This window comes from Genypterus blacodes, unplaced genomic scaffold (assembly GCF_046128005.1).
Source record: "Genypterus blacodes isolate CSIRO-AG114 ecotype Tasmania unplaced genomic scaffold, CSIRO-AGI_Gbla_v1 ptg000291l_1, whole genome shotgun sequence".
NCBI lineage: Eukaryota > Metazoa > Chordata > Actinopteri > Ophidiiformes > Ophidiidae > Genypterus > Genypterus blacodes.
The window spans coordinates 542550-679870 of NW_027467082.1; the positions used below are offsets into that span (position 1 = coordinate 542550).

The 137321-nt window shown below is 39.0% G+C and overlaps 2 protein-coding genes, 1 pseudogene and 2 gene segments (V, D, J or C); all 5 read left to right on the plus strand.

The window, feature by feature from the left end:
• The first annotated feature begins 20833 nt into the window (after positions 1-20833).
• Positions 20834-62681, plus strand: LOC142988007 (uncharacterized). The gene is made up of 16 exons (XM_076137003.1): positions 20834-20921; positions 21003-21293; positions 52816-52884; positions 53245-53559; positions 58196-58513; positions 58598-58891; positions 58976-59287; positions 59399-59683; positions 59884-60183; positions 60268-60579; positions 60691-60975; positions 61158-61484; positions 61581-61895; positions 61970-62257; positions 62376-62530; positions 62606-62681. The coding sequence occupies exons 1-16, from the start codon at positions 20879-20881 to the stop codon at positions 62612-62614; spliced, it is 3918 nt and encodes a 1305-aa protein (XP_075993118.1). The 5' UTR covers positions 20834-20878; the 3' UTR covers positions 62615-62681.
• Positions 32240-33797, plus strand: LOC142987983 (uncharacterized; annotated as a pseudogene).
• Positions 37243-41413, plus strand: LOC142987996 (immunoglobulin heavy constant mu-like). The segment is given in 8 exon segments: positions 37243-37496; positions 37979-38072; positions 38976-39269; positions 39390-39671; positions 39800-40105; positions 40216-40554; positions 41013-41155; positions 41348-41413. Coding segments are annotated over 7 exon segments (1473 nt in total).
• Positions 62682-74653: 11972 nt separating the features above from the next.
• On the plus strand, positions 74654-102659 carry LOC142988006 (uncharacterized). Its single transcript, XM_076137002.1, has 16 exons — positions 74654-74730; positions 74831-75144; positions 90752-90806; positions 91896-92246; positions 96883-97200; positions 97285-97578; positions 97663-97974; positions 98086-98370; positions 98571-98870; positions 100247-100558; positions 100670-100954; positions 101137-101463; positions 101559-101873; positions 101948-102235; positions 102354-102508; positions 102584-102659. Exons 1-16 carry the CDS (start codon positions 74691-74693, stop codon positions 102590-102592), a joined length of 3960 nt encoding a protein of 1319 aa, XP_075993117.1. The 5' UTR covers positions 74654-74690; the 3' UTR covers positions 102593-102659.
• LOC142987991 (immunoglobulin heavy constant mu-like) lies at positions 79117-83284 on the plus strand. The segment is given in 8 exon segments: positions 79117-79359; positions 79839-79932; positions 80837-81133; positions 81254-81538; positions 81671-81976; positions 82087-82425; positions 82884-83026; positions 83219-83284. Coding segments are annotated over 7 exon segments (1479 nt in total).
• Positions 102660-137321: the final 34662 nt, after the last annotated feature.

Here is a 137321-nt window from a genome sequence, read left to right on the forward strand (position 1 = left end):
AAGTTCTAAAATAAATCACAGCACAGCATGACAATGTCGATGAACATTCCCGACACATAAAGAGCAAGTCATCATATTTAATTATAATTTAAAGTGCATCCTAGCAAGTACATCGACTATCCATGCAACTAAATGAAAAACAAAACATCAATACAGTTAGTATGGTTATGCGATTGTGGAAGCCTTATTATGAAAACATGTAGAAAAGACACAAAAAAAACACAACTGGACACATAACACAAATACACAAGCGCACACAAAGTCAAAATGAAAGCACCAGCTGTATTTGCAGTTGGTTTGTTTCCTGTTACGTGGGCTTTCATGATATGTTTCCATAAAACTGCACCTAAACCACCAAAGTGACTTCCGATTGAAGAAAAACAGAAGTCAACTTGCTCCGTCTCTGTCAGCCATTTTTACCTTTGCACCGAAGTGAAATGCAGGAAATCAATACAACCAACATGTCTGGGAGTAGAACCCACCGTGCCCATGATCGTTTTCACCTCTAGGTGGGGATACAGACCAACACGAATCCACACGTTTTGACGAAGAGCTGTACAGTGACTTTTATACAGTTAATTAAGAGCATGAACATTTTCAGAAACCTTTGCTGTGATGTGAACAAACATGAATGTGATAGTTCAAAGGAAAAACGATAATGATCATTAATTGCACATTGACCCTGAATCATAATTTTTCAGTAATTTGAAGTCAAGGTTCCTGAATGCATCGGGGACCAGTAGATAATTGTAGTATAACTGAAGATCTGAGACAAGAATGTGAAACCGTATAAAAAAAATTATTATCAGTTTTAACTTAGAGGAGGACTCTTAAGGGAATTACACCAGTGTTCAAATAGTTTGTTGAAGGCAGGAGTGTTACTGCAATGTTCAGACAAAGAATGATGTCATTTCTGGGCCTGAACCAGTCTGGCACAAAAATAGAGTACAGGATATTATCATCAACCCACATACAGCAGGACTCCAGTGCAGTACTCATACAGAGTGCAATTTTAAGCAAATATTTGAAAAGTAAACAAAATTCCTTCAGGAAATAGGGAAATATTAAATGCTAACTTCTGAAACAAATCCAAGTATTGTCTGCTTGTAATAGGACAGTCTGGCCTGGAGCCTCTTTTATAGCCTGTCAGTGTCCTTTTCTATGCAAAGTGAACTTCCTTCCAGTCTGCTATAAACTCTTCCTATCATGCTGTCAGCTGAGGCAGAAGGAGAGAAGCTCCCAGCAGATCACCTTCAATACCAACCATGTTCTCTGTAGCTCTGCTGCTGCTGCTGCTGTCTGCTGGATCCTGTGAGTTTCACTGAGACTCTTTTATAGGTCTCACTCTGTTCAACAGCGACTGAAGATTGAACATGTTTTTCTTTACAGGTGTGAGGTGTGAACAGCTGACACAGCCAGCCTCTGTGAGTGTGCAGCCAGGTCAACAGCTGACCATCAGATGTCAGGTCACCTATGCTCTTAGCAGCTTTTACACAGCTTGGATCAGACAGCCTGCAGGGAAAGGACTGGAGTGGATTGGATCAAAATATACTGGTGACTCTTACTACAAAGATTCACTGAAAAACAAGTTCAGTATCTCCTTGGAAACGTCCACAAAGACAGTGACTCTGAACGGACAGAATATGCAGCCTGAAGACTCTGCTGTGTATTACTGTGCCAGAGACTCACAATGATACAAACCATCAGTGGACCTGCACAAAAACCCCTCAGTGTCTGCACAGTTCCACAAACCCACCAGAGGAGGCGCTATGAGACCTCACAATCATTCAAGACTGATTCCCTGCTTAACATGTTAGAGGCCACTGAATGTTATTCAATCATGCAGACATTCATATAAAATTATGAAAGTGTGGACATTTTAAAGAAACAATTGAACTGACAGCGTAGTAAAATGAGTAATATTACATGATGATGTCATCCACATCCGAGAAAGTCAAGGCTGGATGTAAACTCTAACATGACCTGCTGTTACATTGTGAGATATGGAGTTTATCCTGCAGATCAACATAATAATATCTACTAATATATATTTACAATTATTACTCTTCATATTTTTGTGCTACTCAGGTTTCAGGAACAACACAGATAAAACATGACTAACACTGAATCCACTCAGATACAGAGAAGCTGTACATGAGTGGCAGTACTGTAGCCACTCCCTCCTCCCTGTTTTTGGTTGCGTGCACTTTGTAAAGATCAGGAGCACCGGCAGTTGTGATGTCATCATTTGTATGTAAAGGTGTATTTGAATAACCTCTGACCTTCTTCACAATGCAAATACAGAGCTGCAGAGTGCTTACATCTGTCCTCACACTGACTGGCTGTCTCACTGTGCTGTGTGGAGCAGCTGACTTCACATCTTCAACTCTAGGATGGCCAACAAACTGTGCCTTCTGCTGACAGCTCTCTTCCTGCCCTGTGAGTGTGTGACGCTTCATGCTGCTTTAAAGAGGAAGAAAGGTTTTTGGTTGTTTTACAGTTCCTCCTTATTCTCCTTTTTCTCACCTTCTGTCTGTTCTCTTGTTGTTTGGCAGCTGTGAATGGCGAAGCTATGGAGTCCATTCCCTCCACTCCAGTGTTGAAACAGCCTCAGGAAACTCTCAGTCTTTCCTGCAGGGGTACTGGCTTTACCTTCAGTAGCCATGGGATGAACTGGATAAGACAAGCTGAAGGAAAAGCTTTGGAATGGTTGGGATATATTTACACCGATGGAAGCGCAACAAATTATGCCAGCAGTGTGAAAGGACGTGCAGAAATCACAAGAGATAATAGCAACAGCATGGTTTATCTGAGACTGCCCAACCTGAAGCCAGAGGACTCTGCAGTCTATTACTGTGCCAGACGCACACAGTGATGAGAACAAGGAGAGAGGCTTTACAAAAACCCAAAGAAGTGTTTTATATATTGACCTCCAGGGGGCAGCAGGAGGTGTAAATGAAGACAATGAGGACTGCTCCTTAGTTGATGTGAAGTCAGTGTGAAAGAAACAGCTGTGCTTATGGTTGAATGACTTTGCATGTACGAAAGTGTAATGATGAATATTATAATCATGAGTTATAATGACAAGCATAGGACAAATAAAAAGCTGGATTTGATAGAAAACTGATGAAAATTGACAAAATCAACAAAAAACAATATGGATAAATGTATAATATTCATAAATAATAAAAACAGGTTCATCTGTGGTGCAATGATGTCACATTGATGATAGACAATGTAAAGAAAAAGTGTAACTGATAGTAAAATATGTGGAGTGTGAAGCTTCTATCAGTGATGGTGACAGCACTTTACTACTCTCAGTCAATCCAGGGCCGCTTGATCATCTCCAGAGACAACAGCAGACAGCAGGTGTATCTCCAGATGAACAGCCTGAAAACAGAAGATTCTGCTGTTTATTATTGTGCTCCACAGCCACAGAGACACAGGAGAGAACAACACAAACACTCAACACACAAAGCCAAGAGAAGAGTTGCTGTTTATACTTCACATTCACAAAACAAATAAAGAATTGAGGACATTAACAGATCAAAATAGATAGATAGATAGATAGATAGATAGATAGATAGATAGATAGATAGATAGATAAAACATACGAATGAAAACATATTAAGCGTCTACAAATCAATAGGTGAAAAGACGGAGATATTAAACAATTACTTCTAAAACAAATCCAAGTATTGTCTGCTTGTAATAGGACAGTCTGACCTGGAGCCTCTTTTATAGCCTGTCAGTGTCCTTTTCTATGCAAAGTGAACTTCCTTCCAGTCTGCTATAAACTCTTCCTATCATGCTGTCAGCTGAGGCAGAAGGAGAGAAGCTCCCAGCAGATCACCTTCAATACCAACCATGTTCTCTGTAGCTCTGCTGCTGCTGCTGCTGTCTGCTGGATCCTGTGAGTAGTGGGAAAGGTTGTTGGTTGTTTTACAGTTGGTCCTTATTCTCCTTTTTCTCACCTTCTGTCTGTTCTCTTGTTGTTTGGCAGCTGTGAATGGCCAGGCTATGGAGTCCATTCCCTCCACTCCAGTGTTGAAACAGCCTCAGGAAACTCTCAGTCTTTCTTGCAGGGGTACTGGCTTTACCTTCAGTAGCTATTATATGGGCTGGATAAGACAAGCTGAAGGAAAAGCTTTGGAATGGTTGGCATATATTGGCACAAGGTCAACCCCAATATATTATGCCAGCAGTGTGAAAGGACGTGCAGAAATCACAAGAGATGATAGCAACAGCATGGTTTATCTGAGACTGCCCAACCTGAAGCCAGAGGACTCTGCAGTCTATTACTGTGCCAGAGACTCACAGTGATGAGAACAAGGAGAGAGGCTTTACAAAAACCCAAAGAAGTGTTTTATATATTGACCTCCAGGGGGCAGCAGGAGGTGTAAATGAAGACAATGAGGACTGCTCCTTGGTTGATGTGAAGTCAGTGTGAAAGAAACAGCTGTGCTTATGGTTGAATGACTTTGCATGTACGAAAGTGTAATGATGAATATTATAACCATGAGTTATAATGACAAGCATAGGCCAAATAAAAAGCTGGATTTGATAGAAAACGCTGAGGAAAATTGCCATAATCAATAGAGACAATATTCATGAATAATAATCAGAGGTTAATCTGTGTCTGCTCTTTATTATTGTGCTGGAGAGCCACAGTGACTAAAGTTAGCTGAGCAACTGGACAAAGTCCTACTGTACTCATCCTTACACTGAGCTGATATACCCATCATACATACCCATATAGTTAATGTCTTTATACTTAGGTATATATACAGGAGCTGCACTGTCAGTTAATCTGAGGTCTGTTTATCATCTCCAGAGACAGCAGCAGACAGCAGCAGGTGTATCTCCACATCAACACCATACTAAACACTACAACAACCTCTAATATTGAAGATTCTGCTGTTTATTATTGTGCTGGAGAGCCACAGTGAGACAGGAGAGAGCAACACTCTGTACAAAAACAATTACAATGCTAAGTCCCAGTAATTTTCCTAAAATCTGAAGTCAAGGACCCTTCAAGTTAAAACTAGTTGAGAACTGAATAATAACTGAAGGTCTGAGACAAGAGCATGATCACATATTAATCATTTATCTTGTTTTTCCTTTCTGTGACATACTTGATACACTTCAAATGTACGTAACAAATAAAGAGTAAGGGACATTATCATCTAAACATATACAGCAGGACCTGCAACACATTCAGTTTGAGTTAATGTATGAAAAATAAACTGATTTTCTATAGGAAGTATTGAAATATTAAAAGATGACTCATACACACAATCCAAGTACTGTCTGCTTGTAATAGGACAGTCTGACCTGGAGCCTCTTTTATAGCCTGTGAGTGTCCTTTTCTATGCAAAGTGAACTTCCTTCCAGTCTGCTATAAACTCTTCCTATCATGCTGTCAGCTGAGGCAGAAGGAGAGAAGCTCCCAGCAGATCACCTTCAATACCAACCATGTTCTCTGTAGCTCTGCTGCTGCTGCTGCTGTCTGCTGGATCCTGTGAGTTTCACTGAGACTCTTTTATAGGTCTCACTCTGTTCAACACCGACTGAAGATTGAACATGTTTTTCTTTACAGGTGTGAGGTGTGAACAGCTGACACAGCCAGCCTCTGTGAGTGTGCAGCCAGGTCAACAGCTGACCATCAGATGTCAGGTCACCTATGCTCTTAGCAGCTATTCGACAGCTTGGATCAGACAGCCTGCAGGGAAAGGACTGGAGTGGATTGGATCAAAATATACTGGTGACTCTTCCTACAAAGATTCACTGAAAAACAAGTTCAGTATCTCCTTGGAAACGTCCACAAAGACAGTGACTCTGAACGGACAGAATATGCAGCCTGAAGACTCTGCTGTGTATTACTGTGCCAGAGACTCACAATGATACAAACCATCAGTGGACCTGCACAAAAACCCCTCAGTGTCTGCACAGTTGTTCATGAAGCCACCAGAGGGGGCGCCACCACACCACTGTATTTCTTGACTTTTCTCTCTCTAACTCATAATGTGAGCAGTTAGAACAGAGAGGAATGAAGCACAATACAGATTCTGCCGAAACATTATTTTGACACTCAGTGAATCTGAAATCTCCAAAAAGTCTTTAGCAACATTTGACTCATCACCGTCAATAATGATGAAGATCATAAACACATGACCTTGATCACTGATTCAGAACTGTTTTATGATCTTTATGTGAAGTGGAAAAATAAATATAACAGAAACAAAGAGGAGGGGCAGGTACCTGGAAGCTGCACTTGTGTAAAAGTATAGAGTCATCATTTATTTATTATTAAAAAATGACTTTGTTACAAGTATAATTCATCAATGAGGTAAAATGCTGTAGTTGTTAATTTTTACTCAGGTACAAGTATTTTTTGGATCCTCAGGTATAGAAAGTAAAATTATCTCTTGCTCCTCAGGTTAGCATTCAGAACTTGTGATACAGACATGAACAAAATCTCTATTTCCATAATATCATATTATCTTAATCACTTTTTGACTTTTTTATTCAAAATATTTCAGAGCTTTGAAAAATAATGGACTACAAATATAAATTTTACTTAGATGTGAAGTCCAGTAAACATAATTATTGATATATACTATATATACTCCACAAAACGACAAATTCATCTATTGATACTGTGATGAAATATTTAAACTTTGTTGCTCTGCACCACAAACAAAATCAAGGAGCCTTCAAGTTAAAACTTGATGAGAACTGAATAATAACTGAAGGTCTGAGACAAGAGCATCAACACATTGTAATCAATTATCTTGTTTTTCATTTCCGTGACATACTTGATACACTTCAAATGAAGATAACAAATAAAGAGTAAGGGACATTATCATCTAAACATATACAGCAGGACCTGCAACACATTCAGTTTGAGTTAATGTATGAAAAATAAACTCATTTTCTAGAGGAAGTATTGAAATATTAAAAGATGACTCATACACACAATCCAAGTATTGTCTGCTTGTAATAGGACAGTCTGACCTGGAGCCTCTTTTATAGCCTGTCAGTGTCCTTTTCTATGCAAAGTGAACTTCCTTCCAGTCTGCTATAAACTCTTCCTATCATGCTGTCAGCTGAGGCAGAAGGAGAGAAGCTCCCAGCAGATCACCTTCAATACCAACCATGTTCTCTGTAGCTCTGCTGCTGCTGCTGCTGTCTGCTGAATCCTGTGAGTAGTGGGAAAGGTTGTTGGTTGTTTAACAGTTGGTCCTTATTCTCCTTTGTCTCACCTTCTGTCTGTTCTCTTGTTGTTTGGCAGCTGTGAATGGCCAGGCTATGGAGTCCATTCCCTCCACTCCAGTGTTGAAACAGCCTCAGGAAACTCTCAGTCTTTCCTGCAGGGGTACTGGCTTTACCTTCAGTAGCTATTATATGCACTGGATAAGACAAGATGAAGGAAAAGCTTTGGAATGGTTGGGGTATATTGAATACGGTGGAAGCACAACATCTTATGCCAGCAGTGTGAAAGGACGTGCAGAAATCACAAGAGATAATAGCAACAGCATGCTTTATCTGAGACTGCCCAACCTGAAGCCAGAGGACTCTGCAGTCTATTACTGTGCCAGAGACTCACAGTGATGAGAACAAGGAGAGAGGCTTTACAAAAACCCAAAGAAGTGTTTTATATATTGACCTCCAGGGGGCAGCAGGAGGTGTAAATGAAGACAATGAGGACTGCTCCTTAGTTGATGTGAAGTCAGTGTGAAAGAAACAGCTGTGCTTATGGCTGAATGACTTTGCATGTATGAAAGTGTAATGATGAATATTATAATCATGAGTTATAATGACAAGCAAGACATTTTCCAAAATCAATAAAGAAATATTTTTCATAAATGCACAATATTCATAAATAATAATCAGAGGTTAATCTGTGTCTGCTCTTTATTATTGTGCTGGAGAGCCACAGGGACTAAAGTTAGCTGAGCAACTGGACAAAGTCCTACTGTACTCATACTTACACTGAGCTGATATACCCATCATACATACCCATATAGTTAATGTCTTTATACTTAGGTATATATACAGGAGCTGCACTGTCAGTTAATCTGAGGTCCGTTTATCATCTCCAGAGACAGCAGCAGACAGCAGCAGGTGTATCTCCACATCAACACCATACTAAACACTACAACAACCTCTAATATTGAAGATTCTGCTCTTTATTATTGTGCTGGAGAGCCACAGTGACACAGGAGAGAGCAACACTCTGTACAAAAACAATTACAATGATGAATCCCAGTAATTTTCATGTAATCTGAAATGAAGGAGCCTTCAAGTTAAAACTAGTTGAGAACTGAATAATAACTGAAGGTCTGAGACAAGAGCATGATCACATATTAATCATTTATCTTGTTTTTCCTTTCTGTGACATACTTGATACACTTCAAATGTAGATAACAAATAAAGAATAAGGGACATTATCATCTAAACATATACAGCAGGACCTGCAACACATTCAGTTTAAGTTAATGTATGAAAAATAAACTCATTTTCTATAGGAAGTATTGAAATATTAAAAGATGACTCATACACACAATCCAAGTATTGTCTGCTTGTAATAGGACAGTCTGACCTGGAGCCTCTTTTATAGCCTGTCAGTGTCCTTTTCTATGCAAAGTGAACTTCCTTCCAGTCTGCTATAAACTCTTCCTATCATGCTGTCAGCTGAGGCAGAAGGAGAGAAGCTCCCAGCAGATCACCTTCAATACCAACCATGTTCTCTGTAGCTCTGCTGCTGCTGCTGCTGTCTGCTGGATCCTGTGAGTTTCACTGAGACTCTTTTATAGGTCTCACTCTGTTCAACAGCGACTGAAGATTGAACATGTTTTTCTTTACAGGTGTGAGGTGTGAACAGCTGACACAGCCAGCCTCTGTGAGTGTGCAGCCAGGTCAACAGCTGACCATCAGATGTCAGGTCACCTATGCTCTTAGCAGCTATTACACAGCTTGGATCAGACAGCCTGCAGGGAAAGGACTGGAGTGGATTGGATCAAAAGATACTGGTGACTCTTACTACAAAGATTCACTGAAAAACAAGTTCAGTATCTCCTTGGAAACGTCCACAAAGACAGTGACTCTGAACGGACAGAATATGCAGTCTGAAGACTCTGCTGTGTATTACTGTGCCAGAGACTCACAATGATACAAACCATCAGTGGACCTGCACAAAAACCCCTCAGTGTCTGCACAGTTCCACAAACCCACCAGAGGAGGCGCTATGAGACCTCACAATCATTCAAGACTGATTCCCTGCTTAACATGTTAGAGGCCACTGAATGTTATTCAATCATGCAGACATTCATATAAAATTATGAAAGTGTGGACATTTTAAAGAAACAATTGAACTGACAGCGTAGTAAAATGAGTAATATTACATGATGATGTCATCCACATCCGAGAAAGTCAAGGCTGGATGTAAACTCTAACATGACCTGCTGTTACATTGTGAGATATGGAGTTTATCCTGCAGATCAACATAATAATATCTACTAATATATATTTACAATTATTACTCTTCATATTTTTGTGCTACTCAGGTTTCAGGAACAACACAGATAAAACATGACTAACACTGAATCCACTCAGATACAGAGAAGCTGTACATGAGTGGCAGTACTGTAGCCACTCCCTCCTCCCTGTTTTTGGTTGCGTGCACTTTGTAAAGATCAGGAGCACCGGCAGTTGTGATGTCATCATTTGTATGTAAAGGTGTATTTGAATAACCTCTGACCTTCTTCACAATGCAAATACAGAGCTGCAGAGTGCTTACATCTGTCCTCACACTGACTGGCTGTCTCACTGTGCTGTGTGGAGCAGCTGACTTCACATCTTCAACTCTAGGATGGCCAACAAACTGTGCCTTCTGCTGACAGCTCTCTTCCTGCCCTGTGAGTGTGTGACGCTTCATGCTGCTTTAAAGAGGAAAAAAGGTTTTTGGTTGTTGTACAGTTCCTCCTTATTCTCCTTTTTCTCACCTTCTGTCTGTTCTATTGTTGTTTGGCAGCTGTGAATGGCCAGGCTATGGAGTCCATTCCCTCCACTCCAGTGTTAATACAGCCTCAGGAAACTCTCAGTCTTTCCTGCAGGGGTACTGGCTTTACCTTCAGTAGCTATCATATGTACTGGATAAGACAAGCTGAAGGAAAAGCTTTGGAATGGTTGGCGTATATTAACTCCGCTGGAAGCACAACATCTTATGCCAGCAGTGTGAAAGGACGTGCAGAAATCACAAGAGATGATAGCAACAGCATGGTTTATCTGAGACTGCCCAACCTGAAGCCAGAGGACTCTGCAGTCTATTACTGTGCCAGAGACTCACAGTGATGAGAACAAGGAGAGAGGCTTTACAAAAACCCAAAGAAGTGTTTTATATATTGACCTCCAGGGGGCAGCAGGAGGTGTAAATTAAGACAATGAGGACTGCTCCTTAGTTGATGTGAAGTCAGTGTGAAAGAAACAGCTGTGCTTATGGTTGAATGACTTTGCATGTACGAAAGTGTAATGATGAATATTATAATCATGAGTTATAATGACAAGCAAAGGACAAATAAAAAGCTGGATTTGATAGAAAACTCTGATGAAAATTGCCATAATCAACAGAAAACAGCTGCACTTGTGTTAAAGTATAGATTCATCATTTATTCCTCATTCCAAAATGACTTTGTTACAAGTGAAATTCTTCACTGAGGAAAAATGTTTGATAAAATGAAGTTAGCTGTGATTTAAATTCTACTCAAGTACCAAAAGTGTTTTTTGGATAATAACAGTACTTAAGTATTGAAAGTAAAATAATCTCTTGCTCCTCACGGTGACATGCAGAACTTCTGATACAGACATGAACTTAATCTGAATTACTATAATATTATGTTGTCTTTGTCACTTTTTTACTTCTATTTACAAAATCTTTCAGGTTTCAATTTTTTTGAATTAATTTTTTTACAAACATTGCAATTAATTCTTTATTTTTGTACCATAGTGGCTCAAATATTCCATCATGAAAGGGTTTGAAAATAAGGGACTACAAATATATATTGTAATTTGGATGTCTAGTGAAGTAAACATAATCATTAGTGTAAATATATTATATCCATAAAAGTAATAATTCTCTGAAAAAATACATTAATACTGTATTCAAATATTTGTACTTTGTTGCTCCACATCACAAACAAGAGCATGAACACATTTAATTATTTATCTTGTTTTTCCTTTCTGTGACATACTTCATACACTTCAAATGCACATAACAAATAAAGAGTTAGGGACATTATCATCAAATCATATACAGCAGGACTACAGTGCAGAAATCATATCCATGAAACGAACAAATGCTCTTTTATAGCCAGTCAGTGTCCTTTTCTATGCAAAGTGAACTTCCTTCCAGTCTGCTATAAACTCTTCCTATCATGCTGTCAGCTGAGGCAGAAGGAGAGAAGCTCCCAGCAGATCACCTTCAATACCAACCATGTTCTCTATAGCTCTGCTGCTGCTGCTGCTGTCTGCTGGATCCTGTGAGTAGCGGGAAAGGTTGTTGGTTGTTTTACAGTTGGTCCTTATTCTCCTTTTTCTCACCTTCTGTCTGTTCTCTTGTTGTTTGGCAGCTGTGAATGGCCAGGCTATGGAGTCCATTCCCTCCACTCCAGTGTTGAAACAGCCTCAGGAAACTCTCAGTCTTTCCTGCAGGGGTACTGGCTTTACCTTCAGTAGCTATTATATGCACTGGATAAGACAAGCTGAAGGAAAAGCTTTGGAATGGTTGGCGTATATTAACACCGGTGGAGGCACAACATCTTATGCCAGCAGTGTGAAAGGACGTGCAGAAATCACAAGAGATAATAGCAACAGCATGCTTTATCTGAGACTGCCCAACCTGAAGCCAGAGGACTCTGCAGTCTATTACTGTGCCAGAGACTCACAGTGATGAGAACCATCAGTGGACCTGCACAAAAACCCCTCAGTGTCTGCACAGTTGTTCATGAAGCCACCAGAGGGGGCGCCATCACACCACTGTTTTTCTTGACTTTTCTCTCTCTAACTCATAATGTGAGCAGTTACAACAGAGAGGAATGAAGCACAATACAGATTCTGCTGAAACATTATTTTAAATGACACTAAGTGAATCTGAAATCTCCAAAAAGTCTCTTTAGCAGCATTTGACTCATCACATTCAATAATGATGAAGAGCATAAACACATGAATTGTTCACTGAATCAGAACTGTTTAGTGAACTTCATGTGATGTGGAAAATATAACTATTACAGATACAACATGGAGGAGCAAGAACCAGGAAGCTGCACTTGTGTAAAAGTATAGATTCATCATTTATTCTTTATTCCAAAATGACTTTGTTACAAGTGAAATACATCAATGAGGAAAAATATTTGAGTAAAATGAACTTAGCTATTTTTAATAATAACTCTGCTCAAGTATTTGAAAGTAAAATAATCTCTTACTCCTCACGGTGACATGCAGAACTTCAGATACAGACATGAACTTAATCTGAATTACCATAATAGTATGTTATATTTGTCACTTTTTGACTTCTAGTTACAAAATCTTTCTGTTTTGAATTTTTTTTTTTTTTTTTTACCTTCATTGCAATAAATTCTTTATTTTTGTACTACTGTGGCTTAAATATTCCATCACCAAAAGGTTTGAAAATAAAGGACTACAAAAATATATTTTAATTTAGATGTGTAGTGAAGTAAACATAATCATTTCTGAAAATATATTATATCCATGAAAGTAATAATTCTCTAAAAAAAATCCATTAATACTGTATTGAAATATTTGTACTTTTTTGCTCCACATCACAAACAAAAACATTAATAATGATGAAGCACACGTCTATCAGAAATGTTCCAGTAAACTGAAATCAAGGACCTTTGGTATAACAACTGAAGGTGTGAGACAAGAGCATGAACACATTTGAATCATTTATCTGGTTTTCCTTTCTGTGACATACTTCAACCACTTCAAATGCACATAACAAATAAAGAGTTAGGGACATTATCATCAAATCATATACAGCAGGACTACAGTGCAGAAATCATATCCATGAAACGAACAAATGCTCTTTTATAGCCTGTCAGTGTCCTTTTCTATGCAAAGTGAACTTCCTTCCAGTCTGCTATAAACTCTTCCTATCATGCTGTCAGCTGAGGCAGAAGGAGAGAAGCTCCCAGCAGATCACCTTCAATACCAACCATGTTCTCTGTAGCTCTGCTGCTGCTGCTGCTGTCTGCTGGATCCTGTGAGTTTCACTGAGACTCTTTTATAGGTCTCACTCTGTTCAACACCGACTGAAGATTGAACATGTTTTTCTTTACAGGTGTGAGGTGTGAACAGCTGACACAGCCAGCCTCTGTGAGTGTGCAGCCAGGTCAACAGCTGACCATCAGATGTCAGGTCACTTATGCTCTTAGCAGCTATTACACAGCTTGGATCAGACAGCCTGCAGGGAAAGGACTGGAGTGGATTGGAATGAAACATACTGGTGCCTCTTACTACAAAGATTCACTGAAAAACAAGTTCAGTATCTCCTTGGAAACGTCCACAAAAACAGTGACTCTGAACGGACAGAATATGCAGCCTGAAGACTCTGCTGTGTATTACTGTGCCAGAGACTCACAATGATACAAACCATCAGTGGACCTGCACAAAAACCCCTCAGTGTCTGCACAGTTGTTCATGAAGCCACCAGAGGGGGCGCCACCACACCACTGTTTTTCTTGACTTTTCTCTCTCTAACTCATAATGTGAGCAGTTACAACAGAGAGGAATGAAGCACAATACAGATTCTGCTGAAACATTATTTTAAATGACAATAAGTGAATCTGAAATCTCCAAAAAGTCTCTTTAGCAACATTTGACTCATCACCGTCAATAATGATGAAGAGCGTACACACCTGAATTTGTTCACTGAATCAGAACTGTGAGGTGAACTTCATGTGATGTGGAAAATATAACTATTACAGATACAACATGGAGGAGCAAGAACCTGGAAGCTGCACTTGTGTTAAAGTATAGATTCATCATTTATTCTTCATTACAAAATGACTTTGTTACAAGTGAAAGACATCAATGAGGAAAAATGTTTGAGTAAAATGAACTTAGCTATTTTTAATAATAACTCTACTCAAGTATTGAAAGTAAAATAATCTCTTGCTCCTCACGGTGACATGCAGAACTTCTGATACAGACATAAACTTAATCTGAATTACCATAATATTATGTTACATTGTCACTTTTTGACTTCTAGTTACAAAATCTTTCAGTTTTGAATTTTTCTTTATATTTTACAAACATTGCAATAAATTCTTTATTTTTGTGCTACTGTGGCTTAAATATTCCATCACCAAAAAGTTTGAAAATAAAGGACTACAAAAATATATTTTAATTTAGATGTGTAGTGAAGTAAACATAATCATTTCTGAAAATATATTATATCCATGAAAGTAATAATTCTCTAAAAAAAAATCCATTAATACTGTATTCAAATATCTGTACTTTTTTGCTCCACATCACAAACAAAAACATTAATAATGATGAAGCACACGTGTATCAGAAATGTTCCAGTAAACTGAAATCAAGGACCTTTGGTATAACAACTGAAGGTGTGAGACAAGAGCATGAACACATTTGAATCATTTATCTGGTTTTCCTTTCTGTGACATACTTCAACCACTTCAAATGCACATAACAAATAAAGAGTTAGGGACATTATCATCAAATCATATACAGCAGGACTACAGCGCAGAAATCATATCCATGAAAGAAACAAATGCTCTTTTATAGCCTGTCAGTGTCCTTTTCTATGCAAAGTTAACTTCCTTCCAGTCTGCTATAAACTCTTCCTATCATGCTGTCAGCTGAGGCAGAAGGAGAGAAGCTCCCAGCAGATCACCTTCAATACCAACCATGTTCTCTGTAGCTCTGCTGCTGCTGCTGCTGTCTGCTGGATCCTGTGAGTTTCACTGAGACTCTTTTATAGGTCTCACTCTGTTCAACACCGACTGAAGATTGAACATGTTTTTCTTTACAGGTGTGAGGTGTGAACAGCTGACACAGCCAGCCTCTGTGAGTGTGCAGCCAGGTCAACAGCTGACCATCAGATGTCAGGTCACTTATGATCTTAGCAGCTATTACACAGCTTGGATCAGACAGCCTGCAGGGAAAGGACTGGAGTGGATTGGAATGAAAGATACTGGTAGCTCCTACTTCAAAGATTCACTGAAAAACAAGTTCAGTATCTCCTTGGAAACGTCCACAAAAACAGTGACTCTGAACGGACAGAATATGCAGCCTGAAGACTCTGCTGTGTATTACTGTGCCAGAGACTCACAATGATACAAACCATCAGTGGACCTGCACAAAAACCCCTCAGTGTCTGCACAGTTGTTCATGAAGCCACCAGAGGGGGCGCCATCACACCACTGTTTTTCTTGACTTTTCTCTCTCTAACTCATAATGTGAGCAGTTACAACAGAGAGGAATGAAGCACAATACAGATTCTGCTGAAACATTATTTTGACACTCAGTGAATCTGAAATCTCCAAAAAGTCTTTAGCAACATTTGACTCATCACCGTCAATAATGATGAAGATCATAAACACATGAATTGTTCACTGAATCAGAACTGTGAGGTGAACTTCATGTGATGTGGAAAATATAACTTTTACAGATACAACATGGAGGAGCAAGAACCAGGAAGCTGCACTTGTGTTAAAGTATAGATTCATCATTTATTCTTCATTACAAAATGACTTTGTTACAAGTGAAATACATCAATGATGAAATATGTTTGAGTCAAATGAACTTAGATGTTGATGTAAGTTCTACTCAAGCTCCAAAAGTATATATTGGCGAATAACTGTACTCCAGTACTGAAAATAAAATAATCTCTTGCTCCTCACGGTGACATGCAGAACTTCTGATACAGACATGAACTTAATCTGTATTACCATAATATTATGTTATCAATATAATAATATCTACAAATATATATTTACAATTATTACTCTTCATATTTTTGTGCTACTCAGGTTTCAGGAACAACACAGATAAAACATGACTAACACTGAATCCACTCAGATACAGAGAAGCTGTACATGAGTGGCAGTACTGTAGCCACTCCCTCCTCCCTGTTTTTGGTTGCGTGCACTTTGTAAAGATCAGGAGCACCGGCAGTTGTGATGTCATCATTTGTATGTAAAGGTGTATTTGAATAACCTCTGACCTTCATCACAATGCAAATACAGAGCTGCAGAGTGCTTACATCTGTCCTCACACTGACTGGCTGTCTCACTGTGCTGTGTGGAGCAGCTGACTTCACATCTTCAACTCTAGGATGGCCAACAAACTGTGCCTTCTTCTGACAGCTCTTTTCCTGCCCTGTGAGTGTGTGACGCTTCATGCTGCGAGAGGAAAAAAGGTTTTTGGTTGTTTTACAGTTCCTCCTTATTCTCCTTTTTCTCACCTTCTGTCTGTTCTCTTGTTGTTTGGCAGCTGTGAATGGCCAGGCTATGGAGTCCATTCCCTCCACTCCAGTGTTGAAACAGCCTCAGGAAACTCTCAGTCTTTCCTGCAGGGGTACTGGCTTTACCTTCAGTAGCCATGGGATGAGCTGGATAAGACAAGCTGAAGGAAAAGGTTTGGAATGGTTGGGATATATTTACACCGATGGAAGCGCAACAAATTATGCCAGCAGTGTGAAAGGACGTGCAGAAATCACAAGAGATAATAGCAACAGCATGGTTTATCTGAGACTGCCCAACCTGAAGCCAGAGGACTCTGCAGTCTATTACTGTGCCAGACACACACAGTGATGAGAACAAGGAGAGAGGCTTTACAAAAACCCAAAGAAGTGTTTTATATATTGACCTCCAGGGGGCAGCAGGAGGTGTAAATGAAGACAATGAGGACTGCTCCTTAGTTGATGTGAAGTCAGTGTGAAAGAAACAGCTGTGCTTATGGTTGAATGACTTTGCATGTATGAAAGTGTAATGATGAATATTATAATCATGAGTTATAATGACAAGCAAGACATTTTCCATAATCAATAAAGAAATAATATTCAAAAATGCACAATATTCATAAATAATAATCAGAGGTTAATCTGTGTCTGCTCTTTATTATTGTGCTGGAGAGCCACAGGGACTAAAGTTAGCTGAGCAACTGGACAAAGTCCTACTGTACTCATCCTTACACTGAGCTGATATACCCATCATACATACCCATATAGTTAATGTCTTTATACTTAGGTATATATACAGGAGCTGCACTGTCAGTTAATCTGAGGTCTGTTTATCATCTCCAGAGACAGCAGCAGACAGCAGCAGGTGTATCTCCACATCAACACCATACTAAACACTACAACAACCTCTAATATTGAAGATTCTGCTGTTTATTATTGTGCTGGAGAGCCACAGTGACACAGGAGAGAGCAACACTCTGTACAAAAACAATTACAATGATGAATCCCAGTAATTTTCATGTAATCTGAAATGAGGGACCCTTCAAGTTAAAACTAGTTGAGAACTGAATAATAACTGAAGGTCTGAGACAAGAACATGATCACATATTAATCAATTATATTGTTTTTCCTTTCTGTGACATACTTGATACACTTCAAATGTAGATAACAAATAAAGAATAAGGGACATTATCATCTAAACATATACAGCAGGACCTGCAACACATTCAGTTTAAGTTAATGTATGAAAACTAAACTCATTTTCTAGAGGAAGTATTGAAATATTAAAAGATGACTTATACACACAATCCAAGTATTGTCTGCTTGTAATAGGACAGTCTGACCTGGAGCCTCTTTTATAGCCTGTCAGTGTCCTTTTCTATGCAAAGTGAACTTCCTTCCAGTCTGCTATAAACTCTTCCTATCATGCTGTCAGCTGAGGCAGAAGGAGAGAAGCTCCCAGCAGATCACCTTCAATACCAACCATGTTCTCTGTAGCTCTGCTGCTGCTGCTGCTGTCTGCTGGATCCTGTGAGTTTCACTGAGACTCTTTTATAGGTCTCACTCTGTTCAACAGCGACTGAAGATTGAACATGTTTTTCTTTACAGGTGTGAGGTGTGAACAGCTGACACAGCCAGCCTCTGTGAGTGTGCAGCCAGGTCAACAGCTGACCATCAGATGTCAGGTCACTTATGCTCTTAGCAGCCATTGGACAGCTTGGATCAGACAGCCTGCAGGGAAAGGACTGGAGTGGATTGGAATGAAATATACTGGTGACTCTTACTACAAAGATTCACTGAAAAACAAGTTCAGTATCTCCTTGGAAACGTCCACAAAAACAGTGACTCTGAACGGACAGAATATGCAGCCTGAAGACTCTGCTGTGTATTACTGTGCCAGAGACTCACAATGATACAAACCATCAGTGGACCTGCACAAAAACCCCTCAGTGTCTGCACAGTTGTTCATGAAGCCACCAGAGGGGGCGCCACCACACCACTGTATTTCTTGACTTTTCTCTCTCTAACTCATAATGTGAGCAGTTACAACAGAGAGGAATGAAGCACAATACAGATTCTGCTGAAACATTATTTTGACACCCAGTGAATCTGAAATCTCTGAAAAGTCTCTTTAGCAACATTTGACTCATCACCGTCAATAATGATGAAGATCATAAACACATGACCTTGATCACTGATTCAGAACTGTTTTATGATCTTTATGTGAAGTGGAAAAATAAATATAACAGAAACAAAGAGGAGGGGCAGGTACCTGGAAGCTGCACTTGTGTAAAAGTATAGAGTCATCATTTATTTATTATTAAAAAATGACTTTGTTACAAGTATAATTCATCAATGAGGTAAAATGCTGTAGTTGTTAATTTTTACTCAGGTACAAGTATTTTTTGGATCCTCAGGTATTGAAAGTAAAATTATCTCTTGCTCCTCAGGTTAGCATTCAGAACTTGTGATACAGACATGAACAAAATCTCTATTTCCATAATATTATATTATCTTAATCACTTTTTGACTTTTTTATTCAAAATATTTCAGAGCTTTGAAAAATAATGGACTACAAATATAAATTTTACTTAGATGTGAAGTCCAGTAAACATAATTATTGATATATACTATATATACTCCACAAAACGACAAATTCATCTATTGATACTGTGATGAAATATTTAAACTTTGTTGCTCTGCAACACAAACAAAATCAAGGAGCCTTCAAGTTAAAACTTGATGAGAACTGAATAATAACTGAAGGTCTGAGACAAGAGCATCAACACATTGTAATCAATTATCTTGTTTTTCATTTCTGTGACATACTTGATACACTTCAAATGTAGATAACAAATAAAGAGTGAGGGACATTATCATCTAAACATATACAGCAGGACCTGCAACACATTCAGTTTGAGTTAATGTATGAAAAATAAACTCATTTTCTGGGGGAAGTATTGAAATATTAAAAGATGACTCATACACACAATCCAAGTACTGTCTGCTTGTAATAGGACAGTCTGACCTGGAGCCTCTTTTATAGCCTGTCAGTGTCCTTTTCTATGCAAAGTGAACTTCCTTCCAGTCTGCTATAAACTCTTCCTATCATGCTGTCAGCTGAGGCAGAAGGAGAGAAGCTCCCAGCAGATCACCTTCAATACCAACCATGTTCTCTGTAGCTCTGCTGCTGCTGCTGCTGTCTGCTGGATCCTGTGAGTTTCACTGAGACTCTTTTATAGGTCTCACTCTGTTCAACAGCGACTGAAGATTGAACATGTTTTTCTTTACAGGTGTGAGGTGTGAACAGCTGACACAGCCAGCCTCTGTGAGTGTGCAGCCAGGTCAACAGCTGACCATCAGATGTCAGGTCACGTATTCTTTTAGCAGCTATTACACAGCTTGGATCAGACAGCCTGCAGGGAAAGGACTGGAGTGGATTGGAATGAAAAGTACTCATTACACTTTCTTCAAAGATTCACTTAAAAACAAGTTCAGTATCTCCTTGGAAACGTCTACAAACACAGCGACTCTGAACGGACAGAATATGCAGCCTGAAGACTCTGCTGTGTATTACTGTGCCAGAGACTCACAATGATACAAACCATCAGTGGACCTGCACAAAAACCCCTCAGTGTCTGCACAGTTGATGCACAACGTGACCAGAGGAGGAGCCCATGTATTTTCACACTTTAAACTGATCAGGAAGAAAGATGCACATGGAGGGCAATGTTTTATTATGGAGGCACAACTTTATTCGTTAAAAATAAAACAAATAAAACAGTTTTGTCTGACCGCTCTTCAGTTTCTTTGACTAATGTTTATATCATTTAAACCAACACACCAAAACAGAAAGACAACTCCAAAGCATCTGACGAATGGAAACATATTTAATCAATGGAGTTTGCTAGATTAAATCACTTTTGACGAGGCTGAGAATACAAATCGCAGTACTTGAATAGCAGTAAATGTCACATTGAATCCCCAAACCACAGAGCCATAGTGTAAAATTGGCATCCAGCTATTATCAGCAAATGCCAAAACGGGGTTAGGGTGACACTGAATGCACCAAAGTTTGTAACATGAACAGAACACATTTTTACATCTGAGCAAATGTGTTTTTAACAATGGAATAATTCAGAAAGAAGAAAACATTCAAGATTGCTTTTCCTCTATTTCCTCTATTTCCACACACGCTCTATTAGCTGTTGCCCATTTGACAAACAGTGCTTGTCTTTGTGATCTTTAAGTACCTCCAGATCAAGACTGGTAACAATGCAAATATGAGGATTGAGCCACAGTCTCCACCCAGTCTGTCCGTATCACATATATCTCTTCATCTCCAGCAGTGGCAGATTCAGTAAGGTTTCCACCATGGCAGCTGTGGAAAGTGTCTTCCTCTTGGCTCTCATTTCAGGTGAGTGAAGTACTTATTCGCTGTTGGAAAATGGATCGCCTGCTGTCTTCCCATCATCTAAACTCTGCGTGTGTCTCTCAGCTGTTGGTGGCCAGTCCCTCACCTCCTCAGAGGCTGTGGTCAGGAGCGCCGCAGAGTCCGTCACACTGTCCTGTAAGGTGGATGGACTTCCTCTTGCATGGCTGCACTGGATTCGTCAGAAACCAGGAAAAGGACTGGAATGGATCGGACGTATTGACAGTGGAACTGGAACAATATTTGCCCAAAGTCTCCAGGGCCAGTTTACCATCACCAAAGACACTTCCCGAAATGTTGTGTACTTAGAGGTGAAGAGTCTGAAAGCTGAAGACTCTGCACTTTATCATTGTGCTCGTGAGGCACAGTGACACAAGAGCAAGCAACGCTGAACAAAATCATCACAGAGCTTTTCAAAGAGCGACCCTCCCTCCCCTCCCTCCACTGTAATGTCTACTTACCACAGTATAAAGTATTACATCACCATGAATACAGACTGAACATCCATATATAATTCAATTTGCTTAATGAATAACCAAGCACAAAAGATCTACTGAGTGAGCAGTTCAACCATTCACAATGATGACACGCTGTATATTTGATACAAACAACACTCGATAACATTTGTAGAAACATTATAAATGTGAATCATTGACCTCTGCAGTACTGTAGGAAATAAACAACAACTAAATGTCACCTAAAGTCATTCAGAATTCACAATAATATACAGTAGTTGTAAAGTCCTTTCCACGTTTATACAGAGATTGTGTCGTCTCTACTTGAACCTGTAGGGGGCGGCCAAACTCCTTAGATGTACAATCAAGCACTACTCACAGTTCACCAAACACGAGTTAGAGTCCAGACCAACTTCACGCCCTGTGAGGAGGAGTCAATGCAAAACTTGGATGTCTTCCTCCTCTACATATGTGACTGCAGAGAGGCTGACAGAGAACAGTGGACACACACTTTAGCATGATGGACTACAGGACAGGACTGCTGCTTTTAGCTGTCTGCTGGGCAGGTGAAGCTCTACACATCTGGATCTGATGTTTCCAATGATGTCAAGAATGCACTTCAATGTATATAATGATCTTTTATTATCTTGACAGGTGTTGCTGCTCAAACTCTGACACAATCTGAAGCAGTGGTTAAAAACCCTGCAGACTCACACAAACTGACCTGTACAGTCTCTGGGTTCTCACTCAGCAGCTACTGGATGGGCTGGATCAGACAGGCTCCTGGAAAAGGACTGGAGTGGGTTGCTGCTCATACTGGTAGCACTGCTTACTACTCTCAGTCAGTCCAGGGCCGGTTTATCATCTCCAGAGACAACAGCAGACAGCAGGTGTATCTCCAGATGAACAATCTGAAGACTGAAGACTCTGCTGTTTATTATTGTGCTGGAGAGCCACAGTGACTGAAGTTGTGAAGCAGCTGTACAAAATCCTACTGAACTCACACTTTGAGAACACTCTCTGTCTCACATCACTGACAGCTCTTTGAATCCTTAAAAACTGTACAAAGTTTGATATTTCTCCCTCTTAAGCCCAAAATACTAACCAGAGCTACAGCTGGAATAAGATATAGAATAAAAAATAAAATGAATATCGCATATTTAGGAAAATATTGATAATGAATTGTCCACATGAACAAATAAACAAAAGATGATAGAGTTAATAAATTAAGAATATCTCTCATATTTAGGCAAAGGAATTAAGTGAAAATCAACCAGAACCTGATATTGAACAATAGAATAACCAACACTAATAACACCACCACTGTAAACACTCACATGTTCTTTTGTTTTGCATGATATTTTGCTCCAGATGCATGGAATCACAGATGCTGGCTGAGATGTGGGAGGAGTTTGCAATAAACAAATTGTGTGAGGGAGACAGCTCCCATCATATTTAAAGGGCTTTCATTGCTTTGAAGCCATACTAAGCACGCTGTAAACATGGCTGACATGAAGCTAACGCTCTTGCTCGCTGCTCTGTTTGTTTGCACGGGTGTTAAAGGTTGGAGCATAACCGAGTCTGGACCGGTGCTGAAAACACCTGGAGAATCCCACAGACTCACCTGCACAACCTCAGGGTTTAGTTTTAGTAGCACAGTGTGGAACTGGATCAGGCAGGCTGCGGGTAAAGGACCAGAGTGGATCGCTTACATAGACACAGCTAGTACTCCCATTTCTTACTCCCAGTCAGTCAAGGGCAGATTCACCATCTCCAGAGACGACTCCAGCCAGAAAGTCTACCTACAGATGAACCATCTGAAGGCCGAGGACACTGCAGTGTATCACTGTGCAGGAGGAACACAGTGGGAAACAGTAACAGAGACAACATACACAAACCACTTCCTCTATTTAGCTGAAGCACTGGAATGTTAGTCAGTTGTTGTCAGTTATTTGACATCAGAGTAGTTTAATCATGACCCACTCTCTTTTTTCTAAAGTATTTATATTGAACTATTGATTTGTTTGTGTAATTAGCATATATAATGTAGAAATGAATACAGTAAATTACACAAAACCAAACACTGCCTCATAAACAAATAAATAGATGAACTGATCCAAAACTTCACCATGAAGCTGAGCTGTACTTATATGTTATGATTATTATTATTATTATTATTATTATTATTATTATTATTATTATTATTATTATTATTATTACCATCATCATCATCATCATCATCATCATCATCATCATCATCATCATCATCTTTATTTTTATTATTATTATTATTATTATTATTATTATTATTATTATTTTATAATGTTTTACTGGCGACAGAAGTTTAGAGAATAGTTTCATTCCTCCAGATACAAATGTAACATATTTTCCTGTTTAAACCTATGAAGGGTAGATTGAGTTTGTTGTACATTGATGGCCATGAAATGACAAAAAAATCAACCAGTGATCTTTGCTGTTGTGCTGTGTGACAAAGGCTTTGTGTAGAAGAAGATCCTGTATGTTTCTTACATGTAAATACATGAACACAAAGTAATTTTGCAGTTCTACATTTTGACTAAACAGCAACTGAGAGTAAAGTCCAGTCCAGTTGTGTCCTTCCTCCCTGTGAGGAGGAGTCAATGCAAAACTTGGATGTCTTCCTCCTCTACATATGTGACTGCAGAGAGGCTGACAGAGAACAGTGGACACACACTTTAGCGTGATGGACTACAGGACAGGACTGCTGCTTTTAGCTGTCTGCTGGGCAGGTGAAGCTCTACACATCTGGATCTGATGTTTCCAATGATGTCAAGAATGCACTTCAATGTAAATAATGATCCTTTATTATCTTGACAGGTGTTGCTGCTCAAACTCTGACACAATCTGAAGCAGTGGTTAAAAACCCTGCAGACTCACACAAACTGACCTGTACAGTCTCTGGGTTCTCACTCAGCAGCTACGGGATGGGCTGGATCAGACAGACTCCTGGAAAAGGCCTGGAGTGGGTTGCTTATCACGATAATGCCAATGGTTACTACTCTCAGTCAGTCAAGGGCCGGTTTATCATCTCCAGAGACAACAGCAGACAGCAGGTGTATCTGCAGATGAACAATCTGAAGACTGAAGACTCTGCTGTTTATTATTGTGCTCGAGAGCCACAGTGACTGAAGTTGTGAAGCAGCTGTACAAAATCCTACTGAACTCACACTTTGAGAACACTCTCTGTCTTCAATCATGAAAAGCTTCAGCTGTATAAAATGACCTCAGAAACAAATGAGCTCATGTTAAAAACACAACAAGTCCATAATGTTCTTCCTTTATAATCCACATACAGTTTCCTGACACTGCACCTCCTAAGGGGGGTTGTTGGTGGAATTGTTGCTCTTATCTAAAAAAGGAAAAAGACACAGTACTTCATTCACAATAACAATTCAAAATACATTAAAAATCTATATTGATACATCATTATTTATTCATTATGTGTACATTACAACGTACCAGCTCATAAATGTCATAATGTATATTGAATCTCATTCACTAGTTTATACTCTATAGATTTATTTACTTCAAGTTTTATACTCAAATGAAATATGGCAAAAAATGTTTCATGTATATCTTTATTTTTTTATTTTTTTATTTTCTTATTTTTTTTTGTGCTATTTTTTTTTTATTGAAGCAAACATTTTACATGACATTGCACATACAATTATAGGATAAGATGTATCATGTTTATCTTTATGAAGGAGCTCAAGTCATCTCTAAGTTCTGATGATCTGATGGTGGTTTGCCTTTTCATCTGCAAGAAGAATCAGTCCAAATCAAAGAAATCCTGCAAGTCATCAATTGACTAATTATCAGATTATGTGTTTGTTTTCCTGCCATGAATGGGTTCTGTTTGCAAGAAAAAAATAATAAAATCCCAAGAAGTAGAAGAAACTGAATCAACTCCTGCACTGTTCTCTTGCACTACATCTCTTGAACAAAGATATTACTCCAGAGAAGCGACCACAAACTCTGATGGCCACACACCATATTTTGACTATTCATCATTGCGAGGAGGAGTCGATGCAAAACCCTGCTGTGTTCCTTTTGTATTTGAAGAAGTGAGATCAGACTCCTGAGCAGATCATCATGGCTTCAGCTACGTGTGTCACATTTCTAATGCTGTCAGCTTTGACTGGTGAAGGACGCAACATATCTTTCATTCATTGTTAAGGTTATTTGGTTTTGTTCTCATCAAGCTGTTTTTCTCTGCAGGTGTTTGGAGTCAGACTCTGACTCAGTCTGAAGCAGTGGTAAAGCAGCATGGAGACTCTCACAAACTGACCTGTACATATGCAGGAATATCAGATGATGACGCTCATATTGGCTGGATCAGACAAGCTGAAGGGAAAGGACTGGAATGGATCGCCTACATTACTGGTAGTGGTAGCACTAAATCGTATTCCCAGTCTGTGAAGAACCGCTTCACCATTTCCAGAGACAACAACATGGACCAGGTGTATCTGCAGATGAACAGCCTGAAGACTGAAGACTCTGCTGTTTATTATTGTGCTCGAAAGCCACAGTGACTGGAGTAGATTGAGCAGCTGTGCAAAATCCTTCATTTCTGACCCTCCTGTACTCTGTCAAGTCACATACATGATAAACTGAGTTTAAATGATAATTAATGTTGATAGACATTCTGGACTTCGTAAATGTCTCACAAAATTCAAATAAAGTCTTTAGAGCGACTCATGTAGAATAAGTGAGGGCCAGCACATCCTCTCCCCCTGAGAGAATTAGCAGCACTGGATTATTAACAGCTATTATAAATATAAATCTCTCTCAATATATTTACCTTCAACAGAATTATTCTTGATTCACAGTAAAAATAAGTATTTTTCTGAACTCCACTCAAACAGAAAGTATTCTGATAAGCAGAAACAATGTTTTTCCTCTTCTTGTCATGTGATATATGAACTAACTAACAAACTCTTGTGCACATTTCATCAACCAGTCGTGACTTTTCGTCTTTGTTCATATGAACAAATATTGATGATGAGGCCCATGGAAGTTTTCATGGAGTTTGAGTGCCAGATTTTTTCCTCCTTTTTTTTTTTTTTTACATGAGTTAATTGAAACAAATCCAAATCCAGTTTAACCTGTTTGAGACTGAGGACTGAGGACTGAATGCAGCTGTGTGTGTTTGTCCCAATGAGACACAGTGGAATAAACAAAGCAAAACTTAGTGTGATTGTGTTTCTTCCTGACAAATAAAGAAGTGAATGATAGGAGACTATTGATGTCTGTCTTCTTGTAGCCCAGATCAATAAAGTGTGAGTGCATTACAGATTCATGTCCCCAATATTAACAGATCTTTGATAACATGCGGTTGATCATAGACTCATCTGAATGAAACTATGATGAAACTGTTAATCTTTGTCCAAAAACTCAAAAACATGTGTGATATCTACAAAAGCTGTGACTCACACATCAACATCTGAGATCTGAACAGTGAAACTTGTTTGTGTAACATGTTCCTCTATTTAAACCTGTAGGGGGCGGTCTATGCAAACTCTTCCTTCTTTATATACCAACAACCAGTGACATTTGTGACAGAACAACTGGAACTTTGAGCAGAAAACTCTTCATCCCACTGTTTATAAGATGATTGTGTGCAGTTTGTTCTTTCTAGTAACTCTTCATGGTAAGTCAGGGATTTGTGTAGTAACACACTTTAAGCTTTCTGTGTCACTGACTCACATGAGAGTTTAACATTTGATGGATGTCCTTTTCTTTGCTTATAGGAGTGTTAGGTGACATCAAACTGGACCAGTCTCCCTCTCAGGTGAAGAGACCTGGAGAGACAGTGAAGATGTCATGTGTCATATCTGGGTATCGCATGACAAGTTACAATATTGGTTGGATACGGCAGAGACCAGGGAAAGCTCTGGAGTGGATGGCATATATGAGCACAGGTTCAAACTCTGCTCTCTATAGCAGCTCCTTTGAAAGCCGTTTGACGCTGACTGAAGATGTGCCCAGCAGCACTCAGTACCTGGAGGCCAGGAGCCTGACAGCAGAGGATTCTGCTGTTTACTTCTGTGCTCGAAGAGCCACAGTGACTGAAGACAGTGGAGCAGCTGTGACCAAACCTCCACAGACAACAAGCAGGGAAATGATCTCACAAAAGTACTTCATGTTGCATCAACATACACTATATACACACATTTAAGGTATAATGTATTCATTTTATACATTTAATTATTAAAGTATAAATATGAATCTATCAATGATTATCTTGAAGAATCAATTTAGTGAACCACAATAAAAACTAGTTAAGTTATTGGAAATAAATAAAGAGACGGAGAGATTGATGATTCAAAACTTCAACATCAATCTGAGCTGTACTGATATTATATCATTATTGTTACTGTTATTTACAACTGGAGACAGAAGTTTAGAGAATAGTTTCATTCCTCCAGATACAAATGTAACATATTTTCCTGTTTAAACCTATGAAGGGTAGATTGAGTTTGTTGTACATTGATGGTCATGAAATGACAAAGAAAAATCAACCATTGATCTTTGCTGTTGTGCTGTGTGACAAAGGCTTTATGTAGAAAAAGATCCTGTATGTTTCTTATATGTAAATACATGAACACAAAGTAATTTTGCTGTTCTACATTTTGACTAAACAGCAACTGAGAGCAAAGTCCAGTCCAGTTGTGTCCTTCCTCCCTGTGAGGAGGAGTCAATGCAAAACTTGGATGTCTTCCTCCTCTACATATGTGACTGCAGAGAGGCTGACAGAGAACAGTGGACACACACTTTAGCATGATGGACTACAGGACAGGACTGCTGCTTTTAGCTGTCTGCTGGGCAGGTGAAGCTCTACACATCTGGATCTGATGTTTCCAATGATGTCAAGAATGCACTTCAATGTATATAATGATCTTTTATTATCTTGACAGGTGTTGCTGCTCAAACTCTGACACAATCTGAAGCAGTGGTTAAAAACCCTGCAGACTCACACAAACTGACCTGTACAGTCTCTGGGTTCACACTCAGCAGCTACGAGATGAGCTGGATCAGACAGGCTCCTGGAAAAGGACTGGAGTGGGTTGCTTATCATTATAGTAGCACTGCTCTCTACTCTCAGTCAGTCAAGGGCCGGTTTATCATCTCCAGAGACAACAGCAGACAGCAGGTGTATCTCCAGATGAACAATCTGAAGACTGAAGATTCTGCTGTTTATTATTGTGCTCGAGAGCCACAGTGACTGAAGTTGTGAAGCAGCTGTACAAAATCCTACTGAACTCACACTTTGAGAACACTCACTGTCTCACATCACTGACAGCTCTTTGAATCCTTAAATACTGTACAACGTTTGATATTTCTCCCTCTTAAGCCCAAAATACTAACCAGAGCTACAGCTGGAATAAGATATAGAATAAAAAATAAAATGAATATCGCATATTTAGGAAAATATTGATAATGAAATGTCCACATGAACAAATAAACAAAAGATGATAGAGTTAATAAATTAAGAATATCTCTCATATTTAGGCAAAGGAATTAAGTGAAAATCAACCAGAACCTGATATTGAACAATATAATAACCAACACTAATAACACCACCACTGTAAACACTCACATGTTCTTTTGTTTTGCATGATATTTTGCTCCAGATGCATGGAATCACAGATGCTGGCTGAGATGTGGGAGGAGTTTGCAATAAACAAATTGTGTGAGGGAGACAGCTCCCATCATATTTAAAGGGCTTTCATTGCTTTGAAGCCATACTAAGCACGCTGTAAACATGGCTGACATGAAGCTAACACTCTTGCTCGCTGCTCTGTTTGTTTGCACGGGTGTTAAAGGTTGGAGCATAACCGAGTCTGGACCGGTGCTGAAAACACCTGGAGAATCCCACAGACTCACCTGCACAACCTCAGGGTTTAGTTTTAGTAGCTCAGGGTGGAACTGGATCAGGCAGGCTGCGGGTAAAGGACCAGAGTGGATCGCTTTCATACACACAGGTAGTTCTCCCATCTATTACTCCCAGTCAGTCAAGGGCAGATTCACCATCTCCAGAGACGACTCCAGCCAGAAAGTCTACCTACAGATGAACCATCTGAAGGCCGAGGACACTGCAGTGTATCACTGTGCAGGAGGAACACAGTGGGAAACAGTAACAGAGACAACATACACAAACCACTTCCTCTATTTAGCTGAAGCACTGGAATGTTAGTCAGTTGTTGTCAGTTATTTGGCATCAGAGTAGTTTAATCATGACCCACTCTCTTTTTTCCAAACTATTTATATTGAACTATTGATTTGTTTGTGTAATTAGCATATATAATGTAGAAATGAATACAGTAAATTACACAAAACCAAACACTGCCTCATAAACAAATAAATAGATGAACTGATCCAAAACTTCACCATGAAGCTGAGCTGTACTTATATTTTATAATAATAATAATAATAATAATAAAAATAATTATTAATATTATTATTATTATTATTATTATTATTATTATTATTATTATAATAATAATTATAATAATGAATCTGTAATGCACTCGAACTTTATTGATCTGGGCTACAAGATGTTTGTTTACTTCTGTGCTCGAGAGCCACAGTGACTGAAGACAGTGGAGCAGCTGTGACCAAACCTCCACAGACAACAAGCAGGGAAATGATCTCACAAAAGTACTTCATGTTGCATCAACATACACTATATACACACATTTAAGGTATAATGTATTCATTTTGTACATTTAATTATTAAAGTATAAATATGAATCTATCAATGATTATCTTGAAGAATCAATTTAGTGAACCACAATAAAAACTAGTTAAGTTATTGGAAGACACAACACCTTCATAAGAAATGAATCTTATTATTATTCAGACACGTAAGACGGTTGGGAAAAAGAACCCAGTTACTTTTGGCTCTAACATCTGAGATGACATCTTCCAGTCTGACCAATGTCTGCAGCCTTCTGTCCAAAATGAGAAAAGAGACAGAGAAGAAAGCAGATGAGCTCCTGAGACAAAGAGACGGAGAGATTGCTCTGTTTTTATGTAGAGGTCATTACTTATAGGTTGGATTTAGATTTATACTTTGAAGAATTGAATGAGTTGAAGATGTCCCACGTTGCCTTTGATAAACACTATGTGTGTGTTACCTGGGACATGATGAACTGTATATTAACTATTCAAGGCCTATAGGCTTAATAATAATAATAATGATAATGATATTAATAATAATAATAATAATAATAATAATAATAATAATAATAATAATAATAATAATAATAATAATAATAATTATTATTATTATTATTATTATTATTATTAGTATTATTATATTATTACTATAACTATTATTATGATTATCATCATAATTATTATTATTATTATTATTATTATTTTTATTATTATTATTATTAGTAGTAGTAGTAGTATTATTATTATTATTTTATAATGTTTTACTGGAGACAGAAGATTAGAGAATAGTTTCATTCCTCCAGATTCAAATGTAACATATTTTCCTGTTTAAACCTATGAAGGGTAGATTGAGTTTGTTGTACATTGATGGCCATGAAATGACAAAAAAAATCAACCAGTGATCTTTGCTGTTGTGCTGTGTGACAAAGGCTTTGTGTAGAAAAAGAGTCTGTATGTTTCTTATATGTAAATACATGAACACAAAGTAATTTTGCTGTTCTACATTTTGACTAAACAGCAACTGAGAGTAAAGTCCAGTCCAGTTGTGTCCTTCCTCCCTGTGAGGAGGAGTCAATGCAAAACTTGAATGTCTTCCTCTTCTACATATGTGACTGCAGAGAGGCTGACAGAGAACAGTGGACACACACTTTAGCATGATGGACTACAGGACAGGACTGCTGCTTTTAGCTGTCTGCTGGGCAGGTGAAGCTCTACACATCTGGATCTGATGTTTCCAATGATGTCATGAATGCACTTCAATGTATATAATGATCTTTTATTATCTTGACAGGTGTTGCTGCTCAAACTCTGACACAATCTGAAGCAGTGGTTAAAAACCCTGCAGACTCACACAAACTGACCTGTACAGTCTCTGGGTACACAGTCAGCAGCTACTGGATGGGCTGGATCAGACAGGCTGCTGGAAAAGGACTGGAGTGGGTTGCTTCTCATAGTGGCAGCACTGCTTACTACTCTCAGTCAGTCAAGGGCCGGTTTATCTCCAGCGACAACAGCAGACAGCAGATGTATCTGCAGATGAACAATCTGAAGACTGAAGACTCTGCTGTGTATTACTGTGCCAGAGACCCACAATGACACAAACCATCAGTGGACCTGCACAAAAACCCCTCAGCTGGAGACACATCCTGTGCAAGCAGCACTTTCAGGGCAGAGACTGAGGACTGAATGCAGCTGTGTGTGTTTGTCCCAATGAGACACAGAGGAATAAACAAAGCAAAACTTAGTGTGATTGTGTTTCTTCCTGACAAATAAAGAAGTGAATGATAGGAGACTATTGATGTCTGTCTTCTTGTAGCCCAGATCAATAAAGTGTGAGTGCATTACAGATTCATGTCCCCAATATTAACAGATCTTTGATAACATGCGGTTGATCATAGACTCATCTGAATGAAACTATGATGAAACTGTTAATCTTTGTCCAAAAACTCAAAAACATGTGTGATATCTACAAAAGCTGTGACTCACACATCAACATCTGAGATCTGAACAGTGAAACTTGTTTGTGTAACATGTTCCTCTATTTAAACCTGTAGGGGGCGGTCTATGCAAACTCTTCCTTCTTTATATACCAACAACCAGTGACATTTGTGACAGAACAACTGGAACTTTGAGCAGAAAACTCTTCATCCCACTGTTTATAAGATGATTTTGTGCAGTTTGTTCTTTCTAGTAACTCTTCATGGTGCGTCAGGGATTTGTGTAGTTACACACTTTAAGCTTTCTGTGTCACTGACTCACATGAGAGTTTAACATTTGATGGATGTCCTTTTCTTTGCTTTTAGGAGTGTTAGGTGACATCAAACTGGACCAGTCTCCCTCTCAGGTGAAGAGACCTGGAGAGACAGTGAAGATGTCATGTGTCATATCTGGGTTTGACATGACAGATTACTATATTCATTGGATACGGCAGAGACCAGGGAAAGCTCTGGAGTGGATGGCAGACATGACCGCAGGTTCAAACTCTGCTGACTATAGCAGCTCCTTTGAAAGCCGTTTGACGCTGACTGAAGATGTGCCCAGCAGCACTCAGTACCTGGAGGCCAGGAGCCTGACAGCAGAGGATTCTGCTGTTTACTTCTGTGCTCGAGAGCCACAGTGACTGAAGACAGTGGAGCAGCTGTGACCAAACCTCCACAGACAACAAGCAGGGAAATGATCTTACAAAAGTACTTCATGTTGCATCAACATACACTATATACACACATTTAAGGTATAATGTATTCATTTTAAACATTTAATTATTAAAGTATAAATATGAATCTATCAATGATTATCTTGAAGAATCAATTTAGTGAACCACAATAAAAACTAGTTAAGTTATTGGAAATAAACAAAGAGACGGAGAGATTGCTCTGTTTTTATGTAGAGGTCATTACTTATAGGTTGGATTTAGATTTATACTTTAAAGAATTGAATGAGTTGAAGATGTCCCACGTTGCCTTTGATAAACACTATGTGTGTGTTACCTGGGACATGATGAACTGTATATTAACTATTCAAGGCCTATAGGCTTGTTGTTATGTTAATGCTGATAGTTATTCTTCTTAAGACATGCAAACATGCAAGAGAATATGAAGATGAGGAGGAAGTCCAGTCCAGTTGTGTCCTTCCTCCCTGTGAGGAGGAGTCAATGCAAAACTTGGATGTCTTCCTCCTCTACATATGTGACTGCAGAGAGGCTGACAGAGAACAGTGGACACACACTTTAGCATGATGGACTACAGGACAGGACTGCTGCTTCTAGCTGTCTGCTGGGCAGGTGAAGCTCTACACATCTGGATCTGATGTTTCCAATGATGTCAAGAATGCACTTCAATGTATATAATGATCTTTTATTATCTTGACAGGTGTTGCTGCTCAAACTCTGACACAATCTGAAGCAGTGGTTAAAAACCCTGCAGACTCACACAAACTGACCTGTACAGGGTCTGGATTCACATTCAGTGACTATGAGATGGCCTGGATCAGATAGGCTGCTGGAAAAGGACTGGAGTGGGTTGCCCATATTACAAATCCAAGTGGTAGCACTCAATATTATTCCGAGTCTGTGAAGAACCGCTTCACTATCTCCAGAGACAACAGCAGACAGCAGGTGTATCTGCAGATGAATAATCTGAAGACTGAAGACTCTGCTGTTTATTATTGTGCTCGAGAGCCACAGTGACTGAAGTTGTGAAGCAGCTGCACAAAATCCTACTGAACTCACACTTTGAGAACACTCACTGTCTCACATCACTGACAGCTCTTTGAATCCTTAAATACTGTACAGTTTGATATTTCTCCCTCTTAAGCCCAAAATACTAACCAGAGCTACAGCTGGAATAAGATATAGAATAAAAAATAAAAGGAATATCGCATATTTAGGAAAATATTGATAATGAAATGTCCACATGAACAAATAAACAAAAGATGATAGAGTTAATAAATTAAGAATATCTCCCATATTTAGGCAAAGGAATTAAGTGAAAATCAACCAGAACCTGATATTGAACAATATCAGTATATAACAGTCAAGGGCAGATTCACCATCTCCAGACACGACTCCAGCCAGAAAGTCTACCTACAGATGAACCATCTGAAGGCCGAGGACACTGCAGTGTATCACTGTGCAAGAGGAACACAGTGGGAAACAGTAACAGAGACAACATACACAAACCACTTCCTCTATTTAGCTGAAGCACTGGAATGTTAGTCAGTTGTTGTCAGTTATTTGGCATCAGAGTAGTTTAATCATGACCCACTCTCTTTTTTCTAAACTATTTATATTGAACTATTGATTTGTTTGTGTAATTAGCATATATAATGTAGAAATGAATACAGTAGATTACACAAAACCAAACACTGCCTCATAAACAAATAAATAGATGAACTGATCCAAAACTTCAACATGAAGCTGAGCTGTACTAATATGTTATGATTATGATTATTATTATCATTATTATTATTATTGTTATTATTATTACCATCATCATCATCATCATCATCATCATCATCATCATCATAATCTTTATTATTATTATTATTTTTATTATTATTATTATTATTATTATTATTATCATTATTATTATTATCTTTATTATTGTTATTATTATTACCATCATCATCATCATCATCATCATCATCATAATCTTTATTATGATTATTATTATTATTATTATTATTATTATTATTATTATTATTATTATTTTATAATGTTTTACGGAGACAGAAGTTTAGAGAATAGTTTCATTCCTCCAGATACAAATGTAACATATTTTCCTGTTTAAACCTATGAAGGGTAGATTGAGTTTGTTGCACATTGATGGCCATGAAATGACAAAAAAATCAACCAGTGATCTTTGCTGTTGTGCTGTGTGACAAAGGCTTTGTGTAGAAAAAGATCCTGTATGTTTCTTATATGTAAATACATGAACACAAAGTAATCTTGCTGTTCTACATTTTGACTAAACAGCAACTGAGAGCAAAGTCCAGTCCAGTTGTGTCCTTCCTCCCTGTGAGGAGGAGTCAATGCAAAACTTGGATGTCTTCCTCCTCTACATATGTGACTGCAGAGAGGCTGACAGAGAACAGTGGACACACACTTTAGCATGATGGACTACAGGACAGGACTGCTGCTTTTAGCTGTCTGCTGGGCAGGTGAAGCTCTACACATATGGATCTGATGTTTCCAATGATGTCAAGAATGCACTTCAATGTATATAATGATCTTTTATTATCTTGACAGGTGTTGCTGCTCAAACTCTGACACAATCTGAAGCAGTGGTTAAAAACCCTGCAGACTCACACAAACTGACCTGTACAGTCTCTGGGTTCTCACTCAGCAGCTACTGGATGCACTGGATCAGACAGGCTCCTGGAAAAGGACTGGAGTGGGTTGCTTATCATGATACTGCCAATGGTTACTACTCTCAGTCAGTCCAGGGCCGGTTTATCATCTCCAGAGACAACAGCAGACAGCAGGTGTATCTGCAGATGAACAATCTGAAGACTGAAGACTCTGCTGTTTATTATTGTGCTCGAGAGCCACAGTGACTGAAGTTGTGAAGCAGCTGTACAAAATCCTACTGAACTCACACTTTGAGAACACTCACTGTCTTCAATCATGAAAAGCTTCAGCTGTATAAAATGTCCTCAGAAACAAATGAGCTCATGTTAAAAACACAACAAGTCCATAATGTTCTTCCTTTATAATCCACATACAGTTTCCTGACACTGCACCTCCTCAGGTGTTGTTGGTGGAATTGTTGCTCTTATCTAAAAAAGGAAAAAGACACAGTACTTCATTCACAATAACAATTCAAAATACATTAACAATCTCTTTTGATACTTTATTATTTATTCATTATGTGTACATTACAACGTACCAGCTCATAAATGTCATAATGTATATTGTATCCCATTCACTAGTTTATACTCAATAGATTTATTTACTTCAAGTTTTATACTCAAACGAAATATGACAAAAAATGTTTCATGTATATCTTTATTTTTTTATTTTTTATTTTTTATTTTTTTTGTGCTATTTTTTTTTTAATTGAAGCAAACATTTAACATGACATTGTGCATACAATTATAGGATAAGATGTATCATGTTTGTCTTTATGAAGGAGCTCAAGTCATCTCTAAGTTCTGATGATCTGATGGTGGTTTGCCTTCTCATCTGCAAGAAGAATCAGTCCAAATCAAAGTAATCCTGCAAGTCATCAATTGACTAATTATCAGATTATGTGTTTGTTTTCCTGCCATGAATGGGTTCTGTTTGCAAGAAAAAAATAATAAAATCCCAAGAAGTAGAAGAAACTGAATCAACTCCTGCACTGTTCTCTTGCACAGCATCTCTTGAACAAAGATATTACTCCAGAGAAGCGGCCACAAACTCTGATGGCCACACACCATATTTTGACTATTCATGATTGCGAGGAGGAGTCGATGCAAAACCCTGCTGTGTTCCTTCTGTATTTGAAGAAGTGAGATCAGACTCCTGAGCAGATCATCATGGCTTCAGCTACGTGTGTCACATTTCTAATGCTGTCAGCTTTGACTGGTGAAGGACGCAACATATCTTTCATTCACTGCTTCAGACTCTGACTCAGTCTGAAGCAGTGGTAAAGCAGCATGGAGACTCTCACAAACTGACCTGTACATATGCAGGAATATCAGATGATGACGCTCATATCAGCTGTATCAGACAAGCTGAAGGGAAAGGACTGGAATGGATCGCCTACATTTCTGCTCCGAGTGGTGGCACTAAATCATATTCCCAGTCTGTGAAGAACCGCTTCACCATTTCCAGAGACAACAACATGGACCAGGTGTATCTGCAGATGAACAGCCTGAAGACTGAAGACTCTGCTGTTTATTATTGTGCTAGAGAGCCACAGTGACTGGAGTAGATTGAGCAGCTGTGCAAAATCCTTCATTTCTCACCCTCCTGTACTCTGTCAGGTCACAAACATGATAAACTGAGTTTAAATGATAATTAATGTTGATAGACATTCTGGACTTAGTAAATGTCTCACAAAATTTCTCACCCTCCTGTACTCTGTCAAGTCAAGCACAGAGCATTCAGCCGCCCACCCACCCATCCACCCACCCATCCACCCATCCACCCACCCATCCATCTGTCTGTCTGCATGTCTAACCGCCCGACCTCCCGCCAGTCTATTCCTACATTTTCTTTCCACTCATCCACCCAAATATCCATCCATTATTTTGTGTTTCTTGTATACAGTATGCTCTTTAGCTACAGTCAGCACCCAGCAGCAGAACTCTGTGAGTGTGTGGAAGCTACACACTTATACAACAGGAAAACAGAGCTCAACTGAAAACTGAAAAATGTTCTATTTATAGCAGAGCCCTCGAGGTAAGAAATATGTCTTTTAATCCTTCTATATACTGTAGTTTGCGTAGTATATCACTATTGTAAACACTGTGCATGAGAGATTTCCAGTGGAGTTTGGTTTTTGTATCAGTGTGTATCATTGTGGCACTATGGGATGGGCCACTAAGAAAGATGCCTATACAAAAACCAAAGTGCAGAAACCTCAAGTTTATGCACATTCGTGATGAGAAAAGGAAAAAGGAAAAAGACATTTGTATATCTTGTCTTTATATCATGACGTAACGCTTATGTCATGATGTTTGTGAGTTATTTAGTAGGCAAAAGTTATAGTTATTACACAGATAAAAGAATACGTCTTCCAGTAAATGTTACTTATAGATCTGCTCATGTATCAATAAAACATTAAAACATTTAGGATGACTGTAATATATTATATTACCCACATGATAAACCATGTTACTGTTTATTTCATGCATTTACTGAAGTTTTAGTGTGGTTTTTAGATGCTCAGGGTTTTTGTTCAAGCACTGAATGGAGATGTATCACTGTGTTACTTTGACCTGTGGGGTCGTGGGACCAAAGTCACCGTTTCTTCAGGTAAGTCACGTTTGATCAGAATATCTACTGTTCACCAGGATATTTTACATTTATACCTTGAAAGTGTCAAGGTCAAGTGTCCTGAGGGTAGAGAGCAGATTTGGTGTCTTTGTGGTTTTCGGTTAAGGTTAGACAGATGAAAGATATTTGATGCAACAGGTTTTTAGAAAGCTGAAAAAAACCCCGTAACTATACAGTTTGATATTAATTTATGAAGGTAAAATGTAACTGCTGGTGATGAATGTCTGCATCTGTGTAGAGCCTTTATTATCCTTTAGTTTGTTTTCTTTAGTATACTGTGTGTAAACAATAGTTGTTAAATATGAAATCTAAAACACGTCCTTCACTTAACAATTGAATAGACACCAGCAAGTAAATATTTTCAAGAAACTTGTTTTAAAACGACAAAGTGCAAATATACTACAGGTCAAACTTGATCATCGGAACGTTTTCAATGAATTATTTCACTGAAAACGTTACATTTTCAAATAATTAATTGTTTGTCCTGTGGACGTCGATCAAACTGTGTCACATTAATGTTTTTCTTGAGTAATCTTCCTTTATTTAAATCAAAAATAACTTTGATTTGATAAGTCTTCTGTTTTTGCAACTTGCCATTAATCCATTTTTTTAATTATTTCAAATGTATATTGTAATTGTAATTTGTGAAATTATTAATTGAAATTTCTAAATTTTTCAAAGATCTCTACAGCAGATGCATGTTGAAACATAGTGATACTAATATTGTTGATATGATTACAGTGACAAAAATGCAGTTTGAGAGATTCGATAAATTGTGTTTGAATGTAAATATCTGTGTGCATTTAGTTTTCTTTTTTTTTTTACAATTTAGATGTCTTTGTATTTACGTGTTATAACACCTTTTACAACTTCTTTACACAGTTCAAACCCCAACACCACCGTCTGTGGTCCCTTTGCATCAATGCAGCACTGGGGCTGGAAATACAATCACACTGGGATGCCTCGCATATGGCTTCTACCCAGAAGCTGTCACTTTTCAGTGGACGAGTAGCAGTGGCAGCGAATTGTCTTCTCTACAATATCCCTCGGTTATGAGGAACAACGCTTATACGGGGGTCAGCCTGGTCCACGTAGCGAGATCTCAATGGGATTCCTGGAGCTCTTTTCGTTGTTCTGTAAATCATGAAGGAACCCCTCAAACAGTGACTGTAGAAAGTATGTGATAGTAAAAATGTTACGTCTTTCTAAGATTTATATACTCATTGAAGACAATCATTTTGATATTTATATCTGACAATGAATGACCTCTATACCTATGTTTCCCCTTGTTCCCAGAATTTGTTCACCCAGAAGTGACTTTACTCTCAGTGCCAAATGGAGATACCCAGTCCCTCATATGCATGATTGAAGACTTTGGCCCTGAGACCTTGTCAGTCAAATGGAAGAAAAATAACCAAGAGCTGAACGGTTTCAACAAGTGGTCCACCCTGAAAACAGGTTCCCTCCATTCTGCTGTCAGTGTCCTGAAGGTCAACAAGACAGAGTGGGACAGTAACGATGTTTATAGCTGTGAGGTCATTCACAGTGGAAAAACCATTACAAAGAAAGCCTCAACAGGTACAGTATGAGCCAGGTTGTCACTATCTGAAAGTAATCTAGCATTGAAAGGATTAGGACAGAATGGTGTCTTTCTCCTGTCATGTGGACATGGGCGTGTGTTCTCTCTCTGTCACTCCCTCCTGTAGCTCCTGTGACAATGACACTGCATCCTCCAAGAGCACACATGATCTTCAAGAACAACCAGGCAGAGTTTGAATGCACCATTACTGGAGTGGACAACGACATTGTATCCAACACTAGAATCAGTTGGCAGGTTGATGGGCAAAATGTCAGCAGTAATACAAATCTACCGCTAAAGAAGGAAGGAAAACTTTACAGCAAAACCAACACGCTGATTCGCAGAGACTGGGCCACTGTTAACAAAGTCCGCTGTTATGCCCTGTGGGAGGACATGACACCAGTTATTCAAGATCTCTCTCTCCACAAAGGAGGTATGTTGCCATCTGATGTTACTATACTCACTAAACTACACACACAGACATATCATATAGGCATAAGGCTCATATATCAGCCTCCATGGTAAACCAAATATCTGTTTCAGATGGAAAGGACCTTAAAGTAACAGTCTATGTGCCTCCAGAGGAGGAAATCAGCCAATCAGGCTCCGTCAGTCTGGTGTGTCTGGTCTCCAGTGCCTCGCAGTGTGATTACTACATCACCTGGTCAGAACAAGTTGGCAATAAGACTGGGAGCTACACTGACGGCATCACCTTCCCACCAAGGGAGACCCAAAATGGCTTCTCGGTTACAAATGTTTACACCACCACCAAGGAGAAGTGGGAAAAGAATGTAGTTTTCTCCTGCAATGTTTGGTATGCTGGCGCCGATTATGCTGTCAAACCAAGAGGAGTGTCTAAGGAGCAGCGTAACACATGTGAAAGTAAATAGGCTTCACCTTTAGACGTGGTCTTTTGTGTATGTTGCCCTTCTGTCTCTCTGTGGAAAACGTTCACTCTGTGATGGCTTTGTACGTGTCACTTTGGTTTTTGTCGTCGTGTTATGTGCTTAATGTTGTACCTGTGCAAGTCACTGCATTGTCAGTGTGATACGTGTTTCAATAAATGTTGCAGCATGGAGACGCTTTTTGTTGAATGTCCTTGATTTGACTTAAATGCAAAGTAAGAGCAAAGAAAGTGAAAGGTTTGTGTCAGCAGAGAGCTCACATACTGTACTCAGTTTCACACATGCTGATCATGCAAGTAGTTTAATTGCTATATTATAGATACTATAATACATATTCCAAGATTAAATTCTGGTATAATTTCACTAATATAAAACACACACACATACACATTTACAGAATACCTCAGCTAATCTCATGTACCTTCTCCTTCGTAGAGCTGCCTACGGATTGTGCTCTAAACTGCACAGACAATGACGTGGACTATGATGAGTTCAGCAGTCTGTGGTCCACAGCCTCGTCCTTCATATTCCTCTTCATATTCTCTCTCTCCTATACCATGATATTCAGCCTGATCAAGGTAAACGAATGACAGGAAGCAGCTTCTAGCACCAATAAGAAGAACAATATGGGACAGACGGGGACAGCCTGTAGATTTGTAGGGGGGCCTGCAGGGGTTAATCACGAGTGCGAGGGTGACTGCTTTTTATTTGTAACTGTTTAGCTGTAGTTTTAAATTGTTTTTTAACTACATTTTCGTTGTTTCTTTCAGATGCAGAGACAGTAAAGGGAGTCGTAGCCGATCGGCATTTTGGATTTTTTGTTTTTACAAATGGAAGTCGTAGAAAAACTAGCAAAACAAAGTTACCTATATTTCCTATATGAAATGATACCCAAACCTAATGTTGCTAAGGAATGATTTAGTTTTTGTAACAACTTTCAACTTGTTAATTAACATTCCATTGATATGTAAATGAGATGTATCTGTGGCAGTTTGTAAAGTAAATATCACCACATTTATTATTGGGCTTTTATGGCCATGTCTGTAAGTGGGCTTTCTTAAACTAAGGGGGAGAGACAACTGAATACAGATGTAACATGTGTTCAAACGTGTAAATGACTCCAACTTGGTATGATACTGTCTTTGTAAATGCTTTTGAGGTCTTTTGTGCTCTCACTTCTGTTATCAGTTAAGTGAAGGAGGTATTTGTGTTTCCTGTGGCTTCTAAAGATATCTTCCCTAGAGAGCTTCCCCTCCCTCCCCCACCCCACACACAAACAGTCAGAGCTACAAATAACCTTCCTCGAAACAAGACAAACATCATTTGGTGTGTGTCCATTGGTATATCAAGTGTTTGTGCTGATTGTCTTACTGCAATTACATATGACAGCCATAGCATAGATAGATCTTCATATACATATGGTATTTTATTCTTTTTATTCTTTTGTACATTGACTACAGCGTATGGTAGTGGATGTGCAATATTTAAGCTTAGATGTATTCGTTGTGTTGAACTGGATGGCATAATAAATGTTTTCAGTGCATATAAGATAAATGTTTGATGTGTTTTCCTTTTTAGTGGTGAGAACAGTTACTAAGGAAATCTACACATTCATTTTAAGATGCTTTGCTGCATGACAACATGGAAGATACCAACAAATGGAGTGGATGAAAATTAAAGTCACATCAGCATCAGGCAGTTACAATAGAACGGTGCTGGCAGTAGACTTTGTAATTGTAATTTCTTTTTTATTGGCTTTCATTGGACTTCTAGACTTTTCATGTTTTGCTAGACTGGACAAAACATTTAGTCTCACAAAAAAAAAGAGCTTTTTTCCACAAACGTCTCTGTTCTATAAATCATCATGATAATAATTTATGTGATCTAAATACATAATAAATACATTTATACAGCTTTTAGAATAATTTTCTAAAATAAATGATTGCTCCTTTAAAATTCTTGTTTTGTTTGTCTCCAAAATAAAACATTTTCAGGGTAAAAAGGTCAAAACATTTGGTTTAAAAGGGACTTAAAATCTATCCTGTTCTTAATGTATTTTTCAGTGCTGAGTCATAACAAATATAGAATGACGGTTATATATTTGTAATGACTGTGTTGACACAAGCCTCACCAGTGACTCACCAGTACAGGGGCCCTGACGTACAGGAGGGGGCAGTATTAGCTAGATTAAAAGTGACAGATAGGTGAAAAATACATCCATGTGCATACTTCATACACATGTTAATCCACAGCAAACGATCATGTCATTAAAATGTATTAATACTACTTATACTAGTACAGGTACTTGTACTGGCCAGAGGCCCAGGACGTCCAAGCTCTGCCAAAACAGTGACCAAACTGACCAAGCCAACCGTTTCATAGTAGTAGTACTCATACTAGGACTGCTACCACTATGAGGAAGTGTTTTTAGTACTACTATTATACAACAATATAACAATAAAACAATACTCATACCAGTTCTACAACTAGTAGTACCTTTAGCAGTACTTTTAGCAAGACTACTACTTTTACTAATACTTCTAATGAGCCAATACTCCCAGTTAGTATAAAAAGGTGTAACTGTAGAGTGTGAGAAATTACAGAATTTGGACATCAAGGACATTTTAGGGTTCTGACCATGTCTATTTCATTTTGTGACCTCCATCATTAAGCTATAATTTTATTTACTTCTAGCTTTTAAAAAGAAAGAAAGAAGCACAGGAAGGTCAGAAAAGCACACGACACTTACGTAATTATGAGTAGTGTTCAAGCTTTTAATTGACACCTAAGATCCTAAAGCATAGCCAGAAGAAATACAACAACACAATACAAACATTATGGGTACATATAACTACTATAAAGTCTCTGGCTCATCACATATTTGTGATTTGGTTTTATCAGTAGAATCGTATAGTGAGAGGAAGACCGTACATATTTTCTGACCTCTTGGCCAGTCTCTGTGTATTTATATATGCATGAGCCTAAAAAAATAGAAGCTGCTGCAATCTGTAGCTGACCGCTGCCCAGGAGGCCCAAGATCAAGGCTCAGACCAGAACACGAAGATGTCGATCATAACGCTGATGTCTCACATTTAAAAATGCTTAACCCTTGTCTGCTCCAAATGAGGATTATAAAAATAATCCAGGTTGGTCCCAAAGCGTACCTCATAACCAGAAGGTCCTGTGGTCAAACCCGGCCCGGTTATCATCTTTTGGGTGGTCTGGTTTCCTATTCCTATTCCAAGTGGGTATAGGTGACCTGGAATCTCTCAATTTGCTGTGATTGCATCGGTTTCCTCGCTCCTTTATCCAAAAATGTGTGCCAAGGTTTTTGCACACCCATATGCCACTGTGGTGGGGTGGGGTGGGGTGGCACAGTGTTACACACCATAACAAAAACCAAGTTACAACAATTGTGTCACGTCTGCTGTTGTTAATCAAGAGTATGTAAAGAATAAAAAGAATAAATGATGAGCATGACTCATTTCAGTTCAATTGAGAATCGCTTTGCCCTGCAGTTATGTGCACAACACAAATCAGACAAGTTAAGTTGCATGTTTTTTGCTCCACATTGCATTCACATTTATATTTCAGTGTAATTCAGTGTAATGTTCGGAGTTATTTCGATTGTACCAGCAGAACAGCACTGCAAGATTTCAATAGCTACGATGTTAAGCAATGAACAAACTCTAAATGTTGCCTCATGTGATTTCCTTTTTGGGGCAAAGGTATTTGTAAAACAAAAATGTATTTGTGTAATTGAAAAACAATAAAATGTTCCTTCAAACAAACAAAACTACAAATAAAACAAAAGATGCTGCCTTTGATGATAATATTCAGTTTTACAGTAACTACATGTAAATGCATGTGAATGAAAGGATGAATGATGGTGGCACTGTTGTGAGTGTGCAGCAGGTTTTGGCAGTGCTTTGTTTCACTGTGTACACGGGGACCCACAGTGCTTCACACAGTGATCAAAACCTCTCTGAAGTGTTTTAGTGCAAATCAACACTAGGTCTAATTCTTGAAAGTTGTTGATGCGCAATATGAGCTTCTTCCAAAGAAGAAATGTTAGTAGATAATAGTTTATTATTACATGACAATAGTTGCTTAGGTTTAATAAAGCAGAATTTAACCTATAGTTATACAGGAAGTGTCAAAAGTTGAAAATTGCATTTTATTTTTAATTTCCTTAACTAGAGTCATATTACATTTAGTATGATGACTTTTATTGTGGAACAAAGGTACTACAAAATAATTTACCCTGCTGAAAAAAGAAAACGTTGCCACACATCAACATTCGAGGATTCAAGAGGAGGTCAAAGGTTTTTGTATGAGGATGTGTCACTGTGTATACAGTGGGAACCACAGTGATACATGGCATGACAAAAACCTGTTGACTTTAATGAGTTTCCTCCTTTGTACTCACAAAGAATCTGGGGGTATTTTTCTTTTATGTTTGTAGAGGTCAGTTGGATGATTAGATTCACTACACTGATGGACTTTTGTCTCTTGTCTAATTAACAGGTAAAATGTAGCAACAGTGAGTCCATGCAGAATTTGTGACACATTTGATACGATTTCACATAGAGTGCATTATCAAGCACATGTATTACATTTAAAAATGAATAAGATAGGAATCAGTTCATCAACTTTACTGTAATTGAGCACAAAGTTAACTCCAGTTGGCAACTACCCGTGAAAAGTAATATCATAACAGTGATTTAATGGGAAAATAATATTACATATATTATATTACAACACTCGTTCCAATCCTTGAAAGTTATGTCTCTATTAATGTGCAGAGTTGGAGATTGATAGAGGATTCTTTTATAATTGATATGGCATTTTTGACACTTATTCTTAAGTATTGTACATATTTGATATTTTATAAAATGTCTTCAATACTAAAGTCCCACTCACATTGAAAATATTCACGTGTATCCCATGATGGTTTATTAACTGGGGTTAAAACAGATCCAGCTTTTGATAGTGAAATATATAAGCTCAAGAGATTTATTTATTTTATGAAATAATAAGATAATGAAATTATAATTACAAGTATATATAGAAAAGTGTCAAAAGTTGAGAGTTGCATTTTTTTTTTGCTTAACTAGAGTAATATTACATTTATTATGATGACTTTTATTGTGGAACAAAGGTACTACAAAATAAATGACCCTGCTGAAGAAAAGAAAACATTGCCACACATCAACATTAAACGAGGAGGCCAAAGGTTTTTGTATGAGGATGTGTCACTGTGTATACTGGGGGATGGGGCACAGTGATACATGGCATGACAAAAACCTGTTGGCTTTAATGAGCTTCCTCCTTTGTACTCACAAAGAATCTGGGGGTATTTTTCTTTTATGTTAGTAGAGATCAGTAGGATGATCAGATTCACTACACTGACGGACTTTTGTCTTTTGTCTATTCAACAGGTAAAATGTGGCGACAGTGAGTCCATGCAGAATTTGTGACACATTTGATACGATTTCACATAGAGTGCATTATCAAGCACTGATACACAGGGCGGGGTTTTTGTAAAGATTTGTATCACTGTGGTTCATATAGCAACCACAGTGATATAACCTATGACAAAAACCACCCTCTACAACCAGAGGGAAAGACTCTGCAATGTGTGAATGACTTTCAGCAGAGTTGGAGGTTGATAGAGGATTCTTTTATAATTGATATGGCATTTTTGACACCAATTCTTTAATATTGTACATATTTGAAATTTTATAAAATGTCTTCAATACTAAAGTCCCACTCACATTGAAAATATTCACGTGTATCCCATGATGGTTTATTAACTGGGGTTAAAACAGATCCAGCTTTTGATAGTGAAATATATGAGCTCAAGAGATTTATTTATCCAGGTGAAATAATATGACCAAAACATACGACTACCATTAAGTGTGTAACTAAGGTGATGTCAGCCAGCCAGTTACATTCAGAAGATGATGATGTTAGAAAAAGCCTGCTACATATTTGCTTAACAAGATCGCATAAGCACAAACCACAACAAATAACAAAAATAGTTGATATTACTCCACAATACTTGCTTAGGTTTGATGAAGCAGAATTCAACCTATAAGTTTATATATAAAAGTGTCAAAAGTTGAAAGTTGCATTTTTATTGTTTTTGCTTAACTAGAGTAATATTATATTTATTATGATGACTTTTATTGTGGAACAAAGGTACTAAGAAAATGAGTGACCCTGCTGAAGAAAAGAAAACATTGCCACACATCAACATTAAAAGAGGAGGTGAAAGGTTTTTGTATAGGGATGTGTCACTGTGACTACTCGGGGGTGGCACAGTGATACATGGCATGACAACAACCTCGGTTGGCTTTAATGAGCTTCCTCCTTTGTACTCAGAAAGAATCTGGGGGTATTTTTCTTTTATGTTAGTAGAGGTCAGTTAGATGATTAAATTTGCAATTGGTACGATTACACATAGAGTGCATTATCAAGCACATGTATTACATTCAAAAATGAATTAGCAGAATTCAACCTATAGTTATACACGAAGTGTCAAAAGTTGAAAATTGCATTTTATTTTTAATTTCCTTAACTAGAGTCATATTACATTTAGTATGATGACTTTTATTGTGGAACAAAGGTACTACAAAATAATTTACCCTGCTGAAAAAAGAAAACGTTGCCACACATCAACATTCGAGGATTCAAGAGGAGGTCAAAGGTTTTTGTATGAGGATGTGTCACTGTGTATACAGTGGGTACCACAGTGATACATGGCATGACAAAAACCTGTTGACTTTAGTGAGTTTCCTCCTTTGTACTCACAAAGAATCCGGGGGTATGTTTTATGTTAGTAGAGGTCAGTTGGATGATTAAATTCACTACACTGACGGACTTTTGTCTTTTGTCAATTCAACAGGTAAAATGTAGCGACAGTGAGTCCATGCAGAATTTGTGACACATTTGATACGATTTCACATAGAGTGCATTATCAAGCACATGCACCAGTTAGCAACTACCCATAAGTGTGAAAAGTAATATCATAACAGTGATTTAATGGGAAAATAATATTACATATATTATATTACAACACTCGTTCCAATCCTTGAAAGTTATGTCTCTATTAATGTGCAATCAATCCACTTGTTGATGCGCAATATGAGCTTTTTCCATAGAAGAAATGATTGTAGATAACAATAACATGTGTAACGGGATCATTTGATTTTTAACAGAGACCACCACTACTTGCACTTCTCTAAATAACTAAAGATGATCACCCTCTTAGGTAAGGTCATCCAAAGGGGCAAAAAATGTGTGAGGAAATTGAATTTTAATGCCTCAGATTCCAGGAGAGTGTAGAGGGTTTGTGTTATGATTATATTATATTATACACATAAAATAGTAATAATAAATAATAATATTATAAAATAATAATTAAAATTATAGATAGAAAAGTGTCAAAAGTTGAAAGTCGCATTTTTATTGTTTTTGCTTAACTAGAGTAATATTACATTTATTATGATGACTTTGATTGTGGAACAAAGGTACTACAAAATAAATGAGCCTGCTGAAGAAAAGAAAATGTTGCCACACATCAACATTAAAAGAGAAGGTCAGAGGTTTTTGTATGAGGATGTGTCACTGTGTATACGGGAACTGGCACAGTGATACATGGCATGACAAAAACCTCTGTTGGCTGTAGTGAGCTTCCTCCTTTGTTCTCAAAAAGTATCTGGGGGTATTTTTCAGAACTGTACACATTTTGAACATTTTGGCAATCAACATCCTATCTGGGTAATATTTCTATAACACACAGGAAACTTCACCACAACAGGTGCTTCCGCATCCAGTTAACAAACTGAAACCACAGACTGGAACCTATTAACTAAATGTGACGGCCAAAGGCTCTCACACCAGTGGCAAATTTCATGCTGCAGAAAAGCTCTGGAATTACTCACTCAAACAATTATATTAGAAAAGATGTTTGTCCGGTACACATAAATGAATTGTTTGCACTGAATCTACTGAGTCTACTGAAAAAACTAGTACCTTTGGGAGATAAAATGTAGTAAGAGTGGTAAGAGTCCTTTGACGCCTAAACATGTAATTAAGATGTCGCACAAAGCTCCTGTTTAGGTCCACTCTCAATTCTCGTTATCTATCAATAAAATTTACTCTACAATTACAAATGCATCACTTTAATGTAAATGATACCATCCTCTACTGTTGTTGGACAAACCTTTGCTCAGCTGTTGAAACGCTTTCAGGCTCTTAAGCTTGCTGAATCCCTAAAACTAATTAAAATGGGTGAGGGTCCCGACCCCCATGTCTCTGCCATTCCAACTGCACCCCCCACCCCCATTTTTGTCTCTTCTGTCTTTCTTTGGCTTTTCGTGCCCAGTTACATTTTTTCATACCATTACATTTTTTATACCGACATTCATTATTTGATGTGGCATTCATCATTCAGTGTGGCATTCTTCAGTCGATGCAGCTTTCTTGACGAATCAACAATGGCGTGATTGCCAATTACGTATAAAGCCTGCAGACTGATATACAGAAGTTGCACCTTCAAATTCAATCACAAAACATTTCACACACTTTGCTTCCCCAAACTAACACATTTCTAGTGTCAGACTCAGCCCCAAGTTTCCGACCTTACCTGTAGGTGAGGCACGGGTGTCGTTGTGGTTGTAACACTTCTGACTGACAGGTGCACACAAAGAATGCCACACTGAAGGAAGAAGGCCACATTGAATATTGAATGTTGGCAGGCATCCAATGATAAATGCCCAAATCAAGTAATAAAATCAGGATATCTAGTATTAAAATTTCCATCTTAAAATTAAACATATTTGGTTTGTTTGTCAAATGTATTATTTGACCTAGACTATATTATTTGATGGTTAGATTATGATACTTGGTGTGAATGTTTTTTTTAGTTGAAGCAAGCATTTTACATGACATTGCAAGGGATAGAGGTCTATAGGAGCCACAGGCGGTGGGGTCTTTGTCTTTTTTGGGGAGGAGAGCTATTGAAGCTTGACCCAGAGTGGGCGGAAGGGTGCCTTTCTCTAGAGATTCATTAAACATTGTAGGGGTGCAGGTTTAGTACTGAATTTCCTGAAAAAATCTATGGGAAATCCATCGGGGCCTGGGGCTTTGTTGGATTGCATGGCTCTGATTGCGGAGTGTAATTCTTCAAGAGAAATTGAAGAATCCAGTGCTATCGCAATGTCGGAAATTGATGTTTGGGAAATTGAGGTTGGCAAAGAACTGATTCATCTCTGTGATGTCTGAAGGAAATTCGGACTTGTAAAGGGAGGAGTAGAATGATTTACATGTGGTGTTTATTTCCACGGGGTCAGTAGTGGGGGTGTTCGTTTCAGTACAGATCCTGGGTGTCAGACGGGAGGTGGATTGTCTTTTTAACTGATGTGCCAATAGACGACTGGGTTTATTGCCATGTTCGTAGTAAGTGGCACGGGTTTGTAGTAGTAGGCGCTCGGTATCCTTGGTGGATATAAGATCAAATTCGGTCTGAAGGTTAAGGCGTTTCTTGAAAGCTTCTGGGGAGGGATCCGATGCGCACTCTTGGTCGAGGGAGGTGATGGTAGCAGAGAGTTTTTTAACCTTGCTGTTGTGTTTTTTACTGGAGTGAGAAGAGTAGGAAATAATTTGACCTCTAAGTCTTTCAGCGACTCCCAGAGCAATGAGTATGAAGTAGAGTCGTTTTCACTAAACAAAAGAAAGTCATCAATGGAATCGGAGAATGTTATCTGCCAGCAGTAATGAGTTAAAACTCCACAGGGGAGGGGAGGATTTGTATGTAGACAGTTGGATATGTAATAATCCAGGGGGCATGGTCAGATATTAGGATGCTTAGGTAATCAAAGGAAGCGACACAGGATTTGAGAGAGTTGTCTTTAAGAAAATAATCTATCCTAGAGTATGAATTGTGCACCTGGGAGAAGAATGAGAACTTTTTGACCGTGAATGAATTTGTTTTTTCATCATCAGTGCTCCCCACATGACTTTGAGGACTTCAATCAGATTGTTCCTGGACAATCATGTTCATGGGTGTCTTCCTTAAGTCTCCCAGAACTTGATTGTCTGATCTGTACTGGATTCAGCTGTTAATGGCACACAGTTCAACAAATCTGAGCATTGTGTCCATTTCCCAGTTCAGGCCTAACATCTGATCGTAGCTAATCATATGCAATCATTTCACTCATATGCAATCATTGCACTCGTCCTATGTTACTGTTGCAAACGTTTTCTGATGACCATTTCTGTAGCTGCCTTCCTTTTTCATAGAGATTACTGTCCCCGTGGCCGCCTTTAGAAACACCATATCTGCCAATTTGAAGAGAGTGAGTTGATTTGGTCACAAATCCCAACAAGTGAGATATTACTGAAATGCCCTGGATGTCCTCTCCACAGGTTTCAATATTGTAGCCAATTTCGGTTTTTGAAATGAAGATGATTGATTCATGTCCCCTACAGAGGACATCCACATGCATTCCTTTAGAAGTCAAACTAGGAGGATTCATTCCACTCCCATGATCCAGCAAATACTCGTACATGTGTACAATTTCAAAATAGTACTATAAAGACTAACACATACTCTGTTATTATTATTATTTTTTTTCCATTGTTGTATTTTCAAACACATTTGCATGTAAAGCTTATAATAGCTTACTACTTGTATGGTAGTTCACCGATGGTCTGGAAGGATTTCCTAAATATACTAAAAGCCATTTTCTGAAAATGCAAGAATTATACATATCTCAACTCCATAGTCATTCACTCCTCTTTCTGTCATTGGTATGTTTGGTGGTATGAACATGCTGCAGGAAATAGAGTTGGCAGGAATGTTTGAAAAAGAGGAAGTTTTCACCAACTGTTAGCAAACACACTTAATTTTATGTAACCCAGACCACAGGAAATGAACATCCCATGGGATATGGTTAATAAAGAGGGGCTTTGTCAGTGAAAAACGTTTGTCTTTATTGATTTAAATTATGTTTTGGTATTTGTATTACACACAGATAACTTGACATCACTGTGACAACTACTTTGACTACTGGGGGAAAGGAACACAAGTCACCGTAACTTCTGGTAAGTAATATTAGAATCAATGTAAAGTCAAGATATATTGTTTTTCAATTTTAATTGTCATTATGTTGATGTATATCGCAGCCTTCCTTTAAATAGGATGAATACAGAAAACTACAAATGTAGATCAGGGAAAGTGTTAGGCGTATAATGTATTGAATCATTTCATTCGGTGATTCAAATTGGACTATGTTTTTGCGCTAAAGCGCTATTAAATCTGTCACTGTGATTACTACTTTGACTACTGGGGAAAAGGGACAACGGTGACTGTTACAACAGGTAAAAGCTTTGTTTTATTTTCATTCTCAAAATGCGCCGTTTAATGTTTAATATTCGAAACAGTGGCTGAATTCAACAGCTTTTAGGAGCATGTTTTTGTACGCTGATTGTGTCAGAATATTATACTGTGACTATGGTTTTGACTACTGGGGAAAAGGCACAATGGTGACTGTCACATCAGGTAAGCCCTTCATTTTAGTGTGTCCAAATGTTTGAATTGAAATGTATTTTTTTTACCAATTGTGATGCTTTGAGTGTCATGATAACCCGGCAAAATAGTTTGTTGGTTGAAATGATTTCATTTCATCCAGATAACCAAACAGGTAAGCCAACGCAAGATAAAAGCAATAAAACGCCCTGTGTGGGTTTGTGGATGCAGGTTTTTTAATGCAGTAATACATAATTTGTGAGACTGTTAATAATGTAATCACATTATTAAAATGTTATTGTGATTTTTAGAAAATGACATTACCTTTAGTGTACAAATGTGCTACATGATGGGAGGATAGTTTTTGTGAACAGTGTAGATTACATTTCACAACTGTGATAACTGGGCTTTTGACTATTGGGGGAAAGGCACGACAGTAACAGTATCATCAGGTAAGAGTTTGATTAATATCTATACATTAGAGTCTACAGCGGCACATGTTTCACACTGGGCATCGCCATGTTTAGAGTTTTATTTCTCAGTATTACTCATTGTGTCGAAAACTGCTGTGTGAAATGTATTTCATGGCTTTTTTTATTCAAGTTGTCTATCTAATGACGAAATACCATGTTAGTGTAAAGACAGAGTTTTTATACTGACTATTCAGCAAAAGTGACCTTACATATTAACTGGTAGTAGTAGATTTGGCACTGTGGTACTACGGTGCTTTTGATTACTGGGGCAAAGGTACAACAGTAACTGTGACATCAGGTAAGAATCGATTTGTCCTTGTAAATAATTGCTGTATTATTGCAAAGTTTCTTATATATACAGTTTATTCGGTAATATTCAGGGGGATAAAATGATATGGGTGACATTAATGCTGCCATGATCATCGACTATCAATGACATTAATATCATTCTCATATTTGAGGGAAATGCTGAATTTGTTTTTTTGTCTAACTTACTCTGAATGAAATATGATTAATTATCAGGAAGGTCATGAAGAATAGGGCAACACAAAGTTTAAACGTGACTGTTGGTTTTCTGCGATCTTTGAATTAAAATTGATGTTGAGGTTAATTTTTGCTTCATTATCTTAATGCCACATGTTTGCTTGTCTTCTCTCAGGCACACCAAGAGCACCGACTGTGTTTCCACTGATATCATGTCGTTCTGGGTCTGAGCCCACGGTCACTCTCGGCTGCTTTGCCACCGGATTCTCACCGTCCGCACTGACCTTCCAATGGACCCAAAATGGAAACAACCTGCCTGACTTTGTTCAATATCCTTCGGTGCAGAAAAACAACTTTTTCACCGGAGTGTCTAAGATCACTGTGAATCGTGCAGAATGGACCGCGACCGCGAACGTTTTTAAATGTTCTGCGACACTGCCAGGAGGAGATACTACTGATGCCCAGATACCACCACCAACACCACCACCCGGTAAGACTCTAAAACTATCAACATAACTACTAGGAATAATAATTTGTCATTTAACTGATATATACTATATCCATTTGCACCTTTATATCTTTACGTAAAGCTAATCTCTATATCTTGGTTTATATTTATTTGTACTAAATTGATTAATCCTAGTTTATTGGGGCGGAATTCAAAAGTGACTGTTTGTTCGTGTGCATTCCAAGTCCTATCAGTCACACTGTACTGTACTGTTCTATTTATTTTTACAATTTTAACCTAACATCGTTTGATTGGTAAAACGGAAATAACTAAATCCATTAGCAATAAGGATCATTTGTCTGGAAAACTTTGATTCCAGATATGTAAGCAAAATTAACTAGTTGTGCTGCTTTTGCTGATCCAACAATAATTCTATTTTGTTTGTAAACTAATGTAAATGGATCCATGGATAGTTGTAATAGTTATAATTGTGTGCCAGACAGGAAGGTGGAAGGAAAAGGCTGAAGTTTGTTCATGCTCATTGACTTTCTCACACTCATATATGTTCTTTTCACCTATTTTAGCGGTTTGTTAATGTTCCGCTTTTTTCCCTCCATCTGCATAATCCCTGTTCTTTCCCCTCGCTGACTGCTTTCACTTGATCTGTCGATGATAATTCACTGTTAAAGCCTGTAAGGTTCAATCTGTTGCCTCTACAATCAATGTATATGCAGAAGCAAGCATGAAGGGCTCAGTCGTTTTAGTTTGTTTTCCCTTTGGACACCTCTGCAGACTTTAGCAAATAGCTTTCATGTTCGCATCAAGTGTGTGCATTTGTACATGCAAGTTCCCTGGAAAATTATAACCTAATAATACAACATTGTAGGGTATAGTTCACGTTGCTTCTTCATATATATTATTCCCTGCTTCTGCATACATATATTTGTGTATATGTTTGTTTTTCAGTGCCGTTTTTTAAGGCGCCAACTCTTGAAGTGTTGGCCTCCTCTGATGAGGAGACTGGAAGGACCTTCTCCTGCTTTGCCAAAGAGTTTTCACCTAAAGATTATGACATCAAATGGCTGAGAGATGGAACGGAAATCCAGAAAGACAATAATGAGATCAAAACACCTGCTGGTGAAACAGAGTATCACAATGGAAACAAAGTGTACAGTGCAGCAAGTTTTCTTCTGACCAATGAGACTGACGGCGTGTTTACATGCGAGTTTAACGGGAAAGATGCAGAAGGTCCTCAAACGTGGAATGCAACTTGGAGCAAGAAGTGTGGAAGTGGTGAGTAGACCTGTTTTTCTTTTTTTTGGTTAATGTAAGTTAATTACAACCCAATGAAACATCACTGATCCTTCACCCGACAGATCCTTCCAGTGAGCCTCCCTCTGATGATTTGGTGAAAGTAGAGATCATCCCCCCTTCACTTGCTACATTGTTTCTAAACAAAACAGCAAACGTGGTGTGCAAAGTCACACTGAAGTCAAATCCAGACGATTTGAACGAGATTATCTGGGAGGATGAGAACGGGAAAAAGCTTAAAACAATGAAAAAAAATGGAAAGAAATCACTCAGCCTCTCTCTTGAAATCCCTTATGAAACTTGGGCCGATGGATTGAAGAGAATCTGTTATGTACACCATTCACAGTTGCTGACACCAATTGAGACAGTTTATCAAAAGCAGAGAGGTAAGAAATTGTCATTATCAATGTAGTTTGAAGCAGAAATGTCTGGGAAGGTTTGCAGCATAAAGGCCTAATTGTTCTTTCCTGATTGCAGGAGGAAAGTTTCAGCGTCCGTCAGTGTTTCTGCTGCCTCCAGTAGAACAACGTAAAAGCAATATGGTGACCCTGACTTGCTATGTGAAAGACTTCTACCCACAGCAGATTGCGGTGTCTTGGCTTATTGATGATAAGCCTGCAGAGGCGGGCACATTCTCCACCACAATCCCTGTAGAAAATAATGACTCCTATTCTGTCTATGGCCAGTTAACCCTCAGCCGTGAGGACTGGGTAGATAATGATGTGGTATATAACTGTGTAGTTTACCACGAATCCATTTTGGACTCAACTGGCGTCATTATGAGGTCCATGGCTGAGAGATCACGTGAGAATGTCAACCTGGTCAACCTCAACATGAACGTCCCTCAAACGTGCTAGGCCCAGTAGATGTTGTGGTGTCTTGCTGTGTCTACTGCTGTTTGTTGTTAAATGTTTGTTGCTTGTGTGATATGATGTGCTGTTTGTGTTTTAAATGCAAATTCAAAATCAAAATAAAAAAAAATCACTTTGTAACTCTGTTGTAACTGTTGATGTACGTCTCGTGCAGTCTATGTGTTTAAGTGCAGCTGTGCTCATCTATATTAGCCTCAAGCCAAGGTATTCCAATCAAACATATGCTTCAGGGTGTAGTGAAAATAGCAGGGCATAAACTTTCTCACATTTAATCCACCCAACTACTTTTAAGATTAACATTCAATCCAACTAAATATAGCCGTGCACCATCAATGTTTGTGCCTCGTCTTTGTCTGCTTGTGTTCCTCTACTGGGTCCAAGTCGTGCATCCCTGTGGGGTCTTTCAGAAACAAATCAGGATGATTGTAACTGCTACGGTGTCCAAAATAGGTCTTGACTATTAGATTTGATACAAAAGTGTCAAGTTACAATAACTTGGCATGAAATTAGGTCTCCAATCTTTTGCAAGCCAGTATTTATCCTAATGATGCGAAACGAGAGCTCAAGGAGATTCGGCAATAAGTCAATTTTACAACAACTGGGTAGAAGTCTTGTATTTAGCAAGTCAGGGTCACCATATCACTCTTACTTTGTTCTGCTGGAGGCAGCAGAAAAAGCTGAACCTAGAATTATGTTTTTTAAGGGGTTGGGATCTCAGTTCGGTTCTCATCCTCCCTCTTGTCCAAAACTCCTTCTATTGACTTAAGTGTGACTTTAATTTCAGAACAAGCATGCAGTACTTTTATATTCATTACTGCCAAGAAGCCATGAACTATGTGGCATAATGCATTCTGACCCCTGTAGAGACAAACGCCACAGCCCAAAAAGCTTTGTGATTATTTTCAAAACACACCCAGAACTTGTTGTGAATGGCCACTTACATAAAAGCAATAACTGAAGCTCTCTGACTTAATACTAAATAGATCCAGATTACCTGATTGTGACTGACAGCCAATTAAGCAAAGACCTGACAGCATATGAAGACAGCATGGAGATCACAGGCCTCATCTTCATCCTCCTCTTCCTCATCACTCTGTTGTACAGCATTGGAACCACTGCTTTCAAGGTATGATTTTATTTTTTAATGACTTAAAATCAAGTTGGCAAAATACATATCGCATAGTGCTGACAATAATGACAAATATGCTGTACACATAGTTGTGCATAGTTGTGAACAGTTATTATATTATCATAATGTAATTTAGTGTTACATTATATTATCAAAAGCATTATTTTTTCTGAAATTTTACTGATCATATGTTTAGCATATATCTATACATTTTTCAGTGTTTTGAGTTGTTCATGCAACAATGTATTGATTTATTTCAACCTTGAGATGTATAATCAGGTCAAACCAGATGGATCCCACATGAGGGTTTCCCTCCATTTCATGATGCAGCTATGATCTGTATACAGTATATGATGTGCATTAAGCTCAAATAGAATTAGAATGTATGTGTTTTTGTTTATATTGTTTGTGCACTCAGACTTTTTTGTTTTGTTTTTCTTTTCAGGTCAAATGAAAAGAAATTAACTTTCTGTTTAAAAACATTTCCACATTGACGTCCTCTTATACTTTGTTATTGTTCTCACTGTCTTGTTCAGGTTTACTTAGATTAGCATTACTACCTAAATAAACATTTAACTAAAGATAGCATTTAAAAATGTGTTTCCATTTCTAAAAATATGATGTCCATTACACTTTTCATGTTCTTGCTTTAGCCATTTTATCTTTGAGTTTGAATGATCAATTATAACATGTTTGTTACTCACTTTCCCCTTTAAAACCTTTAATTATGTATCATATTTTTTTACTTCATAATTATGTTTTATCATACGTCTCTGAGCTGGTCAGCATCTGGAAATCAACAGACCATGTTCAATTCAATATGCAAATACTCTGTTGGTTCTCAACTCTATTATTAATAGCCATGAGAACTGAAACCTGTAGCAAAGTCACGAGTTATCATGTAAAAAGGATTTGAATGATAACATATGTAAACAGTTGTGAGATATTCAAATGTATAGTATATTTCTCTTACTGGCATAACCACACCTCACACCTGCTGTATGTGATGCACCGTTGCTCAGTGTCATGTTTCACTTCTGTTTTTCGGAGACTTTTTGTGTTCTGGGTGTTACCCAATGCTTCTGCTTGCTGCACGCACTGATCACTCTGCTCTGTCATTCTGCAACATCTGTGCAACAGACTTCCAGCTACATTTCCACCTGAAACTGTAAAAGTACAAGTCTGCCATCTAGTCTAAATAAAAGAATAAGGCACCTAGATTTGAGACTGTATAGTTGTTCCTTGATCAATCACTTAAGGTATGTACATCTACATTTCTGATTGAATGATGTACATTTCTAAAATGTCCTGAGAGAGCTTGGACAATAAACTAATTGTTAAAAAATAACCTGTGTTCTTACCTCAGTGCTACGGGTTGTCTCTCCAAACATCACACTCTACCCTGTGTGGGAAGGTGAATTTGGGGCCTCAACAGTCAAACTCATCTGCACGCTAAGTGACTTCTTTCCAGGAGAACTCAGTGTGAAATGGGAAGTGGACAAAAGTACTCTAAACATTGTGCCAATCCAAAGAAGGCTGCAGAGTGTGCAGGAGGTGGGGAAAACCTTCAGTGTAACCAGTCAGATTGAGCCGGACATGAAGAAGTGGACAGAAGGCTCAGCGTATACATGCAAGTCCAACCATGGCAACAGGGAATCCGATGCATCAATGAGCATTTGTACAGGTAAGTGAATGTATCACAGTAAAAGCGTGAAATGCCTCCATCAGAGTGAGTAACGTTTTTGACCAGAACTATTTTATGTGACAGTTCACGGAAACTCCCCTCCAACCATTCATGTGGAGCTCCCCAGCTTCAAGACAGTAATGCTGGCAGGGTCTGAGGTGACAGCAACATGCTTGGTCAACACTGTCTTTGATGCCACAGTGACCTGGAAGATGGATGTAGCGTCTACACCCAGCAACGTGGGCCAGGCCAGAAACACATCTCATATCATCAGCAAACTGACAGTTCCCTTACAAAAGTGGAAAACCCTCAAGCATGTATCTTGCAGAGCTGAACACAGCTGCTTCCAAACCAAAGAGGAGTCTGTGAATATTACAGGTAAGAGGACTGTGCAGCACTCAAATCAGCCGTGGCGTTCCAATGAAATATATGAAAAAACATAATGTTTTGGTTCTCACCCAGGTCCTTCACTTTCAACTCCATCTGTGGCCATCAGGAGATTGTTGCCAGATGTACAGAAGAGAGACAGGTTTGTGCTGGCGTGTGACATCACACAGCTCTCCTCCAGCTACCTTTATGTCACGTTTCAGGCCAACGGGGTTGACATCTCTGAAAAACTGTTTGTTGAACTCCCGGAAGCCCCAGGCCACCATTCAGTCACAAGACACTTCCTTGTCGCTGAGCTTTACTGGAATGATGGGAAAACTTTCACTTGCAAAGTGAATCAAGGCTTCTCCAACAGCTGGAAGTCCAACTCCATTGGGGGTATATTTGGTGAGCACAGCTACTGTTCTTCCATTAAACGGTTGATTTGCAGATGCAAGTTCCCTCTTTATTCCTTATAATTGGACCATTTGATTGATATATGTTTTTCAATATATTTAGAGGACCCATCAATGGAGCTCTCTCTGGTCCCAAGTGAAGAAACACAACCACAGACACTCCTATGCTCTGCATGGGGCTTCAACCCTCAAATTAAATGGAATTCTGTGTCTCCACAAACACCTGCATCAACCAGTGACATCAGCATGGGTGCAAATGGACGTGTGGGAATAAGAAGTCAACTTCCTGTCCCTCAAACAGAGTGGAAAACAGGGAAGGTCTTCACATGTGAGGTTTCTGACCGGTCAGGGATCAAAAAGGAAACAAAGAACATCAGCGTCTGTTCAGGTAAAGTGAAAACATAACACAATAACAGTCTCAACCCACTGCCAAATAGAAGCAATGGCTCTTATCAAAAGCTTGTAATTGAAAAGTCTTAAGTGGGTCATGGTCTTATTCTATGAAAAATATTTTGTTAGTAAAATTGCAATCTACTCAAGATTATGTCTTGCATCCTGCTATAAATAATTCTTCTTCTGTGGTTCCAGTAACAACTCATTCAGAGACTTCTCCCTCCATTCATGTGGAGCTCCCCAGCTTCAAGACAGTAATGCTTGCAGGGTCTGAGGTGAAGGCAACATGCTTGGTCAACACTGTCTTTGATGCCACAGTGACCTGGAAGATGGATGGACGGTCTACACCCAAGAAAGTGAGCCAGGCCAGAAACACATCTCATATCATCAGTAATCTGACAGTTCCCTTAAAAAAGTGGAAAACCCTCAAGCATGTATCTTGCAGCGCTAAACACAGCTGCTTCCAAACCAAAGAGGAGCCTGTGAATATTACAGGTAAGAGGACTGTGCAGCACTCAAATCAGCCGTGGCGTTCCAATGAAATATATGAAAAAACATAATGTTTTGGTTCTCACCCAGGTCCTTCACTTTCAACTCCATCTGTGGCCATCAGAAGATTGTTGCCAGATGTACAGAAGAGAGACAGGTTTGTGCTGGCGTGTGACATCACACAGCTCTCCTCCAGCGACCTTTATGTCACGTTTCAGGCCAACGGGGTTGACATCTCTGAAAAACTGTTTGTTGAACTCCCGGAAGCCCCAGGCCACCATTCAGTCACAAGACACTTCCCTGTCCCTGAGCTTTACTGGAATGATGGGAAAACTTTCACATGCAAAGTGAATCAAGGCTTCTCCAACAGCTGGAAGTCCAACTCCATTGGGGGTATATTTGGTGAGCACAGCTACTGTTCTTCCATTAAACGGTTGATTTGCAGATGCAAGTTCCCTCTTTATTCCTTTTAATTGGACCATTTGATTGATATATGTTTTTCACTATATTTAGAGGACCCATCAATGGAGCTCTCTCTTGTCCCCAGTGAAGAAACACAACCACAGACACTCCTATGCTCTGCATGGGGCTTCAACCCTCAAATTAAATGGATTTCTGGGTCCCCACAAACACCTGCATCAACCAGTGACATCAGCATGGGTGCAAATGGACGTGTGGGCATAAGAAGTCAACTTCCTGTCCCTCAAACAGAGTGGAAAACAGGGAAGGTCTTCACATGTGAGGTTTCTGACCGGTCAGGGATCAAAAAAGAAACAAAGAACATCAGCGTCTGTTCAGGTAAAGTGAAACTTAACACAATAACAGTCTCAACCCACTGCCAAATGGAAGCAGGTAAAATAAAGTAGTACGAAAGAAACATTCAACCGCCATAACAATAAACTTCAGGTGGAGTCAAACATTGGTATTTTATCCACTACAAAAGTGCCATAAAAAGTTTACCATCACATTCTGTTTTTCAGTTACACCACCATCATCCCATATAGTTGGTGTGTATGTTCAGGGACCGACCCTTCAAGAGCTCCAGAACAGTGGACAGATGAATATCTCTTGTCTTTTGGTTGGTCCGAGTCTCTCCGATTTCTTGATCACCTGGAAAATAGGGGGGAAAGAATCTCAACTGAATGTCCTTACAATGTCACCCGTCAGTCACAGCAATGGAACAGAGACTTTGTTGAGCTTCCTCAATGTATCAACAAGGGCCTGGAATTCATACAAAGAAGTGTCTTGTGAAGGAAAGCACAAATGTTCCAATAAGGTCTACGAGGACCGTGTAAGCAGAAGCACAGGTAGGATCCCAAAAACTATGCATAAGAATGTTATTGCTAATTCTGACCCAGCAAAATGTAAACCCTATTAATATTGTGCATTCTTTTTTTCTAAAGCCCTACATCCACCAATGCTGAAGATAATTCAGCCGACAATGTCTGAGTTGACAACATCAAACATGCTCACAGTGGTTTGTATGGTTACGGGATTTTTCCCATCCAATGTCATAGTGTACTGGGAGAGAGAGGGAGACAAGCTACCCTTATCTCACTACACCAACAGCCCTACGTGGAAATACACAGGGAGCAGCACTTATTCACTGAGCAGTCGACTCAACGCATCCAGGACAGAGGAGCAGGAATCGTATTCTTGTGTTGTTGAACATGAATCATCTGAAATTCCTCTCAAAAGAACAATAACAGATATTTTTGGTGAGTAAAGAGTCAATAGCTGTAGTAACGTGAAGCTCCCCAGCATCAATTCATACCAATGTGTGTATTCCCAGCTGCAGTAACCCCGTCGCAACCTTCTGCAACCTTGTTCCATGGCGCTGGTGAGCTGATGTGCCTGGTGTTTGGCTTCAGCCCCGCAAACATCAACATTACCTGGTTTCTGGATGACACCACAGAGCTGTTGGACTATAACACCAGTGAACCCCACCAAGGGCCAAAGGGAAAGTTCAGCATCCAAAGCCGGCTTCGTCTGGACCCAGGCATTTGGGCATCTGGGGTGGTCTACAACTGCATCGTGACACACACTACTGTCACCATAGCCCTGAATATATCTAAACCAGGTGCCAGTTGCTCCATAAATTGAAATGGTTTACTCCCATGCAACTATCTAGCTTGTACTGTAGCAAAGTCAATGTTGATCATACTTAACAGACATCTCTCAACATGATTCTTTTACAGTGATCCCAGAGACAAGTGCTGTCTTTGATTACAACGTGCATGCTGATGTCAACCGGGACTTGGAGGAGGAGAATGTGTACATGTATATGGTTTTCACAGTCCTCTTCCTTTTCCTTGTGTCCATCATCTATAATGTCTTAGTCACGCTCATCAAGGTGAGATTGACAGTTCAATTTGAATATAAAACCGTCCAACAGATCCCGTCTGATTTTCTGATTTTTTCATTTCAGACCAAATGATGAGGAGCACAGAGGGATGATGATCACTATTTCCTGGCCCTGATATGGATTTTTATTTTTTAGGGCACATGGTTTAACAAAAGAATCCTGGCATTTTTGTCACACTTCACATATTGAGTTGTGTTTAGTTTTTTCATGTTATTTTGTGTGTGTTTTTTTTTCATCATAACGGGAGAAAGTTTTGGAGAAAAATAGCACATTTCTGCCTTCTTGAATACAGTGATTAAATGCATTATGACACAAAACTCCATGTCTGTTGTTTTAAAGTTACTTATGCAAATCATTGTGTGCACTGGCACAGTACCAACATTTTCTGTGTTACTCAAACTGTCCAGAAGAGTGAGCTATAGCTCTACATGAAGCAGTAGTGATTTGACATTTCCCAGATGAAATGCTCGTCATGAGCTGCAGCTTGCCAGTGCTGTTAGGTCTTAAGAGGACTTTTACATGTCAAGATTAAGGTACATCCCCATGACATGAGAGATATCTGTGTGCTCCATTTTCAATAGTTTACATATATGCACACTCACTGTGAGTAAGAGCTGTGTAGCTTGCGGCTTTGAAGGAATTCACATCTGGGAGGGATGACACTTAGCTCATCCAGGCTAACCATTGGCTGCCTCTGGAGTCATCTGGCACAGTGCGTGGCCTTTATTGGCAGAGGACCCTGTGGCAGCCGGCCCAAGTCTGTGACGCTGGTGGTGGGATGGAGTCACTGAATGAATGCTGAAATAATGAAATAATGCTCACATGTGGCTACAAGTCCTATTACCAAGAGGGGAAAAGACAGACAAAAACACAAAGTGAACACTATGCTATATTTGGATACATACACACACATGCCCAGTGTATATACATGTACTGTTAGACACATTTGACTGTATATCTACAGTGTATCAAATATTGAATATAGTATTTTTAATGTCTCACATAAAGAAATGAAAGCCTCAACTCTAAATCTGAGCCTTCAAGGGTTATGACTTCTTTGTTCCATATGTGTATGGACAGAATACAGAGTATGCTTCAGACATACAAATCAGAGTCATTTATTCATCAGGTTACATATATAAACAACACTTAAATAGTAAAGAAAAACGAGATTGATGTGACAGGAGTCTTATAGGAGGAGGTTATAGGCTGTGATGCTGTGATAGAGCTGCAGAGCCACCTGTTGGTCATCAGCACAAAACACACCACACACACACATCTATTCATGAATCTATGCATTAGACTGTTTCTATACATATATATCTATATATAGATCTATATATAGATATAGATATATAGATATATAGATCTATATATATATATATCTATCATGGATGTGAAATATGTTGGAGATACTGTGTTTCTATCATAACTTTAAGAAATTGCCCATGCATAGGAAATGGGAGATGGAGTGCTATCCTCCAGTTGTGATTCTTTTCCATCATTTTCCCAAGGAAAGATGACCACCCTGTCCCATCACGTCTGCTTTAGCACATTTCTATTCAACAATTACCTTAAACATAGAATAATGTGCTACGTGGATGGCGGAAATATGGTTGTTGGATTTCACATTGTGAGGCTTTCCTGTGAACCTGATCCCATCCATGAAGTGTGTGATGAGCTGATGTGTTGCTCATTAGGTGGTCAAATAGCACCATCTAGTCGACTTTCAGTAGAAGTGTGGTTTGGTTTTGTCCCACCGGTTTGACTGTTGTGAAATCCTGCCGATGTGTGTTTACACTTGGACTGACAAATACAATGTACAATATGTCTCCCGGTGATGGGTGAATGTAGTTAATGAATAAAAATAAATGAAGGGGGAAAAGAAGGTTTATGTTTAAAATGTATTTGTTAAACTAAAATGTACTTGTGAAATTGAAAATCTATTTCCATCAAAGGGGTGTGACTCAAATGATTTGGGTGAAGTCATCGCTAACTCCTCTATAGGACTCATGCAGCCTTAAAGGCCCAGAGAACCAACGCTTAAAGATCTAGGAGAAGATTACATAACATATCAGTTATTTGGGATTTCAGCCTACATAGAAGAGCAGAAAACTTGCAGAACGGTGTAGTAAAAACCACAGTACTCACCCCAGAATTTAAACCTGGAACTTAATGATAGCATGATAAGTAATGATAGCACAATTTGTCAATGCTAGAGACGAGCCTACTTGCTCTCAAGTTTCCAACTGCTTGGATGAAAATAATGACATTTCAGTACACTACACAAGTGTTGCAATTTCAGTGCTCGTTAAAAGTCAAGTGCAATAGTAAATCTAGTTAATGGTTGTTGGTGTCACCAGAGCACTATTAGCCAATACATTTCCAGGTGAATGAAGACAGACGCTAGCAAACTTGGACTGTTTTTTGGAAGGCATATGTTAGCTGCTCGTGTGGTTTACCGGAAGCGGCAACACATTCAACACTTCGTTAAGGCTTAGGATAATAGCATATCACAAATAGAGTGGTGAACGTCATTTTGAAGTCCCAACATCCTAAACTTTTGATAACAGCGTTCATGAGAAGCAGGATATATGCAATGAAAAAGGTTTGAAGCATGTGCTGTACATTTCCAGCTGTACATGAACATAAAAGGTAAACACACAGCCAAGAAATTAACAACCACAGCTAGTTATATACCACAGCTAGTTATATAGAACAGCAGAGCGTAAGCATCATGTAAGAGCTTCAACATTCAGCAAGAAGCATCACAAGTCCGAAAAACCACCTCTAAATAAGACAATAACACATCAGCAGCTAAGGCAAAGTTTGGTCCTAGCTGTTGCCGCCATCTTGTTATCGAAAGACAGCAACACACATTTCCCAGTAATTTATAAATAATAATAATCTGGTTTAAACCATGACGGATTGAGTCCGGGTGGGACATTTCTGCCAGAAAAACAAGTAAGAACTTCTGAGTCGGAAGTTCTAAAATAAATCACAGCACAGCATGACAATGTCGATGAACATACCCGACACATAAAGAGCAAGTCATCATATTTAATTATAATTTAAAGTGCATCCTAGCAAGTACATCGACTATCCATGCAACTAAATGAAAAACAAAACATCAATACAGTTATTATGGTTATGCGATTGTGGAAGCCTTATTATGAAAACATGTAGAAAAGACATAAAAAACACAACTGGACACATAACACAAATACACAACTGACACAAAGTCAAAATGAAAGCACCAGCTGTATTTGCAGTTAGTTTGTTTCCTGTTACGTGGGCTTTCATGATATGTTTCCATAAAACTGCACCTAAACCACCAAAGTAACTTCCGATTGAAGAAAAACAGAAGTCAACTTGCTCCGTCTCTGTCAGCCATTTTTACCTTTGCACCGAAGTGAAATGCAGGAAATCAATACAACCAACATGTCTGGGAGTAGAACCCACCGTGCCCATGATCGTTTTCACCTCTAGGTGGGGATACAGACCAACACGAATCCACACGTTTTGACGAAGAGCTGTACAGTGACTTTTATACAGTTAATTAAGAGCATGAACATTTTCAGAAACCTTTGCTGTGATGTGAACAAACATGAATGTGATAGTTCAAAGGAAAAACGATAATGATCATTAATTGCACATTGACCCTGAATCATAATTTGTCAGTAATCTGAAGTCAAGGTTCCTGAATGTATCGGGGACCAGTAGATAATTGTAGTATAACTGAAGATCTGAGACAAGAATGTGAAACCGTATAAAAAAAATTATTATCAGTTTTAACTTAGAGGAGGACTCTTAAGGGAATTACACCAGTGTTCAAATAGTTTGTTGAAGGCAGGAGTGTTACTGCAATGTTCAGACAAAGAATGATGTCATTTCTGGGCCTGAACCAGTCTGGCACAAAAATAGAGTATAGGATATTATCATCAACCCACATACAGCAGGACTCCAGTGCAGTACTCATACAGAGTGCAATTTTAAGCAAATATTTGAAAAGTAAACAAAATTCCTTCAGGAAATATGGAAATATTAAATGATAACTTCTGAAACAAATCCAAGTATTGTCTGCTTGTAATAGGACAGTCTGACCTGGAGCCTCTTTTAAAGCCTGTCAGTGTCCTTTTCTATGCAAAGTGAACTTCCTTCCAGTCTGCTATAAACTCTCCCTATCATGCTGTCAGCTGAGGCAGAAGGAGAGAAGCTCCCAGCAGATCACCTTCAATACCAACCATGTTCTCTGTAGCTCTGCTGCTGCTGCTGCTGTCTGCTGGATCCTGTGAGTTTCACTGAGACTCTTTTATAGGTCTCACTCTGTTCAACACCGACTGAAGATTGAACATGTTTTTCTTCACAGGTGTGAGGTGTGAACAGCTGACACAGCCAGCCTCTGTGAGTGTGCAGCCAGGTCAACAGCTGACCATCAGATGTCAGGTCACTTATCATCTTGGCAGCTATTACACAGCTTGGATCAGACAGCCTACAGGGAAAGGACTGGAGTGGATTGGAATGAAACGTAGTGATGGAGATAATACTTCAAAGATTCACTTAAAAACAAGTTCAGTATCTCCTTGGAAACGTCCACAAAGACAGTGACTCTGAACGGACAGAATATGCAGCCTGAAGACTCTGCTGTGTATTACTGTGCCAGACACTCACAATGATAATGATGCACAAAAACCCCTCAGTGTCTGCACAGTTCCACAAACCTACCAGAGGAGGCGCTATGAGACCTCACAATCATTCAAGACTGATTCCCTGCTTAACATGTTAGAGGCCACTGAATGTTATTCAATTATGCAGATATTTTCTTTAATGTTATTTAATTTTAATTGATGATTCATCAAAAATTATGAATGATTTAACTGACAGCGTAGTAAAGTGACTGGACACTCAGTGAATCTGAAATCTCCAAAAAGTCTCTTTAGCAACATTTGACTCATCACCGTTAATAATGATGAAGAGCATAAACACATGAATTGTTCACTGAATCAGAACTGTGAAGTGAACTTCATGTGATGTGGAAAATATAACTATTACAGATACAACATGGAGGAGCAAGAACCTGGAAGCTGCACTTGTGTTAAAGTATAGATTCATCATTTATTCTTCATTCCAAAATGACTTTGTTACAAGTGAAATACATCAATGAGGAAAAATGTTTGAGTAAAATGAACTTAGATGTTGATGTTATTTCTACTCAAGTATCAAAAGTATTTTGTGGATAATAACAGTACTCAAGTATTGAAAGTAAAATAATCTCTTTCTCCTCTTGGTGACATTCAGAACTTTTGATTCCGGCCTGAATTTAATCTGAATTACCATAATATGATGTAATCTCTGTCACTTTCTGACTTTTTATCTAAAATATTTCATTCACATTTTTTTTTTGCCAACATTGCAATTCTTTTTCATTTTTTGTACCACAGTGGCCTTAATATCCATCCATCATCAAAGGTTTGAAAATAATGGACTACAAATATATATTTTAATTTGGATGTGTAGTCAAGTAAACACAAATATTTCTGAATATATATTTACTAAGTTAAGTACTCTGAAAAGAACTGTGTTGGTCTACATCACAAACAAAAACATTAGCAATGATGAATCGCACATCTATGAGTAATTTTCCAATAATCTGAAATCAAGGACGCTTCAAGTTAAATCTAGTTGAGAATTGAATAATAACTGAAGGTCTGAGACAAGAGCATCAACACATTGTAATCATTTATTGTGTTTTACTTTTCCTTCACATACTTCATACACTTCAAGTTCAAATTCATATAACAAATAAAGAGTTAGGGACATTATCATCAACACATATACAGCAGGACTACGGCGCAAAAATCAAATCCATCAGACAGACAAATGCTCTTATATCTTTGGTTGCGTGCACTTTGTAAAGATCAGGAGCACCGGCAGTTGTGATGTCATCATTTGTATGTAAAGGTGTATTTGAATAACCTCTGACCTTCATCACAATGCAAATACAGAGCTGCAGAGTGCTTACATCTGTCCTCACACTGACTGGCTGTCTCACTGTGCTGTGTGGAGCAGCTGACTTCACATCTTCAACTCTAGGATGGCCAACAAACTGTGCCTTCTGCTGACAGCTCTCTTCCTGCCCTGTGAGTGTGTGACGCTTCATGCTGCTTTAAAGAGGAAAAAAGGTTTTTGGTTGTTTTACAGTTCCTCCTTATTCTCCTTTTTCTCACCTTCTGTCTGTTCTCTTGTTGTTTGGCAGCTGTGAATGGCCAGGCTATGGAGTCCATTCCCTCCACTCCAGTGTTGAAACAGCCTCAGGAAACTCTCAGTCTTTCCTGCAGGGGTACTGGCTTTAGCTTCAGTAGCTATGATATGAACTGGATAAGACAAGCTGAAGGAAAAGCTTTGGAATGGTTGGCGTATATTAGCACCGGTGGAAGCTCAACATCTTATGCCAGCAGTGTGAAAGGACGTGCAGAAATCACAAGAGATAATAGCAACAGCATGCTTTATCTGAGACTGCCCAACCTGAAGCCAGAGGACTCTGCAGTCTATTACTGTGCCAGAGACTCACAGTGATGAGAACAAGGAGAGAGGCTTTACAAAAACCCAAAGAAGTGTTTTATATATTGACCTCCAGGGGGCAGCAGGAGGTGTAAATGAAGACGATGAGGACTGCTCCTTAGTTGATGTGAAGTCAGTGTGAAAGAAACAGCTGTGCTTATGGTTGAATGACTTTGCATGTACGAAAGTGTAATGATGAATATTATAACCATGAGTTATAATGACAAGCAAGACATTTTCCATAATCAATAAAGAAATAATTTTCATAATCGCACAATATTCATGAATAATAATCAGAGGTTAATCTGTGTCTGCTCTTTATTATTGTGCTGGAGAGCCACAGGGACTAAAGTTAGCTGAGCAACTGGACAAAGTCCTACTGTACTCATCCTTACACTGAGCTGATATACCCATCATACATACCCATATAGTTAATGTCTTTATACTTAGGTATATATACAGGAGCTGCACTGTCAGTTAATCTGAGGTCTGTTTATCATCTCCAGAGACAGCAGCAGACAGCAGCAGGTGTATCTCCACATCAACACCATACTAAACACTACAACAACCTCTAATATTGAAGATTCTGCTGTTTATTATTGTGCTGGAGAGCCACAGTGACACAGGAGAGAGCAACACTCTGTACAACAACAATCACAATGATGAATCCCAGAAATTTTCCTAAAATCTGAAGTCAAGGACCCTTCAAGTTAAAACTAGTTGAGAACTGAATAATAACTGAAGGTCTGAGACAAGAGCATGATCACATATTAATCATTTATCTTGTTTTTCCTTTCTGTGACATACTTGATACACTTCAGATGTAGATAACAAATAAAGAGTAAGGGACATTATCATCTAAACATATACAGCAGGACCTGCAACACATTCAGTTTCAGTTAATGTATGAAAAATAAATTCATTTTCTGGGGGAAGTATTGAAATATTAAAAGATGACTCATACACACAATCCAAGTACTGTCTGCTTGTAATAGGACAGTCTGACCTGGAGCCTCTTTTATAGCCTGTCAGTGTCCTTTTCTATGCAAAGTGAACTTCCTTCCAGTCTCTGGCTTCTGTGTATCCAGTAGATACAGAGAATCTGTACATGAGTGGCAGTACTGTAGCATTACATTACATTACATTACATTACGAGCATTTGGTAGACGCTTTTATCCAAAGTGACTTACATTACATTACATTACCACCCTTCGTAGAGGGGGGAGCAATTGAGGGTTCGGTGCCTTGCTCAGGGGCACCTCGGCACGGGCTCGAAACCGGCGACCCTCCGGTTCCCAAGCGGAAGCTCTACCCACTGAGCTACTGCCTCCCTGTAGCCACTCCCTCCAAGACATCCTGATTCAAATCTCTGGTGTGTGTTGTATATTTCTGTCCTGCTCACTGGGCTTGTGTTTGTGTGGAGCCTCAGAGGTCAAAAGATGATTTTTCTTCTGTTTCTCGCTCTCTCTCTGTCCCGTGAGTTCTCCTCTTGTTGATTGGACTTTTTAAGAGCCAACATGGATTCATGATCACTCAGTGATAGAAGGACATTTCATTGATCATTGTCTTATGTTCCTTGTCATTCTCTCTGTCTCTCTGTTTCTCTCTCTCTCTTTGTCTCAGCAGGGTGCACAGGTCAGAGTATGGAGTCCATTCCTTCCAGTTCAGTGGTGAAGAATCCCGGGGAGACTCTCAGTCTGTCCTGCAGGGGATCTGGCTTCACGTTTAGCTGCTGTGTTATGACCTGGATAAGACAAACTGCAGGAAAACCGTTGGAATGGATAGGGAGCAGTTACTCTACTGCAAGCAGCAACACGTATGTCAGCAGTTTGAGAGGACGTTTAGAATTAAGTAGAGATGATGCCCAAAGCACAACATATCTGAGACTGCCCAACCTGAAGCCAGAGGACTCTGCAGTCTATAACTGTGCCAGAGACTCACAGTGATGAGAACAAGGAGAGAGGCTTTACAAAAACCCAAAGAAGTGTTTTATATATTGACCTCCAGGGGGCAGCAGGAGGTGTAAATGAAGACAATGAGGACTGCTCCTTAGTTGATGTGAAGTCAGTGTGAAAGAAACAGCTGTGCTTATGGTTGAATGACTTTGCATGTACGAAAGTGTAATGATGAATATTATAATCATGAGTTATCATGACAAGCATAGGCCAAATAAAAAGCTGGATTTGATAGAAAACTCTGATGAAAATTGCCATAATCAGTAGAGACAATATGGATAAATGTATAATATTCATAAATAATAAAAACAGGTTCATCTGTGGTGCATTGATGTCACATTGATGATAGACAATGTGACAACAAAAAGTGTAACTGATAGTAAAATATGTGGAGTGTGAAGCTTCTATCAGTGATGGTGACAGCACTTTACTACTCTCAGTCAATCCAGGGCCGCTTGATCATCTCCAGAGACAACGGCAGACAGCAGGTGTATCTCCAGATGAACAGCCTGAAAACAGAAGATTCTGCTGTTTATTATTGTGCTCCACAGCCACAGAGACACAGGAGAGAACAACACAAACACTCAACACACAAAGCCAAGTGAAGAGTTGCTGTTTATACTTCACATTCACAAAACAAATAAAGAATAAAGGACATTAACATATCAAAATAGATAGATAGATAGATAGATAGATAGATAGATAGATAGATAGATAGATAGATAGATAGATAGATAGATGAAACATATGAATGAAAACATCTTAAGCGTCTACATGCTACGAGATGGGATGGATCAGACAGGCTACTGGAAAAGGACTGGAGTGGGTTGCTTATCATGATACTGGCAGCACTGCTTACTACTCTCAGTCAGTCAAGGGCCGGTTTATCATCTCCAAAGACAACAGCAGACAGCAGGTGTATCTGCAGATGAACAATCTGAAGACTGAAGACTCTGCTGTGTATTACTGTGCCAGAGACTCACAATGATACAAACCATCAGTGGACCTGCACAAAAACCCCTCAGCTGGAGACACATCCAGTGCAAGCAGCACTTTCAGGGCAGAGACTGAGGACTGAATGCAGCTGTGTGTGTTTGTCCCAATGAGACACAGAGGAATAAACAAAGCAAAACTTAGTGTGATTGTGTTTCTTCCTGACAAATAAAGAAGTGAATGATAGGAGACTATTGATGTCTGTCTTCTTGTAGCCCAGATCAATAAAGTGTGAGTGCATTACAGATTCATGTCCCCAATATTCACAGATCTTTGATAACATGTGGTTGATCATAGACTCATCTGAATGAAACTATGATGAAACTGTTAATCTTTGTCCAAAAACTCAAAAACATGTGTGATATCTACAAAAGCTGTGACTCACACATCATCATCTGAGATCTGAACAGTGAAACTTGTTTGTGTAACATGTTCCTCTATTTAAACCTGTAGGGGGCGGTCTATGCAAACTCTTCCTTCTTTATATACCAACAACCAGTGACATTTGTGACAGAACAACTGGAACTTTGAGCAGAAAACTCTTCATCACACTGTTTATAAGATGATTGTGTGCAGTTTGTTCTTTCTAGTAACTCTTCATGGTAAGTCAGGGATTTGTGTAGTTGCACACTTTAAGCTTTCTGTGTCACTGACTCACATGAGAGTTTAACATTTGATAAATGTCCTTTTCTTTGCTTATAGGAGTGTTAGGTGACATCAAACTGGACCAGTCTCCCTCTCAGGTGAAGAGACCTGGAGAGACAGTGAAGATGTCATGTGTCATATCTGGGTTTGACATGACAAGTTACTTTATTCATTGGATACGGCAGAGACCAGGGAAAGCTCTGGAGTGGATGGCAAGAATGAACGCAGGTTCAAACTCTGCTGACTATAGCAGCTCCTTTGAAAGCCGTTTGACGCTGACTGAAGATGTGCCCAGCAGCACTCAGTACCTGGAGGCCAGGAGCCTGACAGCAGAGGATTCTGCTGTTTACTTCTGTGCTCGAGAGCCACAGTGACTGAAGACAGTGGAGCAGCTGTGACCAAACCTCCACAGACAACAAGCAGGGAAATGATCTTACAAAAGTACTTCATGTTGCATCAACATACACTATATACACACATTTAAGGTATAATGTATTCATTTTAAACATTTAATTATTAAAGTATAAATATGAATCTATCAATGATTATCTTGAAGAATCAATTTAGTGAACCACAATAAAAAAATAGTTAAGTTATTGGAAATAAACAAAGAGACGGAGAGATTGCTCTGTTTTTATGTAGAGGTCATTACTTATAGGTTGGATTTAGATTAAAAGAATTGAATGAGTTGAAGATGTCCCACGTTGCCTTTGAGAAACACTATGTGTGTGTTACCTGGGACATGATGAACTGTATATTAACTATTCAAGGCCTATAGGCTTGTTGTTATGTTAATGTTGATAGTTATTCTTCTTAAGACATGCAAACATGCAAGAGAATATGAAGATGAGGAGGAAGTCCAGTCCAGTTGTGTCCTTCCTCCCTGTGAGGAGGAGTCAATGCAAAACTTGGATGTCTTCCTCCTCTACATATGTGACTGCAGAGAGGCTGACAGAGAACAGTGGACACACACTTTAGCATGATGGACTACAGGACAGGACTGCTGCTTTTAGCTGTCTGCTGGGCAGGTGAAGCTCTACACATCTGGATCTGATGTTTCCAATGATGTCAAGAATGCACTTCAATGTATATAATGATCTTTTATTATCTTGACAGGTGTTGCTGCTCAAACTCTGACACAATCTGAAGCAGTGGTTAAAAACCCTGCAGACTCACACAAACTGACCTGTACAGGGTCTGGATTCACATTCAGTGACTATGAGATGGCCTGGATCAGACAGGCTACTGGAAAAGGACTGGAGTGGGTTGCTTATCATGATACTGGCAGCACTGCTTACTACTCTCAGTCAGTCAAGGGCCGGTTTATCATCTCCAGAGACAACAGCAGACAGCAGGTGTATCTGCAGATGAACAATCTGAAGACTGAAGACTCTGCTGTTTATTACTGTGCCAGAGACTCACAATGATACAAACCATCAGTGGACCTGCACAAAAACCCCTCAGCTGGAGACACATCCTGTGCAAGCAGCACTTTCAGGGCAGAGACTGAGGACTGAATGCAGCTGTGTGTGTTTGTCCCAATGAGACACAGAGGAATAAACAAAGCAGAACTTAGTGTGATTGTGTTTCTTCCTGACAAATAAAGAAGTGAATGATAGGAGACTATTGATGTCTGTCTTCTTGTAGCCCAGATCAATAAAGTGCGAGTGCATTACAGATTCATGTCCCCAATATTAACAGATCTTTGATAACATGCGGTTGATCATAGACTCATCTGAATGAAACTATGATGAAACTGTTAATCTTTGTCCAAAAACTCAAAAACATGTGTGATATCTACAAAAGCTGTGACTCACACATCATCATCTGAGATCTGAACAGTGAAACTTGTTTGTGTAACATGTTCCTCTATTTAAACCTGTAGGGGGCGGTCTATGCAAACTCTTCCTTCTTTATATACCGACAACCAGTGACATTTGTGACAGAACAACTGGAACTTTGAGCAGAAAACTCTTCATCCCACTGTTTATAAGATGATTGTGTGCAGTTTGTTCTTTCTAGTAACTCTTCATGGTAAGTCAGGGATTTGTGTAGTTACACACTTTAAGCTTTCTGTGTCACTGACTCACATGAGAGTTTAACATTTGATGGATGTCCTTTTCTTTGCTTATAGGAGTGTTAGGTGACATCAAACTGGACCAGTCTCCCTCTCAGGTGAAGAGACCTGGAGAGACAGTGAAGATGTCATGTGTCATATCTGGGTTTGACATGACAGATTACTATATTGGTTGGATACGGCAGAGACCAGGGAAAGCTCTGGAGTGGATGGCAAGAATGAACACAGGTTCAAACTCTGCTAGCTATAGCAGCTCCTTTGAAAGCCGTTTCACGCTGACTGAAGATGTGCCCAGCAGCACTCAGTACCTGGAGGCCAGGAGCCTGACAGCAGAGGATTCTGCTGTTTACTTCTGTGCTCGAAGAGCCACAGTGACTGAAGACAGTGGAGCAGCTGTGACCAAACCTCCACAGACAACAAGCAGGGAAATGATCTCACAAAAGTACTTCATGTTGCATCAACATACACTATATACACACATTTAAGGTATAATGTATTCATTTTATACATTTAATTATTAAAGTATAAATATGAATCTATCAATGATTATCTTGAAGAATCAATTTAGTGAACCACAATAAAAACTAGTTAAGTTATTGGAAATAAACAAAGAGACGGAGAGATTGATGATTCAAAACTTCAACATCAATCTGAGCTGTACTGATATTATATCATTATTGTTACTGTTATTTACAACTGGAGACAGAAGTTTAGAGAATAGTTTCATTCCTCCAGATACAAATGTAACATATTTTCCTGTTCAAACCTATGAAGGGTAGATTGAGTTTGTTGCACATTGATGGTCATAGAATTACAAAAAAAATCAACCAGTGATCTTTGCTGTTGTGCTGTGTGACAAAGGCTTTGTGTAGAAAAAGATTCTGTATGTTTCTTATATGTAAATACATGAACACAAAGTAATTTTGCTGTTCTACATTTTGACTAAACAGCAACTGAGAGCAAAGTCCAGTCCAGTTGTGTCCTTCCTCCCTGTGAGGAGGAGTCAATGCAAAACTTGGATGTCTTCCTCCTCTACATATGTGACTGCAGAGAGGCTGACAGAGAACAGTGGACACACACTTTAGCATGATGGACTACAGGACAGGACTGCTGCTTTTAGCTGTCTGCTGGGCAGGTGAAGCTCTACACATCTGGATCTGATGTTTCCAATGATGTCAAGAATGCACTTCAATGTATATAATGATCTTTTATTATCTTGACAGGTGTTGCTGCTCAAACTCTGACACAATCTGAAGCAGTGGTTAAAAACCCTGCAGACTCACACAAACTGACCTGTACAGTCTCTGGGTTCTCACTCAGCAGCTACTGGATGGGCTGGATCAGACAGGCTCCTGGAAAAGGACTGGAGTGGGTTGCTGCTCATACTGGTAGCACTGCTTACTACTCTCAGTCAGTCAAGGGCCGGTTTGTCTCCAGCGACAACAGCAGACAGCAGGTGTATCTGCAGATGAACAATCTGAAGACTGAAGATTCTGCTGTTAATTATTGTGCTCGACAGCCACAGTGACTGAAGTTGTGAAGCAGCTGTACAAAATCCTACTGAACTCACACTTTGAGAACACTCACTGTCTCACATCACTGACAGCTCTTTGAATCCTTAAATACTGTACAAAGTTTTATATTTCTTCCTCTTAAGCCCAAAATACCAGCCAGAGCTACAGCTGGAATAAGATATAGAATAAAAAATAAAATGAATATCGCATATTTAGGAAAATATTGATAATGAAATGTCCACATGAACAAATAAACAAAAGATGATAGAGTTAATAAATTAAGAATATCTCTCATATTTAGGCAAAGGAATTAAGTGAAAATCAACCAGAACCTGATATTGAACAATAGAATAACCAACACTAATAACACCACCACTGTAAACACTCACATGTTCTTTTGTTTTGCATGATATTTTGCTCCAGATGCATGGAATCACAGATGCTGGCTGAGATGTGGGAGGAGTTTGCAATAAACAAATTGTGTGAGGGAGACAGCTCCCATCATATTTAAAGGGCTTTCATTGCTTTGAAGCCATACTAAGCACGCTGTAAACATGGCTGACATGAAGCTAACGCTCTTGCTCGCTGCTCTGTTTGTTTGCACGGGTGTTAAAGGTTGGAGCATAACCGAGTCTGGACCGGTGCTCAAAACACCTGGAGAATCCCACAGACTCACCTGCACAACCTCAGGGTTTAGTTTTAGTAGCTCAGTGGGAGCTGGATCAGGCAGGCTGCGGGTAAAGGACCAGAGTGGATCGCTTTCATACACACAGATAGTTCTCCCATCTATTACTCCCAGTCAGTCAAGGGCAGATTCACCATCTCAAGAGACGACTCCAGCCAGAAAGTCTACCTACAGATGAACCATCTGAAGGCCGAGGACACTGCAGTGTATCACTGTGCAAGAGGAACACAGTGGGAAACAGTAACAGAGACAACATACACAAACCACTTCCTCTATTTAGCTGAAGCACTGGAATGTATGTCAGTTGTTGTCAGTTATTTGACATCAGAGTAGTTTAATCATGACCCACTCTCTTTTTTCTAAACTATTTATATTGAACTATTGATTTGTTTGTGTAATTAGCATATATAATGTAGAAATGATACATTATATAATATATATAAATATATATAATTATTATTATTATCATTATTATTATTATTTTATAATGTTTTACTGGAGACAGAAGTTTAGAGAATAGTTTCATTCCTCCAGATACAAATGTAACATATTTTCCTGTTTAAACCTATGAAGGGTAGAATGAGTTTGTTGTACATTGATGGTCATGAAATGACAAAAAAATCAACCAGTGATCTTTGCTGTTGTGCTGTGTGACAAAGGCTTTGTGTATAAAAAGATCCTGTAAGTTTCTTATATGTAAATATATGAACAAAATTAATTTTGCAGTTCTACATTTTGACTAAACAGCAACTGAGAGCAAAGTCCAGTCCAGTTGTGTCCTTCCTCCCTGTGAGGAGGAGTCAATGCAAAACTTGGATGTCTTCCTCCTCTACATATGTGACTGCAGAGAGGCTGACAGAGAACAGTGGACACACACTTTAGCATGATGGACTACAGGACAGGACTGCTGCTTTTAGCTGTCTGCTGGGCAGGTGAAGCTCTACACATCTGGATCTGATGTTTCCAATGATGTCAAGAATGCACTTCAATGTATATAATGATCTTTTATTATCTTGACGTGTTGCTGCTCAAACTCTGACACAATCTGAAGCAGTGGTTAAAAACCCTGCAGACTCACACAAACTGACCTGTACAGTCTCTGGGTTCACACTCAGCAGCTACTGGATGGGCTGGATCAGACAGGCTCCTGGAAAAGGACTGGAGTGGGTTGCTACTCATAGTGGTAGCAATGCTTACTACTCTCAGTCAGTCAAGGGCCGGTTTATCATCTCCAGAGACAACAGCAGACAGCAGCTGAATCTGCAGATGAACAATCTGAAGACTGAAGACTCTGCTGTTTATTATTGTGCTCGAGAGCCACAGTGACTGAAGTTGTGAAGCAGCTGTACAAAATCCTACTGAACTCACACTTTGAGAACACTCACTGTCTTCAATCATGAAAAGCTTCAGCTGTATAAAATGACCTCAGAAACAAATGAGCTCATGGTAAAGACACAACAAGTCCATAATGTTCTTCCTTTATAATCCACATACAGTTTCCTGACACTGCACCTCCTCAGGTGTTGTTGGTGGAATCATTTTTTTATTTATTTTTTGTGCTATTTGTTTTTATTGAAGCAAACATTTTACATGACATTGAAGAAGTGAGATCAGACTCCTGAGCAGATCATCATGGCTTCAGCTACGTGTGTCACATTTCTAATGCTGTCAGCTTTGACTGGTGAAGGACGCAACATATCTTTCATTCACTGCTTCAGACTCTGACTCAGTCTGAAGCAGTGGTAAAGCAGCATGGAGACTCTCACAAACTGACCTGTACATATGCAGGAATATCAGATTCTAGCGCTGATATCGGCTGGATCAGACAAGCTGAAGGGAAAGGACTGGAATGGATCGCCTACATTTCTGCTCCGAGTGGTAGCACTATATCGTATTCCCAGTCTGTGAAGAACCGCTTCACCATTTCCAGAGACAACAACATGGACCAGGTGTATCTGCAGATGAACAGCCTGAAGACTGAAGACTCTGCTGTTTATTATTGTGCTAGAGAGCCACAGTGACTGGAGTAGATTGAGCAGCTGTGCAAAATCCTTCATTTCTCACCCTCCTGTACTCTGTCAAGTCAAGCACAGAGCATTCACCCGCCCACCCACCCATCCACCCACCCATCCACCCACCCATCCATCTGTCTGTCTGCATGTCTAACCGCTCGACCTCCTGCCAGTCTATTCCTACATTTTCTTTCCACTCATCCACCCAAATATCCATCCATTATTTTGTGTTTCTTGTATACAGTATGCTCTTTAGCTACAGTCAGCACCCAGCAGCAGAACTCTGTGAGTGTGTGGAAGCTACACAATTATACAACAGGAAAACAGAGCTCAACTGAAAACTGAAAAATGTTCTATTTATAGCAGAGCCCTCAGGTAAGAAATATGTCTTTTAATCCTTCTTTATACTGTAGTTTGTGTAGTATATCACTATTGTAAACACTGTGCATGAGAGATTTCCAGTGGAGTTTGGTTTTTGTATCAGTGTGTATCATTGTGGCACTATGGGGTCCACTAAGAAAGATGCCTTTACAAAAACCAAAGTGCAAAAACCTCAAGTTTATGCACATTTGTGATGAGAAAATCGGAGAGGAAAAACATATTTGTGTATCTTGTCTTTATATCATGACGTAACGCTTATGTCATGATGTTTGTGAGTTATTTAGTAGGCAAAAGTTTGGGTTATTACACAGATAAAAGAATACGTCTTCCAGTAAATGTTACTTATAGATCTGCTCATGTATCAATAAAACATTAAAACATTTAGGATGACTGTAATATATTATATTACCCACATGATAAACCATGTTACTGTTTATTTCATGCATTTACTGAAGTTTTAGTGTGGTTTTTAGATGCTCAGGGTTTTTGTTCAAGCACTGAATGGAGATGTATCACTGTGTTACTTTGACCTGTGGGGTCGTGGGACCAAAGTCACCGTTTCTTCAGGTAAGTCACGTTTGATCAGAATATCTACTGTTCACCAGGATATTTTACATTTATACCTTGAAAGTGTCAAGGTCAAGTGTCCTGAGGGTAGAGAGCAGATTTGGTGTCTTTGTGGTTTTCGGTTAAGGTTAGACAGATGAAAGATATTTGATGCAACAGGTTTTTAGAAAGCTGAAAAAAACCCGTTACTATACAGTTTGATATTAATTTATGAAGGTAAAATGTAACTGCTGGTGATGAATGTCTGCATCTGTGTAGAGCCTTTATTATCCTTTAGTTTGTTTTCTTTAGTATACTGTGTGTAAACAATAGTTGTTAAATATGAAATCTAAAACACGTCCTTCACTTAACAATTGAATAGACACCAGCAAGTAAATATTTTCAAGAAACTTGTTTTAAAACGACAAAGTGCAAATATACTACAGGTCAAACTTGATCATCGGAACGTTTTCAATGAATTATTTCACTGAAAACGTTACATTTTCAAATAATTAATTGTTTGTCCTGTGGACGTCGATGAAACTGTGTCACGTTAATGTTTTTCTTGAGTAATCTTCCTTTATTTAAATCAAAAATAACTTTGATTTGATAAGTCTTCTGTTTTTGCAACTTGCCATTAATCCATTTTTTTTAATTATTTCAAATGTATATTGTAATTGTAATTTGTGAAATTATTAATTGAAATTTCTAAATTTTTCAAAGATCTCTACAGCAGATGCATGTTGAAACATAGTGATACTAATATTGTTGATATGATTACAGTGACAAAAATGCAGTTTGAGAGATTCGATAAATTGTGTTTGAATGTAAATATCTGTGTGCATTTAGTTTTCTTTCTTTTTTTTTAAATTTAGATGTCTTTGTATTCATGTGTTATAACACCTTTTACAACTTCTTTACACAGTTCAAACCCCAACAACACCACCGTCTGTGGTCCCTTTGCATCAATGCAGCACTGGGGCTGGAAATACAATCACACTGGGATGCCTCGCATATGGCTTCTACCCAGAAGCTGTCACTTTTCAGTGGACGAGTAGCAGTGGCAGCGAATTGTCTTCTCAACAATATCCCTCGGTTATGAGGAACAACGCTTATACGGGGGTCAGCCTGGTCCACGTAGCGAGATCTCAATGGGATTCCAGGAGCTCTTTTCGTTGTTCTGTAAATCATGAAGGAACCCCTCAAACAGTGACTGTAGAAAGTATGTGATAGTAAAAATGTTACGTCTTTCTAAGATTTATATACTCATTGAAGACAATCATTTTGATATTTATATCTGACAATGAATGACCTCTATACCTATGTTTCCCCTTGTTCTCAGATTCTGTATTTCACCCAGAAGTAACTTTACTCTCAGTGCCAAATGGAGATACCCAGTCCCTCATATGCATGATTGAAACCTTTCGCCCTGTAACCTTGTCAGTCAAATGGAAGAAAAATAACCAAGAGCTGAACGGTTTCAACAAGTGGTCCACCCTGAAAACGGGTTCCCTCCATTCTGCTGTCAGTGTCCTGAAGGTCAACAAGACAGAGTGGGACAGTAACGATGTCTATAGCTGTGAGGTCATTCACAGTGGAAAAACCATTACAAAGAAAGCCTCAACAGGTACAGTATGAGCCAGGTTGTCACTATCTGAAAGTAATCTATATAGCATTGAAAGGATTAGGACAGAATGGTGTCTTTCTCCTGTCATGTGGATATGGACGTGTGTTCTCTCTCTGTCACTCCCTCCTGTAGCTCCTGTGACAATGACACTGCATCCTCCAAGAGCACACGTGATCTTCAAGAACAACCAGGCAGAGTTTGAATGCACCATTACTGGAGTGGACAACGACATTGTATCCAACACTAGAATCAGTTGGCAGGTTAATGGGCAAAATGTCAGCAGTGATACAAATCTACCGCTAAAGAAGGAAGGAAAACTTTACAGCAAAACCAACACGCTGATTCGCAGAGACTGGGCCACTGTTAACAAAGTCCGCTGTTATGCCCTGTGGGAGGACATGACACCAGTTATTCAAGATCTCTCTCTCCACAAAGGAGGTATGTTGCCATCTGATGTTACTATACTCACTAAACTACACACACAGACATGTCATATAGGCATAAGGCTCATATATCAGCCTCCATGGTAAACCAAATATCTGTTTCAGATGGAAAGGACCTTAAAGTAACAGTCTATGTGCCTCCAGAGGAGGAAATCAGCCAATCAGGCTCCGTCAGTCTGGTGTGTCTGGTCTCCAGTGCCTCGCAGTGTGATTACTACATCACCTGGTCAGAACAAGTTGGCAATAAGACTGGGAGCTACACTGACGGCATCACCTTCCCACCAAGGGAGACCCAAAATGGCTTCTCGGTTACAAATGTTTACACCACCACCAAGGAAAAGTGGGAAAAGAATGTAGTTTTCTCCTGCAATGTTTGGTATGCTGGCGCCAAAGATGCTGTCAAACCAAGAGGAGTGTCTAAGGAGCAGAGTAACACATGTGAAAGTAAATAGGCTTCACCTTTAGACGTGGTCTTTTGTGTATGTTGCCCTTCTGTCTCTCTGTGGAAAACGTTCACTCTGTGATGGCTTTGTACGTGTCACTTTGGTTTTTGTCGTCGTGTTATGTGCTTAATGTTGTACCTGTGCAAGTCACTGCATTGTCAGTGTGATACGTGTTTCAATAAATGTTGCAGCATGGAGACGCTTTTTGTTGAATGTCCTTGATTTGACTTAAATGCAAAGTAAGAGCAAAGAAAGTGAAAGGTTTGTGTCAGCAGAGAGCTCACATACTGTACTCAGTTTCACACATGCTGATCATGCAAGTAGTTTAATTGCTATATTATGAATACTATAATACATATTCCAAGATTAAATTCTGGTATAATTTCACTAATATAAAACACACACACATACACATTTACAGAATACCTCAGCTAATCTCATGTACCTTCTCCTTCGTAGAGCTGCCTACGGATTGTGCTCTAAACTGCACAGACAATGACGTGGACTATGATGAGTTCAGCAGTCTGTGGTCCACAGCCTCGTCCTTCATATTCCTCTTCATATTCTCTCTCTCCTATACCATGATATTCAGCCTGATCAAGGTAAACGAATGACAGGAAGCAGCTTCTAGCACCAATAAGAAGAACAATATGGGACAGACGGGGACAGCCTGTAGATTTGTAGGGGGGCCTGCAGGGGTTAATCACGAGTGCGAGGGTGACTGCTTTTTATTTGTAACTGTTTAGCTGTAGTTTTAAATTGTTTTTTAACTACATTTTCGTTGTTTCTTTCAGATGCAGAGACAGTAAAGGGAGTCGTAGCCGATCGGCATTTTGGATTTTTTGTTTTTACAAATGGAAGTCGTAGAAAAACAAGCAAAACAAAGTTACCTATATTTCCTATATGAAATGATACCCAAACCTAATGTTGCTAAGGAATGATTTAGTTTTTGTAACAACTTTCAACTTGTTAATTAACATTCCATTGATATGTAAATGAGATGTATCTGTGGCAGTTTGTAAAGTAAATATCACCACATTTATTATTGGGCTTTTATGGCCATGTCTGTAAGTGGGCTTTCTTAAACTAAGGGGGAGAGACAACTGAATACAGATGTAACATGTGTTCAAACGTGTAAATGACTCCAACTTGGTATGATACTGTCTTTGTAAATGCTTTTGAGGTCTTTTGTGCTCTCACTTCTGTTATCAGTTAAGTGAAGGAGGTATTTGTGTTTCCTGTGGCTTCTAAAGATATCTTCCCTAGAGAGCTTCCCCTCCCTCCCCCACCCCACACACAAACAGTCAGAGCTACAAATAACCTTCCTCGAAACAAGACAAACATCATTTGGTGTGTGTCCATTGGTATATCAAGTGTTTGTGCTGATTGTCTTACTGCAATTACATATGACAGCCATAGCATAGATAGATCTTCATATACATATGGTATTTTATTCTTTTTATTCTTTTGTACATTGACTACAGCGTATGGTAGTGGATGTGCAATATTTAAGCTTAGATGTATTCGTTGTGTTGAACTGGATGGCATAATAAATGTTTTCAGTGCATATAAGATAAATGTTTGATGTGTTTTCCTTTTTAGTGGTGAGAACAGTTACTAAGGAAATCTACACATTCATTTTAAGATGCTTTGCTGCATGACAACATGGAAGATACCAACAAATGGAGTGGATGAAAATTAAAGTCACATCAGCATCAGGCAGTTACAATAGAACGGTGCTGGCAGTAGACTTTGTAATTGTAATTTCTTTTTTATTGGCTTTCATTGGACTTCTAGACTTTTCATGTTTTGCTAGACTGGACAAAACATTTAGTCTCACAAAAAAAAAGAGCTTTTTTCCACAAACGTCTCTGTTCTATAAATCATCATGATAATAATTTATGTGATCTAAATACATAATAAATACATTTATACAGCTTTTAGAATAATTTTCTAAAATAAATGATTGCTCCTTTAAAATTCTTGTTTTGTTTGTCTCCAAAATAAAACATTTTCAGGGTAAAAAAGGGTAAAATCTATCCTGTTCTTAATGTATTTTTCAGTGCTGAGTCATAACAAATATAGAATGACGGTTATATATTTGTAATGACTGTGTTGACACAAGCCTCCCCAGTGACTCATGAGTACAGGGTCCCTGACGTACAGGAGGGGGCAGTATTAGCTAGATTAAAAGTGACAGATAGGTGAAAAATACATGTGCATACTTCATACACATGTTAATCCACAGCAAACGATCATGTCATTAAAATGTATTAATACTACTTATACTAGTATAGGTACTTGTACTGGCCAGAGGCCCAGGACGTCCAAGCTCTGCCAAAACAGTGACCAAACTGACCAAGCCAACCGTTTCATAGTAGTAGTACTCATACTAGGACTGCTACCACTATGAGGAAGTGTTTTTAGTACTACTATTATACAACAATATAACAATAAAACAATACTCATACCAGTTCTACAACTAGTAGTACCTTTACCAGTACTTTTAGCAAGACTACTACTTTTACTAATACTTCTAATGAGCCAATACTCCCAGTTAGTATAAAAAGGTGTAACTGTAGAGTGTGAGAAATTACAGAATTTGGACATCAAGGACATTTTAGGGTTCTGACCATGTCTATTTCATTTTGTGACCTCCATCATTAAGCTATAATTTTATTTACTTCTAGCTTTTAAAAAGAAAGAAAGAAGCACAGGAAGGTCAGAAAAGCACACGACACTTACGTATTTATGATTAGTGTTCAAGCTTTAATTGACACTGAAGATCCTAAAGCACAGCCAGAAGAAATACAACAATACAATACAACACAGTGTTACACACCATAACAAAAACCAAGTTGTGACAACAATTGTGTCACGTCTGCTGTTGTTAATCAAGAGTATGTAAAGAATAAAAAGAATAAATGATGAGCATGACTCATTTCAGTTCAATTGAGAATCGCTTTCCCCTGCAGTTATGTGCACAACACAAATCAGACAAGTTAAGTTGCATGTTTTTTGCTCCACATTGCATTCACATTTATATTTCAGTGTAATTCAGTGTAATGTTCGGAGTTATTTCAATTGTACCAGCAGAACAGCACTGCAAGATTTCAATAGCTACGATGTTAAGCAATGAACAAACTCTAAATGTTGCCTCATGTGATTTCCTTTTTAGGGCAAATGTATTTGTAAAACAAAAATGTATTTGTGTAATTGAAAAACAATAAAATGTTCCTTCAAACAAACAAAACTACAAATAAAACAAAAGATGCTGTCTTTGATGATAATATTCAGTTTTACAGTAACTACATGTAAATGCATGTGAATGAAAGGATGAATGATGGTGGCACTGTTGTGAGTGTGCAGCAGGTTTTGGCAGTGCTTTGTTTCACTGTGTACACGGGGACCCACAGTGCTTCACACAGTGATCAAAACCTCTCTGAAGTGTTTTAGAATGCAAATCAACACTAGGTCTAATTCTTGAAAGTTGTTGATGCGCAATATGAGCTTCTTCCAAAGAAGAAATGTTAGTAGATAATAGTTTATTATTACATGACAATAGTTGCTTAGGTTTAATAATGCAGAATTTAACCTGTAGTTATACAAGAAGTGTCAAAAGTTGAAAATTGCATTTTATTTTTAATTTCCTTAACTAGAGTCATATTACATTTAGTATGATGACTTTTATTGTGGAACAAAGGTACTACAAAATAATTTACCCTGCTGAAAAAAGAAAACGTTGCCACACATCAACATTCGAGGATTCAAGAGGAGGCCAAAGGTTTTTGTATGAGGATGTGTCACTGTGCATACTATGGGTACCACAGTGATACATGGCATGACAAAAACCTGTTGACTTTAATGAGTTTCCTCCTTTGTACTCAAAAAGAATCCGGGGGTATGTTTTATGTTAGTAGAGGTCAGTTGGATGATTAGATTCACTACACTGATGGACTTTTGTCTTTTGTCTGATTAACAGGTAAAATGTAGCGACAGTGAGTCCATGCAGAATTTGTGACACATTTAAAACGATTTCACATAGAGTGCATTATCAAGCACATGTATTACATTTAAAAATGAATAAGATAGGAATCAGTTCATCAACTTTACTGTAATTGAGCACAAAGTTAACAAAATCCAGTTAGCAACTACCCATAAGTGTGAAAAGTAATATCATAACAGTGATTTAATGGGAAAATAATATTACATATATTATATTACAACACTCGTCCCAATCCTTGAAAGTTATGTCTCTATTAATGTGCAATCAATCCACTTGTTGATGCGCAATATGAGCTTTTTCCACAGAAGAAATGACGGGATCATTTGTTGTTTAACAGAGACCACCACTACTTGCACTTCTCTAAATAACTAAAGATGATCACCCTCTTAGGTAAGGTCATCCAAAGGGGCAAAAAATGTGTGAGGAAATTGAATTTTAATGCCTCAGATTCCAGGAGAGTGTAGAGGGTTTGTGTTATGATTATATTATATTATACACATAAAATAGTAATAATAAATAATAAAATTATAAAATTATAATTAAAATTATAGATAGAAAAGTGTCAAAAGTTGAAAGTTGCATTTTTATTGTTTTTGCTTAACTAGAGTAATATTACATTTATTATGATGACTTTTATTGTGGAACAAAGTAACAAAATAAATGAGCCTGCTGAAGAAAAGAAAACGTTGCCACACATCAACATTAAAAGAGAAGGTCAGAGGTTTTTGTATGAGGATGTGTCACTGTGTATACGGGAACTGGCATAGTGATACATGGCATGACAAAAACCTCTGTTGGCTTTTGTGAGCTTCCTCCTTTGTACTCAAAAAGTATCTGGGGGTATTTTTCAGAACTGTACACATTTTGAACTTTTGGCAATCAACATCCTTCATGGGTAATATGTATATAACACACAGGAAACTTCACCACAACAGGTGCTTCCGCATCCAGTTAACAAACTGAAACCACAGACTGGAACCTATTAACTAAATGTGACGGCCAAAGGCTCTCACACCAGTGGCAAATTTCATGCTGCAGAAAAGCTCTGGAATTACTCACTCAAACAATTATATTAGAAAAGATGTTTGTCCGGTACACATAAATGAATTGTTTGCACTGAATCAGTCTACTGAAAAAACTAGTTCCTTTGGGAGATAAAATGTAGTAAGAGTGGTAAGAGTCCTTTGACGCCTAAACATGTAATTAAGATGTCGCACAAAGCTCCTGTTTAGGTCCGCTCTCAATTCTCGTTATCTATCAATAACATTTACTCTACAATTACAAATGCATAACTTTAATGTAAATGATACCATCCTCTACTGTTGTTGGACAAACCTTTGCTCAGCTGTTGTAACGCTTTCAGGCTCTTAAGCTTGCTGACTCTATCCCTAAAACTAATTAAAATGGGTGGGGGTCCCGACCCCCATGTCTCTGCCATTCCAACTGCACCCCCCAGCCCCATTTTTGTCTCTTCTGTCTTTCTTTTGCTTTTCGTGCCCAGTTACATTTTTTCATACCATTACATTTTTTATACCAACATTCATTATTTGATGTGGCATTCGTCGTTCAGTGTGGCATTCTTCAGTTGATGCAGCTTTCTTGACGAATCAACAATGTCGTGATTGCCAATTACGTATAAAGCCTGCAGACTGATATACAGAAGTTGCACCTTCAAATTCAATCAGAAAACATTTCACACACTTTGCTTCCCCAAACTAACACATTTCTAGTGTCAGACTCAGCCCCAAGTTTCCGACCTTACCTGTGGGTGAGGCACGGGTGTCGTTGTGGTTGTAACACTTCTGACTGACAGGTGCACACAAAGAATGCCACACTGAAGGAAGAAGGCCACTTTGAATATTGAATGTTGGCAGGCATCCAATGATAAATGCCCAAATCAAGTAATAAAATCAGGATATCTAGTATTAAAATTTCCATCTTAAAATAAAACATATTTGGTTTGTTTGTCAAATGTATTATTTGACCTAGACTATATTATTTGATGGTTAGATTATGATACTTGAGAGCTATTGAAGCTTGACCCAAGGTGGGCGGAAGGGTGCCTTTCTCTAGAGATTCATTAAACATTGCAAGGAGTAGGGGTGCAGGTTTAGTACTGAATTTCCTGAAAAACTCTACGAGAAATCCATCGGGGCCTGGGGCTTTGTTGGATTGCATGGCTCTGATTGCGGAGTGTAATTCTTCAAGAGAAATTGAAGAATCCAGTGCTATCGCAATGTCGGATTTGATGTTTGAGAAATTGAGGTTGGCAAGGAACTGATTCATCTCTGTGATGTCTGAAGGAAATTCGGACTTGTAAAGGGAGGAGTAGAATGATTTACATGTGGTGTTTATTTCCACGGGGTCAGTAGTGGGGGTGTTCGTTTCAGTACGGATCTTGGGTGTCAGACGGGAGGTGGATTGTCTTTTTAACTGATGTGCCAATAGACGACTGGGTTTATTGCCATGTTCGTAGTAAGTAGCACGGGTTTGTAGTAGTAGGCGCTCGGTATCCTTGGTGGATATAAGATCAAATTCGGTCTGAAGGTTAAGGCGTTTCTTGAAAGGTTCTGGGGAGGGATCCGATGCGCACTCTTGGTTGAGGGAGGTGATGGTAGCAGAGAGTTTTTTGACCTTGCTGTTGTGTTTTTTACTGGAGTGAGAAGAGTAGGAAATAATTTGACCTCTAAGTCTTTCAGCGACTCCCAGAGCAATGAGTATGAAGTAGAGTCGTTTTCACTAAACAAAAGAAAGTCATCAATGGAATCGGAGATTGTTATCTGCCAGCAGTAATGAGTTAAACCTCCACACGGGAGGGGAGGATTTGTATGTAGACAGTTGGATATGTAATAATCCAGGGTGCATGGTCAGATATTCGGATGCTTAGGTAATCAGAGGAAGCGACACAGGATTTGAGAGAGTTGTCTTTAGGAAAATAATCTATCCTAGAGTATGAATTGTGCACCTGGGAGAAGAATGAGAACTTTTTGACCGTGAATGAATTTGTTTTTTCATCATCAGTGCTCCCCACATGACTTTGAGGACTTCAATCAGATTGTTCCTGGACAATCATGTTCATGGGTGTCTTCCTTAAGTCTCCCAGAACTTGATTGTCTGATCTGTACTGGATTCAGCTGTTAATGGCACACAGTTCAACAAATCTGAGCATTGTGTCCATTTCCCAGTTCAGGCCTAACATCTGATCGTAGCTAATCATATGCAATCATTTCACTCGTCCTATGTTACTGTTGCAAACGTTTTCTGATGACCATTTCTGTAGCTGCCTTCCTTTTTCATAGAGATTACTGTCCCCGTGGCCGCCTTTAGAAACACCATATCTGCCAATTTGAAGAGAGTGAGTTGATTTGGTCACAAATCCCAACAAGTGAGATATTACTGAAATGCCCTGGATGTCCTCTCCACAGGTTTCAATATTGTAGCCAATTTCGGTTTTTGAAATGAAGATGATTGATTCATGTCCCCTACAGAGGACATCCACATGCATTCCTTTAGAAGTCAAACTAGGAGGATTCATTCCACTCCCATGATCCAGCAAATACTCGTACATGTGTACAATTTCAAAATAGTACTATAAAGACTAACACATACTCTGTTATTATTATTTTTTTTTTCCCATTGTTGTATTTTCAAACACATTTGCATGTAAAGCTTATAATAGCTTACTACTTGTATGGTAGTTCACCGATGGTCTGGAAGGATTTCCTAAATATACTAAAAGCCATTTTCTGAAAATGCAAGAATTGTACATATCTCAACTCCATAGTCATTCACTCCTCTTTCTGTCATTGGTATGTTTGGTGGTATGAACATGCTGCAGGAAATAGAGTTGGCAGGAATGTTTGAAAAAGAGGAAGTTTTCACCAACTGTTAGCAAACACACTTAATTTTATGTAACCCAGACCACAGGAAATGAACATCCCATGGGATATGGTTAATAAAGAGGGGCTTTGTCAGTGAAAAACGTTTGTCTTTATTGATTTAAATTATGTTTTGGTATTTGTATTACACACAGATAACTTGACATCACTGTCACTACTTTGACTACTGGGGGAAAGGAACACAAGTCACCGTAACTTCTGGTAAGTAATATTAGAATCAATGTCAAGTCAAGATATATTGTTTTTCAATTTTAATTGTCATTATGTTGATGTATATCGCAGCCTTCCTTTAAATAGGATGAATACAGAAAACTACAAATGTAGATCAGGGAAAGTGTTAGGCGTATAATGTATTGAATCATTTCATTCGGTGATTCAAATTGGACTATGTTTTTGCGCTAAAGCGCTATTAAATCTGTTAGTGTGATTACTACTTTGACTACTGGGGAAAAGGCACAATGGTGACTGTCACATCAGGTAAGCCCTTCATTTTAGTGTGTCCAAATGTTTGAATTGAAATACCAATTGTGATGCTTTGAGTGTCATGATAACCCGGCAAAATAGTTTGTTGGTTGAAATGATTTCATTTCATCCAGATAACCAAACAGGTAAGCCAAAGCAAGATAAAAGCAATACAACGCCCTGTGTGGGTTTGTGGATGCAGGTTTTTTAATGCAGTAATACATAATTTGTGAGACTGTTAATAATGTAATCACATTATTAAAATGTTATTGTGATTTTTAGAAAATGACATTACCTTTAGTGTACAAATGTGCTATACATGATGGGAGGATAGTTTTTGTGAACAGTGTAGATAACATTCCACAACTGTGATAACTGGGCTTTTGACTATTGGGGGAAAGGCACGACAGTAACAGTATCATCAGGTAAGAGTTTGATTAATATTTATACATTAGAGTCTACAGCGGCACATGTTTCACACTGGGCATCGCCATGTTTAGAGTTTTATTTCTCAGTATTACTCACTGTGTCGAAAACTGCTGTGTGAAATGTATTTCATGGCTTTTTTTATTCAAGTTGTCTATCTAATGACGAAATACCATGTTAGTGTAAAGACAGAGTTTTTATACTGACTATTCAGCAAAAGTGACCTTACATACTAACTGGTAGTAGTAGATTTGGCACTGTGGTACTACGGTACTTTTGGTTACTGGGGCAAAGGTACAACAGTAACTGTGACATCAGGTAAGAATCGATTTGTCCTTGTAAATAATTGCTGTATTATTGCAAAGTTTCTTATATATACAGTTTATTCGGTAATATTCAGGGGGATAAAATGATATGGGTGACATTAATGCTGCCATGATCATCGACTATCAATGACATTAATATCATCCTCATATTTGAGGGAAATGCTGAATTTGTTTTTTTGTCTAACTTACTCTAAATGAAATATGATTAATTATCAGGAAGGTCATGAAGAATAGGGCAACACAAAGTTTAAACGTGACTGTTGGTTTTCTGCGATCTTTGAATTAAAATTGATGTTGAGGTTAATTTTTGCTTCATTATCTTAATGCCACATGTTTGCTTGTCTTCTCTCAGGCACACCAAGAGCACCGACTGTGTTTCCACTGATATCATGTCGTTCTGGGTCTGAGCCCACGGTCACTCTCGGCTGCTTTGCCACCGGATTCTCACCGTCCGCACTGACCTTCCAATGGACCCAAAATGGAAACAACCTGCCTGACTTTGTTCAATATCCTTCGGTGCAGAAAAACAACTTTTTCACCGGAGTGTCCAAGATCACTGTGAATCGTGCAGAATGGACCGCGACCGCGAACGTTTTTAAATGTTCTGCGACACTGCCAGGAGGAGATCCTACTGTTGCCCAGATATCACCAACACCACCACCAACACCACCACCAACACCACCACCAACACCACCACCACCCGGTAAGACTCTAAAACTATCAACATAAATAATAGGAATAATAATTTGTCATTTAACTGATATATACTACATCCATTTGCCCCTTTATATCTTTACGTAAAGCTAATCTCTATATCTTGGCTTATATTTATTTGTACTAAATTGATTAATCCTAGTTTATTGGGGCGGAATTCAAAAGTGACTGTTTGTTATTGTGCATTCCAAGTCCTATCAGTCACACTGTACTGTACTGTTCTATTTATTTTTACAATTTCAACCTAACATCGTTTGATTGGTAAAACGGGAATAACTAAATCCATTAGCAATAAGGATCATTTGTCTGGAAAACTTTGATTCCAGATATGTAAGCAAAATTAACTAGTTGTGCTGCTTTTGCTGATCCAACAATAATTCTATTTTGTTTGTAAACTAATGTAAATGGATCCATGGATAGTTGTAATAGTTATAATTGTGTGCCAGACAGGAAGGTGGAAGGAAAAGGCTGAAGTTTGTTCATGCTCATTGACTTTCTCACACTCATATATGTTCTTTTCACCTATTTTAGCGGTTTGTTAATGTTCCGCTTTTTTCCCTCCATCTGCATAATCCCTGTTCTTTCCCCTCGCTGACTGCTTTCACTTGATCTGTCGATGATAATTCACTGTTAAAGCCTGTAAGGTTCAATCTGTTGCCTCTACAATCAATGTATATGCAGAAGCAAGCATGAAGGGCTCAGTCGTTTTAGTTTGTTTTCCCTTTGGACACCTCTGCAGACTTTAGCAAATAGCTTTCATGTTCGCATCAAGTGTGTGCATTTGTACATGCAAGTTCCCTGGAAAATTATAACCTAATAATACAACATTGTAGGGTATAGTTCACGTTGCTTCTTCATATATATTATTCCCTGCTTCTGCATACATATATTTGTGTATATGTTTGTTTTTCAGTGCCGTTTTTTAAGGCGCCAACTCTTGAAGTGTTGGCCTCCTCTGATGAGGAGACTGGAAGGACCTTCTCCTGCTTTGCCAAAGAGTTTTCACCTAAAGATTATGACATCAAATGGCTGAGAGATGGAACGGAAATCCAGAAAGACAATAATGAGATCAAAACACCTGCTGGTGAAACAGAGTATCACAATGGAAACAAAGTGTACAGTGCAGCAAGTTTTCTTCTGACCAATGAGACTGACGGCGTGTTTACATGCGAGTTTAACGGGGAAAATGCAGAAGGTCCTCAAACGTGGAATGCAACTTGGAGCAAGAAGTGTGGAAGTGGTGAGTAGACCTGTTTTTCTTTTTTTTGGTTAATGTAAGTTAATTACAACCCAATGAAACATCACTGATCCTTCACCCGACAGATCCTTCCATTGAGCCTCCCTCTGATGATTTGGTGAAAGTAGAGATCATCCCCCCTTCACTTGCTACATTGTTTCTAAACAAAACAGCAAACGTGGTGTGCAAAGTCACACTGAAGTCAAATCCAGACCATTTGAACGAGATTATCTGGGAGGATGAGAACGGGAAAAAGCTTAAAACAATGAAAAAAAATGGAAAGAAATCACTCAGCCTCTCTCTTGAAATCCCTTATGAAACTTGGGCCGATGGATTGAAGAGAATCTGTTATGTACACCATTCACAGTTGCTGACACCAATTGAGACAGTTTATCAAAAGCAGAGAGGTAAGAAATTGTCATTATCAATGTAGTTTGAAGCAGAAATGTCTGGGAAGGTTTGCAGCATAAAGGCCTAATTGTTCTTTCCTGATTGCAGGAGGAAAGTTTCAGCGTCCGTCAGTGTTTCTGCTGCCTCCAGTAGAACAACGTAAAAGCAATATGGTGACCCTGACTTGCTATGTGAAAGACTTCTACCCACAGCAGATTGCGGTGTCTTGGCTTATTGATGATAAGCCTGCAGAGGCGGGCACATTCTCCACCACAATCCCTGTAGAAAATAATGACTCCTATTCTGTCTATGGCCAGTTAACCCTCAGCCGTGAGGACTGGGTAGATAATGATGTGGTATATAACTGTGTAGTTTACCACGAATCCATTTTGGACTCAACTGGCGTCATTATGAGGTCCATGGCTGAGAGATCACGTGAGAATGTCAACCTGGTCAACCTCAACATGAACGTCCCTCAAACGTGCTAGGCCCAGTAGATGTTGTGGTGTCTTGCTGTGTCTACTGCTGTTTGTTGTTTAATGTTTGTTGCTTGTGTGATATGATGTGCTGTTTGTGTTTTAAATGCAAATTCAAAATCAAAATAAAAAAAAATCACTTTGTAACTCTGTTGTAACTGTTGATGTACGTCTCGTGCAGTCTATGTGTTTAAGTGCAGCTGTGCTCATCTATATTAGCCTCAAGCCAAGGTATTCCAATCAAACATATGCTTCAGGGTGTAGTGAAAATAGCAGGGCATAAACTTTCTCACATTTAATCCACCCAACTACTTTTAAGATTAACATTCAATCCAACTAAATATAGCCGTGCACCATCAATGTTTGTGCCTCGTCTTTGTCTGCTTGTGTTCCTCTACTGGGTCCAAGTCGTGCATCCCTGTGGGGTCTTTCAGAAACAAATCAGGATGATTGTAACTGCTACGGTGTCCAAAATAGGTCTTGACTATTAGATTTGATACAAAAGTGTCAAGTCACAATAACTTGGCATGAAATTAGGTCTCCAATCTTTTGCAAGCCAGTATTTATCCTAATGATGCGAAACGAGAGCTCAAGGAGATTCGGCAATAAGTCAATTTTACAACAACTGGGTAGAAGTCTTGTATTTAGCAAGTCAGGGTCACCATATCACTCTTACTTTGTTCTGCTGGAGGCAGCAGAAAAAGCTGAACCTAGAATTATGTTTTTTAAGGGGTTGGGATCTCAGTTCGGTTCTCATCCTCCCTCTTGTCCAAAACTCCTTCTATTGACTTAAGTGTGACTTTAATTTCAGAACAAGCATGCAGTACTTTTATATTCATTACTGCCAAGAAGCCATGAACTATGTGGCATAATGCATTCTGACCCCTGTAGAGACAAACGCCACAGCCCAAAAAGCTTTGTGATTATTTTCAAAACACACCCAGAACTTGTTGTGAATGGCCACTTACATAAAAGCAATAACTGAAGCTCTCTGACTTAATACTAAATAGATCCAGATTACCTGATTGTGACTGACAGCCAATTAAGCAAAGACCTGACAGCATATGAAGACAGCATGGAGATCACAGGCCTCATCTTCATCCTCCTCTTCCTCATCACTCTGTTGTACAGCATTGGAACCACTGCTTTCAAGGTATGATTTTATTTTTTAATGACTTAAAATCAAGTTGGCAAAATACATATCGCATAGTGCTGACAATAATGACAAATATGCTGTACACATAGTTGTGCATAGTTGTGAACAGTTATTATATTATCATAATGTAATTTAGTGTTACATTATATTATCAAAAGCATTATTTTTTCTGAAATTTTACTGATCATATGTTTAGCATATATCTATACATTTTTCAGTGTTTTGAGTTGTTCATGCAACAATGTATTGATTTATTTCAACCTTGAGATGTATAATCAGGTCAAACCAGATGGATCCCACATGAGGGTTTCCCTCCATTTCATGATGCAGCTATGATCTGTATACAGTATATGATGTGCATTAAGCTCAAATAGAATTAGAATGTATGTGTTTTTGTTTATATTGTTTGTGCACTCAGACTTTTTTGTTTTGTTTTTCTTTTCAGGTCAAATGAAAAGAAATTAACTTTCTGTTTAAAAACATTTCCACATTGACGTCCTCTTATACTTTGTTATTGTTCTCACTGTCTTGTTCAGGTTTACTTAGATTAGCATTACTACCTAAATAAACATTTAACTAAAGATAGCATTTAAAAATGTGTTTCTATTTCTAAAAATATGATGTCCATTACACTTTTCATGTTCTTGCTTTAGCCATTTTATCTTTGAGTTTGAATGATCAATTATAACATGTTTGTTACTCACTTTCCCCTTTAAAACCTTTAATTATGTATCATATTTTTTTACTTCATAATTATGTTTTATCATACGTCTCTGAGCTGGTCAGCATCTGGAAATCAACAGACCATGTTCAATTCAATATGCAAATACTCTGTTGGTTCTTAACTCTATTATTAATAGCCATGAGAACTGAAACCTGTATCAAAGTCACGAGTTATCATGTAAAAAGGATTTGAATGATAACATATGTAAACAGTTGTGAGATATTCAAATGTATAGTATATTTCTCTTACTGGCATAACCACACCTCACACCTGCTGTATGTGATGCACCGTTGCTCAGTGTCATGTTTCACTTCTGTTTTTCGGAGACTTTTTGTGTTCTGGGTGTTACCCAATGCTTCTGCTTGCTGCACGCACTGATCACTCTGCTCTGTCATTCTGCAACATCTGTGCAACAGACTTCCAGCTACATTTCCACCTGAAACTGTAAAAGTACAAGTCTGCCATCTAGTCTAAATAAAAGAATAAGGCACCTAGATTTGAGACTGTATAGTTGTTCCTTGATCAATCACTTAAGGTATGTACATCTACATTTCTGATTGAATGATGTACATTTCTAAAATGTCCTGAGAGAGCTTGGACAATAAACTAATTGTTAAAAAATAACCTGTGTTCTTACCTCAGTGCTACGGGTTGTCTCTCCAAACATCACACTCTACCCTGTGTGGGAAGGTGAATTTGGGGCCTCAACAGTCAAACTCATCTGCACGCTAAGTGACTTCTTTCCGGGAGAACTCAATGTGGAATGGGAAGTGGACAAAAGTACTCTAAACATTGTGCCAATCCAAAGAAGGCTGCAGAGTGTGCAGGAGGTGGGGAAAACCTTCAGTGTAACCAGTCAGATTGAGCCGGACATGAAGAAGTGGACAGAAGGCTCAGCGTATACATGCAAGTCCAACCATGGCAACAGGGAATCCGATGCATCAATGAGCATTTGTACAGGTAAGTGAATGTATCACAGTAAAAGCGTGAAATGCCTCCATCAGAGTGAGTAACGTTTTTGACCAGAACTATTTTATGTGACAGTTCACGGAAACTCCCCTCCAACCATTCATGTGGAGCTCCCCAGCTTCAAGACAGTAATGCTGGCAGGGTCTGAGGTGACAGCAACATGCTTGGTCAACACTGTCTTTGATGCCACAGTGACCTGGAAGATGGATGTAGCGTCTACACCCAGCAACGTGAGCCAGGCCAGAAACACATCTCATATCATCAGCAAACTGACAGTTCCCTTACAAAAGTGGAAAACCCTCAAGCATGTATCTTGCAGAGCTGAACACAGCTGCTTCCAAACCAAAGAGGAGTCTGTGAATATTACAGGTAAGAGGACTGTGCAGCACTCAAATCAGCCGTGGCGTTCCAATGAAATATATGAAAAAACATAATGTTTTGGTTCTCACCCAGGTCCTTCACTTTCAACTCCATCTGTGGCCATCAGGAGATTGTTGCCAGATGTACAGAAGAGAGACAGGTTTGTGCTGGCGTGTGACATCACACAGCTCTCCTCCAGCGACCTTTATGTCACGTTTCAGGCCAACGGGGTTGACATCTCTGAAAAACTGTTTGTTGAACTCCCGGAAGCCCCAGGCCACCATTCAGTCACAAGACACTTCCCTGTCCCTGAGCTTTACTGGAATGATGGGAAAACTTTCACATGCAAAGTGAATCAAGGCTTCTCCAACAGCTGGAAGTCCAACTCCATTGGGGGTATATTTGGTGAGCACAGCTACTGTTCTTCCATTAAACGGTTGATTTGCAGATGCAAGTTCCCTCTTTATTCCTTATAATTGGACCATTTGATTGATATATGTTTTTCAATATATTTAGAGGACCCATCAATGGAGCTCTCTCTGGTCCCAAGTGAAGAAACACAACCACAGACACTCCTATGCTCTGCATGGGGCTTCAACCCTCAAATTAAATGGAATTCTGTGTCTCCACAAACACCTGCATCAACCAGTGACATCAGCATGGGTGCAAATGGACGTGTGGGAATAAGAAGTCAACTTCCTGTCCCTCAAACAGAGTGGAAAACAGGGAAGGTCTTCACATGTGAGGTTTCTGACTGGTCAGGGATCAAAAAGGAAACAAAGAACATCAGCGTCTGTTCAGGTAAAGTGAAAACATAACACAATAACAGTCTCAACCCACTGCCAAATAGAAGCAATGGCTCTTATCAAAAGCTTGTAATTGAAAAGTCTTAAGTGGGTCATGGTCTTATTCTATGAAAAATATTTTGTTAGTAAAATTGCAATCTACTCAAGATTATGTCTTGCATCCTGCTATAAATAATTCTTCTTCTGTGGTTCCAGTAACAACTCATTCAGAGACTTCTCCCTCCATTCATGTGGAGCTCCCCAGCTTCAAGACAGTAATGCTTGCAGGGTCTGAGGTGAAGGCAACATGCTTGGTCAACACTGTCTTTGATGCCACAGTGACCTGGAAGATGGATGGACGGTCTACACCCAAGAAAGTGAGCCAGGCCAGAAACACATCTCATATCATCAGCAATCTGACAGTTCCCTTAAAAAAGTGGAAAACCCTCAAGCATGTATCTTGCAGCGCTAAACACAGCTGCTTCCAAACCAAAGAGGAGCCTGTGAATATTACAGGTAAGAGGACTGTGCAGCACTCAAATCAGCTGTGGCGTTCCAATGAAATATATGAAAAAACATAATGTTTTGGTTCTCACCCAGGTCCTTCACTTTCAACTCCATCTGTGGCCATCAGGAGATTGTTGCCAGATGTAAAGAAGAGAGACAGGTTTGTGCTGGCGTGTGACATCACACAGCTCTCCTCCAGCGACCTTTATGTCACGTTTCAGGCCAACGGGGTTGACATCTCTGAAAAACTGTTTGTTGAACTCCCGGAAGCCCCAGGCCACCATTCAGTCACAAGACACTTCCCTGTCCCTGAGCTTTACTGGAATGATGGGAAAACTTTCACATGCAAAGTGAACCAAGGCTTATCCAACAGCTGGAAGTCCAACTCCATTGGGGGTATATTTGGTGAGCACAGCTACTGTTCTTCCATTAAACGGTTGATTTGCAGATGCAAGTTCCCTCTTTATTCCTTATAATTGGACCATTTGATTGATATATGTTTTTCAATATATTTAGAGGACCCATCAATGGAGCTCTCTCTTGTCCCCAGTGAAGAAACACAACCACAGACACTCCTATGCTCTGCATGGGGCTTCAACCCTCAAATTAAATGGAATTCTTGGTCTCCACAAACACCTGCATCAACCAGTGACATCAGCATGGGTGCAAATGGACGTGTGGGAATAAGAAGTCAACTTCCTGTCCCTCAAACAGAGTGGAAAACAGGGAAGGTCTTCACATGTGAGGTTTCTGACCGGTCAGGGATCAAAAAGGAAACAAAGAACATCAGCGTCTGTTCAGGTAAAGTGAAAACATAACACAATAACAGTCTCAACCCACTGCCAAATAGAAGCAATGGCTCTTATCAAAAGCATGTAATTGAAAAGTCTTAAGTGGGTCATGGTCTTATTCTATGGAAAATATTTTGTTAGTAAAATTGCAATCTACTCAAGATTATGTCTTGCATCCTGCTATAAATAATTCTTCTTCTGTGGTTCCAGTAACAACTCATTCAGAGACTTCTCCCTCCATTCATGTGGAGCTCCCCAGCTTCAAGACAGTAATGCTGGCAGGGTCTGAGGTGAAAGCGACATGCTTGGTCAACACTGTCTTTGATGCCACAGTGACCTGGAAGATCGATGCACCGTCTACACCCAGGAACGTGAACCGGGCCAGAAACACATCTCATATCATCAGCAATCTGACAGTTTCCTTAGAAGGCTGGAAAACCCTCAAGCATGTATCTTGCAGAGCTGAACACAGCTGCTTCCAAACCAAAGAGGAGTCTGTGAATATTACAGGTAAGAGGACTGTGCAGCACTCAAATCAGCCGTGGCGTTCCAATGAAATATATGAAAAAACATAATGTTTTGGTTCTCACCCAGGTCCTTCACTTTCAACTCCATCTGTGGCCATCAGGAGATTGTTGCCAGATGTACAGAAGAGAGACAGGTTTGTGCTGGCGTGTGACATCACACAGCTCTCCTCCAGCTACCTTTATGTCACGTTTCAGGCCAACGGGGTTGACATCTCTGAAAAACTGTTTGTTGAACTCCCGGAAGCCCCAGGCCACCATTCAGTCACAAGACACTTCCCTGTCCCTGAGCTTTACTGGAATGATGGGAAAACTTTCACATGCAAAGTGAATCAAGGCTTCTCCAACAGCTGGAAGTCCAACTCCATTGGGGGTATATTTGGTGAGCACAGCTACTGTTCTTCCATTAAACGGTTGATTTGCAGATTTTAGTTCCCTCTTTATTCCTTTTAATTGGACCATTTGATTGATATATGTTTTTCAATATATTTAGAGGACCCATCAATGGAGCTCTCTCTTGTCCCCAGTGAAGAAACACAACCACAGACACTCCTATGCTCTGCATGGGGCTTCAACCCTCAAATTAAATGGAATTCTTGGTCTCCACAAACACCTGCATCAACCAGTGACATCAGCATGGGTGCAAATGGACGTGTGGGAATAAGAAGTCAACTTCCTGTCCCTCAAACAGAGTGGAAAACAGGGAAGGTCTTCACATGTGAGGTTTCTGACCGGTCAGGGATCAAAAAGGAAACAAAGAACATCAGCGTCTGTTCAGGTAAAGTGAAACTTAACACAATAACAGTCTCAACCCACTGCCAAATGGAAGCAGGTAAAATAAAGTAGTATGAAAGAAACATTCAACCGCCATAACAATAAACTTCAGGTGGAGTCAAACATTGGTATTTTATCCACTACAAAAGTGCCATAAAAAGTTTACCATCACATTCTGTTTTTCAGTTACACCACCATCATCCCATATAGTTGGTGTGTATGTTCAGGGACCGACCCTTCAAGAGCTCCAGAACAGTGGACAGATGAATATCTCTTGTCTTTTGGTTGGTCCGAGTCTCTCCGATTTCTTGATCACCTGGAAAATAGGGGGGAAAGAATCTCAACTGAATGTCCTTACAATGTCACCCGTCAGTCACAGCAATGGAACAGAGACTTTGTTGAGCTTCCTCAATGTATCAACAAGGGCCTGGAATTCATACAAAGAAGTGTCTTGTGAAGGAAAGCACAAATGTTCCAATAAGGTCTACGAGGACCGTGTAAGCAGAAGCACAGGTAGGATCCCAAAAACTTGCATAAGAATGTTATTGTTAATTCTGTCCCAGCAAAATGTAAACCCTGTCAATATTGTGCATTCTTTTTTTCTAAAGCCCTACATCCACCAATGCTGAAGATAATTCAGCCGACAATGTCTGAGTTGACAACATCAAACATGCTCACAGTGGTTTGTATGGTTACGGGATTTTTCCCATCCAATGTCATAGTGTACTGGGAGAGAGAGGGAGACAAGCTACCCTTATCTCACTACACCAACAGCCCTACGTGGAAATACACAGGGAGCAGCACTTATTCACTGAGCAGTCGACTCAACGCATCCAGGACAGAGGAGCAGGAATCGTATTCTTGTGTTGTTGAACATGAATCATCTGAAATTCCTCTCAAAAGAACAATAACAGATATTTTTGGTGAGTAAAGAGTCAATAGCTGTAGTAACGTGAAGCTCCCCAGCATCAATTCATACCAATGTGTGTATTCCCAGCTGCAGTAACCCCGTCGCAACCTTCTGCAACCTTGTTCCATGGCGCTGGTGAGCTGATGTGCCTGGTGTTTGGCTTCAGCCCCGCAAACATCAACATTACCTGGTTTCTGGATGACACCACAGAGCTGTTGGACTATAACACCAGTGAACCCCACCAAGGGCCAAAGGGAAAGTTCAGCATCCAAAGCCGGCTTCGTCTGGACCCAGGCATTTGGGCATCTGGGGTGGTCTACAACTGCATCGTGACACACACTACTGTCACCATAGCCCTGAATATATCTAAACCAGGTGTCAGTTGCTCCATAAATTGAAATGGTTTACTCCCATGCAACTATCTAGCTTGTACTGTAGCAAAGTCAATGTTGATCATACTTAACAGACATCTCTCAACATGATTCTTTAACAGTGATCCCAGAGACAAGTGCTGTCTTTGATTACAACGTGCATGCTGATGTCAACCGGGACTTGGAGGAGGAGAATGTGTACACGTATATGGTTTTCACAGTCCTCTTCCTTTTCCTTGTGTCCATCATCTATAATGTCTTAGTCACGCTCATCAAGGTGAGATTGACAGTTCAATTTGAATATAAAACCGTCCAACAGATCCCGTCTGATTTTCTGATTTTTTCATTTCAGACCAAATGATGAGGAGCACAGAGGGATGATGATCACTATTTCCTGGCCCTGATATGGATTTTTATTTTTTAGGGCACATGGTTTAACAAAAGAATCCTGGCATTTTTGTCACACTTCACATATTGAGTTGTGTTTAGTTTTTTCATGTTATTTTGTGTGTGTTTTTTTTTCATCATAACGGGAGAAAGTTTTGGAGAAAAATAGCACATTTCTGCCTTCTTGAATACAGTGATTAAATGCATTATGACACAAAACTCCATGTCTGTTGTTTTAAAGTTACTTATGCAAATCATTGTGTGCACTGGCACAGTACCAACATTTTCTGTGTTACTCAAACTGTCCAGAAGAGTGAGCTATAGCTCTACATGAAGCAGTAGTGATTTGACATTTCCCAGATGAAATGCTCGTCATGAGCTGCAGCTTGCCAGTGCTGTTAGGTCTTAAGAGGACTTTTACATGTCAAGATTAAGGTACATCCCCATGACATGAGAGATATCTGTGTGCTCCATTTTCAATAGTTTACATATATGCACACTCACTGTGAGTAAGAGCTGTGTAGCTTGCGGCTTTGAAGGAATTCACATCTAGGAGGGATGACACTTAGCTCATCCAGGCTAACCATTGGCTGCCTCTGGAGTCATCTGGCACAGTGCGTGGCCTTTATTGGCAGAGGACCCTGTGGCAGCCGGCCCAAGTCTGTGACGCTGGTGGTGGGATGGAGTCACTGAATGAATGCTGAAATAATGCTCACATGTGGCTACAAGTCCTATTACCAAGAGGGGAAAAGACAGACAAAAACACAAAGTGAACACTATGCTATATTTGGATACATACACACACATGCCCAGTGTATATACATGTACTGTTGGACACATTTGACTGTATATCTACAGTGTATCAAATATTGAATATAGTATTTTTAATGTCTCACATAAAGAAATGAAAGCCTCAACTCTAAATCTGAGCCTTCAAGGGTTATGACTTCTTTGTTCCATATGTGTATGGACAGAATACAGAGAATGCTTCAGACATACAAATCAGAGTCATTTATTCATCAGGTTACATATATAAACAACACTTAAATAGTAAAGAAAAACGAGATTGATGTGACAGGAGTCTTATAGGAGGAGGTTATAGGCTGTGATGCTGTGATAGAGCTGCAGAGCCACCTGTTGGTCATCAGCACAAAACACACCACACACACACACATCTATTCATGAATCTATGCATTAGACTGTTTCTATACATATATATCTATATATAGATCTATATATCTATATATAGATATAGATATATAGATCTATATATATATATATCTATCATGGATGTGAAATATGTTGGAGATACTGTGTTTCTATCATAACTTTAAGAAATTGCCCATGCATAGGAAATGGGAGATGGAGTGCTATCCTCCAGTTGTGATTCTTTTCCATCATTTTCCCAAGGAAAGATGACCACCCTGTCCCATCACGTCTGCTTTAGCACATTTCTATTCAACAATTACCTTAAACATAGAATAATGTGCTACGTGGATGGCGGAAATATGGTTGTTGGATTTCACATTGTGAGGCTTTCCTGTGAACCTGATCCCATCCATGAAGTGTGTGATGAGCTGATGTGTTGCTCATTAGGTGGTCAAATAGCACCATCTAGTCGACTTTCAGTAGAAGTGTGGTTTGGTTTTGTCCCACCGGTTTGACTGTTGTGAAATCCTGCCGATGTGTGTTTACACTTGGACTGACAAATACAATGTACAATATGTCTCCCGGTGATGGGTGAATGTAGTTAATGAATAAAAATAAATGAAGGGGGAAAAGAAGGTTTATGTTTAAAATGTATTTGTTAAACTAAAATGTACTTGTGAAATTGAAAATCTATTTCCATCAAAGGGGTGTGACTCAAATGATTTGGGTGAGTCATCGCTAACTCCTCTATAGGACTCATGCAGCCTTAAAGGCCCAGAGAACCAATGCTTAAAGATCTAGGAGAAGATTACATAACATATCAGTTATTTGGGATTTCAGTCTACATAGAAGAGCAGAAAACTTGCAGGATGGTGTAGTAAAAACCACAGTACTCACCCCAGAATTTAAACCTGGAACTTAATGATAGCATGATTAGTAATGATAGCACATTACATTACATTACATTACGATCATTTAGCAGACGCTTTTATCCAGAGCGACTTACAATAAGTGTGTTCAACAAAGGTAGATAAAAGAACTTCAGGTCACAAGAAATCGTAAGCGCATTTCCTTCCTAAACCAACAGCTAAGAGCATAACTAGAGCTAGAGTAGAAGTGCAATAAGTTAGGTACTATGATGAATGAGAAAAAAGGACAAATTAGAAATGAAAGAAAAAAGGACAAATTAGAAATGAAAGATTAGAAAACAAGAGCATCAGAGGAGCTAGGACAGAGTAGGTGATGTCCTAAGAGCACAATTTGTCAATGCTAGAGACGAGCCTACTTGCTCTCAAGTTTCCAACTGCTTGGATGAAAATAATGACATTTCAGTACACTACACAAGTGTTGCAATTTCAGTGCTCGTTAAAAGTCAAGTGCAATAGTAAATCTAGTTAATCCTTGTTGGTGTCACCAGAGCACTATTAGCCAATACATTTCCAGGTGAATGAAGACAGACGCTAGCAAACTTGGACTGTTTTTTGGAAGGCATATATGTTAGCTGCTCGTGTGGTTTACCGGAAGCGGCAACACATTCAACACTTCGTTAAGGCTTAGGATAATAGCATATCACAAATAGAGTGGTGAACGTCATTTTGAAGTCCCAACATCCTAAACTTTTGATAACAGCTTTCATGAGAAGCAGGATATATGCAATGAAAAAGGTCTATTGCATGTGCTGTACATTTCCAGCTGTACATGAACATAAAAGGTAAACACACAGCCAAGAAAGTAACAACCACAGCTAGTTATATACCACAGCTAGTTATATACAACAGCAGAGCGTAAGCATCATGTAAGAGCTTCAACATTCAGCAAGAAGCATCACAAGTCCGAAAAACCACCTCTAAATAAGACAATAACACATCAGCAGCTAAGGCAAAGTTTGGTTCCTAGCTGTTGACGCCATCTTGTTGTCGAAAGACAGCGACACACATTTCCCAGTAATTAAAAAATAATAATAATCTGGTTTAAACCATGACGGATTGAGTCCGGGTGGGACATTTCTGCCAGAAAAACAAGTAAGAACTTCTGAGTCGGAAGTTCTAAAATAAATCACAGCACAGCATGACAATGTCGATGAACATTCCCGACACATAAAGAGCAAGTCATCATATTTAATTATAATTTAAAGTGCATCCTAGCAAGTTCATCGACTATCCATGCAACTAAATGAAAAACAAAACATCAATACAGTTATTATGGTTATGCGATTGTGGAAGCCTTATTATGAAAACATGTAGAAAAGACACAAAAAAAACACAACTGGACACATAACACAAATACACAAGCGCACACAAAGTCAAAATGAAAGCACCAGCTGTATTTGCAGTTGGTTTGTTTCCTGTTACGTGGGCTTTCATGATATGTTTCCATAAAACTGCACCTAAACCACCAAAGTGACTTCCGATTGAAGAAAAACAGAAGTCAACTTGCTCCGTCTCTGTCAGCCATTTTTACCTTTGCACCGAAGTGAAATGCAGGAAATCAATACAACCAACATGTCTGGGAGTAGAACCCACCGTGCCCATGATCGTTTTCACCTCTAGGTGGGGATACAGACCAACACGAATCCACACGTTTTGACGAAGAGCTGTACAGTGACTTTTATACAGTTAATTAAGAGCATGAACATTTTCAGAAACCTTTGCTGTGATGTGAACAAACATGAATGTGATAGTTCAAAGGAAAAACGATAATGATCATTAATTGCACATTGACCCTGAATCATAATTTGTCAGTAATCTGAAGTCAAGGTTCCTGAATGTATCGGGGACCAGTAGATAATTGTAGTATAACTGAAGATCTGAGACAAGAATGTGAAACCGTATAAAAAAATTAGTATCAGTTTTAACTTAGAGGAGGACTCTTAAAGGAATTACACCAGTGTTCAAATAGTTTGTTGAAGGCAGGAGTGTTACTGCAATGTTCAGACAAAGAATGATGTCATTTCTGGGCCTGAACCAGTCTGGCACAAAAATAGAATATAGGATATTATCATCAACCCACATACAGCAGGACTCCAGTGCAGTACTCATACAGAGTGCAATTTTAAGCAAATATTTGAAAAGTAAACAAAATTCCTTCAGGAAATAGGGAAATATTAAATGATAACTTCTGAAACAAATCCAAGTATTGTCTGCTTGTAATAGGACAGTCTGACCTGGAGCCTCTTTTAAAGCCTGTCAGTGTCCTTTTCTATGCAAAGTGAACTTCCTTCCAGTCTGCTATAAACTCTTCCTATCATGCTGTCAGCTGAGGCAGAAGGAGAGAAGCTCCCAGCAGATCACCTTCAATACCAACCATGTTCTCTGTAGCTCTGCTGCTGCTGCTGCTGTCTGCTGGATCCTGTGAGTTTCACTGAGACTCTTTTATAGGTCTCACTCTTTTCAACACCGACTGAAGATTGAACATGTTTTTCTTTACAGGTGTGAGGTGTGAACAGCTGACACAGCCAGCCTCTGTGAGTGTGCAGCCAGGTCAACAGCTGACCATCAGATGTCAGGTCACTTATGCTCTTAGCTATTACACAGCTTGGATCAGACAGCCTGCAGGGAAAGAACTGGAGTGGATTGGACTGAAAGATTCATATGGGAATGCTTACTACAAAGATTCACTGAAAAACAAGTTCAGTATCTCCTTGGAAACGTCCACAAAGACAGTGACTCTGAACGGACAGAATATGCAGCCTGAAGACTCTGCTGTGTATTACTGTGCCAGAGACTCACAATGATACAAACCATCAGTGGACCTGCACAAAAACCCCTCAGTGTCTGCACAGTTCCACAAACCCACCAGAGGAGGCGCTATGAGACCTCACAATCATTCAAGACTGATTCCCTGCTTAACATGTTAGAGGCCACTGAATGTTATTCAATTATGCAGACATTCATATAAAATTATGAAAGTGTGGACATTTTAAAGAAACAATTGAACTGACAGCGTAGTAAAATGAGTAATATTACATGATGATGTCATCCACATCCGAGAAAGTCAAGGCTGGATGTAAACTCTAACATGACCTGCTGTTACATTGTGAGATATGGAGTTTATCCTGCAGATCAACATAATAATATCTACTAATATATATTTACAATTATTACTCTTCATATTTTTGTGCTACTCAGGTTTCAGGAACAACACAGATAAAACATGACTAACACTGAATCCACTCAGATACAGAGAAGCTGTACATGAGAAATGCAAATACAGAGCTGCAGAGTGCTTACATCTGTCCTCACACTGACTGGCTGTCTCACTGTGCTGTGTGGAGCAGCTGACTTCACATCTTCAACTCTAGGATGGCCAACAAACTGTGCCTTCTGCTGACAGCTCTCTTCCTGCCCTGTGAGTGTGTGACGCTTCATGCTGCTTGAAAGAGGAAAAAAGGTTTTTGGTTGTTTTACAGTTCCTCCTTATTCTCCTTTGTCTCACCTTCTGTCTGTTCTCTTGTTGTTTGGCAGCTGTGAATGGCCAGGCTATGGAGTCCATTCCCTCCACTCCAGTGTTGAAACAGCCTCAGGAAACTCTCAGTCTTTCCTGCAGGGGTACTGGCTTTACCTTCAGTGACTATGGGATGCACTGGATAAGACAAGCTGAAGGAAAAGCTTTGGAATGGTTGGCGTGGATTTAAACCGATGGAAGCACAACATCTTATGCCAGCAGTGTGAAAGGACGTGCAGAAATCACAAGAGATGATAGCAACAGCATGGTTTATCTGAGACTGCCCAACCTGAAGCCAGAGGACTCTGCAGTCTATTACTGTGCCAGAGACTCACAGTGATGAGAACAAGGAGAGAGGCTTTACAAAAACCCAAAGAAGTGTTTTATATATTGACCTCCAGGGGGCAGCAGGAGGTGTAAATGAAGACAATGAGGACTGCTCCTTAGTTGATGTGAAGTCAGTGTGAAAGAAACAGCTGTGCTTATGGTTGAATGACTTTGCATGTATGAAAGTGTAATGATGAATATTATAATCATGAGTTATAATGACAAGCAAAGGACAAATAAAAAGCTGGATTTGATAGAAATCTCTGATGAAAACTGCTATAATCAATAGAGACAATATTCATAAATAATAATCAGAGGTTAATCTGTGTCTGCTCTTTATTATTGTGCTGGAGAGCCACAGGGACTAAAGTTAGCTGAGCAACTGGACAAAGTCCTACTGTACTCATCCTTACACTGAGCTGATATACCCATCATACATACCCATATAGTTAATGTCTTTATACTTAGGTATATATACAGGAGCTGCACTGTCAGTTAATCTGAGGTCTGTTTATCATCTCCAGAGACAGCAGCAGACAGCAGCAGGTGTATCTCCACATCAACACCATACTAAACACTACAACAACCTCTAATATTGAAGATTCTGCTCTTTATTATTGTGCTGGAGAGCCACAGTGACACAGGAGAGAGCAACACTCTGTACAAAAACAATTACAATGATGAATCCCATTAATTTTCCAATAATTTGAAATGAAGGAGCCTTCAAGTTAAAACTAGTTGAGAACTGAATAATAACTGAAGGTCTGAGACAAGAGCATGATCACATAATGATCATTTATCTTGTTTTTCCTTTCTGTGACATACTTGATACACTTCAAATGTAGATAACAAATAAAGAGTAAGGGACATTATCATCTAAACATATACAGCAGGACCTGCAACACATTCAGTTTAAGTTAATGTTTGAAAACTTAACTAATTTTCTGTAGAAAGTATTGAAATATTAAATGATGACTCATACACACAATCCAAGTACTGTCTGCTTGTAATAGGACAGTCTGACCTGGAGCCTCTTTTATAGCCTGTCAGTGTCCTTTTCTATGCAAAGTGAACTTCCTTCCAGTCTGCTATAAACTCTTCCTATCATGCTGTCAGCTGAGGCAGAAGGAGAGAAGCTCCCAGCAGATCACCTTCAATACCAACCATGTTCTCTGTAGCTCTGCTGCTGCTGCTGCTGTCTGCTGGATCCTGTGAGTTTCACTGAGACTCTTTTATAGGTCTCACTCTGTTCAACACCGACTGAAGATTGAACATGTTTTTCTTTACAGGTGTGAGGTGTGAACAGCTGACACAGCCAGCCTCTGTGAGTGTGCAGCCAGGTCAACAGCTGACCATCAGATGTCAGGTCTCTTATTCTCTTGGCTATTTGACAGCTTGGATCAGACAGCCTGCAGGGAAAGGACTGGAGTGGATTGGAATGAAAAATACTGGTGGCACTCTCTTCAAAGATTCACTAAAAAACAAGTTCAGTATCTCCTTGGAAACGTCCACAAAGACAGTGACTCTGAACGGACAGAATATGCAGCCTGAAGACTCTGCTGTGTATTACTGTGCCAGAGACTCACAATGATACAAACCATCAGTGGACCTGCACAAAAACCCCTCAGTGTCTGCACAGTTGTTCATGAAGCCACCAGAGGGGGCGCCATCACACCACTGTTTTTCTTGACTTTTCTCTCTCTAACTCATAATGTGAGCAGTTACAACAGAGAGGAATGAAGCACAATACAGATTCTGCTGAAACATTATTTTAAATGACACTAAGTGAATCTGAAATCTCCAAAAAGTCTCTTTAGCAACATTTGACTCATCACATTTAATAACGATGAAGAGCATACACATGAATTTGTTCACTGAATCAGAACTGTTTTATCATCTTTATGTGATGTGGAAAAATAAATATAACAGAAACAAAGAGGAGGAGCAAGAACCTGGAAGCTGCACTTGTGTTAAAGTATAGAGTCATCATTTATTTATCATTCCAAAATGACGTTGTTACAAGTGAAATACATCAATGAGGCAAAATGTTTGAGTAAAATGAACTCAGCTGTTGATGTTAATTCTACTCAAGTACCAAAAGTATTTTTTGGATATTAACTGTACTCCAGTATTGAAAGTAAAATAATCTCTTGCTCCTCACGGTGACATGCAGAACTTCTGATGCAGACATGAACTAAATCTGTACATCCATAATATTATGTAATCTCTGTCACTTTTTGACTTTTTTTATTAAAAATATTTCAGGCAATTATAATTCATTCATAATTTTTTGTCATTTGTGTATACATATATATATATATATATATATATTTTTTTTTTTTTAACAAATATTGCAGTTCTATTTACATTTTTTCACCACAGGGACATGAATATTCCATCATCAAAGCTTTGAAGGTAATGGACTGAAAGTATGTATTTTAATTTGGTTATGGAGTGAAGTAAACACAAATATTTCTGAAAATATAAATACACCACAAAAGTAAAGATTCTCTCAAGAACAACAAACAAAAACATCAACAATGATAAATCGAACATCTCTCAGTAATTTTCCAATAATCTGAAATGAAGGAGCCTTCAAGTTAAAACTAGTTGAGAACTGAATAATAACTGAAGGTCTGAGACAAGAGCATGATCACATATTAATCATTTATCTTGTTTTTCCTTTCTGTGACATACTTGATACACTTCAAATGTAGATAACACATAAAGAGTAAGGGACATTATCATCTAAACATATACAGCAGGACCTGCAACACATTCAGTTTGAGTTCATGTTTGAAAACTAAACTCTTTTTCTATAGGAAGTATTGAAAAACTAAAAGATGACTCATGCACACAATCCAAGTATTGTCTGCTTGTAATAGGACAGTCTGACCTGGAGCCTCTTTTATAGCCTGTCAGTGTCCTTTTCTATGCAAAGTGAACTTCCTTCCAGTCTGCTATAAACTCTTCCTATCATGCTGTCAGCTGAGGCAGAAGGAGAGAAGCTCCCAGCAGATCACCTTCAATACCAACCATGTTCTCTGTAGCTCTGCTGCTGCTGCTGCTGTCTGCTGGATCCTGTGAGTAGTGGGAAAGGTTTTTGGTTGTTTTACAGTTGGTCCTTATTCTCCTTTTTCTCATCATCTGTCTGTTCTCTTGTTGTTTGGCAGCTGTGAATGGCCAGGCTATGGAGTCCATTCCCTCCACTCCAGTGTTGAAACAGCCCCAGGAAACTCTCAGTCTTTCCTGCAGGGGTACTGGCTTTACCTTCAGTAGCTATGGGATGAGCTGGATAAGACAAGCTGAAGGAAAAGCTTTTGAATGGTTGGCGTATATTAGCACCTTTGGAAGCTCAACAGCTTATGCCAGCAGTGTGAAAGGACGTGCAGAAATCACAAGAGATAATAGCAACAGCATGGTTTATCTGAGATTGCCCAACCTGAAGCCAGAGGACTCTGCAGTCTATTACTGTGCCAGAGACTCACAGTGATGAGAACAAGGAGAGAGGCTTTACAAAAACCCAAAGAAGTGTTTTATATATTGACCTCCAGGGGGCAGCAGGAGGTGTAAATGAAGACAATGAGGACTGCTCCTTAGTTGATGTGAAGTCAGTGTGAAAGAAACAGCTGTGCTTATGGTTGAATGACTTTGCATGTACGAAAGTGTAATGATGAATATTATAATCATGAGTTATAATGACAAGCAAAGGACAAATAAAAAGCTGGATTTGATAGAAAACTCTGATGAAAATTGACAAAATCAACAAAAAACAATATGGATAAATGTATAATATTCATAAATAATAAAAACAGGTTCATCTGTGGTGCATTGATGTCACATTGATGATAGACAATGTGACAACAAAAAGTGTAACTGATAGTAAAATATGTGGAGTGTGAAGCTTCTATCAGTGATGGTGACAGCACTTTACTTCTCTCAGTCAATCCAGGGCCGCTTGATCATCTCCAGAGACAACAGCAGACAGCAGGTGTATCTCCAGATGAACAGCCTGAAAACAGAAGATTCTGCTGTTTATTATTGTGCTCCACAGCCACAGAGACACAGGAGAGAACAACACAAACACTCAACACACAAAGCCAAGTGAAGAGTTGCTGTTTATACTTCACATTCACAAAACAAATAAAGGATGAAGGTCATTAACAGATCAAAATAGATGGATAGATAGATAGATAGATAGATAGATAGATAGATAGATAGATAGATAGATAGATAGATAGATAGATAGATAGATAGATAGATAGATGAAACATACGAATGAAAACATATTAAGCGTCTACAAATCAACAGGTGAAAAGACGGAGATATTAAACAATAATTTCTAAAACAAATCCAAGTACTGTCTGCTTGTAATAGGACAGTCTGACCTGGAGCCTCTTTTATAGCCTGTCAGTGTCCTTTTCTATGCAAAGTGAACTTCCTTCCAGTCTGCTATAAACTCTTCCTATCATGCTGTCAGCTGAGGCAGAAGGAGAGAAGCTCCCAGCAGATCACCTTCAATACCAACCATGTTCTCTGTAGCTCTGCTGCTGCTGCTGCTGTCTGCTGGATCCTGTGAGTTTCACTGAGACTCTTTTATAGGTCTCACTCTGTTCAACACCGACTGAAGATTGAACATGTTTTTCTTTACAGGTGTGAGGTGTGAACAGCTGACACAGCCAGCCTCTGTGAGTGTGCAGCCAGGTCAACAGCTGACCATCAGATGTCAGGTCACTTATGATCTTGGCTATTACACAGCTTGGATCAGACAGCCTGCAGGGAAAGGACTGGAGTGGATTGGAATGAAAGATTCATATGGGAATGCTTACTACAAAGATTCACTGAAAAACAAGTTCAGTATCTCCTTGGAAACGTCCACAAAGACAGTGACTCTGAACGGACAGAATATGCAGCCTGAAGACTCTGCTGTGTATTACTGTGCCAGAGACTCACAATGATACAAACCATCAGTGGACCTGCACAAAAACCCCTCAGTGTCTGCACAGTTGTTCATGAAGCCACCAGAGGGGGCGCCACCACACCACTGTATTTCTTGACTTTTCTCTCTCTAACTCATAATGTGAGCAGTTAGAACAGAGAGGAATGAAGCACAATACAGATTCTGCTGAAACATTATTTTGACACTCAGTGAATCTGATATCTCCAAAAAGTCTTTAGCAACATTTGACTCATCACCGTCAATAATGATGAAGATCATAAACACATGACCTTGATCACTGATTCAGAACTGTTTTATGATCTTTATGTGAAGTGGAAAAATAAATATAACAGATACAAAGAGGAGGGGCAGGTACCTGGAAGCTGCACTTGTGTAAAAGTATAGAGTCATCATTTATTTATTATTAAAAAATGACTTTGTTACAAGTATAATTCATCAATGAGGTAAAATGCTGTAGTTGTTAATTTTTACTCAGGTACAAGTATTTTTTGGATCCTCAGGTATTGAAAGTAAAATTATCTCTTGCTCCTCAGGTTAGCATTCAGAACTTGTGATACAGACATGAACAAAATCTCTATTTCCATAATATTATATTATCTTAATCACTTTTTGACTTTTTTATTCAAAATATTTCAGAGCTTTGAAAAATAATGGACTACAAATATAAATTTTACTTAGATGTGAAGTCCAGTAAACATAATTATTGATATATACTATATATACTCCACAAAACGACAAATTCATCTATTGATACTGTGATGAAATATTTAAACTTTGTTGCTCTGCACCACAAACAAAATCAAGGAGCCTTCAAGTTAAAACTTGATGAGAACTGAATAATAACTGAAGGTCTGAGACAAGAGCATCAACACATTGTAATCAATTATCTTGTTTTTCATTTCCGTGACATACTTGATACACTTCAAATGAAGATAACAAATAAAGAGTAAGGGACATTATCATCTAAACATATACAGCAGGACCTGCAACACATTCAGTTTGAGTTAATGTATGAAAAATAAACTCATTTTCTGGGGGAAGTATTGAAATATTAAAAGATGACTCATACACACAATCCAAGTACTGTCTGCTTGTAATAGGACAGTCTGACCTGGAGCCTCTTTTATAGCCTGTCAGTGTCCTTTTCTATGCAAAGTGAACTTCCTTCCAGTCTCTGGCTTCTGTGTATCCAGTAGATACAGAGAAGCTGTACATGAGTGGCAGTACTGTAGCATTACATTACATTACATTACGAGCATTTGGCAGACGCTTTTATCCAAAGCGACTTACATTACATTACATTACCACCCTTCGCAGAGGGGGGAGCAATTGAGGGTTCGGTGCCTTGCTCAGGGGCACCTCGGCAGGGTTCCCATGCGGAAGCTCTACCCACTGAGCTACTGCCTCCCTGTAGCCACTCCCTCCAAGACAACCTGATGCAAATCTCTGGTGTGTGTTGTATATTTCTGTCCTGCTCACTGGGCTTGTGTTTGTGTGGAGCCTCAGAGGTCAAAAGATGATTTTTCTTCTGTTTCTCGCTCTCTCTCTGTCCCGTGAGTTCTCCTCTTGTTGATTGGACTTTTTAGGAGCCAACATGGATTCATGATCACTCAGTGATAGAAGGACATTTCATTGATCATTGTCTTATGTTCCTTGTCATTCTCTCTGTCTCTCTGTTTCTCTCTATCTCTTTGTCTCAGCAGGGTGCACAGGTCAGAGTATGGAGTCCATTCCTTCCAGTTCAGTGGTGAAGAATCCCGGGGAGACTCTCAGTCTGTCCTGCAGGGGATCTGGCTTCACGTTTAGCTGCTGTGTTATGACCTGGATAAGACAAACTGCAGGAAAACCGTTGGAATGGATAGGGAACAGTTACTCTACTGCAAGCAGCAACACGTATGTCAGCAGTTTGAGAGGACGTTTAGAATTAAGTAGAGATGATGCCCAAAGCACAACATATCTGAGACTGCCCAACCTGAAGCCAGAGGACTCTGCAGTCTATTACTGTGCCAGACACACACAGTGATGAGAACAAGGAGAGAGGCTTTACAAAAACCCAAAGAAGTGTTTTATATATTGACCTCCAGGGGGCAGCAGGAGGTGTAAATGAAGACAATGAGGACTGCTCCTTAGTTGATGTGAAGTCAGTGTGAAAGAAACAGCTGTGCTAATGGTTGAATGACTTTGCATGTATGAAAGTGTAATGATGAATATTATAATCATGAGTTATAGTGACAAGCAAGACATTTTCCAAAATCAATAAAGAAATAATATTCATAAAAGCACAATATTCATAAATAATAATCAGAGGTTAATCTGTGTCTGCTCTTTATTATTGTGCTGGAGAGCCACAGGGACTAAAGTTAGCTGAGCAACTGGACAAAGTCCTACTGTACTCATCCTTACACTGAGCTGATATACCCATCATACATACCCATATAGTTAATGTCTTTATACTTAGGTATATATACAGGAGCTGCACTGTCAGTTAATCTGAGGTCTGTTTATCATCTCCAGAGACAGCAGCAGACAGCAGCAGGTGTATCTCCACATCAACACCATACTAAACACTACAACAACCTCTAATATTGAAGATTCTGCTCTTTATTATTGTGCTGGAGAGCCACAGTGACACAGGAGAGAGCAACACTCTGTACAAAAACAATTACAATGCTAAGTCCCAGTAATTTTCATGTAATCTGAAATGAGGGACCCTTCAAGTTAAAACTAGTTGAGAACTGAATAATAACTGAAGGTCTGAGACAAGAGCATGATCACATATTGATCATTTATCTTGTTTTTCCTTTCTGTGACATACTTGATACACTTCAAATGTAGATAACAAATAAAGAGTAAGGGACATTATCATCTAAACATATACAGCAGGACCTGCAACACATTCAGTTTAAGTTAATGTTTGAAAACTAAACTCATTTTCTAGAGGAAGTATTGAAATATTAAAAGATGACTCATACACACAATCCAAGTATTGTCTGCTTGTAATAGGACAGTCTGACCTGGAGCCTCTTTTATAGCCTGTCAGTGTCCTTTTCTATGCAAAGTGAACTTCCTTCCAGTCTGCTATAAACTCTTCCTATCATGCTGTCAGCTGAGGCAGAAGGAGAGAAGCTCCCAGCAGATCACCTTCAATACCAACCATGTTCTCTGTAGCTCTGCTGCTGCTGCTGCTGTCTGCTGAATCCTGTGAGTAGTGGGAAAAGTTGTTGGTTGTTTAACAGTTGGTCCTTATTCTCCTTTTTCTCACCTTCTGTCTGTTCTCTTGTTGTTTGGCAGCTGTGAATGGCCAGGCTATGGAGTCCATTCCCTCCACTCCAGTGTTGAAACAGCCTCAGGAAACTCTCAGTCTTTCCTGCAGGGGTACTGGCTTTACCTTCAGTAGCTATCATATGCACTGGATAAGACAAGCTGAAGGAAAACCGTTTGAATGGTTGGGGATCATTTACACTGATTCAAGCGCAACATATTATGCCAGCAGTGTGAAAGGACGTGCAGAAATCACAAGAGATAATAGCAACAGCATGGTTTATCTGAGACTGCCCAACCTGAAGCCAGAGGACTCTGCAGTCTATTACTGTGCCAGACACACACAGTGATGAGAACAAGGAGAGAGGCTTTACAAAAACCCAAAGAAGTGTTTTATATATTGACCTCCAGGGGGCAGCAGGAGGTGTAAATGAAGACAATGAGGACTGCTCCTTAGTTGATGTGAAGTCAGTGTGAAAGAAACAGCTGTGCTTATGGTTGAATGACTTTGCATGTACGAAAGTGTAATGATGAATATTATAATCATGAGTTATAATGACAAGCAAAGGGCAAATAAAAAGCTGGATTTGATAGAAAACTGATGAAAATTGACAAAATCACAAAAAACAATATGGATAAATGTATAATATTCATAAATAATAAAAACAGGTTCATCTGTGGTGCATTGATGTCACATTGATGATAGACAATGTGACAACAAAAAGTGTAACTGATAGTAAAATATGTGGAGTGTGAAGCTTCTATCAGTGATGGTGACAGCACTTTACTACTCTCAGTCAATCCAGGGCCGCTTGATCATCTCCAGAGACAACAGCAGACAGCAGGTGTATCTCCAGATGAACAGCCTGAAAACAGAAGATTCTGCTGTTTATTATTGTGCTCCACAGCCACAGAGACACAGGAGAGAACAACACAAACACTCAACACACAAAGCCAAGTGAAGAGTTGCTGTTTATACTTCACATTCACAAAACAAATAAAGAATGAAGGACATTAACAGATCAAAATAGATAGATAGATAGATAGATAGATAGATAGATAGATAGATAGATAGATAGATAGATAGATAGATAGATAGATAGATAGATAAAACATACGAATGAAAACATATTAAGCGTCTACAAATCAATAGGTGAAAAGACGGAGATATTAAACAATATCTTCTAAAACAAATCCAAGTACTGTCTGCTTGTAATAGGACAGTCTGACCTGGAGCCTCTTTTATAGCCTGTCAGTGTCCTTTTCTATGCAAAGTGAACTTCCTTCCAGTCTGCTATAAACTCTTCCTATCATGCTGTCAGCTGAGGCAGAAGGAGAGAAGCTCCCAGCAGATCACCTTCAATACCAACCATGTTCTCTGTAGCTCTGCTGCTGCTGCTGCTGTCTGCTGGATCCTGTGAGTTTCACTGAGACTCTTTTATAGGTCTCACTCTTTTCAACACCGACTGAAGATTGAACATGTTTTTCTTTACAGGTGTGAGGTGTGAACAGCTGACACAGCCAGCCTCTGTGAGTGTGCAGCCAGGTCAACAGCTGACCATCAGATGTCAGGTCACCTATGCTCTTAGCAGCTATTACACAGCTTGGATCAGACAGCCTGCAGGGAAAGGACTGGAGTGGATTGGATCAAAATATACTGGTGACTCTTACTACAAAGATTCACTGAAAAACAAGTTCAGTATCTCCTTGGAAACGTCCACAAAGACAGTGACTCTGAACGGACAGAATATGCAGCCTGAAGACTCTGCTGTGTATTACTGTGCCAGAGACTCACAATGATACAAACCATCAGTGGACCTGCACAAAAACCCCTCAGTGTCTGCACAGTTCCACAATCCCACCAGAGGAGGCGCTATGAGACCTCACAATCATTCAAGACTGATTCCCTGCTTAACATGTTAGAGGCCACTGAATGTTATTCAATCATGCAGATATTTTCTTTAATGTTATTTAATTATGAATTGATGATTCATGTACAATTATGAAAGTGGGGACATTTAAAAAAACAATTTTACAGACAGCGTAGTAAAATGAGTAATATTACATGATGATGTCATCCACATCAGAGAAAGTCACGGGCTGGATGTAAACTCTAACATGACCTGCTGTTACATTGTGAGATATGGAGTTTATCCTGCAGATCAACATAATAATATCTACTAATATATATTTACAATTATTACTCTTCATATTTTTGTGCTACTCAGGTTTCAGGAACAACACAGATAAAACATGACTAACACTGAATCCACTCAGATACAGAGAAGCTGTACATGAGTGGCAGTACTGTAGCCACTCCCTCCTCCCTGTTTTTGGTTGCGTGCACTTTGTAAAGATCAGGAGCACCGGCAGTTGTGATGTCATCATTTGTATGTAAAGGTGTATTTGAATAACCTCTGACCTTCATCACAATGCAAATACAGAGCTGCAGAGTGCTTACATCTGTCCTCACACTGACTGGCTGTCTCACTGTGCTGTGTGGAGCAGCTGACTTCAACTCTAGGATGGCCAACAAACTGTGCCTTCTGCTGACAGCTCTCTTCCTGCCCTGTGAGTGTGTGACGCTTCATGCTGCTTTAAAGAGGAAAAAAGGTTTTTGGTTGTTTTACAGTTCCTCCTTATTCTCCTTTGTCTCACCTTCTGTCTGTTCTCTTGTTGTTTGGCAGCTGTGAATGGCCAGGCTATGGAGTCCATTCCCTCCACTCCAGTGTTGAAACAGCCTCAGGAAACTCTCAGTCTTTCCTGCAGGGGTACTGGCTTTACCTTCAGTAGCTATCATATGCACTGGATAAGACAAGCTGAAGGAAAACCGTTTGAATGGTTGGGGATCATTTACACTGATTCAAGCGCAACATCTTATGCCAGCAGTGTGAAAGGACGTGCAGAAATCACAAGAGATAATAGCAACAGCATGGTTTATCTGAGACTGCCCAACCTGAAGCCAGAGGACTCTGCAGTCTATTACTGTGCCAGACACACACAGTGATGAGAACAAGGAGAGAGGCTTTACAAAAACCCAAAGAAGTGTTTTATATATTGACCTCCAGGGGGCAGCAGGAGGTGTAAATGAAGACAATGAGGACTGCTCCTTAGTTGATGTGAAGTCAGTGTGAAAGAAACAGCTGTGCTTATGGTTGAATGACTTTGCATGTACGAAAGTGTAATTATGAATATTATAATCATGAGTTATAATGACAAGCATAGGACAAATAAAAAGCTGGATTTGATAGAAAACTGATGAAAATTGACAAAATCAACAAAAAACAATATGGATAAATGTATAATATTCATAAATAATAAAAACAGGTTCATCTGTGGTGCAATGATGTCACATTGATGATAGACAATGTAAAGAAAAAGTGTAACTGATAGTAAAATATGTGGAGTGTGAAGCTTCTATCAGTGATGGTGACAACACTTTACTACTCTCAGTCAATCCAGGGCCGCTTGATCATCTCCAGAGACAACAGCAGACAGCAGGTGTATCTCCAGATGAACAGCCTGAAAACAGAAGATTCTGCTGTTTATTATTGTGCTCCACAGCCACAGAGACACAGGAGAGAACAACACAAACACTCAACACACAAAGCCAAGTGAAGAGTTGCTGTTTATACTTCACATTCACAAAACAAATAAAGAATGGAGGACATTAACAGATCAAAATAGATAGATAGATAGATAGATAGATAGATAGATAGATAGATAGATAGATAGATAAAACATACAAATGAAAACATATTAAGCGTCTACAAATCAATAGGTGAAAAGACGGAGATATTAAACAATATCTTCTAAAACAAATCCAAGTATTGTCTGCTTGTAATAGGACAGTCTGACCTGGAGCCTCGTTTATAGCCTGTCAGTGTCCTTTTCTATGCAAAGTGAACTTCCTTCCAGTCTGCTATAAACTCTTCCTATCATGCTGTCAGCTGAGGCAGAAGGAGAGAAGCTCCCAGCAGATCACCTTCAATACCAACCATGTTCTCTGTAGCTCTGCTGCTGCTGCTGCTGTCTGCCGGATCCTGTGAGTAGTGGGAAAGGTTGTTGGTTGTTTTACAGTTGGTCCTTATTCTCCTTTTTCTCACCTTCTGTCTGTTCTCTTGTTGTTTGGCAGCTGTGAATGGCCAGGCTATGGAGTCCATTCCCTCCACTCCAGTGTTGAAACAGCCTCAGGAAACTCTCAGTCTTTCTTGCAGGGGTACTGGCTTTACCTTCAGTAGCTATTATATGGGCTGGATAAGACAAGCTGAAGGAAAAGCTTTGGAATGGTTGGCATATATTGGCACAAGGTCAACCCCAATATATTATGCCAGCAGTGTGAAAGGACGTGCAGAAATCACAAGAGATGATAGCAACAGCATGGTTTATCTGAGACTGCCCAACCTGAAGCCAGAGGACTCTGCAGTCTATTACTGTGCCAGAGACTCACAGTGATGAGAACAAGGAGAGAGGCTTTACAAAAACCCAAAGAAGTGTTTTATATATTGACCTCCAGGGGGCAGCAGGAGGTGTAAATGAAGACAATGAGGACTGCTCCTTAGTTGATGTGAAGTCAGTGTGAAAGAAACAGCTGTGCTTATGGTTGAATGACTTTGCATGTACGAAAGTGTAATGATGAATATTATAACCATGAGTTATAATGACAAGCATAGGCCAAATAAAAAGCTGGATTTGATAGAAAACGCTGAGGAAAATTGCCATAATCAATAGAGACAATATTCATGAATAATAATCAGAGGTTAATCTGTGTCTGCTCTTTATTATTGTGCTGGAGAGCCACAGTGACTAAAGTTAGCTGAGCAACTGGACAAAGTCCTACTGTACTCATCCTTACACTGAGCTGATATACCCATCATACATACCCATATAGTTAATGTCTTTATACTTAGGTTTATATACAGGAGCTGCACTGTCAGTTAATCTGAGGTCTGTTTATCATCTCCAGAGACAGCAGCAGACAGCAGCAGGTGTATCTCCACATCAACACCATACTAAACACTACAACAACCTCTAATATTGAAGATTCTGCTGTTTATTATTGTGCTGGAGAGCCACAGTGAGACAGGAGAGAGCAACACTCTGTACAAAAACAATTACAATGCTAAGTCCCAGTAATTTTCCTAAAATCTGAAGTCAAGGACCCTTCAAGTTAAAACTAGTTGAGAACTGAATAATAACTGAAGGTCTGAGACAAGAGCATGATCACATATTAATCATTTATCTTGTTTTTCCTTTCTGTGACATACTTGATACACTTCAAATGTACGTAACAAATAAAGAGTAAGGGACATTATCATCTAAACATATACAGCAGGACCTGCAACACATTCAGTTTGAGTTAATGTATGAAAAATAAACTGATTTTCTATAGGAAGTATTGAAATATTAAAAGATGACTCATACACACAATCCAAGTATTGTCTGCTTGTAATAGGACAGTCTGACCTGGAGCCTCTTTTATAGCCTGTCAGTGTCCTTTTCTATGCAAAGTGAACTTCCTTCCAGTCTGCTATAAACTCTTCCTATCATGCTGTCAGCTGAGGCAGAAGGAGAGAAGCTCCCAGCAGATCACCTTCAATACCAACCATGTTCTCTGTAGCTCTGCTGCTGCTGCTGCTGTCTGCTGGATCCTGTGAGTTTCACTGAGACTCTTTTATAGGTCTCACTCTGTTCAACACCGACTGAAGATTGAACATGTTTTTCTTTACAGGTGTGAGGTGTGAACAGCTGACACAGCCAGCCTCTGTGAGTGTGCAGCCAGGTCAACAGCTGACCATCAGATGTCAGGTCACCTATGCTCTTAGCAGCTATTCGACAGCTTGGATCAGACAGCCTGCAGGGAAAGGACTGGAGTGGATTGGATCAAAATATACTGGTGACTCTTCCTACAAAGATTCACTGAAAAACAAGTTCAGTATCTCCTTGGAAACGTCCACAAAGACAGTGACTCTGAACGGACAGAATATGCAGCCTGAAGACTCTGCTGTGTATTACTGTGCCAGAGACTCACAATGATACAAACCATCAGTGGACCTGCACAAAAACCCCTCAGTGTCTGCACAGTTGTTCATGAAGCCACCAGAGGGGGCGCCACCACACCACTGTATTTCTTGACTTTTCTCTCTCTAACTCATAATGTGAGCAGTTAGAACAGAGAGGAATGAAGCACAATACAGATTCTGCTGAAACATTATTTTGACACTCAGTGAATCTGAAATCTCCAAAAAGTCTTTAGCAACATTTGACTCATCACCGTCAATAATGATGAAGATCATAAACACATGACCTTGATCACTGATTCAGAACTGTTTTATGATCTTTATGTGAAGTGGAAAAATAAATATAACAGAAACAAAGAGGAGGGGCAGGTACCTGGAAGCTGCACTTGTGTAAAAGTATAGAGTCATCATTTATTTATTATTAAAAAATGACTTTGTTACAAGTATAATTCATCAATGAGGTAAAATGCTGTAGTTGTTAATTTTTACTCAGGTACAAGTATTTTTTGGATCCTCAGGTATTGAAAGTAAAATTATCTCTTGCTCCTCAGGTTAGCATTCAGAACTTGTGATACAGACATGAACAAAATCTCTATTTCCATAATATTATATTATCTTAATCACTTTTTGACTTTTTTATTCAAAATATTTCAGAGCTTTGAAAAATAATGGACTACAAATATAAATTTTACTTAGATGTGAAGTCCAGTAAACATAATTATTGATATATACTATATATACTCCACAAAACGACAAATTCATCTATTGATACTGTGATGAAATATTTAAACTTTGTTGCTCTGCACCACAAACAAAATCAAGGAGCCTTCAAGTTAAAACTTGATGAGAACTGAATAATAACTGAAGGTCTGAGACAAGAGCATCAACACATTGTAATCAATTATCTTGTTTTTCATTTCCGTGACATACTTGATACACTTCAAATGAAGATAACAAATAAAGAGTAAGGGACATTATCATCTAAACATATACAGCAGGACCTGCAACACATTCAGTTTGAGTTAATGTATGAAAAATAAACTCATTTTCTGGGGGAAGTATTGAAATATTAAAAGATGACTCATACACACAATCCAAGTACTGTCTGCTTGTAATAGGACAGTCTGACCTGGAGCCTCTTTTATAGCCTGTCAGTGTCCTTTTCTATGCAAAGTGAACTTCCTTCCAGTCTCTGGCTTCTGTGTATCCAGTAGATACAGAGAAGCTGTACATGAGTGGCAGTACTGTAGCATTACATTACATTACATTACGAGCATTTGGCAGACGCTTTTATCCAAAGCGACTTACATTACATTACATTACCACCCTTCGCAGAGGGGGGAGCAATTGAGGGTTCGGTGCCTTGCTCAGGGGCACCTCGGCAGGGTTCCCATGCGGAAGCTCTACCCACTGAGCTACTGCCTCCCTGTAGCCACTCCCTCCAAGACAACCTGATGCAAATCTCTGGTGTGTGTTGTATATTTCTGTCCTGCTCACTGGGCTTGTGTTTGTGTGGAGCCTCAGAGGTCAAAAGATGATTTTTCTTCTGTTTCTCGCTCTCTCTCTGTCCCGTGAGTTCTCCTCTTGTTGATTGGACTTTTTAGGAGCCAACATGGATTCATGATCACTCAGTGATAGAAGGACATTTCATTGATCATTGTCTTATGTTCCTTGTCATTCTCTCTGTCTCTCTGTTTCTCTCTATCTCTTTGTCTCAGCAGGGTGCACAGGTCAGAGTATGGAGTCCATTCCTTCCAGTTCAGTGGTGAAGAATCCCGGGGAGACTCTCAGTCTGTCCTGCAGGGGATCTGGCTTCACGTTTAGCTGCTGTGTTATGACCTGGATAAGACAAACTGCAGGAAAACCGTTGGAATGGATAGGGAACAGTTACTCTACTGCAAGCAGCAACACGTATGTCAGCAGTTTGAGAGGACGTTTAGAATTAAGTAGAGATGATGCCCAAAGCACAACATATCTGAGACTGCCCAACCTGAAGCCAGAGGACTCTGCAGTCTATTACTGTGCCAGACACACACAGTGATGAGAACAAGGAGAGAGGCTTTACAAAAACCCAAAGAAGTGTTTTATATATTGACCTCCAGGGGGCAGCAGGAGGTGTAAATGAAGACAATGAGGACTGCTCCTTAGTTGATGTGAAGTCAGTGTGAAAGAAACAGCTGTGCTAATGGTTGAATGACTTTGCATGTATGAAAGTGTAATGATGAATATTATAATCATGAGTTATAGTGACAAGCAAGACATTTTCCAAAATCAATAAAGAAATAATATTCATAAAAGCACAATATTCATAAATAATAATCAGAGGTTAATCTGTGTCTGCTCTTTATTATTGTGCTGGAGAGCCACAGGGACTAAAGTTAGCTGAGCAACTGGACAAAGTCCTACTGTACTCATCCTTACACTGAGCTGATATACCCATCATACATACCCATATAGTTAATGTCTTTATACTTAGGTATATATACAGGAGCTGCACTGTCAGTTAATCTGAGGTCTGTTTATCATCTCCAGAGACAGCAGCAGACAGCAGCAGGTGTATCTCCACATCAACACCATACTAAACACTACAACAACCTCTAATATTGAAGATTCTGCTCTTTATTATTGTGCTGGAGAGCCACAGTGACACAGGAGAGAGCAACACTCTGTACAAAAACAATTACAATGATGAATCCCAGTAATTTTCCTAAAATCTGAAGTCAAGGAGCCTTCAAGTTAAAACTAGTTGAGAACTGAATAATAACTGAAGGTCTGAGACAAGAGCATGATCACAAAGAAATCATTTATCTTGCTTTTCCTTTCTGTGACATACTTGATACACTTCAAATGTAGATAACAAATAAAGAGTAAGGGACATTATCATCTAAACATATACAGCAGGACCTGCAACACATTCAGTTTAAGTTAATGTATGAAAAATAAACTCATTTTCTAGAGGAAGTATTGAAATATTAAAAGATGACTCATACACACAATCCAAGTATTGTCTGCTTGTAATAGGACAGTCTGACCTGGAGCCTCTTTTATAGCCTGTCAGTGTCCTTTTCTATGCAAAGTGAACTTCCTTCCAGTCTGCTATAAACTCTTCCTATCATGCTGTCAGCTGAGGCAGAAGGAGAGAAGCTCCCAGCAGATCACCTTCAATACCAACCATGTTCTCTGTAGCTCTGCTGCTGCTGCTGCTGTCTGCTGGATCCTGTGAGTTTCACTGAGACTCTTTTATAGGTCTCACTCTGTTCAACACCGACTGAAGATTGAACATGTTTTTCTTTACAGGTGTGAGGTGTGAACAGCTGACACAGCCAGCCTCTGTGAGTGTGCAGCCAGGTCAACAGCTGACCATCAGATGTCAGGTCACTTATGATTTTGGCAGCTTTTACACAGCTTGGATCAGACAGCCTGCAGGGAAAGGACTGGAGTGGATTGGAATGAAATATACTGGTGCCTCTTTCTACAAAGATTCACTAAAAAACAAGTTCAGTATCTCCTTGGAAACGTCCACAAAGACAGTGACTCTGAACGGACAGAATATGCAGCCTGAAGACTCTGCTGTGTATTACTGTGCCAGAGACTCACAATGATACAAACCATCAGTGGACCTGCACAAAAACCCCTCAGTGTCTGCACAGTTCCACAAACCCACCAGAGGAGGCGCTATGAGACCTCACAATCATTCAAGACTGATTCCCTTCTTAACATGTTAGAGGCCACTGAATGTTATTCAATCATGCAGATATTTTCTTTAATGTGAATTAATTTTTAATTGATGATTCATCAAAAATTATGAAAGTGGGGACATTTTAAAGAAACAATTTAACTGACAGCGTAGTAAAGTGACTGGACACTCGGTGAATCTGAAATCTCCAAAAAGTCTCTTTAGCAACATTTGACTCATCACCGTCAATAATGATGAAGAGCATACACACCTGAATGTGTTCACTGAATCAGAACTGTGAAGTGAACTTCATGTGATGTGGAAAATATAACTATTACAGATACAACATGGAGGAGCAAGAACCTGGAAGCTGCACTTGTGTTAAAGTATAGATTCATCATTTATTCTTCATTCCAAAATGACTTTGTTACAAGTGAAATACATCAATGAGGAAAAATGTTTGAGTAAAATGAACTTAGATGTTGATGTTAATTCTACTCAAGTATCAAAAGTATTTTGTGGATAATAACAGTACTCAAGTATTGAAAGTAAAATAATCTCATTCTCCTCTTGGTGACATTCAGAACTTTTGATTCTGGCATGACCATAATATTATGTAATCTCTGTCACTTTCTGACTTTTTATCTAAAATATTTTATTCACATTTTTTTTTTCCAACATTGCAATTCTTTTTATTTTTTTGTACCACAGTGGCCTAAATATCCATCCATCATCAAAGGTTTGAAAATAATGGACTACAAATATATATTTTAATTTGGATGTGTAGTCAAGTAAACACAAATATTTCTGAATATATATTTAATAAGTTAAGTACTCTGAAAAGAACTGTGTTGGTCCACATCACAAACAAAAACATTAGCAATGATAAATCCCACATCTATGAGTAATTTTCCAATAATCTGAAATGAAGGACGCTTCAAGTTAAAACTAGTTGAGAATTGAATAATAAGTGAAGGTCTGAGACAAGAGCATCAACACATTGTAATCATTTATCGTGTTTCACTTTTCCTTCACATACTTCATACACTTCAAGTTCAAATCATATAACAAATAAAGAGTTAGGGACATTATCATCAACACATATACAGCAGGACTACGGCGCAAAAATCAAATCCATCAGACAGACAAATGCTCTTATATCTTTGGTTGAGTGCACTTTGTAAAGATCAGGAGCACCAGCAGTTGTGATGTCATCATTTGTATGTAAAGGTGTATTTGAATAACCTCTGACCTTCATCACAATGCAAATACAGAGCTGCAGAGTGCTTACATCTGTCCTCACACTGACTGGCTGTCTCACTGTGCTGTGTGGAGCAGCTGACTTCACATCTTCAACTCTAGGATGGCCAACAAACTGTGCCTTCTGCTGACAGCTCTCTTCCTGCCCTGTGAGTGTGTGACGCTTCATGCTGCTTTAAAGAGGAAAAAAGGTTTTTGGTTGTTTTACAGTTCCTCCTTATTCTCCTTTATCTCACCTTCTGTCTGTTCTCTTGTTGTTTGGCAGCTGTGAATGGCCAGGCTATGGAGTCCATTCCCTCCACTCCAGTGTTGAAACAGCCTCAGGAAACTCTCAGTCTTTCCTGCAGGGGTACTGGCTTTACCTTCAGTGACTATAATATGCACTGGATAAGACAAGCTGAAGGAAAAGCTTTGGAATGGTTGGCGTATATTAACTCCGCTGGAAGCTCAACATTATATGCCAGCAGTGTGAAAGGACGTGCAGAAATCACAAGAGATAATAGCAACAGCATGGTTTATCTGAGACTGCCCAACCTGAAGCCAGAGGACTCTGCAGTCTATTACTGTGCCAGACACACACAGTGATGAGAACAAGGAGAGAGGCTTTACAAAAACCCAAAGAAGTGTTTTATATATTGACCTCCAGGGGGCAGCAGGAGGTGTAAATGAAGACAATGAGGACTGCTCCTTAGTTGATGTGAAGTCAGTGTGAAAGAAACAGCTGTGCTAATGGTTGAATGACTTTGCATGTACGAAAGTGTAATGATGAATATTATAATCATGAGTTATAATGACAAGCATAGGACAAATAAAAAGCTGGATTTGATAGAAAACTGATGAAAATTGACAAAATCAACAAAAAACAATATGGATAAATGTATAATATTCATAAATAATAAAAACAGGTTCATCTGTGGTGCATTGATGTCACATTGATGATAGACAATGTGACAACAAAAAGTGTAACTGATAGTCAAATATGTGGAGTGTGAAGCTTCTATCAGTGATGGTGACAGCACTTTACTACTCTCAGTCAATCCAGGGCCGCTTGATCATCTCCAGAGACAACAGCAGACAGCAGGTGTATCTCCAGATGAACAGCCTGAAAACAGAAGATTCTGCTGTTTATTATTGTGCTCCACAGCCACAGAGACACAGGAGAGAACAACACAAACACTCAACACACAAAGCCAAGAGAAGAGTTGCTGTTTATACTTCACATTCACAAAACAAATAAAGGATGAAGGTCATTAACAGATCAAAATAGATGGATAGATAGATAGATAGATAGATAGATAGATAGATAGATAGATAGATAGATAGATAGATAGATAGATAGATAGATGAAACATACGAATGAAAACATATTAAGCGTCTACAAATCAATAGGTGAAAAGACGGAGATATTAAACAATATCTTCTAAAACAAATCCAAGTACTGTCTGCTTGTAATAGGACAGTCTGACCTGGAGCCTCTTTTATAGCCTGTCAGTGTCCTTTTCTATGCAAAGTGAACTTCCTTCCAGTCTGCTATAAACTCTTCCTATCATGCTGTCAGCTGAGGCAGAAGGAGAGAAGCTCCCAGCAGATCACCTTCAATACCAACCATGTTCTCTGTAGCTCTGCTGCTGCTGCTGCTGTCTGCTGGATCCTGTGAGTTTCACTGAGACTCTTTTATAGGTCTCACTCTGTTCAACAGCGACTGAAGATTGAACATGTTTTTCTTTACAGGTGTGAGGTGTGAACAGCTGACACAGCCAGCCTCTGTGAGTGTGCAGCCAGGTCAACAGCTGACCATCAGATGTCAGGTCACTTATGCTCTTGGCAGCTATTACACAGCTTGGATCAGACAGCCTGCAGGGAAAGGACTGGAGTGGATTGGAATGAAAGCAACTGGTAGCTCCTACTTCAAAGATTCACTGAAAAACAAGTTCAGCATCTCCTTGGAAACGTCCACAAAGACAGTGACTCTGAACGGACAGAATATGCAGCCTGAAGACTCTGCTGTGTATTACTGTGCCAGAGACTCACAATGATACAAACCATCAGTGGACCTGCACAAAAACCCCTCAGTGTCTGCACAGTTCCACAAACCCACCAGAGGAGGCGCTATGAGACCTCACAATCATTCAAGACTGATTCCCTGCTTAACATGTTAGAGGCCACTGAATGTTATTCAATCATGCAGACATTCATATAAAATTATGAAAGTGGAGACATTTTAAAGAAACAATTGAACTGACAGCGTAGTAAAATGAGTAATATTACATGATGATGTCATCCACATCCAGGAAAGTCAAGGCTGGATGTAAACTCTAACATGACCTGCTGTTACATTGTGAGATATGGAGTTTATCCTGCAGATCAACATAATAATATCTACTAATATATATTTACAATTATTACTCTTCATATTTTTGTGCTACTCAGGTTTCAGGAACAACACAGATAAAACATGACTAACACTGAATCCACTCAGATACAGAGAAGCTGTACATGAGTGGCAGTACTGTAGCCACTCCCTCCTCCCTGTTTTTGGTTGCGTGCACTTTGTAAAGATCAGGAGCACCGGCAGTTGTGATGTCATCATTTGTATGTAAAGGTGTATTTGAATAACCTCTGACCTTCATCACAATGCAAATACAGAGCTGCAGAGTGCTTACATCTGTCCTCACACTGACTGGCTGTCTCACTGTGCTGTGTGGAGCAGCTGACTTCACATCTTCAACTCTAGGATGGCCAACAAACTGTGCCTTCTGCTGACAGCTCTCTTCCTGCCCTGTGAGTGTGTGACGCTTCATGCTGCTTTAAAGAGGAAAAAAGGTTTTTGGTTGTTGTACAGTTCCTCCTTATTCTCCTTTTTCTCACCTTCTGTCTGTTCTATTGTTGTTTGGCAGCTGTGAATGGCCAGGCTATGGAGTCCATTCCCTCCACTCCAGTGTTGAAACAGCCTCAGGAAACTCTCAGTCTTTCCTGCAGGGGTACTGGCTTTACCTTCAGTAGCTATCATATGTACTGGATAAGACAAGCTGAAGGAAAAGCTTTGGAATGGTTGGCGTATATTAAATACCGGTGGAAGCACAACATCTTATGCCAGCAGTGTGAAAGGACGTGCAGAAATCACAAGAGATGATAGCAACAGCATGGTTTATCTGAGACTGCCCAACCTGAAGCCAGAGGACTCTGCAGTCTATTACTGTGCCAGAGACTCACAGTGATGAGAACAAGGAGAGAGGCTTTACAAAAACCCAAAGAAGTGTTTTATATATTGACCTCCAGGGGGCAGCAGGAGGTGTAAATGAAGACAATGAGGACTGCTCCTTAGTTGATGTGAAGTCAGTGTGAAAGAAACAGCTGTGCTTATGGTTGAATGACTTTGCATGTACGAAAGTGTAATGATGAATATTATAATCATGAGTTATAATGACAAGCAAAGGACAAATAAAAAGCTGGATTTGATAGAAAACTCTGATGAAAATTGCCATAATCAACAGAAAACAGCTGCACTTGTGTTAAAGTATAGATTCATCATTTATTCCTCATTCCAAAATGACTTTGTTACAAGTGAAATTCTTCACTGAGGAAAAATGTTTGATAAAATGAAGTTAGCTGTGATTTAAATTCTACTCAAGTACCAAAAGTGTTTTTTGGATAATAACAGTACTTAAGTATTGAAAGTAAAATAATCTCTTGCTCCTCACGGTGACATGCAGAACTTCTGATACAGACATGAACTTAATCTGAATTACTATAATATTATGTTGTCTTTGTCACTTTTTTACTTCTATTTACAAAATCTTTCAGGTTTCAATTTTTTTGAATTAATTTTTTTACAAACATTGCAATTAATTCTTTATTTTTGTACCACAGTGGCTCAAATATTCCATCATGAAAGGGTTTGAAAATAAGGGACTACAAATATATATTGTAATTTGGATGTCTAGTGAAGTAAACATAATCATTAGTGTAAATATATTATATCCATAAAAGTAATAATTCTCTGAAAAAATACATTAATACTGTATTCAAATATTTGTACTTTGTTGCTCCACATCACAAACAAGAGCATGAACACATTTAATTATTTATCTTGTTTTTCCTTTCTGTGACATACTTCATACACTTCAAATGCACATAACAAATAAAGAGTTAGGGACATTATCATCAAATCATATACAGCAGGACTACAGTGCAGAAATCATATCCATGAAACGAACAAATGCTCTTTTATAGCCAGTCAGTGTCCTTTTCTATGCAAAGTGAACTTCCTTCCAGTCTGCTATAAACTCTTCCTATCATGCTGTCAGCTGAGGCAGAAGGAGAGAAGCTCCCAGCAGATCACCTTCAATACCAACCATGTTCTCTATAGCTCTGCTGCTGCTGCTGCTGTCTGCTGGATCCTGTGAGTAGTGGGAAAGGTTGTTGGTTGTTTTACAGTTGGTCCTTATTCTCCTTTTTCTCACCTTCTGTCTGTTCTCTTGTTGTTTGGCAGCTGTGAATGGCCAGGCTATGGAGTCCATTCCCTCCACTCCAGTGTTGAAACAGCCTCAGGAAACTCTCAGTCTTTCCTGCAGGGGTACTGGCTTTACCTTCAGTAGCTATTATATGCACTGGATAAGACAAGCTGAAGGAAAAGCTTTGGAATGGTTGGCGTATATTAACACCGGTGGAGGCACAACATCTTATGCCAGCAGTGTGAAAGGACGTGCAGAAATCACAAGAGATAATAGCAACAGCATGCTTTATCTGAGACTGCCCAACCTGAAGCCAGAGGACTCTGCAGTCTATTACTGTGCCAGAGACTCACAGTGATGAGAACCATCAGTGGACCTGCACAAAAACCCCTCAGTGTCTGCACAGTTGTTCATGAAGCCACCAGAGGGGGCGCCATCACACCACTGTTTTTCTTGACTTTTCCCTCTCTAACTCATAATGTGAGCAGTTACAACAGAGAGGAATGAAGCACAATACAGATTCTGCTGAAACATTATTTTAAATGACACTAAGTGAATCTGAAATCTCCAAAAAGTCTCTTTAGCAGCATTTGACTCATCACATTCAATAATGATGAAGAGCATAAACACATGAATTGTTCACTGAATCAGAACTGTTTAGTGAACTTCATGTGATGTGGAAAATATAACTATTACAGATACAACATGGAGGAGCAAGAACCAGGAAGCTGCACTTGTGTAAAAGTATAGATTCATCATTTATTCTTTATTCCAAAATGACTTTGTTACAAGTGAAATACATCAATGAGGAAAAATATTTGAGTAAAATGAACTTAGCTATTTTTAATAATAACTCTGCTCAAGTATTTGAAAGTAAAATAATCTCTTACTCCTCACGGTGACATGCAGAACTTCAGATACAGACATGAACTTAATCTGAATTACCATAATATTATGTTATATTTGTCACTTTTTGACTTCTAGTTACAAAATCTTTCTGTTTTGAATTTTTTTTTTTTTTTTTACCTTCATTGCAATAAATTCTTTATTTTTGTACTACTGTGGCTTAAATATTCCATCACCAAAAGGTTTGAAAATAAAGGACTACAAAAATATATTTTAATTTAGATGTGTAGTGAAGTAAACATAATCATTTCTGAAAATATATTATATCCATGAAAGTAATAATTCTCTAAAAAAAATCCATTAATACTGTATTGAAATATTTGTACTTTTTTGCTCCACATCACAAACAAAAACATTAATAATGATGAAGCACACGTCTATCAGAAATGTTCCAGTAAACTGAAATCAAGGACCTTTGGTATAACAACTGAAGGTCTGAGACAAGAGCATGAACACATTTGAATCATTTATCTGGTTTTCCTTTCTGTGACATACTTCAACCACTTCAAATGCACATAACAAATAAAGAGTTAGGGACATTATCATCAAAACATAAACAGCAGGACTACAGTGCAGAAATCATATCCATGAAACGAACAAATGCTCTTTTATAGTCTGTCAGTGTCCTTTTCTATGCAAAGTGAACTTCCTTCCAGTCTGCTATAAACTCTTCCTATCATGCTGTCAGCTGAGGCAGAAGGAGAGAAGCTCCCAGCAGATCACCTTCAATACCAACCATGTTCTCTGTAGCTCTGCTGCTGCTGCTGCTGTCTGCTGGATCCTGTGAGTTTCACTGAGACTCTTTTATAGGTCTCACTCTGTTCAACACCGACTGAAGATTGAACATGTTTTTCTTTACAGGTGTGAGGTGTGAACAGCTGACACAGCCAGCCTCTGTGAGTGTGCAGCCAGGTCAACAGCTGACCATCAGATGTCAGGTCACTTATGCTCTTAGCAGCTATTACACAGCTTGGATCAGACAGCCTGCAGGGAAAGGACTGGAGTGGATTGGAATGAAACATACTGGTGCCTCTTACTACAAAGATTCACTGAAAAACAAGTTCAGTATCTCCTTGGAAACGTCCACAAAAACAGTGACTCTGAACGGACAGAATATGCAGCCTGAAGACTCTGCTGTGTATTACTGTGCCAGAGACTCACAATGATACAAACCATCAGTGGACCTGCACAAAAACCCCTCAGTGTCTGCACAGTTGTTCATGAAGCCACCAGAGGGGGCGCCACCACACCACTGTTTTTCTTGACTTTTCTCTCTCTAACTCATAATGTGAGCAGTTACAACAGAGAGGAATGAAGCACAATACAGATTCTGCTGAAACATTATTTTAAATGACAATAAGTGAATCTGAAATCTCCAAAAAGTCTCTTTAGCAACATTTGACTCATCACCGTCAATAATGATGAGGAGCATAAACACCTGAATTTGTTCACTGAATCAGAACTGTTTAGTGAACCTCATGTGATGTGGAAAATATAACTATTACAGATACAACATGGAGGAGCAAGAACCTGGAAGCTGCACTTGTGTTAAAGTATAGATTCATCATTTATTCTTCATTACAAAATGACTTTGTTACAAGTGAAAGACATCAATGAGGAAAAATGTTTGAGTAAAATGAACTTAGCTATTTTTAATAATAACTCTACTCAAGTATTGAAAGTAAAATAATCTCTTGCTCCTCACGGTGACATGCAGAACTTCTGATACAGACATAAACTTAATCTGAATTACCATAATATTATGTTACATTGTCACTTTTTGACTTCTAGTTACAAAATCTTTCAGTTTTGAATTTTTCTTTATATTTTACAAACATTGCAATAAATTCTTTATTTTTGTGCTACTGTGGCTTAAATATTCCATCACCAAAAAGTTTGAAAATAAAGGACTACAAAAATATATTTTAATTTAGATGTGTAGTGAAGTAAACATAATCATTTCTGAAAATATATTATATCCATGAAAGTAATAATTCTCTAAAAAAAAATCCATTAATACTGTATTCAAATATCTGTACTTTTTTGCTCCACATCACAAACAAAAACATTAATAATGATGAAGCACACGTCTATCAGAAATGTTCCAGTAAACTGAAATCAAGGACCTTTGGTATAACAACTGAAGGTGTGAGACAAGAGCATGAACACATTTGAATCATTTATCTGGTTTTCCTTTCTGTGACATACTTCAACCACTTCAAATGCACATAACAAATAAAGAGTTAGGGACATTATCATCAAATCATATACAGCAGGACTACAGCGCAGAAATCATATCCATGAAAGAAACAAATGCTCTTTTATAGCCTGTCAGTGTCCTTTTCTATGCAAAGTGAACTTCCTTCCAGTCTGCTATAAACTCTTCCTATCATGCTGTCAGCTGAGGCAGAAGGAGAGAAGCTCCCAGCAGATCACCTTCAATACCAACCATGTTCTCTGTAGCTCTGCTGCTGCTGCTGCTGTCTGCTGGATCCTGTGAGTTTCACTGAGACTCTTTTATAGGTCTCACTCTGTTCAACACCGACTGAAGATTGAACATGTTTTTCTTTACAGGTGTGAGGTGTGAACAGCTGACACAGCCAGCCTCTGTGAGTGTGCAGCCAGGTCAACAGCTGACCATCAGATGTCAGGTCACTTATGCTCTTAGCAGCCATTGGACAGCTTGGATCAGACAGCCTGCAGGGAAAGGACTGGAGTGGATTGGAATGAAATATACTGGTAGCTCCTACTTCAAAGATTCACTGAAAAACAAGTTCAGTATCTCCTTGGAAACGTCCACAAAAACAGTGACTCTGAACGGACAGAATATGCAGCCTGAAGACTCTGCTGTGTATTACTGTGCCAGAGACTCACAATGATACAAACCATCAGTGGACCTGCACAAAAACCCCTCAGTGTCTGCACAGTTGTTCATGAAGCCACCAGAGGGGGCGCCACCACACCACTGTATTTCTTGACTTTTCTCTCTCTAACTCATAATGTGAGCAGTTACAACAGAGAGGAATGAAGCACAATACAGATTCTGCTGAAACATTATTTTGACACCCAGTGAATCTGAAATCTCCGAAAAGTCTTTAGCAACATTTGACTCATCACCGTCAATAATGATGAAGATCATAAACACATGACCTTGATCACTGATTCAGAACTGTTTTATGATCTTTATGTGAAGTGGAAAAATAAATATAACAGAAACAAAGAGGAGGGGCAGGTACCTGGAAGCTGCACTTGTGTAAAAGTATAGAGTCATCATTTATTTATTATTAAAAAATGACTTTGTTACAAGTATAATTCATCAATGAGGTAAAATGCTGTAGTTGTTAATTTTTACTCAGGTACAAGTATTTTTTGGATCCTCAGGTATTGAAAGTAAAATTATCTCTTGCTCCTCAGGTTAGCATTCAGAACTTGTGATACAGACATGAACAAAATCTCTATTTCCATAATATTATATTATCTTAATCACTTTTTGACTTTTTTATTCAAAATATTTCAGAGCTTTGAAAAATAATGGACTACAAATATAAATTTTACTTAGATGTGAAGTCCAGTAAACATAATTATTGATATATACTATATATACTCCACAAAACGACAAATTCATCTATTGATACTGTGATGAAATATTTAAACTTTGTTGCTCTGCACCACAAACAAAATCAAGGAGCCTTCAAGTTAAAACTTGATGAGAACTGAATAATAACTGAAGGTCTGAGACAAGAGCATCAACACATTGTAATCAATTATCTTGTTTTTCATTTTTGTGACATACTTGATACACTTCAAATGTAGATAACAAATAAAGAGTGAGGGACATTATCATCTAAACATATACAGCAGGACCTGCAACACATTCAGTTTGAGTTAATGTATGAAAAATAAACTCATTTTCTGGGGGAAGTATTGAAATATTAAAAGATGACTCATACACACAATCCAAGTACTGTCTGCTTGTAATAGGACAGTCTGACCTGGAGCCTCTTTTATAGCCTGTCAGTGTCCTTTTCTATGCAAAGTGAACTTCCTTCCAGTCTGCTATAAACTCTTCCTATCATGCTGTCAGCTGAGGCAGAAGGAGAGAAGCTCCCAGCAGATCACCTTCAATACCAACCATGTTCTCTGTAGCTCTGCTGCTGCTGCTGCTGTCTGCTGGATCCTGTGAGTTTCACTGAGACTCTTTTATAGGTCTCACTCTGTTCAACAGCGACTGAAGATTGAACATGTTT

Coding starts and splice junctions, on each gene's coding strand:
- LOC142988006 (XM_076137002.1), top strand. CDS start 74,691: ATGATTGTGTGCAGTTTGTTCTTTCTAGTAACTCTTCATG. Junction 90,807..91,895: donor AATGGTGACTGTCACATCAG/GTAAGCCCTTCA, acceptor GTCTTCTCTCAG/GCACACCAAGAGCACCGACT. Junction 98,371..98,570: donor GAACATCAGCGTCTGTTCAG/GTAAAGTGAAAA, acceptor CTGTGGTTCCAG/TAACAACTCATTCAGAGACT.
- LOC142988007 (XM_076137003.1), top strand. CDS start 20,879: ATGGCAGCTGTGGAAAGTGTCTTCCTCTTGGCTCTCATTTCAG. Junction 58,892..58,975: donor GGAGTCTGTGAATATTACAG/GTAAGAGGACTG, acceptor GTTCTCACCCAG/GTCCTTCACTTTCAACTCCA. Junction 60,976..61,157: donor GAACATCAGCGTCTGTTCAG/GTAAAGTGAAAC, acceptor TCTGTTTTTCAG/TTACACCACCATCATCCCAT.